This window comes from Trachinotus anak, unplaced genomic scaffold, assembly GCF_046630095.1.
Source record: "Trachinotus anak isolate AG129_WGS33_773 ecotype Australia unplaced genomic scaffold, CSIRO_AGI_Tana_v1 ptg000008l, whole genome shotgun sequence".
Taxonomy (NCBI): domain Eukaryota; kingdom Metazoa; phylum Chordata; class Actinopteri; order Carangiformes; family Carangidae; genus Trachinotus; species Trachinotus anak.
In genome coordinates this window covers 9,001,601-9,145,779 of record NW_027273859.1, presented here as the reverse complement: position 1 = coordinate 9,145,779, position 144,179 = coordinate 9,001,601, and the positions used below count along the sequence as shown (strand labels likewise).

The following is a 144,179-nucleotide window of genomic DNA, read 5'->3' as shown; positions in this document are numbered from 1 at the left end:
TCTCATAGGGGGAACCATAATCTAATAGCATTGCACTGCGCAGGTTTGTAATAAATTGGTGACTGTGTAGTTAGATTCAAGGTCTCAGATCACAGTAATGTTGATAATATCAGCATCTTGCTGCAAATCAAGCAGAAGGGACAACATTGCATGTTTGTAATGTACCTAAGTGTGGAAGTCTAACTCAGGTAGATTATCACTAGCAGCTGGTAGGTGAGATACTCTTTTACTTAGATAAACAGGGATGAGCTCAGGTTTTGCAGTAGTAAGACCGAGATGACTCAGAGCATCTCACCTCACACTGAAAGATTCAACAGTGTCACCTCAGACTCTTGTCCCGGGGGCAGCAGAATGGATGAGGGAGGTCCTCTGGGAAAATATCAGCTCATGACCAAACAAAAGTGAAGGACACCAAGTACAGCACGGAGAGGTTGTCGATGTGACCACTGGGGTAGAAGAGCGACAGACGGTCAGAGCAAAGAGAAGAGGTACAGTGAGCTGGCAGCTGCTGCAGCTCTTTGGTGAAATTGTCAAGCACTTGGCTGAGATGCCGTTTTGACAGAATCTACAAAGGACACTGGGACATTTTGTCTTTGCTGGTCAGTGAGGCTGAATGTTTTCCTGCAGTGGTTCACTGTAATTTAGCCTCTTATCATGCAAGACAATACTACTGTACTGGGTACTACTACTAATACTACTACTGCTCTGCAGCTCCTAAAGACAGTGTGGGAAATTGTCCCAAACATTTGCAACTATAAACTACACACAGAAAACCCATATTCATGTACTTGCTAGCTTTCTAGCTTTCACTGGACAGAGTACTTTGTTGTTACTGTCCAGGAGACAATTTGCATTTTATTCTAAGATTTCCATTTGCACTTCTAGCGGGCGAAGAAGAATCCAAAGCTACAACCACAGTTTCCACTTTGGAAAAACAGGTCAAATGAACTGAACTTTCTTTTTCAGACTCCTCAGCTCAGTGCCACCAAGAAACAGCCCAGTTTCTCTATTTGTGATGATCTGAATGAATCTTCTAAATATGTTCTCCTGAAGTTTAGGAAGCCCCTCTGCACTTTTCTCTCCCCACATAATTGCACTTTCTGCCTCAGGCACCATCACATTACAGGTCATGAGAGACCTATGTAACAGACATAAACTTGTAGAGGGCTGTTTGCGCCGCCATTATTCATTATTAAATGGCCAGGCTGAATTTGGATGCACTTAACGCTGAGGAAGGGTAAAGAGGATTTTTTAATCTGCACTTTCAAGGATCAGAATAAAGGCAGTATCTTACTGCAGAAAGTTTCATATGGATTGTCCAAGATATGTCTACTAAAACTTTTTTTTTACCCACAACAAATCAATGGTTAAGTTCATTTTAATTATTCAGAAATTTTAATTAAAATAACAGAAATTGCACCTAATCATTTCTGATGATCATTACATTCTTACAGTTTGACCATTAGTGGCGCTATAGAGCAATGTTATTACAAGTGGGACCCCCATTTTGTTTATATGACATGCGCGTGACACGTGCACATTCAAAGTTAACAAGCATAGCTGTAAATAATTCAAAATTCTAAATATATTTTTGTATATGTTTTATGAAGAGGGAAATGCATTCAGCGTTATGCATCAAGGATACACATGATGCATTTTGCTGGCAATCCCTGTTATTTTTCAGGCAATATTCTTTTTCAGTGTAATGGGTCACACCTATCGTCTAACCATGCAGAAACCTTTGGTTGTACTTGCTGAGATTTCTATCAAGTTTAATTCAAATTCTGTTCAATTTAATTCTTCTTATTTTATTCCTAATGTAATGTAAAAAAAATAAATAAACAAATAAAAAATACTGTTTGCAGCAAGGTCTGTGGAAAACAGGGACATTTCTGAAAGAGACTTTGTTGTTGGAGTTTTTCAAATGTCATTTTTTTCCGTTTCTACCCTGCAAATAATTGACTTCCATCGGATCAATGTGATGAGAGAAGTCAAGTCAAAACAATAGCAAATGCAACTGAAGATACCTGCATGGCTTGACAGGCAGCTAGTTGTAACTGAGAAAAAAACAAAACAACGTTATTTCTATGCTTTTGGGTGAACTGACCCTTTAAATTGTGTGTGTGCAGAGCTTGTTTTACAAACTGGTCCTCCTCTACACAGCTGTTCCTGCTAATGCCGTCTCCTACCAGCATTCCTGATGCTCAGGTGAGTGTTCTCCTGGTGTGAATTGCAGACCTTGTGCTGAACATTGATGCACTGCCTCCATTACCGCCCTGCCTCCTTCCGAGGAGTCGACGCTATTGTTTATGACACTGACACATGCAGTAATGGGTATTTCACTTCTGCACCTATACTGAGTGCGTGTTGAAACTGGAAACACAGATAAATATGGTGTGTATCCACAACATCAGTAAATTTCTATTTCATCAACTGAAGCATTAGACTGATCACCAGAAAACCACAGTGTAGTGGTAACATTGCTCATCGGACACACTGACATTAGAAACTGAAATTATAATGTTGCTTTAAGAGAGCAGAAATGATCCCATGGGTAAAACAGTAGCTGCTACAAATTCACTATCACTCTGTGTTTGGTCTCTGTTATTTCTGAGACTTAAACGTTCAGGGAATTCAAGGCACAAAACTTCTGAAAAGATTTAACTGGGACCTCTCTTCAGGAAAATCATCAAACATGCAAAGATGGGTCTCGGGGGATTTGAGGAACCTCAGACTTACTGTACAAGTCAGATGAATCCTACAGTACAGTGCGTCCCTGCAGGCTGGGGAACATGGCAGCTGTCACTAACAAGGAAAGTCACATGCCACTCTTCTCCTTTATGTTCAAATACAAACACAGACTCTGGTGTATTAGTGGCAGATATTTTCAATTATCTTGTGTCAACCTTTATCTCTTCACATTTACTGCTGTACAGCTGGATTGACGCCTTCCTCTTTTCATATTTCAAGCACTGTTGTACTTCAGAGGAGAAGGAGGAGGAGAAGATCACAACAGTTTGAGGCAACTTTTATGTAGGTGTTTCAGATTCTGCTAGCCTGGGGGTATACGGTGCACACTGTTAAATTCTTTAACAACGCTTTTAGCGGCGCAATGATTGTAAATAAAAACGAAGGCTCCCAGGAAATGTTTGTCTTGAAGAAATCTTGTTCACCAAACAGCTCATTCATTTCAAACACAGGGATTATCAGTTCAGATAAAAGGCCGATCAACTTTTCTGATACAGAAAAAACCCGGTGTAGTTACAGTGCTGATGGTATATATTTATATTACAGTGTAGCTGAAGAGCACAGCATGGTTTTACATCTCCTCAGTAGTTTTCTATTACAGTACAACAAAAAGCCTTCTTCTGTTTACATAGCAAGCTTGCATCAAGTGGAGGATTGTGCACATAAAATTACCATAATAGGCGGCCACCGAGTTTGCTAATGTGCTTCTCTGGATGATGGGGCATGCAGAGACTCGCTGAGGAGCAGACAATGTGGCAAAAGCAGAAAAATCCTCAGTATATCCTCATTTTTCCAGGCCCTGTTTAGTACATGGGTGTGCAGCCACCCCAGGAGCAGAGAGGTTACCCCACATCTGGAGAAATGAGTTTGACCCTCTCAAAGGGCACAGGAAGTTGCCCCTGAAAGCTGCAAACAAAAGCAGCAGTGGCGAGCAGGAGCCCAGAGCGCCATTCATCGCGGCTAATGACTTGTTCATTAAGAGTGATGATGGATAAAGACTTCTCACGCTGAGATGAAATCAAGATTTATATGCGTTGTTTCCTCACCCAACTTGTGGGAAGATCATCATCATTTAATTCTATCTCTGCGGCCGGTGATGGGCATCCAGAGAGCGGGCTATCAAACGGTGCAGTCAGCTGGCAAAATCCAAAACGTGCCGTTGGCACATCTGGAGCTTGCCGTCGCAGCTGAGGGTGAGCAATGGCTGCTGGCGGGTGGCCAAATTACAGGCAGAGACGCTTCAGGACTCCACAGTCTCCACCCTGGCTTCTCCTCGTTTAGATCATCATCATTATTTATTTGCTTATTTATTATTTTTTCCATTATGTGTGCTGTGTTGCATTTCAACAGCACTTTTTTTTTTCCTCAGCATCAGCGTATTATCACACTGCGCTAGACCCTCGACCCACCTCTCTCTGTAGGTTCTTATCTCTAGCTGGAAATAGGCCCCAAGACACTTCATCAGTGTCCTTCACCCTGCTATCTGCTGCTCCCAACTTTTATTAAAACTTCAGCCTTTATCAGCTCCTGGGTAATTCAGGCATGACAAATTGGGCACCAGATGCCACCTCCATTTGAGGCCGCTGTACATCTCTTGCTCCCCTATCAAGACAATGGGAGGTGGCGGGCTGCAGCATTGTGGGATATCCACCTTTAGCCCACCACATCAGGGTACTTCAACAAACTTCCCATATCCATTTGAATGCTGAATACTGTGTCTGCCATTGTAAAAGTTCCTTCTACACCAGTGCGCTGCCACTCTCTGCAACGTCTTCTGTCTGTAATCTAATAGAGGAGAATAACTGTGCACTACACTAAACTACTGGGTGCCTAATTTGATTCTGAATTGAAAAAATGACTGCAAAAATCTTCTAAAGTAATGTTTCACTTATACAGTTAGATGTTTTTCTCAAACAATTTTATTTTCTTGAAAATATGAAATGGAAAAATGTATGGATCATGCATTACATATGGTGGTCAGACACAGTTTATCCTATTAAAACATATACATATCAGTTATAAAATGATCATATTACAAAATACAGCAAATAGAAAATACAAGGAGTTATAAAGTATACGTTTGATAATACTGGTATTGGAGCAACTTCCAACATTCATGATGATAAATCAAAATGAGCATGCTATCGCAATGTATTATTTGTAGGATAACTAAATAAATAAAAACATTCATGGAGTATTGTGTTCCAGGGCCACCAAGGCACAATTAGCTTTCTATTGCTGCTTTTGAATGCACTCATCTTGATGACATGGACAAGAAGAGCAGTGGACAGCTCATATATACTGTCTCCTCCTCCTGCACATTTCATTTTGGGCATGTTTAAAGATAGGACATAATTTATGATGCATTTAAAGAGAGGGAACGTGGAGCAGAGCTGTATGCTCTGTTAAATAAAACCTCAGCAGCTCCAGGATATAGAAAAAGAATCAGTCAATGCCATTAGTTCATTTATATCACAGAGATGAATAATCTACAGGGTTTTAAGCACAAAGCAGACTGAAACAGACAATACACATCTACTCACATGGAAGATAACCTAATTCTGAAGTGTGTAAGGTTTTAAAGTTGACAGCAATGCACAGAAAGAAGCTAGTTGGATCAGTTACTGGAACTCTTGAATAGTATTCATAGGGATAGGGACAGTATTCATGGGATATGGTCCCTACCTAGACCTGCACATCATCTGCTCCTCAGGGAATTCAGCGAGGGTCCTGCCTGTAAATAAGAATCCATGATAGAGGGGCAGTGGGCGTGAAGCATGAGATTGGAAACCAAAGGCATCACACTGGGCTGTTGGATCTTAGTGATGTTTAGCAACACATAACTCTACACAGGGACCCTGTATTTGGCATGAGCAAGTACACCATGCATGTGAACACTCTCTTTCACTGCATTATAGAGCCCCCTCTTTCATATGTATATACATATTTAATGTCTTTATAATTAGCTCATAATAATCAAAGCTTGCTCTTGCAAAGACTTGCTGATTCAAACAGGGAATGTGTTGGGAATAAGAAGTGTGCAGACAACACAGCATAGATCCACTCTCATTATTCCAACTGGGTTCCATTTTAATTTCTCTCATAACATCCACGTTTGGTCCTAACGTGCCCAATGCAACAGTGCCGGCCAAGATGCCAGCTGTGTTTCAGGGCTAAAATGTGTTTTAAGAGCTACTGCAGGATGGTAATGTGTTGTGCAACCTGCCAGCCCATGAGCATCCTGAGGCAAATGGGAGAAGCAGTGGTTAAAAAGCAGGCTTTTTTGGGTTAGAGCCAGGGAGTAATCTACCACATAAAGGCATGGCATAACCGGGGGCTATCATATGGGATATGCTTCCCAAAAGACACCATTTTTTTTTTTAGGAGACCTCCCATTATTTGGTGCCAATGGAATTTGGCAATGAAAGCCTCTTTTAGTCAATTAACATTTAAAATTAAAAAGCACTTTACACAGCCATGTTAAGTAAATTAGCAAACAATAGATTCATTTGTCAGTGATGTTGAAAGCATCATACAACCCCAGCAGAGCAAACACTCACGGTGAACAGGAAATGGAGGCTGACCTCGGAAACAGGTCTGGGATGTGCTCTTTTCCACACATTTGCCTACTGGTTTGAAAAATATACCAATTCCCTTCTTGAAAAGCCTTTCATTTTGGCAATTTGTTATGTCAAATAAGTTTGCTGGGTAAACTGGACTTGGGTACAGAAGCCTGTGATGAATAGTATCCATTAAGCTGGAATCTTACAAACCTTAAAGTGAAAACATACCTAAAACAAGAGCATCATTAGGAAAATGAGCAAAGACCTGAACCTGGAGTGTTTCTGAGCAGAGATGAATGATGGCATCACACCTCAGTCCATTATAGACTCTATTTATACACAGGGACACAGAGGAGCAACACTAGTTAGAGGCTTCTCTCCAATTAGGTTATTACTGGTCTGGGAGCCTTTCTACTCAAGGAAATTTCAGAATAGAAATTGTGCCTTTAATCAAGCATAAGGAAATCTGTCAAGGAATAGCTCTCTTCCCTTGCTGTTTTATTCAATTTGGTATCCAATTATGTATTTCCTTATGCTTTGCTTAAACAACTTTCATTAGGTTTAGGAAGAAGTATGTTTCTAATGATACCAGAATATTCATGCATTAATTATTTGCTTTGAAATTAGTGCCTTTAACAATAAAAATATTATTTTACTGATGATTCTACACATAACAACTTCTGTCCAGTGCCAATGTTCTGTTGATGCAGGAGGTTGTGATCCCTTTCCGTAGAGGGGGGCCTTGCTGACTTGCCTATTGGCAGTAAGTAGGGATCATAACACGGCTATCCCTGAAAAACTAGTAAAACTCTGCAGCAAAGGGAATAATATGGCAAAGCTTGTTTATTAACCTGTAACATAAATCCTCAAACTAAATCAATCTGAGGGAAACAAAGTAAATAAAGACAAAACTCCTCTCAGCATAAACACCACTCCATGGTCCACCATAAATATTCATGCAAACATAACTTTAATGGAGTCAGATTTTGAACACTTTTTGCTCTGCACTTCAGATTTTTCCCTCATTTGTTTTTTTTTGGAAACAGCACAATGTTGTTGCAATAATACAAAATGTAATGCTGAATATGCTGAATACCACTGAAATATCTATATATACCAAAAAAAAAAAAAAAAAAAAAAAAAGAATAAAACAACAATGTCAAACCCACAGCCAGTGTGGTCTATGTAACATAACATTGTGATAATAGCTTGTGTAGCTGGGAGTCAACATGTTAGCAGCTTAGCTTATTAGCTGCAGCTCTAGCTCAGCTACTCACATCCGCCATGTGCCTTGCATGTCGTAGCCTTTCCTCAAAATTCTCCTTTATGTAGTGAGGCAGACAGTGAGAATATGGAGATAATTTCCATGTGTAGATATTGCGGAAAGAAAAATTGCTCCAAAACATTAGCACATGAAGATAAACCAGGGGTTTTCAGACTGCAAATGTAAATTGCTTCATAAAGTGGCAACAGACTGAATCAACACTGTGGCTAATTTGGTGATCAGTAAATTGGACATCAGTTTTATGAAAATATCACCTTAGTCTCTCCTCTGAAGGGTGAGAGTGAGTGTTAAGAGCACCAATGTGTTGCCAACTTCGGTATAAGGTGAGGTATAGCTTGGCCCCTCTCACACAGCCTGAGTGACAGGTCAGTTTACAGCCCTGGAATTCCCCGCCGCTCCTCCTCATCGCAGGACATCGTAGCCTCACTTGAAGTCGAGCGAGGAATAAAGGATTACCTTCTGTATTTTTTCATTAGACTTTTCTTTTGTTACTGAATACATAAATCCATTGTGGCAAGATGCAATATGTATCATGGCGCTCCACCTGCGGACGTCTCATAATGGCTGCCATGTCCCTCCAGTCAGGGATGATAAGTGAACCCCCTGTGAATGTTAATGATAGTGATCATTCTGAACCAGCCTGCCTCTCCGTCTTCGCTCACAGCCCGGGTGTCACACACAGGGTGGCAAGGTTCAAGGGACTAAAATGAAAACAAACACTCAAGGAGATATATAAATAAATAAAGGCGGAAATGAATGAATGAGGGACTGAATGAATGAATGCACATAGAGGAAAACACACTGTAGGCTGGATGCATTCACTTTTTTATTTTTGATTACTCTAACTTAGGAATTTGCAACTACTGGCAGTATTTCGTTACGTAGTGTTGATTAATTATTGTGTCATTTAATGCAAAAGTCCAAGCTGCTGTAATATTTTTCCTGCACCGAGACTTATTTCATTATTTACAGGGCCGGTAAACAGTGGGGAGCAGGTGGGTTCAAACAGATGTGGCTGTTTACATGACCACAATAGTCTGGGCTTCATATCTGGTCATTGCTCGTAAATAGCTCTGACAACATGCACACTTCCAGGGCCAGACAAAGGCTTGACTCAGCTAATCAAAACTGACAATACTGAAATCACAATGAGCCTTTTTCTATCAAGCGCTATGAGTCAAATGGGAGATGAGCTTAAGTATCCCACTAATCTTGACCAGCACCCGCGCCACGCAGATAACCTGCGCAAGTGGGAAGATTCTGCTGCCTGTTAACGCTACAAAAACGAAAAGCATGTGTGACTTTAAGCCATTTTAATCACATTTTCCTCCACAGCCCACTCTCTGCAACTTTCTCCGTTGTATCTGTCTCCTTCAGCGCTCGGTGGATTGTTTTGACCAACACAGCAGCCTCTCCAAGCAACACACCCAGCTCAAGTAACAGGCAGGGGAGAAAGCAAACACAGAGTCCATGCCAGCTCAGCCCCCTCTCTACATCTCACCGCTTCCTCCTTGTCTAACTTTGCCAAAGTCCTTGGAACTTGCCAAATCCGGTCATGCCTGCTTAGCTTGCTGGACTGATTGTGCCAGAAAAGAAAATAAGACACAGATGTATACAAACTCTTGGTGGTGCCAGTGGAGAGACAGCTAATGGCTTCATCTCGACCCTCCCATTGTAGCCGGGCACAGGTGGGGATAATTAGAGATCTCTCTCTCTCTCTGCTCAAAGTCGTTTTTTTTTCAAGTAGTGACAACCAAAAGGAGGCTAGGATGCTAGGCTGTACCCCTCCCAACATCAACCTCCTTACCCATGGAAGCCATGGTTAGAACAACAAAACATCACCCATATAGCTTTTCCTTTATGATAAGTGACACTACTGGACCCTGCCTAACAATGGTTTGTGTTGGCAACAATAGAGGAAACTAAGAGTTTTCTAAATAGACAAGAAACATCCCACTGGAAAAAAAAAAAAGATCTACAGCAGACCTTCTCCTGTCAGGCCAGGCTGTGTCATGGCAGTGGAAGAAGAACAGCAAAACCACAGGCAGAGGGACTCAGGGAGTGTTTCATAGCCAAGACTAATCTACTACTCAAAACAACTCTAGCTTAGTACACATAAAAAAATGTAAAAAAAAAAAAAAAAAAAAATCAAGAAATGTAATGCTTTTCAGCCTCTGGAAATCGAATACCTTAAGGTGCACCATGAAAAACAGTAAGGTGTCTCAATCCAGACTCCTGCCTCATTTAATAATTTATGTTCCTGAACTCCAGATGTTTGAATGAGCTCCAGAGGGTGACCTCTGTCCTCTCTCTGGTAGACTCGAAATGAAATAATCCCGCATGAGCAATTCCTAATGCAAAGCGCAGTACTATCATATATAGCCCCTCTTCAAAAGGCTTGAAAAGCCCTTTTTCTTCTGTTAGCCTGAGTGACAGCAGAGAGACATGTGTCTTCAGATGAGAGGAGGCGAGTCTCATTACGCCGTATTTGGTTGACACTGAGTGATTCAAGTGTTCCTGGACAATTCAGACACACTGATATAAAACACATTAAATGTCTTTCACAGCACTTTACCTGACACTGTTCATCTGCGCTCATCTGTTATCCCTGACGAGCCAGCTTTTGTCGCTGCTTCAAGTCTGGGGATCAGGACTACTGTGGTGAGCAGTGTGTCAAAGGAAGCTGTAATAAAACACACACACACACACACACACAAATTTAAAAATCAGAGCTTGAGATCTTAAGATGTGAAATATCAAAACCCCTTTTGAATTTTGGTTTTCAATGAGATTTTTTGACTTTTATGTTTTACAATGATAAAATGTCATTTGGCTCATAAACATGATGTTGGTGCTGTAATGCCAAATTTGAAATATACAGCGGGTACCAGTGGCTTTTGTCAAACCTGACAGAAAACATGCAGACAAAATCAAACATATTGTAAATTTCACTGACACATATGGATGTCTGACAAAATAAATTCTCCCAAAAATGATATTTCAGTAATCACACATGACACACCATAATATTACTTTGACATCGTGCATTGGAAAATAAAACTAGCACAGCACGACAGACAGTTGTGTATATGATGTAGAGTTTGTCCAGGAGTGACAGGTATAGAGACAAGATGACACAGTGAACTGAGCAACCTGAAAGACAAACACTACATCAATGAGGATTTGCAGCTCAGGCAGGATGAAGAGGAAGCTCCACCTTCTCTATACATATTCAGCACAACTCAGTGAATGAACATGTAGCTCACCAAACCAAAGACGTGCTGCCTTGTTAGTTTGCACTTTTTATACTATTTTACTATTTTAAAGAAAAAAAAAACATTCTTGAAGTAAAAATCTCTGTGAGTCAGAGTAAGTAAAACCCAATTAGTCACTTACATTTGAAGTGAAGGTGTGTCCCTTTGTCAGACAGGGAACATTTTCAAAACACCAACAAACCGAAGTCAGCACCCGGAACCGACACTTGTAAGTCCGCAGTCAGAAATTGTTAGGTTACATTCCTTCTCTTTGACACCAAGGCGTTGATCCTCATTCTTGCTGCAAAGACTTTGAGGTGAGAGTGAGGCAAGGATAGAGATACGGTGGAGGCGGTGATAGGGCAGGTGAGTGGAGAGGATGCCAAGCCCAGTGGTCAGCGGGTAACAGAGAGAGGGCGGCTGTCACATCCTGCTGACTTAGCCAAGACAGATGAGACAATCAGCAACCCAAGGCCTGGACAGCTCTTCAACCCTGCCTGCGTCCAGTGTTTGAGGGCAGCTTTCCACAACATCTCAGAGCTGAACTCAGCTTTCCCTTTGCTGCAGTATGAAGCGGCTGCTCGGAAACTGTTCTTCAGTTCTCGAAATGTTAAAAAAAGATGTGATGCCCTTTGTTGATAATGCTAATGCTAATTCTTAAAGCTGCTTAAATATATATTTTGACAACAATATGGAGAGTTTAAACTTGTCTTGGTGGGAGTTTACTGTTTGGTTGACTCTTACCACTCTCATCCACCTTGTTTCCAGCCACAGCAGGTAGCAAAATTACTTTGATAAACATTTTCAATGCTACCTGCTCAGCATCAGTAGCCCAATTTTTTTCTCAGGAGTTGGTTGGAAAAAAAGAGCAAAAAGAGAGTGAATATTGGGCTTCCATTTGCGTGGTGGCCAGAAGTATTGGGTTTACTGCTTTTACTGCAGCCCCTCAGTGCCCAAAGAAATCAAATAATGCAGCTTTAATGTAGTTTACATTCATCATTAAAGTTAGTTTATTGTTTTGCTTTGTTCTACCCATGTTTTTATGGGTCCTTTCATCACTTTAACCTTATACATCTTATGAACTATAAGCAACCAGATCCTTCAGTGCATTATTTGAAATATGTTCAGTGTCTGACAGAAAATCTGAAGGTCCTTGTGCAATGCTGATGGCAACATGTAAACCACATGGACCACAGTAAGAGTATCATAAGCTATGGGGTTTATGGGAAATGTAGTCTTCGATGAACACTAACATCAATAAAGATGGTGGGCGACAGGGGCAACCAATCATCTGGACCGCTGTCTCATTTGTTTGTGGTAATTATACCAAGGTGTCACACCCAATTTGACAATGACATGTTGATGTTTAAGCAGTGCTTCAGATATTTTGCTGAATACCTACTGGACATCCAGTATTACTGCAGCCGATGATGACCTTAGGATGTCCCAAATTTAAAAGAAAGAAAAAAGTTTCGGAGAGTGTGTGTGTTTGTGTGTGTGTGTGTGTATCTCTTTCTGCGTGTGTGTCAAAAATTTCCTAAAGACCATGCTGGACCCCAGGCCAGCTTCCAGCCTCTCTCCTAATTGCATTGATTTTTAGCACAGTAAATCTAGCTGTGTCACAATCTGCACTCCACAGGCATGATGTACTGCTCCAACGCCAGCCTGCACGTCTGCTCCCAAATTTGCTGGCTTAAAATTTGAACTGTAATGGCGTGATTAATGATTAAATTAATTAATTGCTAAATGTATGCTAATTGTTTAATTGGTTGCCTGATCTATATAAGATCATTTATAAATTAAATGAGTTGATTTACAAAGTTTATTGATTAAATGTGACAATGAGTTATACGGCTGACTACCTGATTTGCAATTTTCCCAATTAAATTCACAAAGCTCTTTAAAGTGTGGTTTTGCAAAGTGTGCCCTATCCAAGTGCTCTATACCAGAGCTGACACTGCTGTACTTATTTATGAAATCAGACAGCCGATAATGATACATTAATATTAATGCCAACTGTAAATTTTCATATTGCTCTGCAGAAACCAATCCAAGAACATTTGTCATTGTAAATCCATCTATTTTTCACATTTTTAATGCAAATTAAAGTGGAAGCCCTCTGTAAGGTCAAGTATCTGGGAGGAATCGTATTCTATGAGCTTCTATGAGCCACAGGTGAATTATCTTGGAAAGACACGTGAAGGACAGTTCTTAGGAAACATGCATGAATGAACTGAAAACTCTCATTTGCTGTAAAAAGTGTAAAACTAAGCAAATACATTTACACTGCTTATGTTTTTGAAGCTCACTCTCTTAAAGACACTCAAGGAAAAGTTTGGCATTTTTAGCACATCAAGACCATTATGAGTGGTGTATTTCCCAAAATGTGTAACTGTTAAAGACAAATAAATCAAACCATTTATGGTATGAATTTTCCCCTGACTTTCTCACTGATTCATAATATAGGGGCGGTTTTAGGATATGATACAGATAAGCTTTCCAAGTGTTTAGTTGCTCTCATGAAAAAAACCCCAAAAAACAAACAGAAACAATCATCCGTGCTCCAGCACGACGACACTACGCTACACTCCACTTCCTGTCTGTGAATTACCATTTTTGTTGTCTCTCCCCTGGGGGCTGGAGGACAGGCAGGGATGTGGTGAAATATAGCAGTATGGCAACCAATACAACTGCCCCTTTGGGTGTGATAGTGGGAGGTTGTGTATGTGTAACAGTATCTGTTCCAAGATCATTAAGGAACCACTAACCTCGAGCTTCAAGTATTACATTATTACAGTATCCCATATTCTTATTACAGTAAAATTGCCTGTACTTCACAGCAGGGGTTAGGGTTAGTTTATTAATGTTTTTGTGAACTGTAGTATAACTATGTTGTAACCGTCTAAAAATATGATACATTTACTCATTATGTGTATTAATTTTCTGATATAATGATATACATTATTATTACTTGAACTATTGATTAAGTACTTATGAGAATTCAGTTTGTGATATCTACTAAACACGTATTTGTATATTCATGAATACTCTTTCTCAGCTGTCATGACAATTCAGCAAATAGATGCAAATCTGAAAGTTCCAGAGGAAATCTAGCAAGTGGTCCATGAGTTAGGATTTTTAAAGTTTTTTTTTTTTCTCTCATCAGGCATCAGTCGAATTACTCTTTCCAGAGCAGAGTACACCAAACGATAGCCTACAGGTTTATCACACATAAAAAAGCACGAACAAAATCTGACAAACACAAGATGTTTGGGAATGATATGAGCTGTGGAGTTAATCACCTGTTAAAGTTTTTAGTTCAGTATTTAACCTTGAAGGGCAATACATCTTCTTGCTTTCTGCACATTTCTAAATATATATGTATATATTTTTTCTGAAACCACATATCATTCAATGAGATTATGGCAACGTAATTTATTAAATGGGTTCCTAGCTAGCTGGCAGTTTATAGAGGTGATTGCTGCTTGCCAAGAGCTTCAGTCATTGTTGTCTTTATAATATATTATAATACCTTGTCTGAGTAGCACTTTGTCTTCAGGGAAGAGTGGACGCTACAGTGAGTTGCTATCAGAAAGTGGAACGGGCTGGGGCTAGCTGCTTAGCATGCTAACTTCAGTGGAAGAAAAGCAGTGATAGAAACAAGCGTTAACATTAGGGTTACTTTCCACTGCTGGAGACAGCTCTCGGCGAGTAAAGGAATGAAGTTTGATGCTGAACTTGCAGCGTTTCTTATGGACTAGTAAGTAAACAGTTGTTAATGCTAGCACTGGCTATGCAGCAATAGCACAACTTAAAAATAGCTAATTAAAAAAACACCGTTAATGTGGATGCTTCAAAGGAGTTGTAATTGTTAATGAATACATCAGTAAACACTTCATAATGTCTTTATATCTGCTTACAATGCTTATGATTACATTGTAGTGTAATAACCATTAATCAACATCAATAAATAAGAAAAAAACAAAAAACAACAAAAGAATCCGCTGCTCGCCCCCTCTGAGATCATATTTGTGCGCTCAGAAGCAACAGTGTGCATCATTTTTTAAAATCTTGCTCTTAAGTAATATAGAAACATATCTAAGGTGTGAAAAGATGAAGAGCAGCTGTCACTCTCTTGGTAATGGGCGTCCCTGCCTGAAGCCAGTAAATGACTGACAGATCATACTTTTTGCTAATGTGCACTGATGTAAATGTTTTAAATAAATATTCCAGGTAATAAATAAACCGGTGGTTCAATCTAGCTGGCTAAACTCAACACTAGATCAATAGCAAGGGTAATTTACAGCTTTGAGCCAAAGCAAAACACTTTCAAATAAATAAATGTGTCTGCCACAGTGTACAGGGCAGTCACTGTCTGCTGCTGTGGATGGGCTCTGGATGGGCAACAGAGGCAAAGTTTGGCGATGGGATACAGAGATGGAGACCAAAGCTGACAGCAGTGAGAAGGCCTCCCAGATCTTAATTGATTTAAGTACTGCACTAATTTGGAATAATCCACTATTCATCCATTACAAGCACAATTACACCATCCAAAGCAGTAATTTCTACTTTACACACTTCATCCTCCATATCCATAGTGACCAAAGTTGTGGCGCTCTTGTACTGATGCTGGCAGGAGAGAGAGAGAGGGATCTACACAGAATGAAATGACCAGTTTGACTAAATTGTTGTGGGCTAAAAAAAAAAAAAAAAACACTTTCTGTGCTAGTGTATGTTAATCTCAACAAAGTCTTTTTCATGCAAACAGATGAATTCCAGAAATGAAATCCAGGTTTTCTCTGAATTCAGAACTGCCAAAGAGTCCTACCTTTCAGACACATTCATCTTCTTCTTTGTCTTGTCTCTCGCTGTCTGTTTATTCTGGCATTCATCAGCGCCATTACTGCCATGCCCGTCAGATCTCTTCGAGGGAAATGAAAAACAGCAGTCATTTTAAGGTGCAGGCTAAAGGTTAGTTCATGTAGAGGGAGTCTGCCACATCATTCCTCGTGTGCGTCTCTCCTGTGCTGGTATATTCTGTATTGCATTGCTCATAAGTACACCTAAAAAGTTCAGAAAAAGTCTCTGCGTATCTGTGTTTTTAAAAAAAGGTCATGAGAGAAGAAGTTGAGAAAATGCACAGAAAAGTGCAACAGCAACAGTTCTGGCAATGGGATTTGGTTTTATGGGACAAGCAAAAGCTTAAAGGCCGTCAAGTTCATGAAGCTAAAATTACTAAAGAAAAATGGAAGAAAACATTTCTACCACAGCTAAAGTGTCCTCGACTTTGTACTTGGCACTTTTGAAGAGAATTGCCTTTGGAAAAATCTTTCCATGTGAGAAATTCATTTTTTCTGTCTCAAATGCCTCATTAGGTTATATCTCTCCCTACAAGTAAATGAAGAGCAATTAGCTCTGTTAACGTCTCCAAAAGGCCACAAAGACAATAAAAAGAAATGATTGTACAGGTGGCGTCGGCTTGACTTCATGAGAGGAATGCACGTTTGCTAATGTTGGTGGTGTTGGTCCAGAGGTTACATGGGTAGCTTGTGGTGAATTTTTTATATGTTTTTGCTTTTTGTAGTTCCTCGGAGGTGATGAATGGCAATGGGTATAGTGCCAGTAGCGATGTCTCTAGAAGTAGCTTATTCTGTGCTGCCAAGCATGATTTATGACAAGAAAGGGGAGGGGGGAATCTCTGACTTCACCATTTGCCCTTCTGCACTTTTCCATATCGTCCAAGAGGAGTTTCGGGGGTATTGGATTGACACAGCAACTGCACACATCTGGTTTGGAGATATAGCCAGGGCTTTTTCAAGCCAACAACCATTTGAAGAATATAAGTGGAAATTAGAAAATGGAAATATGATGTGGCAAAAGAGGGAATAGTATCCATGAAAAAGACTATTATTGTTTTTTTAAAGAGCTCACATTGTTGGCTTTCAAGAGTTTGTTGTCAAGTTTCCTGTAACTTGGAATAAGAATAATGTGCCTGTGGGCTTTTTCAAGTAAATGTAAATTAAGGAGAGGATATTTCTTCCAAGCATATGTTCTCATACACAGAAATACTAGATGCTGACTGGTGGATATTACCAGCAACCAACCCTAATTCAAATAACACAGCAGTGCTGAGTGCAGGTTTTCTGCAGGGTGTGCCAGTTGAAATATAACTGCAACCTGACTGACAGAAAGATTTAAGTCACTTTTTAATTTTTCTTTTTTTTTTTTTTTTTAAAGATGGAAATCATGTCAAAATGTGATGCATTTATGGAAGCAGGAGCTAACTGTAATCTAAATCATCATTGTTAGCATTTTTTATTTTTACAGGAAAACAGTGACATCAACTCTGGCCATTTTTGCCATGTATTTTTATTGAAGAAGAGGAAAATACATAAAGTACATTCCCACAATGAATATATTTCCCCTTTTCTCCCATTTTTCTTCATCTGCCATAATCTAATTCACACCCTTAACACTGTAAACCAAAAAAAGCAGCGGGCGCTACCCAAGGTTTGTATTTTTATTTTTTATTTATTTATTTATTTTTATATCAAATGACCAATCCATTATCTAAGAAAGTAATCAGCAACTTAATCAAAAGTAAAAACAATGTGTTTTTATTGTTTAATGCAGAAGTTTTTAGTCTTCAGAGGTCACAGTAACATTTACTAAATGCAACATTTACTTCAGTTTTGAGATATCTTTGTTTTACTTATTTTCTGTTACTCCATACTTGTACTTTAATATTGGCTGTAACTACTGGTTACTTTGCAGATCAGGATTTAACAAGTAAAATGTATGATCAGTAAATATGCATGGTTATAAAGAAGCTCAAGTCAGCTCCCTGTCGACCAACTAAAGCACTGAATACTAATGGTGGATTTTAGCGTTCTGCTCATATACTATTACTAAGCATCAGTAACAATAATAAAACAATATATAATAATGTAAGTTTGACAGGCGTTGCGTTGTAAATTTACTTTGGAAATTTTAAGTAATTTTCGCTGAAAAAAGTTTGAATACTTTTCAAAAACTTTTACTTAATTTACTTTTTACACCATGCTATCGCTTTTTTTATTACACTTTCCATATTTTCTACAATTTAATGACAATTTTCTGATAAATTAGACTCACAAAGACTGCAAAGACAAAAAAAAAGATATGAGAGAGATAAAGATACCTCATGTGAAGTGCTTAATTCAAACTCATAAACATATGCTAAATACTATAACCTGTAATGCCAGAGAGCTCCTTATCTGCCCCATAAACTTTGCACTTTTAACAGATTTGTAGCATCGGAGGGGAACACGATGTCCCTGTAACCTGAGGCCAGTAGTCCATTCAAACAGGAGTTCAAAATTTACTTTGGTTTGTTTTTCCCGTAACCATAAAGCCCAGACATCAGCTAACAAACAATCCACTGTAATGTACAACAGCTATGATAAATTGAATGCTAATGATGCAACTTCGGTCTCAAGTAATTCTGGTTAAGCATTTTATTGTTCAGACATGCTTTTAAGGACCTTTGCCTTCCTAAATAATATTCATATAAAATCAATGCGGTTAAAATGTTCAAGGAGGATTTTAGCACCATAAGGATGAATTAGACATTCAGAAACTCTATTAATTTCAGCAGTACGCGGCGTCATATTTAGATTTAATAGAAAGTTTTTAATGAAGCAGATTGGAAAAGGGATCCTTGCCTCCATTACCGGATGATGGATAACTGAGAAAGGTTAGCAGCCACTCATTAACACTCTCTTAAATTACGAAAGTACTTGCTGCTTTTTTTTCCCTCCACCTTTCATTTTTCCCCTTAAATGAGATAAAATAATATTGAGAGGATGAGCGTTGAATCAAGTCCAACCATAATTAAATACACTGATGGGGTGAAAGTGTTCTCCAGTGCTGGTGGTGTTTGAAAATGTTGCTGTGAGTTAAGATCATACGAGGCACTTATGTTCCAATCCACACGGCTGTCTGTGGGAGTGTGATGGATAAGTGCAGAGCACAGATCTATGGGAGTCAAAAGAAATGTGCTAAAAACAGTGTTTTATTTTCTTTGCAACAGAATTAGGTTGTGCACACTTCAGGCACCATTTTGTTATTAACAGTGTCGCATTTTGAGTCAGTAAATATAGTCATCTGCTCCAAATGAAGTCAATATGTTGAAAAATGTTTGAAAATGGAAATGCAAAAGAATGTTCTCTATATGTAAACTGTCTAAATATAAATTTTGCATAAATTTGAACCTGTCACATTTATTCTCATAGCAGGTTAAGAACTGGAAACGACAGGGGTAACAGAGCATCTGATAAAAATAGAGGTCATAAGGTATTCTTCATTTCGCTGAGTGCTACAGAATTGGAACCACTTGGGATGTTGGTATATAGGACAACCGCTGTTAAAACACCGCCATGCAGCACCATGATTACGACTTGATCTGTCCTCCACTGAAAGCTCACGCTGGCGGAAATCAAGTACCCCGAGGCTTACAGCTCGCAGCCCAAGGCCTAAAAGGTAATAGCATGAAATATAGATACAGAGGTGACAGATGTTTACAGTGCGTTGCGAGATGGCATTGAGACACAACACAGTGGCTCCCTCCATTGGAGAGGAACCTGATGAGTAGTATAGTAAAGAGATGGAGTGATATAGGAGGTGCTCTGGCAGTGTTTGCAGGCAGATCATTAGGGCCCCTCTTTAACTCAACCCCCAGTGACAATCTATTGCTCTCCTCCCCTGTCAGCGAATCATTATGGTCTGATCATTAGTGACATCGCCACATGCCCATCACTCAGGCTGGTGCCATATTGGCAGATGAACAGCCTCTGCCCCAGGCCCACTAATCTAGAGTCTTCAGACAGGGAGGATGAAGGAATGTTCTCTGAGCATCAAAAACCCTGGACTCGCTCTTTTCACTCAGATCAAATATAGATCCGGCTCAGCTTCAGCATCCATGGAGGGGAGCACCAACTGCTGTAATAAATGAAATGCCCACAATTATTGTCTTGATTGCTATTATTGGGTTTTTTCTTCACTAAAGGAATAAACCACTTTTCCATTTCTCAGAAATACACACTCCACCCCAGCATCTATAATCTTTACCTTCATAAAGTTTAAGTTCTTCGTAGGTCAGATCAACTCTTTCTGTTTCGCACCACAGCAGATAAAGGGTGCAACTCGCAAGAGTTAAACTGCTGAATCTTGCTGACCCAGAGTCATTACAAACTCAACTCATTCGAGTGGAGGTCCAAAAGTTTCCAAAGAAACGTCAAATTTTATGTTGAATGTCAGAGAACGGTTTATAAAATGATGCAAACGTTATCTAAGAATATATCCATCTGACAGAAGGGTGCAGCCATAAGACACATGATGTCCTGGGTGTAATGATACTTCACTCAGTGTCAGCATCATATGTATGTAATACTAATGATTTGGCCAAGCTTAAAACTACTTCAAGGAGAAAGCAGAAAAATGTATGTGAAAAGATTCATTTTTTTCAGCATCTGTTTATCACTAAAGTCTGCACCAATTTGATGGTCATCACTTAACATTGCATGGGCCAAAATCATAAGGCAAACACAACAAATTCCTTAAAGTTAATGCTTTAGGATTTTTTTGCTTTATTATGTTGGACAGTGAAGATAGAAATGTGGGGACAGAGAGCAGGGGAGTGACATGCAGCAAAACGTATGGCCACAAACTCACTGCTCAGGGTATATGACCATACTACGCCCATGTAGTATGCACCTTAACCCTCTGCTATCATGTCGCCCCGTAAACTGCTTATTTTATTCTGTTCCATGGCTCTAAAATGACTCTAGTGTTCTCACTTTGTGGACAGCCATTCAATTTCAGCAGCCACATGGAGTGTAGGCAACTTTAACTTACAAAACTTTCCTTAGTTCTTTGACTAGGCTTGATTTTTTTTCAATAAATGGTCTTCATACATTTAACTGATGGAATTCATATACATCCAAGAAACAAAGTTTCATCAGGTCTGAGAAGTGACAACTTGAAGTTGGGTTTTAAGCCTGGTTGTAAGCATGGTTTATGACACATTACATACTGACCAATGCACTGACCTGATAAACCCTCACTGATTAATATGTTTATCACATTACTCTTGTTGCTATTAATTCAAGTTTTTTGTATTAAATGTTAAAATGGATGTCATCATAGAAGCAAAAACGAATTGAGTCTCTGATTACAATTCATTTGTACTCTTAACAGCTTTATTTTAAAGTATTACACGTATGAATATATAATTTAATAGAGTGAATAATTAATTTATGCCTGATAACTAGTATTATGTATTATAAGCAAAGGAGTTGCACAGCTGTATTTATTTATGTTTTTTTTTTGGTTGCTTCTTTCTCTCATCATTTCACATTTAACATTTGCTACAATCAAACACTTAAATGAGTAAAGAACCAAATCGTGCATTCCAGTTCAACATGTATACCAACACCAGCACAAAAAAAGTAATTAGTTTGGAACATAATATGCGTGTTATGATTGATTTCATGTGGGGGAACGCCAGAGTTGCTCTCAGCTCTTTACTGTATGTTTTAAGATGGTGATGCAATGAAAACAGAAATGCATGGCCTCTGCTCTGTGACCTGTAAATAATTGATAAATCAATTTTCTTGACTAGAACACCAAATAATGAAGCAGCGCAATTCTTATCAATTACATTTTTGTCTTAATTGTTGACTTCACTTAGCACAAAGCAGCACAGCGAAACACCATGCCATTTTTCAATTAAAAGGTCCAGATGTTTTTGGAGGCTTCAGTAGACACAGGCAGTTGTGAGAAATGCTTTATCTGCATTGTAATAATCACTAGAACATCAGCTCCAGGCTGCATTTACATACTCATGTTTTATTCCAGCCCTCTTTCTAATGCACCGCTTAATTATACTGAGCGCAGACAATGTCAGACCCCCATAGCCCCAAATTTATTATTGTACTGCATGTGAAGCAGCAACCATCAAACCTAGCTCCCCTCATCACAAAATACAAAACTCATCACTGCTCTCACACTATGAAATACATATCATGCCCTCAGCACTGAACAAATATCAATTTTTTTCTGATCACAGTTTTTGTTTTTTTAAAAACTATTTTCCCTCTCTTAGATGAAAGATTTGCGTTGTTAACTGCACACTTTGTTTTACCATGAGAAAGATTGCATTGTTCTGAGAATCATAATTGAAATTGGATCCAAGATGTATAATGATGAGATGCGATTACTTTGAATGGCCAGACAGCAGTCTGTCATCAGGAATGTCTGCCTCAAAACTGTTGTCTTATCTGTTTTAATCGTTTCCTTTGATGGAGACATTTCTGTCATGAGTGAACATCAAGCAGAAAACTTTTTTGTTGTACATTTCATTCACGTAGGCTTCTTGTCATGTGTTATGTGTCCATTGCAAATTTATCCTGCATTGAAATGTGAAGTTAAAGTACTAATAATGTATAAAGTAATGCTTAAAATGATTATTATTAAATCATTAATATGTAATATTACGGTTGTGCAAAGTTTTTATACTCCTGGGTAGTTCAATCTATAATAATGAATCATATTTCATAATATTTTTGTGTAGAAAATCTTTTCAATTATATATCAATTCAATGTTTTTCTCGTGCCACAATAATATTTTTGAGATGGAAATCTTGCAAATACTAATATATGTGATATGTTTATGATTAAACCTGCATATATCTTCTATATACCTTTTAAAGTCTCCACAACATCCTCTTGCCACCCCATGATTATTTCTCTAGATCCACCCCTGTTAATCTATAAAGTAACTCGTTACTAAATCTCCCAAATAAATGTAGTGGAGTAAAAAGTACAATATTTCTTAAGAGTCTTGCATAATGAAGTAGTAGTAGTGTAAAGTAGCATGATAATGAAATACTCAAATAAAGTACATCAAAATTAAGTAAATATTCTCTCTTACATTTCAGCAATGTTTATGTGTATGACTTATATATTTGACATCTGACAAGACTGTGTACATTTTATTAAATTCTATTTTATGTCTTCTGTAAAAACCAGTCTGTCCTTTAAGTTTGTTAAAAATTTACTGACGGACATCAGAGATTATAATTTTACCTGGATTCACTGTAAGTGTGTGACACAAATCAAATTCACAGACCAAATAAATAGGACACAAAATAAACTGCTCCTGCATTTACAGTACATGTGTAAATACTGTAAATTATGTAAAAGGTGGATTCTTGGTTTGAGTTAATATGTGGGACAGCTGCTTATATTTGAGGATTAAACAGACACTTAGCGTACAGTACATAAAGAAGCACGTCTTACAGCAATGAACGCCGACATCTCCAGTTTGGTAAGGTCACATGTTCCGTTACAGTGAACCGAGAGTGGATACCCCACCCACCCTGCACACCCACCCTGCACACCGAATCCCTCTGAGAACAGCCGAGCATGGAAGAAATATTCTTATTTAGATGAGGGCTCTGCGAGGGGCATAGAATGGCATAACAGAGGAAGAATACAATGTACTGTGGCATGCATTGAGAGTGACTCCAACACAGCCCCCTTTACAGAAGGCAATCAAATCTGGCAGTCATGTGTAAAGATACTTATCTGCCTGGAGAGGATTTCAACACCATATTTCAGGGAGAAATGGAAATCAATGCTGACAGCAGCTTGTCAGTGTTATATATTCAGAACATCTGATCTCTATAGAGAAACTTCCTTGAGAAAAGGGGGAATAATGAAGAGATATTTGGCAGTGAAAGGTCAATCCTACATTGTGAATAAAGTTAAAACACAGAGCAGGATGTATTCGGTTTCCTGATGAGGGGAGATATTTTAATAAAACACACATCTTACCTGCATGCTTTTACACACTTCACACTCCACATTGCCTCAGGCTTTTGCTTGCTATTGCCTTTGTTTGAATTTTGGTGCATTTCATTGCTGCACAAATGAGATCTAACATGAATTCGTAAACAAATACCTCTCTTCTGGTGTGGTTTTTGAAATATGTTGTCGTACAGTATTCCCTTGATATATCTATAAATTTAGTGTCAAAAGTAACCAGTGTTGCCTCCTGGGGACCGATGAAATATGACAATACTCCAGTAAAGAGAGACTTTGGCATGGACAAAGGCACTTTATCAGCTGGTTTTCCTGCAAATGTGGAATTATCACCCAACCTGCGAAACGACTTCACAATTCCAGCAAGCAGCGTTAATCAGATTTTCCCACCAGAGCTGTAGTTCATTGTCATTGCTAATGGAGCCTCCTCTGCAGGTTGTTGCTCTTCACTAAATTAGTGTGAAGTCTTATCCCAAAAACATTGACTAATACTGCACTTAATCTTAGAAACTCTCAACTCCCATGAAAAATCTCATCTGGACTGACACTGATGCATCGGAGCGTCGCCCTGCGTTGCATTCATCATGTTCCTGACAAAATTAATCTTGATAGACTGAAACCAAATTACACCTGAGCTCACACCCATTGCTCACCACAAACACTGAATAAATATTTATCGATGATATGTGTAATTTCTTCTGGAAGAGGTGAAGTTAATTTAGAAAATAAAGATGGAATAAGAAACTTTCAAGAGAAAATGCAGAATATTTTTTGCTGTTTGAACTCAGATTAAAAAAACAAAAAACAAAAAATGGTGCTCTAAGGTAAAATGTAGAAAAGAGCCAAAGGCAGAAAAGTTGTAAGATTTTATTGAAGGCTGAAACTGAAACAATTAAAAACTCAAACAGGCTTCAAACAAGGACCTTGACCATCCTGGATGTCGGAGTTATGAATTATTTCAATATGAACTGGCCTCTTGAGACTTTTATCTCTAACTTTTGCCCTATTGCTTCTCCTGTGATAAGACCAAACTCTAATGTGCTGCACAGGTACGTCATAGATTAACTCACTGACAGTAACATGTTTGGAGAAGGATTGCTGTTTTCTGTTTGTCTGTGTATGGAGCCATTAATTAACATCTTAATCAAGGTGCACTGGACAAGATTACAGTTCACATATGGCAATTTTTTCAAAATCTTTTCAATGACTACCTTTTACAGACATTACAGTTTTGTTTGCAGGCTACTCTGCAAATTAATATTATTGTGAAAGATTATGAGACCATCAGCGTTGCGTTTAAATAGCTTCGTAAACTATGCAAATTGTGTCTCTCCTCTCTGTGCGAAAGGGGGTGAAAAACACCCATCTTTAGCCTTGCCAACCAAAAACAGACATGCACAGCTCACGTTATTTATCTTCCAAATGAACTCATTTTTCACCACTAATTAAAACATGTTGAGATGAGGAAGAACATGGAAGAAGGGAAGCATTTGTTTGAGAACTGCACAGTCATTCATTTGGACATGTATGTTTGGCTCCTGTTTAAAGAAAGCGAAGTGATGTACGAACACAGAGCAAGTTGTTGTCACTAATAGCGAGAGGGGGTCGTTTGTATTGTTGCGATGATGCTGACACACCAAACGGATTGACAGGCCTTAAAAATATTGGGAGGTTTGCCAACCTTTCCTGGCGCCATGCTTTAAAATAGATCATCCCGTCGCCTCTTTAATGTACCTTAATCTATTAGGTACACAGCAAACCAACAAGAATATTTTTAGATGATGGGTTTTATGGCTTTGTGTTTGTGATTAATTGAATAAAATGATGGCATTTCACAAATCATCCCTTTAATTAGTCTGTGAGCATCAGAGTGACGACGCTGCCTCTGTCTGAAAACACAGAGACAGGGGTGGGGGTACCAGCTAGAGCTCCAGCAGGGGCTGGGGGCCTTTTGGAAAGGAGGGGGGTGGGGTGGGGAGTGGGGGGGAGGCAGCGCAGCCCCAGGCAGCCAGTGCTGCACACCCAGGTGCTGTTGTCAGCTGGAGTCCTGCCCCAGCTGCTCGCCAAAGATTGATTTAATTATTTCCATTCCCTCTGTCCCTGCATTTCTTTAATTCTTTGTCTTCTCTACCTTGTTGCCTTTTGGCTTCTCTCTTACTCTTGACTCCATGATGATATGAAAACCTAAAGGTCTATTGTTGTCAAAACAATACATCATATATATTCAATCCTATAAATTTGGTTTCATGCAAATATAAAGCTTCCCTCATTATGAGCCCCACATTTCAAGGCAGCACACAGAATGTAAAATTGAAAAACTCAGTAGATGACTCACATTTTCTAAGCCGAATTTTGATCATATCACTTCATCTACTTCTTTTCATTCGGCTCATTTTCATACATAATGACACAGATTCATTTTATAATTACAGATGTACTGTATTGTTACAGTCCATAAGTGCTGAAGGAGATTTCGGCTCTGCTCGCTGAGTTTGAGGTCGTAGGACTTATGTTATCAATTCTCAATGATTTAAATTACTAAAGTTCTTTTTCTCTTATCTGATATTTTAAAGGGCAATGAAAAGGCCCATCTTTTCACTGAAACCCATCCTCAATCACTGTTAATGTTAACTCCATGTACACATAAGAGGGCTGATAAAGAATCATTAGTCTCGTTAATGGAATCACAGGTCCAATCCCTCCATCCTTTTCTATTGAAAAGCGCTCTTCATTTCAAAGTTGTTCTGCTTTATTAAAGCTCATTACCATTTCTCTTTTAATAAGCACTCTTTAAAGTCATTACCTGCAGTGGAGTTAAAGGCTCAGCTATTAAAAGGTTACTTTAATGTGAATAATGGCCTCCTGATATACTCAAGTTAATTACTATTGGACACTGGTTCTAGTTTAATCTAATGCTTAAACCTTAATGAAAGATATGTCACACTACAATGAAATGGCAAAAAATTGTTCCCGATCAACAGAAGTATTTGTGCTATCTCTCCTCACACAGGCAGCATTCCTCCGTCTTCTGCTCTAAAGCAGCCTTCCGATACATTGAATTGCAATGTGCTATTTTCTCAGAATATCAATAGACACATGGTTAGCATGCTTAATTGCAACTGAAGTCAATCGTATTAACATTGTCTTCATCAATCACTTTTTCTAACATTATGGTGCCACTAGTTCTCTATAGCTCAGTTTTTATACATACACATACACATATAGGGTTAGGGTGTTAGGGTTAGATAGATAGATAGATAGATAGATAGATAGATAGATAGATAGATAGATAGATTGAAGACCTACATATTAAAATATTGTTTATTAGATTTCCTACATTTGCCTATATCTGCCAAGTGACAAATAGCTGACGTCAAACAAAATGTTCATTAACATGTTTCAAATGTTTTCCTGTTATCCACTCATATCTGCTCTAAATAACTGAACAGCTTTCTTAGGTTATATATAATCTTAAAAGCACTTTGTTAAACCCACTACAATTAATATTTTCATATTCACAATGAATCACATGACTAAAAGAAGTGACCTTTCAGCTCATTGTTTTGATTTTCGGACACAACTTTACTGTTTTGAGTCACTTACCTCTGTCACTGTGTTGTTTTGGTCACAGCAGGCTGTTTTCAGTGAAAATGGCTCAGAAAGCCCACTGTACACTACTTTCCCAGCATCAAACCACACGCAGTCAATGTGAGTGACTCGCTGGAGAGCAAAACTAAAATGTCTGGTTTTTCCCTCAAAAGTTAGTGGAGAGTGAAACAAAGCTAAAAGAAAAGGGAATATTTAACTTACATTCATGATTCCAAATAGTCTCGCTCTGTATTTACCAGATGGGTTAATAAGCAGCTGATTGCAAAGTTTGCTATTTCAACTGTATAAGTTGGTGTGTCACTGTTTTGTTAACTGCAGGAAAATCTTTAAACTGTCAGCAGAGACTTGAAGCAGTAGTGACTTAACACAATGCATTACTTTTTAACAATCTTCTCCTGCACTTTGTATGCCCACCATCCTCCACCTCCTCATGGCCTCTGTGCAGTAAAGGAACATATTTTGTTCACTGAAAAAAAAAAAAGGTCCTCGCTGAACCTAATCTTTACAGTAATTATGTTTCCCTCAAAAACCCTAACCCTAACATACATATGTAATTTCTAGGGGACAGGGCTGCATGGTTCAAGGCAACGAATTAGTGCAGAAATAATGGCTTGTTGAGCACACCCAATATGTGCACGTATTTGCAAGAAAAACGGTCAAAACCCAGAGCAATTCACCACCAAATTATTCACCACTCAGAATTCACTATAAACCTCACCCTGTAATATGAGACCTTTGAACTGTTTGTTATTTCCCTCTTTAAGGGCACAGGGTCAGATGATGAAAGCTGACCTCTTTGTTGCAGACAGTTTTAATTCACAAGTGAAAAGCCTAATTGCGGTGATCTGCACAGAAGGCCAGAGGTAAAGGCTCCTGAGAAGCATTAACCTTGACTGTGGTGCGGTACACTTTCCAGAGAGAAAATCGAGCTAAAATGTGGAACAAATTTTTTACCAAACACAACAAGTCATTTGCCGCTGATGCAAAATCCCACATACCTCGTAAGGCTATCAAAACAAAATCTGAATACCTATCGCCTCTCGTGCTCACCAACCGCTCCACCACTCCTCTGAGGGACTGACGTACACATACACAGTAATTAATGGGATGCAAGATGACACAGTGGAAACTTCTTAAATCAGCAATTTTCTATAATTCGCATATCGTCACAAGAAAAATAATTATAGCCATGATGATATCACCAGTTAACAAATTACTTCTAGTCCTAATTGCTAAAGAGCAGATTCCCTTAATGTTTAAGTTAGAGAAAAGAACATCACTCTAAAGCTCCATTTTTATTTTTCCAGCAGTGAAATATGTGTCGTAATCATGCACAGAATTAATGTGCACCAAATGCACCACATTAGCATTTTCCTGTGATACGTTTCCCTCTCTCTTAAGGTCATGTGGCTTTAACGGGAGGCTTAAGTAAGACTCATGTGCACGCGTATGACCCATTTCATAAATCCCAACGCCTCCTCAGTGAGATAGTGGATACTAAATGTCACAAACCAGTGGGTCATCTAATCCCTTTTCCTCGACAAACCACATTAAAACAATTATAAGGGATGAGCAGCGGTTGTGTTGGAGGGCTTCAATGTGCTAAAATACTCTGATGACAACAAACATTTTCCATCATGTCAACAACAAACGGTGCATTCATGAATAGGTTTGTTGAGATGTGGTGGACAGATGTTGTTGCAGTCGTTGGTCTCCATGCTTGACAGATTATTTGCAGAACTTCAATGTATCTTTGAAGCCCAGGGGTCGCCTACTGCCAGCCAAACAGAAATGGCACAGGCAGAGAGAGAGGATGGACAGGAGACTTTCAGCAAAGAACAGCATGATGAAAAGACGCAACATTATTTCTTGATCAAGAGCATGAGGCTTCCGTTGAGCATTGGCTTTTAAGATCAAATGTTTCAATTGAAAATTGGCTGTAGCACCGGCTGTATGGTGCTGTGCTTCATAAATATTGTACTGTGTGTTTCACATGAATGCCTTGCTAACAAGACGAACTGAGCACAGACAAGGCATGTTCACCTGGACGTGTTTGAAGAGAGCTGACAATAAAAAGTGTAATCTTGTGACTTCATAGAAGCTATAAATAAAGAATTTTGCTTTTAGCATTTATTAAAATGCTCCTGATTACACAAACCAGACTGACTGCTGAGATCCATGTGAGCTTTCTCTGGCTTTCTTTTTGTTTTCATTTTTCTTCTCTTTGAGCTCTCCATACACCTAAGAGAAGAAAAAAGACAGCTATTGTTGAGTACGGTCACATTCGCACCACTGCTTGTCACCACTCCAACATTAATGCACTCACTGAGTTGTTAGGTGCCATAGGATCATTTTCTATGTGGCATGTTTTCATAGGAAAATAAAGGATGACACATGTTTGGAAAAGGGAAAAACAACTGTCTTAACTACTGACATGTGTGTCAGCATGTCAAAACAAAACATTAAAAAGTAAACCTACTTATTACAGTAAATGGAAATTTCATCTCGTAGATTTTTCCACTTTATAGTCTGGAACAAGATATTTTAAAAAAGCTGTTCATTTAAAGTTAACTCACAATCATTGTATTGTATTTATACATCGGTAACATATGGAAAATCTGTTGAATCTTAAAAGTTGTTTGACATTTTGGGAAATACAGTTATTTATAGCACAAAGACTGTAAACATGGAGAAACAGCTAGCCTGGCTCTGTACATGGGTAACAAAAGTTCACCTTTCAGGACCTCTTGAAGCAGCTATTCGTAAGTTTTCTCTGTTGCTAAATAGGGTTTCTTGCTGGGAGCGGGTGGTGGTGATTGTTGCTTGGCAAGTGCTTCGTCCATTGTTGCGTTTTCAGGGCAGCCTGGACACTACGATGAGTTGCTATCGGAAAGTGAAGAGACAGGCCAGGGATAGGTAGTTAGCATGATAGAGACAAGAGTTAACATTGGTGTTGCTTTCCACCACTGGAAACAACTGTTGGCGATTAAAGGAATGCAGTTTGATGCTGAATTTGCTATGTTTCTACTGGACTGGTAAGTAAAAAGCTGTTAATGCTCGCTATGTAGCAACAGAAAAACTTACAAATAGCTCCTTTAAGTTCGCTAATTAACACGTTATGTCTTATTTCTTTAATCCTTACAGGCCCTGTGATCTTTGCGCTAAGCTATTGTAAGCTAACTTCATGTTAACCATACAGACATAAGCGTGGTGTCAGTCTTCGCATCTAACTCGGCAAAAAAGTGAATAATTTGCCACACTTTATACTCTCTGTCACTTTTGTTGTTTTTTTCACTGGGAAAAACATTGTCAGGGTTTACATGCAAAATATATATTGTGCCTCCTTTTGCTGTAGCTTTTTTTTCCAAATGTGACTTTTGTTTATACCCACCGCTATTCTTCCATGCTCCAAAGACCATTTCAGATAAGACGAGCTATTTCTGAACAATATACTGATACTGCTTTGCTATACCCTTTCCCTCGATCGAGAAAAAAGACAGTGGCACTGTACCTCCATAAGAGCCTCATAAAAATAATGAAACTCTGGCTCTAGCGGCTCTCCTTGCTTTCCAGCAAACACTACATTTGAACTGTATGTCGACAAAGCAACAAAGTCATCACTATCTACCCCGCGAGCTTGCATTATGCTGATGAATGGAGAGCCCTGCCAGATTACTTGATTTGATAAGCAGTACAACCCATCGGTAACATAATACATCACAAATTGTTTTGTCAACAATTTATGATACCATTTATCAAATGACCATCGCAGTGGGCTGAGTTATGGTGTCATAGCTGGCATAATGTCAATACTCAAGCTGAGTTGAGGGCAGTCTGGCCACATTGATTTAGACACGCTACACTCTGACCTCTTCGGAGATTTTCTCTTCATTACCAGACAAATTGATGTTGAAGCGAGAAAAAAAGTTGTAAAATTTAATGTTTAAATCTTTACAATTAAATATATGAAGGAGATAAAGTAAATGAGATAATGCCCCGAGTCAATGTTGTGTATGCCTACTGCAGTTCGATGAAGAGTTCGGATTCACAAAATTAGCTTATTTTCAGATTTAGATTAAAAAAAATTAAGCAGTATATTCTCAGAAAAAATTAACATTGAAATATCTAATTGGACACTAGTTGATATTTATGACTTGTATGAAAATCTTCAGTTTTGTGTGAAGTCTGTCCATCAATTTTCCAGCAGATGATCCACATTAGTGTCACAATGGCAATTGTTTTTTGTTGCATAAAAAGTCTTAGAAATGTATCAAATTCATGTGAATTTTGCAGTGAAAGCACCACAATCAAGGTCTGATGTTATTGCGCTCCTGAGAATCAATTTGGGCTGCAGCCTGGATAACAATTAAAATGTAAGGCCTTAAAATGCCTCCCCAAGTCAATCCCTGTCTCTGGTATTGACCAGAATATATGGCCCGTGTCCAAGCCACCACCACTCGCTGGCCAATCTTAAAGGTTACGGCAACCACTACATGTACCCACATTAACAGGACACTCACCTCTCTGGGTTTATGGCCTGTGTAATAATTTTAAGCAAAGAGAGAAGTGCATTCAGTGGAGACAGTAACAGCGAGAGAGTCGAGGGAGGACAAGTATAGTATGATTGATCGTGGTGAGCAGTATAGCTGTGTACCTCTCACCTTCCCCCCCGATTACTGCCTGCTCCTGATCTCTCACATCTGTCTTGACTTCCTAAAGAAACAGATTCCTTAGATATAATACTCTTGGGGTTAAAACTCTTTCAAAAGATTTGCTTCTAAAGGAACATCCTGCTTTGTATTTGTGCAGTTTTACACATGAATGAAGTGTGGCCAGAGTGGGTCACCCGGCAGCTCCATTGGAGTAGCTGAAGTCACAGTAGGTGTCGTGTATTGATGAAGAGTGTAGTAGTTTTTGGACTTCAAACTGGCTCTTTTGTATGTTCATCACAAACTACAAACAAACCACAACTACAAAGTCCCTGGGTTAAATTTACTCCTGTCATACAAACATGTCAGAGATGTATCAACTCTCTAATCGTGCATTTAACACTCTTACCAGTTTATTAGTTTACCTCCCACAATAACACTCGAAGTGATTTAATAACCACAGGGGGAGTTAACAGCACTCGTTAGAAGATGAAATATTTTCTGCATAGTTATCTGCCTTTCAGACGCACTTTGTGCAGTCAGCGGTGGAACATAACTGCATGAAGTCAAGTAGTGTTACCAGTTTCTTTGCAGGTTAAGATTTTACATAGAAAACATATAATCAGCTCATAGAATATGATACATTGCTGTATTAAACAACTCAACAGTATGCAAAGGGTTCAAATTTGGCTCCTCCGCAACCAGCTATAACTGTAAAATGCTTATTATAAGTTTATGCATCAGCACAAATTATTCGGGAATATAATATATAATAATTTTGCTGGATAGTGTTTTTACACTGTGGCATTTCTTCTTGTTCTTAAGGATCTGAACGCTCCTTGCACCACTGTGGATAGCTGAAACTATGAATATCAGCCCTGACTCATTCGTTGGAATTTTTAAAGGCACCATTGCTGGGATATTAGTTTACTACACGAAACCAAGGAGCAGATTCAACAAATATTCATGCTACCTCTCTGTGCTTTCACGTGTGCAAACGTAATGAAGACAAAGTGCACGCGTTCCCGCAACAAATACCAGGAAATAAATAAGAATAAAGTATCCAAACCAAATGAAAGACTGTTCATAATTGGGTTAGTAATGTCTCTGGCACCGTCTGCTCGGTCATTTCCTCCAATCTCCCCGAGCAACAGGGGGATCATACAGGCGACATTCAGACCAGGAGGTATCTCGCCACCGTGTGACAGGCTACCTTCACCAGGCTACAGCATACTTTCACTGTCGTCAAAACCAATTCTGATTCGAGAAAGCTCAGAGGAAAGACGAACGCCATCTTCAGATGTAATACAAGCAGCGATTTCACAAATCTTTTAATGATTTGTGACCCCTTTGTGGACAGCAAAATTGTGAAATCATGCACCCATAACTTCTCACTTAATCTGTATTACGCTCATCACAACAGAGCAAGCCACTCTATCAGTAAATGCTAATCTCCTAATTAACAAGCTAATTAGGCAATTACAGCTTTGCAGAAGGATGCCTAAATGAAATATGACAACACAGTCACTTTCTACAGCACCTGTGGGTCTTTTCAGATGTCACAATGAGAAGCATGATGACAAAGTGTTGTCTCTACACTCATAGGTGCTTATTTCTGTGCCTCGCTTAGCTCATTTGTAAAAATATTGTCATTTTATTTAACCTAATGCACAGTACATGTGGAAACAACTTGTCAAATTACATGTAAATGATTTCTCTTCAAAGAATCTAACCTGCAGTATTTTCAGGAGTTTAGAAATGAAGGGTACAGAAAACAGTGGGTTGCACAACCCCTTGGTTGTGTAAACATGGTTTTGTGAACTAGTAGCACCACAGTGTCTTACTGTAAGGAGCTGTCACACACGGAAATGAATTATGTTGACATATGGCTGAAAACAACGGTGAATAGCGCTGCTATGCAATGCAATGAAGAATCATGCACTGCAACAGAGGAGAGGAGCCGGAGCTGTACCTTTGAGCCCTTCTTGACAGGTATGTAGTGTGACTTGACAGCTCAGTATTTCAATGATAAATGCAGTAGTCCTGGGACTCCCATTCACTAAACTCAAGAGTGTGTTGCTCCGATGCTTCAAGGTCAAATGAATGAGCAGAACCACAAAGACCACTAAAGGCAATCTGTTTTTTTTTCACGTTATAATCTTATGATTTTAGATTTCTAACTCATCATGTAAACTTAAAGATGTTTCAACAATTTCCTCAAATTTCCTCAAATTTCTTTTTTTTTTTTAGGACAAACTGAACACTTAAACTCTCGATTTATTTAATGATTCAAAATATATTCATTCATTTGCCTGTAGTCCTATATCAAATTAAATGTACTAAAAGTAATGTTATGCATCAGTTGTTTTGCGACAACTTTTGACTCATCCTCAGTTCCTGGGCTGCAAAATTGAAAAGCAGACGACAGCAGGGTGATGTTCCCTTCATTGTCTAGTAAGATAATGAAAAGTTGTGAACAGTTATCTGAAGTAATGACTCACAGTGTCGTGACTTCAGTCGAACTTCTTTCAGTAGAAGTTGCTTCCTTCTCTGAAGTTAAATCCGGTCTCTCAGCTCTGATGCATGAAGATGATTCGCATCCTAACACCAGGTAGTCCATGATCTAGCCACCATTTGTACTGACCGAGGAGAACATTTAATTCTTAGGACAATACTGTTAACTCAGCATTCTAAAGAGTTTCTAATATTGTCAAACGAATGATGAAATTTGATAGAAACTGATGAAAATTGTATTTCATTATAAACTGTGTGTCTCACAAATAGGGTTTATGTCCATTTGATCTTTACTGAGTCAGAGAGTCTGATGTTACACAAATCTAAAGCTTTGTGTAACACCACTGTCACTGAATACACTGTAAAATCAAGAGCTTCTATGTCAGAGATGTTCTTGGTGTTTATTCAATTTAAACCCAAACCAGGAACTCTCAGACATGAAGGTGAAGGTATACCTGCTGTCCTGCAAGAGTTTCTTTTTCTTTTTACTGTTTCATTTTGTTGAAGAATATAAACACAAAAGTCTTTTTTCAGGTGTTTTTGACTAACTTAACGATCTTATGAAATTATTTAGCTCCCTTTGTGTCACAACCTTGTGTGTTAAATACATACAACCTCTGAAATATGGAGAAATATATATATATATATATATATATATACTCAGCTTCCTCAGACTAAACTGTGCTCTTTTGTCAACTTTGTCTAGACTCTGGTCCCTGTTTATCATCAGTGCGCAATTTCAAAAAGAGACTAATGGGGACAAAAAGCAAAAAATGCTGCAGACTGTTACCGGCTCGATTTTTCCAGTCATAACTCTCACAATTGTACATCTCTTCAAATACATTTTAGCCTGTTTTCTCTGTTCTTTTTAATGTATAAAAGTTCAGTGAATCATTGGAAATATAAAAGATCTATAAATAATGTGTCACTCCAAACTACTTAGAAGCCAGACTTAAACACAATTATAGATGCTCTGTTTTGGAGAAATTACATCCATAATGGTAATTTTGGCTGCCAGAGAACTTAATATCTTATGTGAGCAAACAGAGCTGTTCATGACGTGATGCAGCAGAATTGTCCTTATTCATGTCCACTTTGCGACTGTATTCCTGTTCTCATCATCAGATTCAAATCAAACAAACCCCCTCTGTCAGAAGTTCAGCATCATCACATACCACCTCTCCATGACACACAGGAGAATCCAACCTGCCTCTACCTCCACACTCTTTAACCCTGCATGGTTATCAGGAAATGCCTATTAAGTGCTAACCCCTCTCCTTTTCCACCTCTTTTCTTTACAAACCCACGATCTGTGAGCTTATTGTAGAGGTGCACAGTGTATTTGCTGCCTTGCATCAGGCTCAACAACTTGTCTGCTGCCATAGCAACTGCGGAGGAGCACGGAGCAGCGCCGCCTGCTTGTGCAATGGATGTCACTCGTAGCAACGACCAATCAGAAGTTCCCATCCTTTTGTACCAGCGGTGTGAAGATGGAGGGATGGAGTGGGTGGGCTTTCGCCATCATGCATCTGCCAGTAATAGGACACGCCGATCGTCAGTCTTCGTCACTCTAGCCCGGGATTGGTCGAGGAGCTTGACTTTCCAATAATATAAACATGTCTACTGCTTGCCTGGCTTGAACCAAGGCTTACAGGGGACTGTGCAGTTCCACATCAAACTGTATAAAAACTCTCATTATGTATTTGGCTGTGTGGTTGCAGGGCTGAATCTTTATCACTGCTAGAGAATATGCACATAGCTGCACGTACACGCGTGAGGAAACGAGGATACCCTGCTGCCGCCGCTGCGAGAGAGAGAGAGGGAGAGAGAGGGGGACTGTGCCGTGCTTTCATCATTATAATCACCATCCTAAGTACTAGCTCTTAACATTTTGTTTTTCGGTGTTCAGGCGAGAGAAGTGACAAGAATATAGACCCCTCCTCTGCAGGGCGGAGCGTGCATTTTCATCTCGTATTTTGTAATTTTTTTTTTTTTTTTTTTTTTCTACCCCCGTTCCCTGCTCTGACACGTCTGCACTGAGTGAGTGGCATTGGCACACTGTCAATCGCTCACTACCGCTGCCATCAAACAACATAAAACACACACAGGCAGAGGCTGGAGCTCATAAATTTCAGCAGGGCGAGATATTTTTTTGCGCATCGCCTTTACACAGCGTTGTATCCTAATTAATTTCTTCTCGCTGTTGCTTTTTTTTATTTTTTTTTCTAAAGAAATCCCCAACTTTTTTTGTACATTTCATATTTTTTACAGTCACATTTGGACACCTTGTGCAGCAGATTGTGTATATACATTTTTAAATGCTGTCAGTTAACGCGGGAGTCATTTCTGCACATTTATAGTTGGCAACACCTGCAAGCCTAAGATTTTTTTTTTTTTTTTTTTTTTTGATTTGTTTACACGTTTCCACATTGGATATTTTTGTTGACGGTGCTTCACGGGGAGGATTTGGACATTTTTTGGAGAGGAAATGCGATGGGAATCCCATGAAGAGCGCTAATAAATGAGAGATCACCAAGGAGCGTTTCTGTCTCTACCACCCGTCAAATCCCAGAGAAAAGACAGATTGGCGTGAGGATTCGTGCGGGATACGATGGACCGTCAATTTTGACAAAGAAGTTTTGAGAAGATAAAAAGATTTATGCATTTTTCTACAAACGCAGCCACGCGTTTTGGCACTTTGGACCGCGCGTAAAAAAGCGAGAGGACAGCGAGAACTTGGACACAAGATTCACGCTAAAACATCACTGCTAGTCTTCATTTAAAAAAAAAAAAAAAAAAAAAAATCACCGTGTCTGCTCTGTGTCGCTGAAGAAGCCCACGGCCGTGCATCCCTCCAGTCTGCGGCACATGTTGTAGCCGATTTCGTATATGAGTTTTTCAATTTGTGTGGCTCAGTGCACAGACTCTTTAGCGGCTACTATGGACGATCAAGCCCGGATCATGCAGTCGATCGGCGGCGTTAGTCTGGCTGGCCACTCGGTACAAGGAGGCATGGCACTGCCGCCTCCACATGGACACGATGGGACAGACGGAGACGGAAGAAAACAAGACATTGGTGACATTCTCCATCAAATAATGACCATAACTGATCAGAGTCTGGACGAGGCGCAAGCAAAGTTGGTTGATTTATATGTTTTATTAACTTCGCCCCCCCAAAACGCTGAACGCATCATTGCTGAGTTGTGGCCCGCTTAACTTAACTCCCCCATGCATAACAATAGACTGGAGTGGCTTTAATGATAATCTTACACTGAGGTGTATTTACTGCCTCAAAAGCTTTAACACCTGAGAAAGTTGCCACTGAGGGAACAACAGCTTTTTATTTAAACTGGCCGTGTGATACTGAGAGAGGTCGTGTTGTCCAAAAAGTTCATGTGCACACATGTCCTGTAGTAAATGTTCATACATCTGCACAGCTATAGGCTAACTGCTGCTGAGAGGAAAATATATGCCAGCAGGCTCATTATAGAAATTAACTGTCATTGTATTATATTTATAATGGAGCATTATTTTTAGTTTGGCAGATACTTTTATTTTGGTTTTTTTTAACGTTGTGCAAATTCTGTCCTGTGTGGGGGCAAATGATATGTTTTAAAAGACCTGTGTGTTGGAACATTGCAAGTCATGACATAGTGACAGCCAAACTTCATATCTGAAATAATACATTTGTTAATGTCTGAGATGTGATTGATCAGTGAACTTATTTCACTATTTTATCTTGTCTCATACTGAAACAGGAAACATGGACTGAACTGTCACAGAATGAAACCAGCACTCTTCAGCGTTCTCTGTGAAATCAAAGAAAAGACAGGTAAGATCTTTATGTAAAAATATGAACTCAAAGAAAAAGTAGTATTGGAACCTGAATACAATAGCACATAGACATTTTAACCTCCCAGTGATCCGGTGGCAGCCAGCATCCAGTTTACAAGAGACCTCTGCCCAAATTAATCAATCACTTTTTTAAAATATGTCATTGTGCCTCACAGAAACAGCCCTGTTGTCACAGGAGAGGTAGATCTTTTTTGTTCAACTGAAGATGCTCTTGTTTCATCTTCTCCAGCACTGGTTGCTCGGACTAGGCAGAAAGTTAACTCCAGCTTCCACCCTCAGTACACTGGCACTGAACAGGATGGGGGAAATCCCGTAGCATATGCTCTCCATAGCTGAGATCACACAGAATTCATGCTTTATAACCTCACAACGATTTCCAAGCTTTCAACACAGGAAGGCAACTACACTCTCAGTCAGTAACTGTCCTGCAGTTGCATGCAGACGCCTTTCCCACAAATGTGGGCAGTTGATCCTGGTAAAATGCAAATAACAGAATCAGCTCATAGAAAATTATTGAAAATAATAATGATTAAAAAAAAAAAAAAGAAAAAATATTTTTGTTGCATATTGGGCAGTTGCTCTCTAAAAGGATCAACTTTGCAGATTTCTATGTCCCGATGGAAAACTTTCAGTGAGTGTGTGCACACATATACACACATATATGAGACAGCTGAAATTAAAGCTCTCGTTTTCATGTTTTTAAATTTAAACTTTGCTGCAGTATGTATATATTTTTAAAAAGTCACCTTTGCACAGAGTGATTGTTGTTTCAACACGTTCCCCACATTGTTTACGGGGGAATATAATAAACTGCATCCCTGTAAATTCTTAAGTGGAGACATAACAGATTTTCACTGACCTCGATGCCTCACATATTCAAACTGCTGTACATCTCTCAGACAAAGAAAAAATCATACTGTGGGTTGAGTGTCATTTCGTAAACCTTATGCCTTGTCAGATTTGTGACCTTTGTGCAGTTTATGAGGAAATTGGTTTCGGGGAGATCATAAAAGTTTATGAACTTCCCCAACACAGGTGGCGTCCAAAGGGTCAGGCAGAGGGTCCACAGTGGAAGCCGAGGTGCTCTGCTGTGTTTGTTAAACACAGAGGCTGCCAGCTTTTATTTTGTATGCGGTCTCCGATTTAACGTGGAAGTGTTTTCCAGTATAGAAGCGTTGCTGCTTGTGTCGAACCTCAGTGAAAAAAAATGAGATAAGTGATTTTATTTTTAAACTGAAGTGATGTTAACATCCTGTTACTCTGCTGGTGACTGTAATCAGATGTTTCAGCAGTTCGCTTTTGGACACTTGTCTCTGGTTTCAGTTTTTCTGCTGTGCACTAAGCTTAAATAAGCTGCTCAAAGTAGCACGAAAAAGTAAATGAGAAAAAAAAAAGATTAATATATGTTCATGTGTGAGGGAGAGGAAGAAGTGTGTGTGAGAAGGAGATGAGACAGAGAGGAGAGGGAGAACAAGCTTGTGTGTGTGTGTGTGTGTGTGTGTGTGTGTGTGCATGGTTAACCTGTGGTTTAGAGTCACAGCCTCCCCCTCTTAGCCATTGACAGAGCTCAGCTGGTCTGGTGGCCTTGTTGACCGGCCTGTTTTTCCAGCACACAGTGAGCCTTTCACTGGCTCCTGTAGCACCGTTCACAGGGCTCCCTTGGTCCTTTCATGTGCGTTCAGATGGCACAGGGGCCGCTGTCTTTTAGCCATGGGATCCACCGTTGGCTGAAAATGACTTTTAATAATAAATCTGAAAGCCGTCCAAGAATCATTGGTGTAATTACTGCGCACATGTATCATGTTATCTTGACTTATTGTCTAGTGCGCAGATGAATAGTGAGTGTAAGGTTTAGCTTCAAAGCTTCGGGCGTGTTTCTGCTAAAAGTATTGTCTCGTGATAAGCGGTGAGACAAAATCAAAGCGGTGAGAACGATGTTAATCATGATTTTCTCTGGTTTTAGGAAAGGTGAAGATGTGCTGTTTCTAACGGTGGGAAACAAATTTGAAGACTTTTCAGGGTGTTTAGAAGTTTTTGGCAGTCTTCTTACTGTTATTATAGAGCTACAGCATATTTCTGCATTGCTAATGCCCTAGAAGTATTAATTCACTTTGATATGCTAATTAGAGAGCATTATGCAAGAAATGAGATTAAGTGGCAGCATGAAGTCATTTGCCTGTCACTAAATTGAGTGTTTTTAGCAGGAGGGTTTTTTCTCCCAGATTTCCTTGGTTTTGCATTTAGATAAGCTGCATGTGAGATTCGGTTGGTGAGTGGTGTTCTTTGTCCTTCAGTGTGTCATGTTTTTCTTTTGGTATATGCATAAAGAAAAATGGCAATTAAAATGTTTTATTCTCTCACATTTCCGACTATTCCAGGACAAAGGCTGCGTTCATGCTGTACCTTTTTACCTGTAGGCTGCATGGGAAGACAATGAATGCATTGAGTGGAAGTGGCCTGTGATTCAGATGAGTTTTGCAGTTATTCCTCTGTGCTGGGTTTGTTTTATCCTGCTGGCTACTCCCTTGTCTTGCTCTCATGCTTGGAAGAGAGGCTCACAGCAGCAGCAGCAGCGGGAGCGGCAAGAATAACAAAGGTGAAAGATTACCTCCATATGGTATTTCTGACCAGGAAAAGAGAGGTTCTGTAGCAGGACTCCTCTTTGATGTGAGGTTTAATCAATAGAAAGAGATTACAGAAAACTATTACAGGCTAAATCACGGAGTGCCACAGAGAGGCTTAGCCCTCTCCACAGCTCTCTCAGCTGCATGGCGCTTCTTTTGGCTGTGTATTGACTTGTTGTTTTCCTGACCTTTGACTCATCAGGTTCAGAAACGGGGGGTCTGGAGAGGCAGGGGAGGGAGCAAGAGAGAGAGAGAGAGAGAGAGAGAGAGAGAGTGGCAGATTCAGGCTGATAAATGCTCCGATCCAGTGTTTAAAGCAGTGGATTAGGGAGGGACTACACTCACAGTCCGAGCCAATGTCGGCGTTGTGTTGCACATGTTTGATTTGGCTTCTGAAAACCGCTAAACATGCTTTCACATCTGTGTATTGCTTTGCCTATGTTATATGTAATGCTCGGCAAGGGAAGGCTGTGTTAACTAAATACAGTTCAGGATGAGCCTGTAATTAACCACATGCAAGGCTGACTAAAAGCATTACCTGGAGTAAATAGAGTTAGGACTGAGGAGGTAAGCATTTCTGAAATCTACAGGGAACATTAATTTCAATGTTCCCTGACAAAGTTAATGAGCCTTCTCATTCCAATAGGGTTATTATTATTAATACCAAATTTATTATTATTATTATTATTATTATTATTATAAGCAGAGAATAAAACTATATTTAATTCGACTTCATTTTTCTACCTTTTGGGTTTTCTTTGTGCCGAAAAAGCTCCAGTAAATGCATGACAGAGAACAGAAAGCTATTCAGCAGGAGAGACAATTGACTTTGGCTGCTTTTTGTCTCACAGAGCCCCAGTGATGCGGCTGCAGTGACTAGATAGTGTTGTGCCGAATGGCTCGCGCACAGCTGGGTTCCTGACTGGCTCAATGGCAGGGCCACTAGTGTTTCCTCCTCTAAAGCATGAGGGGGACCGGGGAAGATGTGGTTATTATGTAAGTAGCTCCCAAATACCCTCTGTTTCCCCATCAGCAAAGATGAAAAGAAAGAGAGCCAGACAAAGAGGAAAGGGGAGAAAAAACAAAGAGTGTACATGTCAGTTTCATTTGGGAGGGTAAATGCTTTTGTGCCGTGGAGATGGATGCCTGTGCACCGGTGCTGCTTGGTATCTGCACACACGGCTCCTCAAACCTGTTTTTTTTTTTTTTTTTGTACGATGATTCAGTGCTGTCCCTCCATCTGCACACACGAGCACCCATCTTGCACATGTCTCCCCTGCTCCCCCTCCAATCGCTCCAAGCGTTTTCTGTGGGCTCCTGCGCGATCAACAGCTCATAATTGTTTTTTGCACATACGTTATGCAAATGAGTCTTTATGGCAACTGGCATAACAATTAGCATTCTCCAACAATATTTTAGTAGGTTAATTGCGAAATTTCTGAATTGTACATCTGAGTTGTTAATTAGGCATGACAGAGGTGGTGAAATAGTTATCTTCAGGCGGTGGCAGCCAGCAGAGGCTGCTTTGGATGCAAAAAGGAAGGATTGATTGAAATTAGTTTACAGCAGTAGGAACGTGACTGTTGCCTCTTCTGCTTCTTTTTGCAGCATCTGTTTGCCACTGAATGTTAAAATAAAAACCCGAAGCAGACAGGGAGACGCTCGTTCAAATGATGACCTGAAACACCGAACAGAGATGTGAATGATACAACTTGTTGTCTTGTCAACATGATGTAGCAAGTACTTTTTTTTAAATGCATCACTGCGGCTGTGCTCTTGTCAAAACTGCAAAAGACCTTTGACCTGTCAGACACAGTTAAACCACTTTACTTTTTTAGGAGCTGCAATATGGAGTTTTTACTGCTTGGAACACTTTGAATATTTCACACTTTCTATTTTATGATTTAAAATTATAAAAGAAAGTAAAAAAAATTGCACTTCCTGAGTAATTTTTGCCACCAGAATTTTTTTTTTTAAAAAGCTGACAACCTGTGTTAATGAAACACAAAGTTGCAAAAAATAAAATGAACTTCTAATGTGCTTATGATTATGAGAAACCCATGTGTTATTATGCACCTTTGCCTCATGGTGCTTTTTGAACTGTGCATCCTGCTGATTCTTTCAGTTTTCAGCTCTGTTTATTTACAGATAAAAAAAACAAAACAGTGACCACTCAGAGATTTTTCAACATGAACTTTTCCCTGAGTCTCCTGTGTCATGACGTTCATTACCGTGTCACTCGATGGCCGAGGATATGTATCTCCATAGAGCCAGTTATTAGTGTAAAAAGGGTTACAGTGAAAGACTGGTGCAAAGCAAGTCCTCTCTCAGTAATGACTCTGCTATTTATAGGTCCCTATTTCATTAGCTCTAGTGTTTCAGGGAAGAGTTTTCCTCATGGGACAATAGACACCATGATGTTCATTTACTCTGTACACATTACATGTGGACAACTAAATGACCTATCATTTGTGAGTGCAAGAACACTGGAGACAATCCTGCTTGTGATTATTGTATTGTTGCTTTTGCTCAAGGAACCTTTTTTATTCTTTATTTTACATTTTTGAAAGACAAACTGACACTTAGATTTTTTTTTAAAAATCAGTTAAAGGTCTACATTTTAGACCATCTTGGAGTGTGTGTGTGTGTGTGTGTGTGTGTGTGTGTGGAGGTGTTACTCCTACAGGTAACACACAAGTTAGTAAATGTACACATTTTAAATCTCACTTGTAATATTTTGACACTTCAGCTTGTTGCTTGACAAGAACAGAATGATACACTGTTGTCACCTTTCTTTTCTTTACACACGATTGTTTTCCAAAAAGAGGGGGAAAAAAAAGAAGTCAGAGCTCTTTTCCTCATTTGCGAGCTTGAAAATGAAGCCCCCTCTTGCCATTGTTCCATCTGCCATTGTTCCACATGTTTCATACATTAGAATGATATATTGAAGGCAGAAATGGGAAAAAGACTGCAATGCAATGAAATTTTAATCAGCGTCTTCTGCTGCTTTAATAAGGCAAATAATTCTTATTGGCTGCTGTGTTAAGATTTCTGATATTTAATTCATAACAAACCTTGCATTATTCTGCTTTAGCCCTGAGACAAGCTCCACTCTGCTGCCTGCCAAGAGGCAAATATGGGGGGGGGGAGAAGTAAAAGGAAGTGCAGACTGAGCATTTTTCTTATCAGTTGTGGCATAATACTATCACATTGTTGTGATACTGCCTGTGAATTTAAATATATATTTTAAATATTTTGGAACAAGTGTGTTACTAGAGTTAACGACAGAGAAACTACTCACCTGAAACTGAACCTGATATTTTTTTCCTTTTTTTTGTAATAATGAGTCAGTCTGACCGTTCACCAAGCATACTATCTCTTTATTTTCTTAAGTCCTTGAAGTTCATTTTTGTGTCTGAAGTAATGGAAAGATGGCGAGGGGCCAGCAGCTAGGTGCTGGCTCATGTTACAGCGAAACGGCGGGCCCTGTTTTCGTCTCTCAGTGAAATGGCTTAATTGGTGTCAGAGCCCCAGGGATAAAGGCCTCTTGCTCTGAAACACAGCCACACAGGCCCTGTCTTCCCTCAAACCAGGAGGAACGGCCGGCGTCTGCTGGTGAATGAGGACTAAGCCGTGGCATAACAATACCAAATGATGTTTGGGATGACAGAAATTAATATGCGCTTGCTCCCAGAAAGCTATGATTAATGACGGCGAGCAGGGGAATGCTGTCCCTCCTTTTGCTCCTCTTTGATGGGGATTGAAAAGCAAAAAAAAAAAAAAAAAAGCTGGTTTCTCCTCTCTTTAGAAAGTGGAGGTCATCCAGAGTACATTACTGCTATTCTTCTCTTGCTTTTTCCTCAAGCAGGAGGCAGGAAAGGACCAAGTGCTTGTAATGAATTTTGGAATGATTCACTAACGCTGTGAGCCAGTGTATTGTCCCGTGGCTCAAAGAGACACATACCTGTGCACCTTTAGATATTCACCCACTGCTCGTAATTTTACCTCTAATAATTAATAGTCTGAATATCACTCTGATAATTACAGATATATTTTTAATAACCTGTGCGGGATCATTTGTGATCAAGTGATAATTTGTAGTAAAAAGCAAGCACTTCTAATTTTAATAATGGAGCTAATAACTGATGTTCTTGCAGTGTCTTTTTTTTTTTTTTTTTTTCATATGGACTTTTATACACACCCATTGATTCAGAGGCAAACGTGTGAACAAAATGGTGGTGTGCTGTTGCCATGATAATGATCTGTATCTGTTGTGTCCTAGGAGGAGACGCATGAATATTTAATTGTGTCTGCTGGAGAGATCCCCAGACCCTTCTGTTCATATCTTACTTTCTCTAATGTGTTTCCACCCTCCCAGGTACTTCCTCTCTAAGTAATGGAGAATTAAAGTGCACATTAAAATGATATAAATTGCAATGTAAGGGATTTCGAAGGACATTTGTCTCCGCACAACGCGGTTGAAAATTCAAATGGCAAGTTTTGACAACGCACATTCTGCTGACACGGTGTATTTGCCTCACGTTGGCTCCTCAAATAAGCATTTCCTCTGTCAAGAGTGATTGATATGTATTAAGCATGCGCTTTTTACATCGCAGTGCTCTGGAAGATGATGTGGGTGCAAGGATATGAGTTTTAAACAGTGAATGAGTTCCCCTCATATTGATCTATTTGTGTTGCCGGAGTGGCAGGTGCTATACGAAGACTGTGTCAGCTTTGATTGTTTGTGTCAGTGATCCGAGCCGACACTGAGCTCTCGTACTGTTCGTCACTGCACTTGCCTCCTCTTGATGAATGGCAGCACACTGCACAGATCCTCAGAAAACATTCGTGTCTATACGCTGTCTCACAGAGCCTGTGAATCAGCATTGGTCTTCACACATTATTTATCACTCACGTGCGCGAGACTGTGGGACATCCCTGAAGTGTCCCCAGGGTTCGTTTTTGGTCCTTTTAATAAAATTATGTAAAAGCTTTCCACATCAATGTGAACATCAGTTGTTGAGGGACAGGAGGTGTGGTTCATCTCCTTCTCTAAATATTCAAGATCAGTTCTTAACCTGTGTGTGTGTGTGTGTGTGTGTGTGTGCGCGCGCGTGTGTGTGTTGGCAGGCCTGCTAGGTTGCGGTGTGAAGGTGAGGTGTGTGATGCTCTGTAAGTATGCAGAGCACGGTGGGCCTCTCGCGGGTGCTGAAGGAGAGCATGGAGTGGCAGAGTTAATTTATTTAATGACTGAGCGTCTTATATCTCCCCAGCCCTGATTAGAATCCATGCTTGATGAGGGAAGCGATAGAGGGGTGTGCACTGCCCCTAGGCCCTCACACGTACATTCATGGTTTTCTTTCACCAGTGCCTATTTTCCCTACCCCCAGTCCACTGGGTTTTGTAAAGAAAGAAAGAAAGAAAGAAAGAAAGAAAGAAAAAGAAAGAAAGGGGATAATTTTCATTTTTGTCTGTAGCGATATTTTGTGATTTTGTGTCTGTGTGTGATCATTCTGTTGCACATTAACGGGAAATTCAGCTCTGAGCCTGATTAGATATGTGTGTCTGCATGTGTGTGTCTGCATGTGTGTGTGTGTGTGCGTGCGTGTGTGCGTGCTCCGTGATAAAGACGAAGTGCTGTGGAGCTCTATGAACGTGGGAAAGCCAAACAGAGTGTGTCACTTTGGCAGCACGGGCTGTCAGCATTGGGGAGCTGCAGTTGTAAAAACCATGACCTTCCTCTTTGCCAGCATGTCTCTTGCAGAGCCAAAGCGCTGCCCTGTAGATCTGGGCTGGCTGTGGGAGGGAATACAAACACAGAGAAAGGACAGACAGTGGAAAAAAATGGTAAGAGCCATAATTGTGAAGAAGGAGGGGTGGTGGTGGTGGTGGTGGGGGGGAGGGGGGGGGGGGGGGGTTGAAGTAATGAAATACTTCTTGGAGCTATCATGACTGAGAAAGTGAGGGAGGGAAAGCAGGAGGACTAGCGAAGAGGGAAAAAATACTCCTAGGCTTCTAACATTTCCATGAGCCATCATCAGTAATGCCGCAGCAGCCTCACAAACCAGAAATTATTTCTTCAGGCGTCGCTGTCAAGTGTTATTCAAATAACACCAGTCTCACATTTGAATAACAGCCGACATTTTGAATTAATTAATCAGACAAGATAGTCTGGGCCTTTTCTCATTAGTCTACAGGTCAGGCTGGGGAAGATATATGCGCTGGTGATGATATACTTGTCTTTAATAGTGATTTATGGAGATTTTGGATTGTACTCGATTCGTCAAAGGGGCCGAGAAGCAGAAAAATAGGACAGTACATATTTCATTACCTAATCTTTGATACGTTGCATGATGCTAAAAGATACAGTCCTGTTGTTTAGATGCACAGGAAGCTCGTTTATATTCACTCTTCTCGAGCGAAGAGGTGCATACACACACACACACACACACACACACACACACACACGGACTCGCATGCACGTACACACACACACACACACACATTTAATCTCCTCTCATAGACCTCTCCCATTTTACTTTTCCTATGCAATTAAGCGAGGGCTGTAAATTATAACTGTGTCGTACTTTAATTATCATGGTGTAAAAATAGAGTTCCTGTCTTTGAGAGGATTTCATTAACTTACTCAATATTCCATGTCAGTTCAGAGAATCACAAGATTGCAGTGAGGTTTAACATGCACTGGATCAAGTGTGTTATTTACTACTACTTATTTACATTGTTGAAAAGTTGAAAAGTAAAAAAAAAAAAAAAAAAAAAAACAACAGAAAAAAACAACCAGAAAACCGTAGGTTTACATATAAACATAGCTTATAATTTTTCAGAGATGCATTTGTGGATTCACCTTAGCGTAGCCTGTTTGCTGTTTGCTGGTGTGACATTTTATTTTGGTCCCATATGAAGTGGTGTGTGTGGTCATGGAGGTGTAAATGAAAATATATATTTTTAAAAGAATAGCTAGTGCTAACAAGGTAGTGTCACCTGCTTTATTGGGTGTGAAATATTAATGAACACATTCTGTTTAGCAACACGCTACCTACATTTTATTTATTTATTTTTAACATACATTGGTTTTAATTATCCAAAGTAGACATGCAGCACGTGCAGTATGCATCTGTGATTTTGTGCTAGACTGTGAGTGTGTGTGTGTGTGTGTGTGTGTGTGTGTGTGTGTTAGACACTGTATACACGTATGCGTGTGTGTGTCTGTGTGTGCAGGGTCTGGAAGCTACGAGCTGTTGCCATTCCGGTGAGCAGCCCACACAAAATGCACCAACACCAGTGTGACAAAACATTCAAATAAATTGCTGTCAGGCTGCTGAAACACCAAGTGCAGCGATTTTTATCTGACATGTGGAAGACCCAGACATGCAGTCCTGACAAGTAACGCCGAAGCACCTGTGAGAGACGGGCGATAAAAATCAGGATATGCCTGATCCTCGGCATAACAATACCTATCATTACGTGATATTATTACTCTTCTTTAAGAGAGAGGTCGAGATGGGAAGATAGTACGCATGTTGGCTTTTTTAAAGTCTGGATAGTAAATGATCTCAGGCCATTGTTTGTGCAGATGAATTTTAAATTCACAGTGAAATTGAATTATGCAGTCAGATGGCATATCAACAAGTACTAAACTGGCTTTCATATTCATGCAGAATTGTTTATTATTTAGAGATTAGTGCCATGTTTTTTTTTTCTGCAGGCTCATTGTAAACAAAGTCCAAGGTTAGGACATTTATTTATTCCAGTCCAGCTTCATTATTCACAGATGTGCTGTTTAGAGAACACAGTCAAAATTACGCATTACTGAATCATTCCATTTAGGATTTATATTTTTTCTTTAATTTTATATTTTACATTGCACTGTTAGAAAAGCTAAACATCTTTTTTTTTTTTTTAGTTCTTTGTGGTTTAAATTGAATTTAGTGCAAAAATCAAGCTGCCTGACGACACTGATTGACTTTGCTTTACTGTTCCAAGTAGCATGGAAGCACAAATAAATACTGAGAGAGCCTGTGTTGCTTCACTTATTTTCATTGAGTCTACAAAATTGACTCAGTAATTCTTAAATCCAATTGAGCAGCGTTTAAAAAAAATGCTTTTTAGAAACTCTGAGACAAAGGACTCACTGTGCAACGTGCCATCCATTCTCTACTGTATTGTTATTTTCTCCCTTATAGGTTACTAATGAGGAATCGGCCCTCATTATGATTTTAAGGATGAGAGAGGAAAGCTTTTAATTAATGATATGTAAATGGTTCTGAATTGATTATGTTAGAATATCAAGAGAGATGGGTAGAAGCTGTGGTGTAATATATTTTAATTAAGAATTAATTAAAAATGATGGCAATTTTATAGAGGCTCACAGAAAATAGAAGAATTTATTCTCTGTCACAAGTAAATCAGCCCTTGATTAAATAAACAGACACATGCTGTATTCATTGAAGAGTTATATTTATACTTTGCCAGGAAGAATTATCCTGATTATTATTAAAAAAAAAAAAAAAAAAAAAAAAAAAAGATCTGTGTGGTATGTCAGTGGTCGACCACAAGCTGGGTTCTCCGGGGTTAATGGTGATTTATCTCATTCCTAATTCATGAGATCCTCCTGGTCTGTGTTAGGTGGATCAATAAAGCTGTGTTTCCTTTTTGAATTCAGTGTCCACTATTAGATTTGCAGCGTGCAACACAATTATAAGTAAGACATGAATGCATGTTTTTATCACTTGTGGCAAGTGAATGTGTGCCCTCACCACAAAAAGATATCAATCTGTTTATGAGGTAAAAAGATTTGTGTGAAAAAGATGAGTTGTGACTAGATGTGGACCCTAGTTAACCTTTTTAATTGCGATCTGCTTTCTTTCATTCATTCTTCAGGGCAGGGGGAAACAGAAGACGTTAGCTGCATTAACGGCGTGCGCCACTATTAAAGGGAGAGAGGTCTTTGTTTTCTGCTAACGGTGGCATGCATGCTCTGTGCTAAACTCCGCGATCAATGGCAGAGAGGCTGCTATCACAGCGCTCAGAGCAGGCGTAGCTCAGGGGGGAGGGAAGGGAAGGGGAGGGGGGATGGGGGGTGGGGGGTGGGGGGTGGGGGGGTCCCTGGTGGTTCATTTTGATTGGAGCGCAGAGTTTTGTGTTGAAAGGCGAGGGAGAGACAGGCTGTTGGAAGCAAATCCCCCTGGATCAGTTAGAGCTTTGCAACAAAAACACCTTGATATTCCTGGGAACATTTGCTTAGGAAAAAGAATGAATTTGAATAAACGGGCAACGAGAGAACGAAATGATCTAAAGCGTTTCTGAAGGTTTGTGTGTTCAGAGAAAGCTCGTGTATCTCCGGCTTAGAATTAATTTAGGAACTGGTGTAAAAATCGGAAATCAGTGTAACAGTATTTTGTCTCCAAAAGAGCTTTTTTTTTTCTTCTAAATGAATAAGAATAGATGTCGGGAGATGGTGTGAATCTGATGACACTATAGGCTGACCAGCAGACAGTGGCAGTGTGTGAGTCTGTGGGTATATATGAGCAAACCAATCTGTTATGGGAGGACAGGGAGGATGTGCTGCTTGAGATGGAGGGAGTGTTGAATGGATTATTAGTCTGATTCCCCCCAACACCACCTCCCATACCAGGTCGCATATACAGGCTTAGAGGCATCATGCACATTCCCACATCAAACGTCTGCGAGCGCACACACAAACATACGCGTACATGATGTGCAGTGGGACGCACGTTCAGAAAATCACGCAGGGGCACCGACGCGTGCATGCATGCATATATACAGTGCATGCACACCAATGGCTGGTGGAGCATCTTCTTTTTGACACCTGCAACTAGTTGCAATACATCACTGTCAGGATCGCTTTCTCCACCTATCCACATTTGCACGTTAGTTATCCGCGGAGGCCTTCGTCAAAAAGTTGAGCAGTCTTGACGTGAGCTCCCTCGTGGGAACAGAAAAGGTGAAGTTGTGCTGGGAGGTGCTATGGCGGGTGTCACCGCCATGTGCTCTCTGCACCCAACAGCATCCTAATGACAACTGAAGAGAGAAATGATGGTTTAACATACAAATGTTCTGCCACAATTAATTTTGTAATTGACACGCAAAGTGAAATTCTGAGTGGCAAAAGCAAACATCTTGTTTTGTTGCTGCTCTTTATCTTGAGTTACTCAGAGCGCTGCACTGTACACATGCTTTATTTATGAAATGACTACCAGGGAATGACATAATAAAAAGCCGGGCTGAGGTTTATTTTGTTTAGGGCCTCTTGTAGTGAATGTATGTGCTTGTGTAATTGACAGCGAGTGTGGCTGTTGAGGAGGAAGTGAGGGCACGGCGCCTCCTGTGTGAGCTCACTGTGGAAATGAGGAGAGTCTGCCAGTGGCACTGCTAGTGGTGAGCACCAACAGCTCTGGCCATGACAGAGAGGAGGTGGGGAGTAGTTGGAGGGTTGGGTGGTGGGGTGGTAGTGGTTCGGGGAGGGGGGGGGGGTCAGCGTCTGAACTGGCTGATGGGAGCCAGAACATGAAACAATGCCGGGGGAACGTCTGGTGGGTTCGCTGCACAGAATTACAAGCGAGGGAGCAGGCCTGCTGAGGCAATTACAGCTTAATGGGGTCATTTGGAAGGCAATTGCCAGGGGTTAATGTAGTATGGAGAGATGAGGTGAGATTGAAGTGAAATTTTTGGCTAGAAAATGTGTTCAAATGAAAAGGGAGCAGGCAGACAAGTCGGGCGCTGATGGGGTGGGAGGTTGATTGGGGGAACTGGAATGCAGGCTTTCACTGCCACACAGATCGACGCGAGGCCTGGTCGCTCGCTTGTATGTGCACCAGTGCAGGCTAATGCACATGTCCATACAGGTGCTTCTGCGCTCTTTCCCCTCTCCACGTCTTCCACCGAGCCTGTGCACACTCCTCGGGCCTCTGCTTACCGCCTAAACCATGAACAGGAGCTCCGCTGTTCCACTTTGGTGCTGAAAACTGTCTGCTTTGCTCACAGACGTGTGTAGCAGTAGCCTTGGTTTTCCTTTTGTCTCGGATTACCTGTGATATCATTTCCTTTATTAGAGAATACCAACCACCAGGACACAAAACAAAGTGTCACAAGTTGTTTTTAAGTGATACAGAGAAAGATGTGACAGAGAAACTACAACAGACCGACACCCTAGAGAACGAGGATAAAAAGGATCATTATGCGCTGTTACGTTAGCCAGTTCATTACCTTAATTGCCCAACATAATCCGGTGTTGGAAGGGTGCACTGGAGCTTTGGGAAGGAGTCTTTGCCAGGACCTCCGAGCCCAGGTCTCATCTCCCTGATCCCCTGATCTGTAGCAAGCAGACCAGTCGTGCTAACGTTAAACTTTGATCAAAGCCAAACTTATTTAAGGTCAGCCATGTGAAATCCCCTGGGAGCCGCCATGTGCGCTGAAGCAGACTGCGATATAGGAAGTAGTACAGCACTGTGCCTTGCTGCTGCTGCCTGTGACCGTGCTGGATCACTGGACAGCAATAGCATTATCATCAGCCCTTTCAAGTCTTCAGCATTTTTACGCGATTATGCTCAACAGTGGAACTCAACATCATCCATGGGTGGAGATTCCTTGAGAGTGCTCTCTCTCTCTCTCTCTCTTCCTCGCTCTCTCCTACCCCTCTCTCTCTCCCTTTCTGTCATCTCTGTGAAGTCTATGCCTCCCCTCTCCTCCCCTTCCCCTCCACCCAGGGTTTTGGCCAAGAGCCGGCCACTTCACTGAGGCAGATTTTCCCAGGCTCCCCAAAGGCTATTTTACCAGGATTCCCATTAGGTCTTTACCCATTACCAATGTTCCAAATCATTTACAGAAGAATCTATTTACTTTATGTGGTAACGGATTCATTGTACATGGCTTGCACTAAAGAAACTCAACATTTAACATGCACTTTCCGCCAGTTGAGTCTTTTACTGTATTTTCTACCTTTTTAAAAATTTTTATCTGTTATCTGTCTCGCCTTCTAATCATCCTCACACTGTGCTTTCCATTACAGTACAATATTGTACAATGTAGAGGTGGTGGAGCATTGTGTCAGTGCTGCGGGAAAAACAAGCATGATGCAACTCTGTTGTCATTTTAGAGTGACAAATAGACAGTGGCAGACAATCAGAAAGGGGGGAGAGAGTGCAGTGGTGTCGCTGACAAACTGCTATGACCTTTGGGTCCTTTGGCCTCCAGAGTGGCACATACAGTGTTTACCTCAGGTCAGCAGCAGCGTGAACATGCTGGTTCCACCCCCCACCCCCCCTCCCGAGGAGAGTCCAGGCTATTGCACTCATCACATTTGAATCATCAAAATCAATAATCAGTCCGATAACCTTTGGTCAGGTGGGATGCGTGTGTCTGGTATAAGGTGTAGAAAGGGGGGATGCAGAGCCTGTGTGTCAGTTTGCATGTTAAAATACTGTTAGTTAGCCATGCTAAATCATACTGAGTGCAGAAATGGTCCATAAAGCAAAACCTTTACAACAGCAAAAGAGAAGCATGGCTTCTGAAGCTACCGAGCACTTCTCCTTCCCCTATTCCATGTCACCAAAGCATCCCATCAAAGCCTGCCTCCTTCCTGTTGTAAGGTAGAAAAAAAAAATCAATGCTGCAATCTTTTCTTTTTGCCTCCTCCAATCCGTAATTGAAATGGAAAATCAAATGAACGGCAAGCAGATAATTGTTTTATCAATATTCCCTGCCTGCCCTACAAGGGTCAGTGCAGAATGATCATGAGTCGGGGATATGACGAGGACAAAATGTGAAATTGAACAGCTAGGAGGCAATAAATCAGCCTTGACAACTAAGAGTGACCAGCATGTAGCTGCAGCAGGCAGCTCTCCCTTCAGAATTTGTCCTAAAGCTGTCTACACTAAATGGGGAATATTCATCTCATTATTGTTGCACTTAATATTGCTATCAAATATTATTCTTAGAGTCCAGACGGGAAGTCAAGGTCACTCGTTCTATTATTGTTGTCATTGTTAGTGTGTGATATTGAGAGTATAATAGAGGGCAAAGCCATATGGTGGGCCAGGTTTATGAAGAGGCAAAGAATAAATTTAGTCATTTGTTAGAGTTGAGGAAAGAAGTGGTTTCCTTTTGTCATGTTCATTACTATTACTACTGCTTATAAATTGCTATTTAAGGTTGAAAACCAACAAATGCACAAAAACACAAACAGCAACGCTGCCATCATCATCATCAATAAAACCATTTTCTGACAGATAACAGATCGTTTAGGTAGTTGTCAGGTTACACTGTCAAAATGTTGATGTCTGAGGTGTTGTGTGTTTTGTCAGAAAATACAAATGAATGGATTCACATACAGTAAATAAATTGATAATTGATAGTATGCATTTAACTGTTTCAGCTTTGATGACTGTAGACTTAAAGTCTATGGATATTTGTTTGGATGTAGATACTGTTGCCGTGCTACAACAAATGTTTTTTCCCATTGTCCATTATTGTCAATTAGTTTCATGAATAACTCTAAAGTATCAACAATTATTTTGTTCAACCACCAAATGGTCCAAATGGTAACACTTTTTGTCCCTGTTGGGCACCCATAATTGGAGACTGGTATATAAACAGATAATGACAATACAGTAAAAGATAGTTGCAGTAATATGAAAAATGTCTTCATAGGAGGCAGTTGTTGACAAATAATACACATTAATAAGTAGTTATAATGGCCTTATGCTTACAACCAGATTGTAGTATGTTATAAATCATTTACTCAAAAATATTTGATTTACTAAACCATAAGAGAAGCAAATGTTATAAATCTTAACAAGCTGGAGTGAGGTATTTGATATTTATGCTTAAAAAAACTGAAATGATTAATCAACTAATAAAAAAAATGCCATTTAATTTTCTGTCAACTTATCAATTAATAATTAATAGTTTCAGCTCTACCATAATTCATGCTTATTTTTTACTTCTGCCCCATTACATGTCTTTAAATAAACTTATTGTGTCAGATTTCTAAGTCTTGTAAAAACTGCAGATAAAACAGTTGCCAGAAAATCGACATCCTAAATCATGTGACGTCCCTTCCCATCTGGCTCATCCAGTTGCAAGGCATTGACAAAAATATGAAATTGATTTGGTTGAAGGGTGTTAAAGAGCCGACAGGAGAATGTCACAAACAATGAATGGTCACAGCTTGGAGGAAAATCAATGACAGAGGTTGAAGCCAGTCTAGAGTGCTACTTGGCAGTGTTACACTGTTCCTGGAAAAGAGCTGTCTTGTGGCCTTGGTTGTCTGATCAAAAGGAAAACTTGATAGGTTTAATGAAGGAGGATGCAATAAAACTGACAAGGGAAATATAGACACTGTTTTACTTGAATGTAGGTGGCAGTGATATGTTGCGCTGTTTGAAAGTCATTTGTAATTTGCTGCTGTGGGATGACTTTCTGTATCCATACCTCATATGTATATATGCAGGATTGTAATGTAAATCAGTGACTCCCTGGTAGCTTGTAGGGCAATTGTTGTCACCTTGTAAAGCTCATGTGAACTCTAATGTGTACATATGATCATAGCGTTTGCGGTACAATTTTACATTTTGTAGATATGTGACAACATTGCTCCATAAATCAGACAGGAGTCAACAGACGGGAAAAATGTCTGTATTTTAAACGTTATGTGAATTGTATTGTATACAGTAGATTATGATCCTTGGGAAGAGAAAAAAAAATGAATTGGCAGAGTGTCTTTCAAGTGGACAAAGTGATGAAAATCCCCCCTACTTTGTTGGGATTGCAGTTGTAAGCTTTGCACCATATGCTACTTTCCTCTTTAGCTGGGATTATGCCATCATTATTGCTGATAAAAGCTGTTTACTGCCTTGGCTCCAAATCGATGCTCGGGGCGCTCTGAAACTGGCATTCCCTCTCCAGAAGAATTCATTCCATGCCAGCTGCTCAGGATTCAGCCCCCTTTGTTTAAGATTTCACAGTTTTTGTGATGTTTATTTTCTATTTAGTTTTTGCCCCCACCCCACCACGCCTCCCACCCCCCCCATCCTCACACATGAGGTTTTTCCTGCATTAGCATATGTTTGCAACAATTTGACATTTACATTTGATTTACTTACAGCAGATTGAAGGTGTCTCAGACATGCTTATACAATACTCTTGGTGCTACAGTGCTAGTTAACACAGCAGACTGTGAAAAACAAATAATAAGGCCCATTTTGAGGTGATGTTTTCTGTACCGAAAGGCAATCATTCTGCTGAAAAGGCTCTGAATCTGGAGCGATATCCTAAAGGCTGCCTTCTCGCAGTGTTACCAATCAATGGCATAATCAGTCAATGCAGATTCAGCCCGACAGCTGTGTTAAGATAACAACTGGTTCTCATGACTATAGCGGCCTCAATGACCTTGTGTGCCTCAAATTAATAATGTAAAATCAACACAAGACAACCACCCTCCCGGTTCCCATGCAGACAATGATGAACTACCTTTTCGCCTTACCATCAAAGGCCACTCAGACTAAGTCATGTTTCAAGGCACAGAGCATAACGTCACTTTTTTTTTTTTTTCAACTTAGGCCCCATGTCCCTTAAATAATGTCTCTCACTCTTCCTCTACGGCTCCCTAGTACCCAGGGAAATCATACTGATCAATATTTCCCATTTTAGAGGAACTGCAGCAAACATTCACACAGGATTTACTGTAGCCCCCTGTTAGACTTTAATCAAGCTATAATTTAGATCCAACAAACAAAAGGTTCTGTTGAAATAAATGGAAAGTCTATTAGCTGATCTATCTATCTATCTATCTATCTATCTATCTATCTATCTATCTATCTATCTATCTATCTATCTATCTATCTATCTATCTTTTCCATTTTCTTATTTTTCAGTAACCATGTGTGTAGGTGTTCATGCATGTGCTTGCATGCATTCATAATGTCTTCACAGGGCATAAATCAGAACATGCTATCTCAGTACTTCTTTATATTGGTCAAGGGCCATTGAGTAAAACAGCTTAATGCGCCCTTAACCGTCTCAGTCATAGCAGGAAGTGGAAAGACTGCTGACTGGCTGACACTGGGGTCGACACCCTCTGCAGTCTGTTTATTGTTTAATCATATTGTGCCTGAAAAGCACACCAGAATAACAGTAGTTGAAGACTTAACAGAGTGGATTAAAATGAGATTTTCTAATTTTAGTCAGTTTAGTTTTATTAAGATAGCTATTGAAGCGAGCTAACAGACATTGTTGTAAGCACAGAATTAGGGTACATTACAGGTTTAATGCAACTAGCTAACCTGATAGAAAGGTTTATGTTTTCTTACAGCATCTGACAGGAAAAATTTTAACTTCTTACCTTTTATCATATCATAGGCTACAGCTAACATCAAAACAGCGCAATGCTAGTAAGCATAGAGTTTTGGTCTATTTTTCTAATTTCAGGATTAATACACCTAGCTAACTTTATGGTTAAAATTTCACTTGTACCCTTTCGTATCAAGGGCCACAGCTAACCTAGTAAAAGGTTAGTCCTTTACTCTCTGACCATCTGTTTTTAAATCACAGTGTAAAATGTCAACACATCATGTCTTGACCTGCAAAAAATAGAAGCGGCCTAAAAAGGAGATAACACAATGAGGGATTAAGTGTTGATCTGGTTTTTAATGCCGGTGTTTTGGCAGTTGATATTCCTTTCATACCTCCTGGGTATTGTGTAGCAGCTCCACATTCACACATGACTGTCGGCGCACAAACTCAAGCTTAACCCAATCGAAGGGGCGCTCCCAGAGCTCCCAATGGTTTGGCAAGCTCAGGCAGGATGTGGATCACTGAGCGGAGCTGAGGTAAATCCATAATGAGCATACAGGCACAATTTAATGGGACATAAAAGGAGAAGGTGAAGATGGGTGCATTAAGGTGGTGTATGGCATGCTGCAACTTTTTCTTCAGTTGACAGTTTTTGCTAAATGCATTATTGCATTATTAACTCATGAAGTCTCTACAAACAAGTATGGCCGCTGTGCATGTTATGTAATGGATTTTCTGATGGGAATGGAGCACAAGGCATTTGGGTTTGCTCTTTGATCTCTGTTTGAACTTGCTGGTAACTGGGTGACCAGAGACTGTTGTTGACTGTTCTCCATGGCAGGTGGTGACAGAGCATGTGTGGTCCCCATCACAGGCATGTACAATTAGCTTGACAGCTAGTCCTGGATTGCCATGAAATAAGACCCTCCACTGTTTATGTGACCGTGTACGTGCATGTTAAGGTGTCTGCTTTTGTGGGGGTATGTGTACATACTAGTTACCAGCAAATATAAACTGCTGTACCGCCACAAGATCCTTTAACAAAGCACCATGGTGCAGCAGTGTTTGATGATTTCATAGAGTACACAGTGTAGCTCTAAACTGTCTGGGTCTTGTTGCGAGGTTGGAGAATCTGTGTGTCATTTATTCAGCCTCCTGTAATGGGGAATGGACTTGGAAGAGAAGAGAGGGTAATGTATTGGAAAATATCCCTTTCAGCACCTCAGCATTACTTGTCATAGGTCAGGCTTAAAACGTAGCTTGATACAGTTATTAACTCTAATCCGGGCATAAACGCAAATCCTCAAGCACCAGCCCAATTAATAATTTGCATAATTAACATGCATTTTAAATAGAGGCTGGTCTTGTCGTTGCCAAAGCAGGGATGGGGGTAATTAGGGCTAACGGAGCAGTGCCTAGGGCCCTTACCCGTGGACGTGCTGCAGTCGTTTCCAGGGAAAGGATTGACAACAGCGAGACAAGCTCTCTCGGCTTAGAGTGAAACCCCCTTTGACAGAATTAATAGTTGACAAACTGCTCCTAAAGCCCTGGCATTGTTTCTGTCAGTTGTTTGGTTTGATGTCACTGTTAGACATTATAAATCAATAGTGTCAGGATTTAGTAATGTTTATAGCCAGCCATGGTTTATTATTTCATGTGACTGTCATGGACAAATAGTATTTATCATAGCTGTCTATAAATTACTGCAGACAGACTGTTGGTTTACCCAAACCCACTCTGCTCTTACAGGGCCCATTCCAACGTCCACTTACATATTTAGAGTAATTTATTTTCTCAGCCGTAGGCCCACATTAACCCCTCTCTTTCCCACACTCCTCTGAGACTTATTGTGGCTTGATTGCTGTGCCTCCGCTGACACATTAACACATCAAAAAAGCTGATCAAAGCTCGTTCGAAACTGCTTGTCGCGTCTATTTCAAGACTCAACTTATTTTATCTGTGCATGTTTTCAAAAAAGCCATAAAAAATAAAACTGAATTGACACGTACTTCCTTTCATGTTTTTACATTATATACTGTCATTGGCCCCTCTTTCATAAAAAACTGGGATATTATGTGACATTAACTTTATCTGAAAGAAGTAGTAGTTAAGTGTTGTACTAAGAAAGTCTAGTCCTGCTTCATCAGTGTCACACTTCTACGTGAGCAATTTATTATGCATTCATTCAACCAGCCGGCTTTCAATATAACAAAACGGTCTTAACCTTTGCATCAGTGCCACACTCATCAAAAACAATTAGAATCATCAGTTTTAATGAGATGATTGATTGGTCTGCTCTTGCAACATCTTGTCAACACAGAACAAGAACACAATGGCTGTATTCACTGTCAGGTAACATTACTTACATTAACACATGGATTTGTCTTGTTTACATTCTCCATCATAATGAATATGTAACAATGACACGTTATTGACCAATGCACTTTGTGTTCAGCAGTGGCCATTCAGGTGTATTGATGAGTTTTATTCCTGTTTTTTTTTTAAACACACATGTGACTCCTATGATAATCTGGTTTAATGTTGTATTAAACTGCCTTTAACGTCTTTTCTAAGGCTGTGAGAGGATTTCAGTGAAAACTAAAAAGAGAGGAGAGAGCGTAACCTGAGCTGGACCAATGATATTGATCAGCTGTGCCATCGACTATAAGGTCCACTTTCAGCAGGGAGGTCATTAGTTACTCCTGTGTGCTAATTCATCCCCGGGTTGAGGCGTATCCGTTAGAATGCTAATTCACTACTATGATCTGACAGCTGGGGTAAAGAAAGGGGCAAGCAGGCTGCCGCGAAGAGAGGAGAGGAGGGGGCTGCAGCAGCTTAGTGGTCTGGTCTTGTGTTTGGGTAAAGAGGAGGACTTCAGTACATGGAATGTGCACAAAAAAAAGGGGTGCAGAACTGACCCCTGCTGTCTTTGCCCCCTAGCAGAAATGATGTAAAAGAAAGATGACATTTGGTGTCCGCATTTAACTTGCATTTGCAGTCCACTTGAGAGGTCCAGTATGCGTGACCTACCTTGATTAAGCCTGAGGCTGCCTAGGACTGTACCCTGTAGACTGAAACAAAAAGTGGAAGCTCACAGGAGAAAGCTGAGCCTGTATAATTGGGCCAAGTAGAGCTGCGGGAGGCAGCCAGTCTCCGCTCCGCCTTTTGTATATTCATGACCCCCCCGACTTGATTGATGGAAGGATAGCATTTGGTGACACTGTCATTTGCAAGTTGAAAAGGTAGTGCAGTGGCTGGAGCGGCACTGTGGCTGTGCCTTAGAAGGGGCATCGAGAGGAGGCTCATTTCTATGCTGATGATATCCAGCCCCCTCTCATTTTCTTTGTCTCCGTTAGAAGGACATCTGCTGACAACACAGAGTTTAAAAAGAACCAAGTTGAAAATGAAAAGGGGGGAGAGAAACATACATCTGCGTGTTTGCATGTGAAAAGAACATGGTTGAACTGCGATTTTAATCAGTGCAAAAGTTTGCTGTGTGATATCTGCATAAACCTGACTTACATTTCACTGAAATGCAGCATTTTGAAGCAGATGGCTTCATAAACATACTATATAGTCGTGGAAAGACTCACTCAGACTGTCTTTTGATGATTTGACTTTGAACTCATGCTGTCAAAGAACCTAATCACTAAACATTAAGAACTTTGCTTTGATTTTGACAGATTAAAATCATATCTTTCTGGCTTACATTAAGATTTAAAATAATTAATGAATGTTGATTAAATCATCTTTTTACAATTACAGGTTGCCTACAAGAACGTAACACAAGAATAAAATGAAGGGAATGTATGGTATTGTAGTCACAATTTATTATTCATCTTAGATTCACAGTGCAACTACCGTACTTGGACAAAGCTTGCATTCTTTCCTACCATATAAGGATAATAATTATTCATATTATTATTGTTATTTTTATTATTATTGAAGTCAGAAGTTACAGCCATTTTAGTGCACTGATATTAGTCATGATCGCGTCACAATCTTAATATATCTACAACACAAAAGCACCCATCAGTTGTTGAGTCATTTCACTGTATTCAGCTGGGAATCCTGGAGGCTGGAGTTTGCTGTGATATAAAAGAGGCAAACTGTTCCTTTGCCTATTCCTTTTCTGAAGACAGTAAAGAATAGTTGTCATTTTGCTGCTACACACATGCACACACACACACACACACACACACACACACACACACACACACACACACACACACACACACACACACACACACACACAATCAGTATACTCTGTTTGAATGAAGCAGATCTAGTAGAAATGTAGAACCATATAGCCTCATTTAATCCAGAATGGAAACACTCTCATGTCTTGTAAATGAAGCTGACAACGTGGTCTTGAAATAGTGACATTTGACATCCAAAGGTAAATGAGACATTCAAAGCCAAACCATGCAAAGATGTCTTAAGCTGTCCAAATATGTTTCAAAGTACTGTGCTTTGAATGTGTAAACAAGAAAGAGGGCTGGTGACAGAAATATCAGTTTCCTAGAGACACTTCTGCTATTCCCTCAGTACTACAACCCACACTTATCAGAGCCACAATTTATAGCTGCAGTGTGAAGTGTTCGCCTGCAACTCCCATCTTTGTATTTACACCAATTAGCACATAAACTCTAATTACCGAGATCAAGGCAGCCGGGAGTCCATAAATGCAAAGCGACATGGAGAACACAAGTCAGCTGACAGAGAGGGAAGGTGACAATAAATAGGGAAGTATCAATTAGGCATCAATGACGCGATGATGCATGTGCGTGCTGGGAGGTGTCACACAGGGGGAGGTGGGAGTGTGAAATGTGTGGGGGCAGCAGGGTCCACAGAAAGTTGCACAGGCTGTGGGGTCTTGTAACTCACACGCTGACACACAGCGCGGTGACACGTCGACTGTACAACATGTTTCCATATTAACACCACAGCACAAGCAGGCACTTCTCTTGTCTCTAAGTGAAAAGTAGCATTTATCACAGCACTACACTGCTTATAAGGTAACAATTAACACATACTAATTTAAGGGGAAGGTTGCAAAGTCAAAAGGTATAAAAGTTCAAAATAAGAAGAAATTAATATGTTACACCAAAGGGTCATTAAAGAACCGTCACAATTGGAGGACAAGTTTGACAGTTTAAACTTGTGTTTAATTATAAGGACTAGAAACTCAATCACAGCAGGAGAAAAATAGAGGCTTCTTATAATGATTTGAAATGGATCGTAGACCACGCTTGAACCTCAGGTTAATCCCAATAAATTGAACTTGATCAAAGACCATAGCAGTAAAAAAGTATGGCTCTGCACATTAATCTAACAAACGCATAAAACAGGACTGGCTCAGCTCTATAAATTAAACTCTGGCTGCAATAATGCTGATCAGGGGAAATTTTGCCAGCATTGGCTCAAGCCTCCTCTGTATGTCTGAGGTCTTGTTATCCCCTTGTCTTAATCTGGAAGGGTGTTATCTGTTCCCTTCTCCTTGTGCAGCTTGGATTTTTTGCAGGATGGCCCAGTGATGGATTTGCAAAGAGGCTGTTTACAAGACAGTGTGGAGCATTAAAGAGCTGCCAGAAGGTCCATTAACATAAATGTTTAAATCAGCCACACAAACTTATGCCCCCAAAATGAAGATGTTTCCTGCATTAATCTGCCACATCTGCCTTTGGTCCAACAATTAGTCCCCTCTAATCCAGTCCCATGTCTCACTGAGTGACCAACGAAAGTAGAAAAAAAAAAAAGGAGTTGCAGATATGATGCTCAATATCACTGCTGAGGCAGCATCAGGGTTCAGAAAATAATTTTCGGTCTTGTATATTACAGCCAAGTTTGTGGTATTACTGTGAGGTCCCGGTGTGAAGCACCAGACAGTTTACTTCTTCTTTTTCCTCTCTCTATCAACACATGGCTCCACTGCTGATTTAAAGCCTTGTAAAGATGTCTCATTTTAAATACTGTTCGCATGCGGGCCCCTGGACGACATTTCATGCTCACCAGATTTACATTATAGCCATTATGATGATTTTATGATGCTGAAGCCTTAAAAACTATTTCCTCAAAAAAGCTTGGGAGACCTTTGAGTATTGGAAAGTGTAAATATTTCCCAGAGTTCCCCCCTCGCCAAAAGCCGGAAGGTCCCAGATATCACTGGCCACTTTTTTTTTTTCTCAAAGAGATAAAAGCTTCTCCCGCAGGAGGTTAATGACATGTTTTTCCTTGACCCAAAATCAATCTCAGGGTTAAGTGAACTTCCCAGAATTTAGAGAAACAATGAAAAATTAAGTGACACACAATAGATTTCCGACCAGTTTTCATGGAGTGACCTTAATCATGACAAATTCATGTTCCTCACCTCTTTCCTGTGATAGGAGATTGAATGGTCTGATTCTTCTGCTGCTGAAATCAAGGATAAGATGACACAGGTAGATTAGAGTAGAATTAGCCTCTGCTTATGCTTATCCCTCACCCAGCTTCATTTCCTTCCATTATCTTGTGTTTGGAGACATCACACCCGTTTATCAAAAAGTTACTGTTTACGGCATATTTCACTGACACTGTTCTGTCTGCTTCATGTCCTGGAAGCACTGGAGGAAGCAATCAAATGTAGCTGAGACCGAGAATAAAGCATGTGAATTGATTCCTCCATCACCTGGATAGGCTGTTGATTTTGGGGAGAGTTATCGCTGTTTTCCTAAGTGTGGCGTGGAGATTTGCTGGAGGGCTGAGTGATCGATTCAGCAGCCTGGAGCATCCTAGTGTGTTTATACATGGCTTGTATGGCAGCTTTCATAAGACATTTACCCCATGATTTGCGATGAGCTTATGTGTGAATAATTAATGGCAATTAATCCTTAATTACAGTAATTAGGCAAGTCACAGGAAATTAGGCTGCAGCTGGAGAAGCCCGTGCCTAGGAAAGGGAGGACTGGGGCTGAGAGAACGTGCCATTTAGTGACAGTGGAGCCATGGTACAATGATTGTGTGGCAGGCCTGCACCAGTGTGTTTGCTTGCCAGCAGAGATAAGACTATAGGAAGACGCAGATGCTGCCGGCCAGCGAGCCAGGCCCTGCAAAGCAATCACAAGCACAGAGCTCCAACACAGCCAATAAAACCTGCCGAGAAAAGTTCCAGCGAGGCGACCTTTGACCTCAGCAGCACTTAAGTTTGCTCAGGATTACTTGTTAAGAGGCGACGAACCACTTCAACAGGTTGTGACTGATGAGCTATCAGCAAGTGGTTAATGCTACACATCCAGCTCTTTTTTTCTCAGTCTTATAAAGCTAGATTCACCACTTTATTGAGGCCCCTGAGGCTGCGGACTTGAGCACCCAATGTGCCGTTAACACCAAGTTTATGAATCTTGCCATGGCTGGAAGGAAAGACAGTCCAAGAAATATTTATTTGTACTTTCTAATAAAACAATTAGCCTACTTGGACTTATTAAAGGAAACTACAGCAGTCAGAGTTGTTTGGTTGCTGATTTCATTGTTTGGTAATGGTGGGAGAGATTAGGTGGATCTTTTCTGAGCAAAGACAGAGCAGAAGAATAGGGATGGAGCTCTCTGTGTCTCGCTCGGAACTCATTTGTGCTTTTCCATGCTTGCCTTGATGAATTTCCGTTTCTTTCTGCTCCTGTTGCTTTCAATTACACTCTTATTCACAATCCTAATTGATATGCCAGTCTCAGTAGATGAACCATGGACTTTTTACAGTCCATTTTTCTATTCTTAGACCAACGTTTTTCCATGAGAAAATGGAACTATGGATACCACAGTTGCAATTTTTTTTTCTCGTCAGATGTTATTTTACAACACTATAATGAATTCATTGATTGAAAACATTAAAATATGATGTTCTTTAAATCTGTCAGACTGATTCTCGTATGGTGCCTGTGAAAGATTAGTTTTCAGAAGTAATGCATGTGGACGTTTTGTGGGCCCTCTGCCGTTATGGACCCCACAGTCATCACGTCCTTTCATGCATTGCATACTTTTTCTTTCTTTTTTTCCACATAAGGACTTTTAAGCTAACAGGGAATTTAAGTGAGTTGAGGAGGCATCCAACTGTGATATTACATTAACCCATAGTGCTTTGCCATGTCTGTCAGTGACTGCAGAATAAAGAGAACATGCTCTGCTCTACTCTTTAGCCTTCAGAAGTGCTATTAGAAATAATGAGGATTTATAGTAAGATAAAAGACGTTCTCCTTGCTCCTGAATTCTGAATAGCCGGTCATATTCCAGCACCAAAAACCAAATAAGGCTCATTGGTGATGCATACACAGCCATAATAATATGATTAGTGTATGCATTGTATTATACTGTATATTACAGAGTCTTGCATTTCTGAAGCTGGATGTTCAAAACCTTTGCTGTGATATGAGATCCTGTTGGATATGTAATAAAATCTTTTAATCAGAGTTCAGTGGGAACGTTATGTTGCTTAGCCATTCAATAAGCAACTGTTCTGCTGTCACACTCACAGGCCCTTAGTTCCTCCTTTATGTATAACACAACCAGGAAGCCGCTGAGTGGTTGGGTAACAGTACCTGAACACCAGCAAGGCTCCTCACTAGCACGGTGAGATGCTGCTAACAGTGACAAGGTCAGCATGTTCTACAGGCCCCGCACATACATTCTTCACTATAAGTAATATAAATGAGGCTGCGTTAGCCGTAAACTCACAGCATGTTGCCTGTAAGCTAAAGGGTAACTGCGCAAGAGCAGCGCCTCCAAATCTCCTCTTGAGCAGGTCGGACTGTGCAGTGGGGTCTGCGGGATGAGAGATGGAGCCACCTGCTCGAATCGCATCTCTCGTGTGAAGGTTTTGCAGAATTGAGCAAATCACAGTCATTCCGAGTCAGTTTTTGCCAAACACAGTTAAATTGCAGAGCTGAGTATATACACAGAAACTCCTGCTGGATTTTTTTCTTCCATGATGTGTGTGACAGACTACAGTGCAGCATTAGCATGTATCCACAAACTCAACTAAATTTGTTGAGTGTACAGCTTTAAGTGGGAGCAGCAGAGTTTGTTGTTAGGGGCATTCTTGTATCTACAGTGGTGTTTACTCACATTGGTAATTAATTATTAATGCAGAAGCACTGAGAGGTTACAGCGATATGGCGCTCAGGCTTTCCAAGTACTGTCTATATATGAACAGTCAACATAGTGAGAGCTTCAAAGGAGCCCTCTGAAATGTTTCAGACTCTCATGGAGAAAGCTTATTACAGTTGAAATGTTTTTCTTGGAGCCCCAGATATTCTTTGTGAATGCTATTGCCTGGAAAATATGGGGTATTTTTGTTTGTCTATATCAAGAAACATGTAAACAAAGAGACAGTCAGCACTTGCAGCTTACTTGGCGTGAGTATTGCAGTTCACAAGTGAGAACTTGTTTGTGCAAAAAAAAATTGTTTTGCCAAAAACTGTGAAGATTTGACAAAGAGCAAAGATGTAGGATTCCATTTACCACTCCAAAAATATATGTACTTTCTAATACAAATCATCACACATGGCATGAGCACAGTGCAATGCTAATCAATTTCTCCCATTAATTTCAGAGATCATATGTCCAAGTAGGCACAGGCTGTAAGGGTTTTAATAATGAGTCAAGTGATAAACATCAATTGGCAATCTGCTCTTTTTGAGGCATCCTTGCCGCCCGCAGAGCCCTCCTGATGACACCTCTGTGGATCTGCTAATGGAGGGAGGACCTGTAAGGCTATCCCCTGGCCTTTGTCTGACCCCTTTGTGGAGCTGAATTCTTCAGATGTTTGCAGGATCAAGTCACTTAATCTGTAGCACAGACTAGGGCCCAAAAAAAAAAAAAAAAAGAGGACAGGGAGAGAGTAGTAGAGGGAGGAGGGGGGGGGGGGGGAGGAGGAGGGGAAGGGTAGCAGACAAGCACCTCACTCTGTCTGAAGGCAGAGCATTCAGCGCGCAGAGTAGAGAACTGCAAATGTCTGCCTGTTCTGTTATGCACCATTGTTTCATACAGAGCTGGAAATAGACAGAAACAGTGTAGCAGCAGAGCTCTGGCAGGCAGTGCGTTTTATTACTGCTAGACCATAGACTCAGACATTAGTGAATATGGCTCATTAAATGGCATGGAATGTTACCATTTTACATAATTCCTCCTGTATCGTTGTTGTAAATGAAATCCTGCTTCTGTCTCTGACTGCACTCCAGTCACTCAACAGCCATTACAGCTTTCCCATCAGGCCCTAGCCCTCCTTGAAAGCAGCTATCTATAATTTCAGGTCTGTGTCACACACAAAGAGCGTGCGCTCTACGAGCCTAATGGTATGGCGTGGTTGATGTAGAAAGGATAAAGCGCAAATAGGAGGAAATCTGAAGAAATACTTGAGAATTAGGCAATGATGTATTCAGATGGCTAGAGAGACCAGGGTGGGCAACAAATATAAATAATGTATGTGGCACGGCTCCTAAACATAAGCTGGAATTTGCTGCTGTACTTTTTGTTCTCAATCACCTTGATGAAACAATCCCGAAGCAATGGCTGTGTGAATGAGACCACTGACAAGCTGATTTTCCACCCCTGGCATGAGGCTGCTTTCTCCACTTAATGTTCTCCGATAAAGTGTAGCGCAGAAGTAAACTAGAAGAGCCTCCACTCCTGACACATGTGACAGTATTTGCATCAATTATGCAGTCTACGGCTGCGGCAGGAGGGAGCGGGAGAGAGGGGAGGAGATAGGAGAGAAAAGGGTTTGTGACAAGATGCAGAGGCAGAAATGCGAATTTCTCTTTAAAATGCATTCTTTAGAAAATAACATTCAAGATCATTTACATGAAAGCGGCTGCAGTGGTGAACTCGCCAAAGCAGCAACAAAGTCTGTGGAGCGTTTTGACACTAAAGACTTTGGCAAACAGAGTACAGTATAATGGAGAGTTCTTTGTCTCCTCTGTATTCACTGTACCCTGAAGAGTAGTGGAGGAGACAGTGAAATGAGGAGAGAGACTGGGTTGGAGCTGAGAGGGAGGCTTGATTCCCTTATTGCTAAATTCAACCAAAGGAGTAGGGTGAACAAGGCTAAATAAGCCAAATAAAGTGCCACCGCAAGGGCTGGACTCTCAAGTGCTGATCTTCTGTAATTCAGAAATCCAAAGACGTGGTCCAGATGCATCAAGAAATGTGCTGCTATCATGTTTGAAGATTTTGTGTCGTGCAGGCTAACAACAATTTGCAGTCGTGTGTGTGTGTGTGTGACAAATGATATTTGCAAACCTACGAGGTTGTGATTCCCTTTAAAACCACAGCAGCAGAGAGAGATGCCTGCTTATCGACAGAGGAAATAACTTTTAAACCGTGTCCCAGTTTTAGCAGACTCCAGCACAGCATTTCTGTTTCACTGTGTCCAACCCTATTTCACATCCTAGTTAAGAACACTTACAAATCTGCTGTGCCATGGTTTCTAACCTCTCATACACATGTGAATCCACACTAGCGCGCCCACACACACACACACACACGCACAGACATGCACAGAGTCACATCACTAGGCCTGTCACTGCCTTTTATCCATCGTCAACCTTCAGCTGTATGGTTTATCCGTAGTGACACTATAGCAAAGTGCATGACTGCTTTTTGCCAACAGACTGCAACACTTTAACTGTACTTAGTCATGCATCATTATGGCAGACTCAAAGCGGTGTGTCTGGGAACGCCTGCAGATGGTGGAGGCTGAACCATTTGGAAAGGAAAGCTCTGTGACAATGATGCTCATTGCATGAGTAAGCGTGTATGGACACAGGAGTGTATCTGTGTACTAGTGCTGAATAGAGAACAAGAAGGTGACCTGCTGCTAATTCAACAGGCTTCTCTGTGCAGTGTGCGCTCGTGAGATATGATATATGAAATAAACATGCAAGTCTTTGTTAGAGGGAGTCTTTTATGTGTGTATTGATCAGTCATTGTTTACTCCAATCGATGCTGACTTTGTGAAATGCAGCCTCCTCTCTGTGCTTTGTAGAGATTTAACCCTCTCTGTGTTGCATTTTCCCGCTTTGTTCTCCCCTTCAAACCTTCCTTCTGCTGAAAATGTTACTGTCACTTGTCACTTTCTCTTTATTTCAACAGATGACAAAGCTTTTACGTTGGGTATTCTGCGCCACACATGGGTATTTTCAACAGATCTCTTCTGCTATTGAAAGATAAATGTTAACTTCATTCAACAGACACCTCATTCATGGTTCATACAAAGCTGGCTTCTTTATTCTTTAAGGAAATGAAGAAACCATTAGCGAAATATTCACTCACGGAGAAAGAGAATCTTATCTTTATTCCACATGACCATGCAGAGCCATATTCCTTTTGACATCATTATGTAAAACCAATTTCTCTTTCATATCATTTCCGCTGTGCTGCATTACCACATCTATACACTCGCTATTCTTTATTACAAAGTAGGTGGCCTAGAGGAAAATATATGCATTTGTTCCCTATGGCATAAAATATGCATATAGGTGCCTCATTTCATCTCCAATCTGTGTTATTCCTTTAAAAATTCACCACTGCCTGCAGTCCCTCTTCAATATTTAATTTGACAACTTTTTAATCTGTCTTTATGCAATGATGAAGTAATCGTCAGCTGTCACAAAAATGATTGAATTATACAATGGGATTGTAGTGACTCATAGGTTATAGGCTTCATTATTTGTCTGAAGTGTGTTAGTAGTGTGTTATCACACACTAATTTATCTTCTATCTTTATTCATCTTTTCTCCTGCCCCCACACCCCCCACCGCACACACACACGCACACACACACACACACACACACACTCAAAGCAGAACTATATATAATGTTCATACATCATTCATGCTTTGTTTACTAGCTTTTAGTTTGAAGCAAATCAAAATACAAGAGCCTGTTGTTATGTGAAAGACAGAGTATTTAATTGTGTATCCAAGCTACTTGCTGCTTTTTCAAAGTCCTTCACTTATTAGTGGGAACCACAGAGCAATGATAATTACTCCCAGTCTTTTCTTAGCTCTTCTGATCTTTAATGATCACAGATTATCCATCACACTAGATAAATAATTAGTGGGAATGTCTCATGAACAAGCTGCCGACAGATGCTCCAACACCCACAAGGTGAACATGGATGCACTTTCTCCTCAGCGAGGTGACCGAAACAGATTCGTTTGGAAAACAAAACAAATAGATACTGAAGCAACTCGAATAAATGAATGTTGCAGCAGATGAGTGATCAGCTCCTGCTAACTCTGTAGCCACCACCTCTGCCGGCCTCTCTGGCAATCTGGCCATGTTGGGCCCCCACTGTGGAACAGCATGGCACTGGGAGCTGTGGTAGCCAGTCCCCCCGTAGCCCCAGGCTGCCTCTACCTTTGCTATGCTACTCAAGGTTAAAGGGATCCCAGTTGGGTGTTTAACGGTGTTGTACTCAGATCTGAATGCCCCCCCCCCCTCCTCTTTTTTTTTTTTTTGACACTATCTGCACTGTGGAGAATGAACCTGGAGAACTATGCAAAACTGTTCATCTTTGGAGCATTTTTACATCTACAATGTAGATCTCAGGTCACTCTTCCAGCTGTAATATTTCTATAGCAGACCTTTAAATCCCTGCACCACTGTAATACTCTTATAAAGTAGCAGGGGTAAGTGATTTGCACCGTTTTACTGTGAGGATCTGCTGTTTGCCGTACACGTGCAGCTTTTGCTGACATTCATTTTGAAACCACTCGGAGCACTTGCGACTCAGACTAACAATGCTGGGGGAAAAGTGTCTGCTGAGCTCTACAGTGAATATACCTCTGACCCAGACCGAGGAAAGGGAGATTTATGAAATCCACATGTTTAATACATTTCATTTTGTCCAAGGGATTTGTATTGCTTACCACAGTATTTTAGGGTTGAAACATTCTGTATAGTCACAGCTTGTATTGTCTGAGGAGAATAAACCCCTGTCCAGTTCTGCCTGCTGAAGATTTGTTTTATAGCACCCCGCTTTCCCTTACACACGTCAGCCATGTACCGTCTGAGGTATTGCATTTTGTTGTGCTGAGGTGTTAGGTATACACGCCCTTAATCTTTAATGCATAATCCCCTGAAAATCCGCCACATAAATGAAAAAGATAACCCTCATATCAGTGCAGTGACAGAAAATAAGATAGCTAGGTAATTTAATAAAGGATTGACGCTGGCCCCGCTGTGATATGGTGTGTGACCTCTGTGTATTCATTGTGTAGCGTGGAGCAAGTGAGCCACTGCTTGTAGAGGAGTAGTTCCTCCTATTCAGGGAAAACTCATCCTGGGAGTGTAACATCTGCGGTGACAAACAGAATACACCATATGGATTAAAGTGCAGGGAGGGTAGTCACTGAAATATTTGCCTTCCCAAAGTGTTGACACAGTATGAAAAAAAGGAGAACCATGGCTGTGCTTTCCCGCTGTAATCAGGTAGCAGTTATCACAGTGAAGTGTTTGCCTACTTAATGGTGTTTCCATTTTGTGTGAGTCTGTGTCATCGGCTTCCCATTTGGATCTGTCTTCTCCTATAGTAAGTGCTACCCTGCCGAGGCTTAGCGTGTAATACTTCTGTGTTTGTTCTGTCTGTGGGAATCAACAACAAAAAAAAAAAAAAAAAAAAAAAAAGAGAAAGACAAACAGATGAATTGGGTGAGAAAGAGAAGTCTTTTAAAAACATCACTGCTGTGGTCAGACGCTGCTGCAGGAAGCGTTTACTTCGTTTAGCCGCTGACCACATCCAATCATAAATACTCTTCCTGGGGAACGCTTGTTTTACATCTGAAATGCACTTAAGTGTAATGTTGACAGATATAGCTTGTGACGAGTGATAGTCAGAATGTATGAGCTCCCATAATGCCGCTGTCAACCACTGGTGCCAGACTGAAAAGAAGCAGTTCACCTCTGTTTTCATTCAGGAGAGTGCAGCAGACAGCACGGGCTTCTCCTCTGTATTTATTGACTTGTTTTACTAGCCTGAAACAGGGTGCTTTTATACGGGCCTGCTCAGTCTTAAGACTCTCCAGACATTTACATTATTCCTGACTGAGTTACACACACGTATAAAGGAGCACGTCCGCAGGCTAGGTTAGATATATGCTCTGTTTCCACCTCTCTTTCTCTCCTACATTCATACACACTCATGCACCATTTTATTACCCCACCATTTTAGATATTGTTAGTCTGTACTTTTCTCCCAGTGCTGTTGCCTTTTGTTTGTGTGTGTTTCTGAATTGTCTTTCTCTGTTTAAGGTGGGTATAAAAATTAGCATACTGTTCTTCAGACTTGATAAACTTGAACACTTAAAAAAATATATAAAAAAGCTTTTTTTTTTTTTTCAGTTTATGCTGAAGCTGATTCACCAGTGTGAAAGCATAGATTTCACGAGGCTCTAAAAATCATCTTTCGCTGACTAATCTGCACAACTGCAGAGGAAGATAATGAAAGCCAACACCAGAGTCACAGCCGACACTGTGATCCCCCCACCCAGCCTAAACCTCCAGCAGTATTTACATGATATTTCATTTTAGAATAAACCTCTTTTCTCTCCCACTGTGAAGATATTGAACTCTTTCGCACAGATGTCATCTTAACCAAAGCTTATTAAAAAGATGGACATCAAAGTTGTGGGTGCCCATTTATCTTATAGCGCTCTAATTGGCCACCACAGGCAAGAGAACAACTAACTCCAAAATAGGAGGCGTCGAGTGGTTGGGCTAAGGAAGAGGATGTCTAAAAACCTCTCAGTGGATTCATTGCCAATAAATCCTCTGGAATGAAAGCAGGGCTTTTCTAGAGGGGGGTATGGAATTTCGCAAATACATTATGAAATGTGATATGCTGAATTAACTGAACACTTATGGCCACAGGGTTTGGTTTCTTTGTTCTGGTGTTTTTTTTTTTGGTTTTTTTTGAGGCTACATTGTCCTGTCAAACATCATGGTTGGCGACATGAGGCGGTACACTCTGAAAAGGTCATACGCTGCAGTAGCCACGAGCGAACTGAGATTACATTTTGCTAACTCCATATAGTATACTGCATTGTTTTGAACTAACCATTCACCGCAGTGAATGAAAGCGATTCTTTAGCCAGAGTCACTGCTACTCCATCAAACGCCGCACACAGGCCTGAGGTGAATAATGTATTATGTTTTCCACTCAAGTGGGCAATAAAAACACAAAAACAAAGTCATTAATTGCCCACATACAGTAACCAAATGCCATCAAGAGCCTGTGCTCTCATTAACCTGGCACCTAATTATCTGCCTCCAGTCTGAGTCCTGACAAGCCCCGCTGTCTGAACCCTCAGCTTGGTTCTGGTGTGTTGTGTTGTGTCAGCGCTCGCCAACCCCGGCCAAGGCGCCATTAGGTACAGAGGAGACAAAAGCTTCTTGCAGCAAAGGTTCCCTCTGCACGCGCCGCCACAATGTTCGTCCTGTTAATACCTTCCCTTCCAATTAAATCTGCAACTGTTAATTATTGTAATTATGAGAGTGAGCTCCCAGCTAAACCCCCCCACCCCCCAACTCCTCCCTCGCCGGTGAGCGGAGACGCTACGGGAGCTGTTGTGTTGCTTCAGTGGCGTCTCGTCTATGCTCTAGTGGAGCCCTAGCAGGGAATTGGATGCGGAGGGGGACTTGGTGCACATGACAGGGGTGGCGTGAGGGAGATTGCACGGTTCATCTTGGATAACTGGGCAAGCAAGTCACAGCCAATGGCCACGCCTCCACTCTAACTCATTAAATGGTGTGTAAAGTACATGCTGGGAATAATTAGCACCAAATAACCTTTTTTCGCTACCTTGTTCGCAGGGTATCGCACAACAAAACGAAAGGTGGAATATCATCTGTAGGTGTACAATAAAACTATTCAGCTGGTCAAATGAAATGAGGGAGATGATATTCTCCCAGCAATCATTCACTCATTTGCTTTGAAAACACCACACTTATTTCGCTTTTTTCTTATGGTAATGTGAAACTCTATTCTCGCCGTGCTCTTTGAGAGACACTTGCGATGGATCCAAAGTGATGTGTTGAGTATAAGGAGAGCTGAAAAAGAGTGGATGGCAGGCCGGCTGCCTGTTAAGTCACTGCGTGTCTCAACATCCTCTTTGGCCTGCTTCTGTCACAAGCTGTTGTTTGGCCTGGACCTGATCTGCCCAGCTACTCCTTGCACTGCACTCTGCAGACCCAGCAGTAACCTGCAACATCAGGCTCAGGATGCTTCCAGAAACAGCCCTCTTGTTTTGACACTAGAGGTGGATGTGTTTTTTGTGAGCTTTATCAATCCTCACCACGAGACGCGCCGAGAATCAGCACGTCAGGCGTCGTCTCATTCCGGCGTCGTAACCTCAGTTGCCTCGTAGCAGAGTCCCTGCACGTTAGCACAGCTAGCAAAGGATTCTGGCTTCACAATTTGGAGCTGAATTCTCTTCTATAAAAGACACTGAAGGAAAGAGCAGCTCCTTCTGCTTCAGGCAATGCAGCCTTTTCGTGGATACACTGCAAAATCTAAATGATGGACTGTCAACTCTCTTGCAGAAATGCCACTGCAAAGAATAATCTCTCTGGCAGTGGATCATGGTTGGCTGTATGCTACCAATGCCGTTTCTTTGTTTATGCGAGCATGTAGCATTCACGCGCACGCATGCAGACATGGGCGTATGCACGTGCACAGATTTACACACATACATGTATGCATTCACACATAGAGGAACACACACACACACACACACAAAATGCTCCGAGCCTAAATCCTTTCTTTGGAAGCATACAGTGAAATATATGGGATTAATAACCTGAATAGCATTATTTTTTCACCTCTAGCCTTTAAAATAATGCACGCTTGGCTTGGTGTCTGGATGAAGTTTTGCCTGTGTATATGCCTGGTTATCGGTGTGTACAAGACCTGCTGTGTGACCTGGTTTCATACAATCTCCATCTTCTAATTAGGAGGCTGCAGAAAGGCTGGAACGAGAGGAGGAGTGATTAGTTGCCTTTGGGTATTTCATAAGTGGCTTTCAGTGCCACATTTGCATTATTTGCTTGAGGTCTGAATAACAAATCAGCCTACCTTTGCAGCAAATTGAGGCTAGCAGCTAAAGACCATTAATACGTGAAATATAAAATGAAACTGAGGAAAAGAAAGAAGCAAAACATGCTAACATAACATAAGGGGGGATAAAATGAAATATTGAAACACAAGATGCAATAACTGTCTCGACTGTGAGTCTACCTGCAGCACAAAGTCTTCTGTGACTTTTCAGAGAAATGTGTCTCCCTTTATGCTCATCGTAGATATGGGAAGTCTGCCTGAATAACACACGAGTGTCTCGGTGACTGCAGCTCATTCTGTGACTAGCAGACCATGTGAGCCCTATGTTGGAGCCCCATGCTGTATGTGTCCTGTAGGGTCAGTCAGTGTGCTGATCTGTACCGGAGGTCCTGTCCACTCATTTGGCCAGTCTCCCCCAACCCTCTGCGTGCGGCCGCCACCGCCAGGCCTGGTCAGCCATCACTACACCACTTGGCCGTTTGCCCACCCTGAGTCTTAGAGGGCAGGAAACAAAGCGGGCACTCACACGTCCACGTATAAGCACACACACGCGCACACACACACACACACACATATGCACACATGATCACAGCAAGTGACAGTGGCTCTTGTTTACCCAGCCCTCCCACCCTCCCTCGCTCTCCTTTCATCCTCTCCCTCTAGTCTGTCATGTTGTGTGTCACTTCCCACAAATGTCAGTGCCACCGTGGGACAGTGATTAATTTTGGTGTGCTTGGCAAAATGTCTTCAAGATGTTTGTTTGGGTTGTCTTTTCCCACCCCCTTACCCACCCCCGCTCCCTGCATGTCTCTGAGTCGTGGGTCGAGAGTGGCAAGCCCCAACCACCCCCCACCCCCCCCCCACCCCACCCCCACCCCCACCCTCCTCCTCTTCCTCCTCCTCCTCCTCCTCCCGTCACACCCCTCGCCCCCGCTGTCACAGCCTCCTCTTATTTTGGTGGGGGGTTGGGGTGGTGGTGCATCATCATCATCATCGAGGGACAAAGGCTACCTGAACTGACAGAGATCTTCTTTTCTGACCAGAGCCACTTTTTGTCACTACCCACCACCACCACCACCGTGTGCTGTCTGTTTAGTGTGTGCTGGTGGTGTATGATGGGAGAAGTCTTGACCCAGCACTGGGGGGCTGTAACACTTCACTGTCAGCGCGGCTGATTAGCTTATCACTCACCGCACTGGGAGGAAATACATCATCATTCTAGACAGGGATTCCCCAGTTTAGGGCCCCTTCCCTGTCTCCCTTTACTCTGCATTTAATCACCAGTCTCTCTGTCCCCTCCAGTATTTCAGCCTCACTTCTAAAGCCTAAACATAGTGGTTTACACTCCGAACTTACCTCCAGGTGTGTAGCAGCTACATTATATGTGTGAAACTGCTTTTTGGGTGGGAAGGGTTACTCTCTGTTGCAGACGGATGCATGCACAGTGATATTTCCTGTGTGGGGGGGGGGGGGGGGGGGAGGGAGAATGAGTCGTTTTCCCAAATTATTCTTTTCAGCTCACTCTACAAAGAAAGTGAGACACAAAGTGGCAAATGTTCTTTGGCTTCCCCACAGTGTGGTATCAGGTATGGTAATTACTCTGCCATTAACATTGGGAATAGTTAATGTGTATTAATGTGTTAATGGCATGTTAATTACTGTACATGCTAGAGAGAGCCCGCAGGCATTCTCTCAGATTCTTTGTGCCATGTGGATGTAGGCCAAGCTTAAAAAAGCCTTTAAGAACATCGATGAAAGAGGATCCTTATGTTTCATTTGTCAGAACAAAAGATTTTCAATGGTAATTTGATCCCGCTCCCCGCTTCTGGAGCTGAAAGTCACTGATCCAGGCGCCACGACAAAGGAGATGATATGAAGTCAAAGGAGACGTGGAACACGGCTGCAGTGACACTGGCCTCTTTGTGAAATGGATACTTTAAGCCCTCTGTAGTCTCTAGTGTGTTGCTTTGGCAGCGGGTTTTAATAACACGGTGGATTAGAAGCCTTGGATCATGAGTGCCAAGCCCGAGTTAAAGCTCACCTTGGACGAGCCTCAGTAACAGGCTAGATGCCACGGTCCTCCTCCTCCTCCTCCTCCTCCTCTCTTCTCACACTGTCTACTCCACGGCTTTAAGAGAGATGACCTTTGCAAATATTGACAGAAAATAAATTCTGTTTCGATTAGTTAGCTTTGGGAGACCTTTGCGGATCAATGCAATTAGATGAACAGAGTGTCGATACGTGGCCGGAGCCGTTCACCGGAGGCACTGGGTAGGAGAGGACCTGCAGGAGGTCAGGGTTACTTGTAATGAACAGGATGTTTTGGAGTCACAGTGTGTAGTGTCAAAACCAGGCAAAACATCATTTTGCTGCATCACACTGTGGTTGCAGCACGGACCTCAAATGTATTGCATTTAAAAAAAAAAAAAAAATGGAAAAACCTCTGGTTTATCAGTAAAAAAATGCTGCTGTTGGAGTGTATCGTCTGGCGTTAGATCGTGCAGTCAGTGCAGCAGAATGAGGTGGAGAAGCCCAGAGCCACCCCTTCCCTCTTCAGCAGTCCACATTAACCCAGCAGGACTCTGCCTTTATGGCTCTCCTGCTCACACTTCAGTGATGAGAGTAAACAAGCAGCGGGCCAAAGGTCAGCTAAGCCCACAGAATAAAAGAGGGCACAGGGGGGAAAGAGGTGGGAGGAAAAGGAGAGCGGCCCGAAGCAGCGCTCAGATCACTGTCAGGGCTTCAAGCAGGGAATGATGTACGAGACAACAGCCCCGAACCGGAAATGATTATAAACAGAGAACAGGGAAGAGTATATGAGAGAAAAGGGCTGCATTGTCTTTATCTGTCAAATTTGTTACTTCCTCGGATCTGATACTGACGGTGAAACCTGTAAAAAATGAAAAGGAGAACCACCCCTGACTGATAGGGGTGGATTAATCACAGTGTCTCCTTTTGTCTCAGCCACAGAGGAGAAATGAGGAACAATCATATAGGCAAGTGCTTTTTCCCCAGCTACTCCACCTGTATTGTTGAATGACAAATGAGGCCGATTAAGGACATGTTACATTATTATTACTATTTTACTTTTTTTTTTTCTTTTTCTTTTTTCTTTTACATCATTAAATGCGTTCTGGTAATTAAGTGAGCCAGCATCATCAGAGTTATGTGAAATAACTAGACCATATATAGATTTTTCATTCTCAAGTCCCGGTTGCTCGCAGGCTTCACCAAGGTGACACGACTCCCGCACTTTCCCTTTGCACTGAGATTAATCCCACTTTGACTGTGGAGGTGGATTAGAGCTAAACTCGGGTGCCCAAACTTGTTTTAATACCCATATCATCAGACAAAAACAGGATAAAGATTTGAGCAGGCAAAGCAGCATTGCAGGGCTAGAATGTGACTGTGGCTTTGCAAGTTACTATACAGATTTGTCAGCCACACAGCAAATTAAAGATATTATCTCGCTCAAGCCTATTTTGTGGAAGTTCTGTGATGATGCTGAGTTTAGACAGTGAATTCACAATCTTTAGCTCCTCCAACAAAAGGCGCACGTACAGAGACAGAGATACATTGCACCTGTTTTTAAAATAGTATTTTTTTCTGTGGACTACGTTTTTTTTTCTTCTAATTTTTAATATTTATCTGTTTGAGACGGAGGCATCATCCCTCCCAACATGTGTGTTATGAATGACCAGCCAGAGCTGCTGTGGCACAAATACACCCTGGTGGACTCCTGCAGGGCCGTGTGCTTCTCAGGGCAGTGCAGTAATCATTTTTATCCTGCTGATTTCCCAAATAGAAATGGACACGTATGATAAAAATGTCACGGCCACTCCACATGTCAGTGGACTAACAGGATTAGATGTCACTTTCTAATGTCTCGCTCTGTTTTCCTTTGCCATGAATGGCCACATTATTGCACGGAGGAACTTTGTGGTAATATATGGTAAGAGACAAGTAGCTCTTTATGGTCTGTGATTATTTAGTTTGAATGAAACCAGTGATTTATGCCCATTTAGCTGAAAAGCCCTGTAAATTCCCTCAGCTGCATTTCCCCTGGATATAGAGTGAGTGGAGTGAAAGTGACAACTGGGTTTGGTGTGGAAATGTACGCTGCGTCCCAGAGTTATATTTAATATACCTGACATGAAAAACGTGCCTACCTACTTACCACCACCCACAGCACAAAGAAAAGTGCAGCCTGCTGAGCTTGTGTTGAATCAGAGAGTGGGAGTAAATACTGAATTAGGAAAATATGAACCACGGTGGCAGACAAACCACCAGCTATTAGAGCATGTTGAGATATGTAGCCAGGCATCTGGTCAGTCAACATTTGAATTATGTGCCATTTTGTTTCATGCTGCACAAACTGGAATCGAAACAGTCGAGCCTGTCCAGAACGAGTGCTGTGGGTGGAGTTGTGCAGATGCAGTGTGATGTGGATGAGGGTTAGTGGAGCAGTGGCATATTGTCCACATGGATGGGCTTGGCTCTGCAAGCCTGATGGAGCCTTGTCCAGCATCTCAATGTCTCCAACACAAATAGCCACATTCATCCACTCCTCTCACACCATTACACCTAAAAGACTCAAAGCCAGCCGATCCATAAATAGAGCCAAATTTGTTTTTCAGTGGCACTGCAGTCGAACAAAACACCAACAACAGAGATGAAAACATCAGAGGAGTGGCTACAATATGATGTGTTTCCTCATTTTTTTTTTTTTTTTTTTTTTAAATTCAGGATTGTGTTTATAAGAAAGATAGCAAGAGAAGAAGGCGTGTGTTCCCTCCAGTATTTACTCCTGTGGATGGTGTGCGGGGTCAGCCGGTCAAAGCGTGGTAAAAGGGCTCCTCTGATTGCATGCCTACTGGCTGACACAATAGAGCCACTAATCTTCTTATTTAGAATCCAGAGGCTGGCCATATCTTAATGAAGCTGTAATGAGCTGTTGAAAATCCCTGAATTGCAGGAGGGATTATTGAATTGAAACAACTCTGGTAATCATAACGTTCGAGTAGCCACTCAGTATTTACTGCCCATTGAGCCACATTTTTATCCACTTACTAGACTGGATTGCTCGAGCTTGTTTTTGTTGTAATTCTGACCTGCAGTGTTTTTTCTTTTTTTTTTGGTGTGTGTGCGCGTGTGTTTGTTTATTCTCTGTAAATCCCGACATTGTGGTTGCATTGCCAATGCATCCAGGTGTGCGTGTATGCTATCTGCTGGGTGATTACGACTTGCTGACAGACTGGCGAGACAGAAAACCAGAGGAAATAAACAGCAGGATCTGAGAACAAAAACAGGATTCATGAATGAGCACTTTACATAAAATTGACTCCGCTCTCATTTCGCTGCATGTAGATTTTTACTCCACTGGCACGTTTTTATTACTTCTTAGAATGCTGCAAAATCAGGACTGTAAAATCATACTAAGATTTAAAGCTTATACGAGAGAAGGAATGAGGAGAACAGTAGTTACTCTCTGGAGTTCACAGCATTCACTGTGTCAAAGACGGAGACACTTACTAGAGGTATAGTTTTCTGTTTAGCATCCTTTCACAGAGTAGAAGTGCCACTTCACCATTGAGCATTTGTCAGTTTATGGATGTTGCTGTCATGTCAGCCTTCCCGTACACACAGTGTGCAGCGCAGTGTGTAAATAAAAGAGAACAGGCAAAGACATGGGCGACAGGAACACAACACATACACAGAAGGCACCCAGTTCATACCTGCAGGGGAAACATCACACTATAGCAGACTACGCAGAAAAGCATCATGCTTTTAATTGCACTTAACAGTTCAGTCTGGGCCTATTTGATCTGTTTTATTTGTCATTATTAGTATAAGTCTTAACAGGCCTCTGGAGGGCATTAGCTGACCCTGTGTCCCTTTTTTTGTGTGCCCCTACAGGTCTCAGCATCCGTGGTGCCCAGGAGGAGGACCCCCCGGATCCCCAGCTCATGCGCTTAGACAACATGCTGCTGGCAGAGGGTGTGGCGGGACCAGAGAAAGGTGGCGGATCTGCCGCTGCCGCAGCTGCAGCCGCAGCCTCGGGCGGGGCGGCCGACAACTCCATTGAACATTCCGACTACAGAGCCAAACTCACCCAGATCAGACAGATCTACCACACAGAGCTGGAGAAGTACGAGCAGGTGAGAAGGAGTCTTTTCCCACACCTCTTTGTGCACTTTTCTACACCCCAGAACAGGACATCGACAAAAGCTTTTGTCCTGATTTTCCCATCAAAATGTTCAAATAACCACTTGATGGCCAGCTCTTTGACATTTTTAGTTGCACATGATACTTCATATTCCTTCAGTACACTCAGAGCAGCTTAATTCCCTGCATTAACTACAAAATTGCAGAGAATATGTGCAATGGAGGAAAATGTGTTATCAGCCCTGGGAAAAAAATTGCAGTATTATTCAGTGTTATAGCTGATTATAGAGATCCAAAGGAGTGCCTTAGTCATCTGTGTTAAATGAAAGTATGATCAGCTCCTTCACCTAGCACGTTGAGCCTGCCATTAAACACAGAGGCATTATGGGTGAAAATAGAAGGTGTAACAGTGGTGCCTCAGCAAGCCAGTGAGGTAAATTAGTCTAATTTACTCCGTGCTCTCTGAGAGAGGAGCTGGGTGTGTGGGGGCATACAACACTTTGCCTGGAGTAAATGCATCTTTCTTAAGGGTGTTTCCAGGTTTTAATTATCTAAATGTAAATACTTAACGAATTTTACTCAGAGTAATGAGCTAAGTGTGCACTACGTAAATTAGTTATTCTAATTAATCATGTATGAACTACTGGTTTAACGAAAAGCTCTTTAAATTCACTCTGCATAAGGGCCAAGCTAAATTGCAAATATGCATTTACAGTATTTTCAAAGATGACTTCCCCTATTATGTCATATGTTTAATATAAACACAGGGCACTCAGTTGAAGCTTTTAAGAAAAAGGGCTTGTATGCAATGACCACTTTTCCTATATGAAAAATGTGCACAACTTTAGAATATCAGTCAAAGAGGTTTTCTAAGTTGTCAAAATCATTTACAGAACTCACTTTGGCCGTTGTTGTCTCTTGGCAGGCATGTAACGAGTTCACCACCCATGTGATGAACCTGCTGAGGGAACAGTCTCGCACGCGGCCCATCTCTCCCAAAGAGATTGAGCGCATGGTGGGAATCATCCACCGTAAGTTCAGCTCCATCCAGATGCAACTGAAACAGAGCACCTGTGAGGCTGTCATGATCCTGCGCTCCAGATTCCTCGATGCCAGGTCAGTGGCTCTTGTGTGTGTAGTTCATATACTGCATATGTGTGTGTGTTGTGTCTAGAAACTTTTATCGCTTATGTCCCATATAAGCTAATCCAGTGGGCAGGGTCATTTTTAGTCTGAAGTTTGTTTTTTCTCTCAGTTTTCTGGCGCAGCACACAGTGTGAGCTCTGCACAGATGCATGATTTTAATTATGTCCATGTTCCATGCATTATCCATTTTCAAGACAATCATGCCCTCACACCTGAGAGCAGTTACGACCAAATGAAATGGGGAACCGAGTCATGTGTAATGGATGGAGGGGAGGTCATCGGCAGGTGTTGTGGATTACTCTAATCACTAACAGCGTGGAGCAGTGTTGAGCTCAAGTTCGGGCCAAACAAGCCGAGTGGAAGCACATTTGCTGCCCACTGCCTGTGTGAAGTGCAGTAAACAAGGCAAAATAAGCAAATGCTCAACCACATGATAAGTAGTGCCCTTGGGAGGGAAGGGGACCCAGATCTAGTTAGAGTTTGCTTGTTTCTACTGGAGATCCCTGGGGCTGTGGCACTTCAGGAACAATGCTCAACTGTGCATGCCGTGATTTCTATAATGTACCGAGATGCACTCCGACTGGGCTTTGCGCTCCATCACGAAGCCCACCCATCCGCTGCACTAAACTCTACACATTACACGCTTGGACTGGAGATTGGAGACCAACAGACCAAATTAAACATTGTATGTGTTTTGTGACTGTGTTTGTTTTTTGTGTGTGTGTGTGTGTGTGTGTGTGTGTGTGTGTGTGTGTGTGTGTGTGTGTGTGTGTGTGTGTGTGTGTGTGTGTGTGTGTGTGTGTGTGTGTGTGTGTGTGTGTGTGTGTGTGTGTGCTTGTCAGTTTATTGGTTGGAGTCTGTTCTTCTGTGTGTTGACGGGACTCTTGGAGCAGGACACGATATCCTGCTCCTAAGGGCCCTTAGAGCCCATTCCTCATTATTTTCACCATTTATGTGTGAGATTGATTGTGCAATTTGTGCGATCCAAATGGATGAGTTAATGCTGGTCCCACTAATAGGCTTGCTCGGCCTTTCTCTCGTTTTGCTCCCCACTCAGGCGGAAAAGGAGAAACTTCAGCAAGCAGGCGACGGAAATTTTGAACGAATATTTCTACTCGCACCTCAGCAACCCATATCCGAGCGAGGAGGCTAAAGAGGAGCTGGCCAAGAAGTGCAGCATCACAGTTTCCCAGGTGGGTAGTGCTCATCTAACAGTAGCTGGTGGGTAATCAGGGTGGGGAAGGCTAAAGCCTAGAGGGATAGTTACTGTGGGTCACACCACCAAGACACAATGTCCTTAGCTAACCTTGACATTGTGACTGCCTAATGATGCTTCAGTCAAGGCTGGTCCCAGTCAGTCAGAGCAGGGCCACAGGGAGGGGAGGCCTATATCATCTTGGCCTCAATCAAAGCACTATGCTGTCCTTCCTTAGCCACCCCAACGCTGGGTCCCCTGCCATTTTTCCCTCTCATTCCCATCCACCATGTGTGCTCTCTCTGTTGCCCGGTCAGACGCTCAGGTCATAAGCTGGGAAGGAAAAAAAAAAAAAATGGCATCATCCATTACTTTAAGAAAAGCAGTTAAAGTCTGGTGCCTCAAAAGCACTGGGTGATACTGGGTATTTATTAGTATGTTTGCTGTTCAAGTGACCTTGCAGGACTCTGCTAATTCACAGCTATATTTTAGACTTAAAGATGTGACTTTCCCACTTTATATATAGCATAGCCTCCTTGTTGGGTAAACCTGAAGGCAATATCTCTCACACCTAACCCCCACATCCAAAGCATTATCATCCTGTGCTCTTTTTCTGCTATGATTGTGACTACTATCTAGATTTCTCATACTCTATTGTTCTATGGTTGTCCTCATGAGACACAATATCAGAGAACCATGAATCTATACAATAATCTGCAGTGTTTTTTTTCTGTGTGGGGAGGGGGTGTTGAGGGGTATATTGAGTGTAGTCATGAAGAGTCAGATACTGTAAAAGCCCATTCTTTTTTGCCTTCAGGGGGTGGGAAGCACCATCACAGTATCACAGGTATGTCATAACTTCTCCTGATCCACTGTTTTCATTTTTTTGTATCTCCTTTGTTTATGTATGTAATAGCCTCACAGTTTGCCACTGCACAGAACCTCCCTCCCTCACACTACTGGTCCAATGCTAATGTTATCATGAACTACAGTGTTTAAAGTTTGAATTTACATTTATAAAAGAGCGGATAAGAATTTCCAGCATTCACATCACACCTTTAAGTTTTTTTCCACTACACCCATGTTATCACCATATTCTGTCTGTACAAATGTGTCACATGAAGTTTTACTTTTTTTGGCTATTGTTTACCACATTATTTTTATTTACTTATTTATTGTTTGTTGTAGAGCATCGACTAATTGTGTGGTCTTTGGAATCTTCAAACTGCACTCTGAGTTGATTTACCCCACACCCACCCTGTGATCGCTGTGTGCTTTATAGCGGCTAAAGAATGGCCCCCGACCCTCACAAATGGAGCTCCACTCCACTGTTTTCTGAGTGCCTCGCAAAACAGACCAATGTACCAGTTCCCATGAGAACAAATCAGTCCATGCAGAAATTAGAGGGCTTTTAAAAATTCACTTGAACTCATCTCAGGCCCCATTTGCGGTCTACTCCTCGACAAGCGAAGGCCACGGTAGACATTCTTATTGACTTATTCTTAGTGCTTTGGCTCATTTTAAGTGAATAACAAAGTCGGACGCTCGACATGAGGGCAAGTGCACCGTAAGTGTGTTATCCCTCACCGTGCCCCGGCCTTTCAGAGTCACAAACACTCACTGTGGCCACACTGAGTGCTCAGCTAAGTCATTTTTTCAAACACCCCCCAAACTCTTTTTTTTTTTTTTTCTGGTGCTTTGTTGATTGCACAAGCAGTTCATTAAGTAAAAACCATCTATTGTGAATGGTATGCCAATATCAGTCCGCAGCTCGGCTCAATACATCATCGCTGACGAAACACCCTGCGCCGCTTCAGCGGGGATCGTTTCAGATGCAAGTGATGCAGTCGTAAAGACCAAAGCCTCTTTACCTCAGGAGATTCCGGCACTTCAAATCCAGTCTTTTATTTATGTTGAAAGGCTGCAAAAAGAATGTGTACATTGATTTGAGTAATACTGAATCCTGCTTGTTCATAGCAAACAGCTGAAGTGCAATGAGCTGTTGGCATTGTTAAACGCAGGACGCCGTCTTATTCTCTCTGTCACCTTGCATGCGCCATGCTGGGCTCCTGAATGAAGGCATGGGATTGGATGGCTGCTGTTTGTGTCAGGGTTTACAGAGGCTATGTTTGCTATAATCTGTGTGAATGGTTGTACATTTAACTGCAAAGCTTCATTCATGACACTTCTCAATAATTCAGATCAGTGAATTTGGAGAAACTAAGAATTGAGTTTTATTCTTCATTGATGCAGGCTGTATAACTGTTGGTATTACAGCTAGAGACCACCTTTGTATTTGTTATTTAAGGCTTAGGGGCATTACGAACTCAGATATACTGAGATCGTAGACAGATCATGCATTGCTGTACATCAACCAGCGAGGAGTATTGACCTGAAATAGGGTGAAATAGTTTGAATTATTAACTACAGCTCCGCAGCCTCTCGTGTGGGCAGCAGTGAAAGCAACAGTATCGTGTTCTTGCAAGGAGTCTGCATGGTCATTATACAATCGCTGCCTTTGAGGCTGCTGATGTCAGGTAATTCAGTCTCACAACCTGGTTCTCACCACACATAGGAGTCAATTGAATGCATGGCCTGCCACGAGATAAAAGGGAATTAGTTCTGTAGATTGGGTTGTGCTCCACACCTTACAGTGCCGTGCATTTGCTCAATATTTAGCTGAACCTGAGAATCACTAAAGCCAGAGTTCAGTGGGCAGGAGAGGAATGTGTGTGTAGAACAGAGGAGGGTGGTGTAACGTCTGGAGGATTTGATGCCAACACTGCTGAGACTGTCCAGGCCTGTAACACCATATAGTGGTAGAATACAGTCATAACACACTTCATCATAAAGGACAAGAGCGAAATAAAGTAATAACATGTTTATGTTTCACTGTTACTATTTCTTGAAATAATCTGTCCCTTTTATTTTGACTCTTTAGAATGAATCACAACAACATCTTTCACAATGAATGATAAAATAGGCAAACACTGCAGCTGACATTCTTATAAATGTAGTTCTGTTTAATCCACTGTTTGCATGAACATGTTGCTAAATTAAAGACTGATGAGCTTTAGAAAGCATTTGCTATGATTTTCAGGGGGTATGTGGGCACTTTGTGAGCTGTCTTAAAGAGAGAGAATATTGTATCGTCTTTGGCCCTACAATCCACTATAAGCAGGTTAAGTAAAAAGGATGATGGCCAGGGCTTTCATTGCTTCCAATTAAACCTTGCTTGTTAGTTTAACCTCTAGGTAAACCCATCAAACAATTGATGTCAAGGAAACCCTGCCAACAGTGGGCCTCGCCTGAATGGTCATTAATTTTAATTGCCTAGATATTAAAGATTTAGAGCACAGAGACGTGCAGGATAGAAATGATCTGATGTCCTGCAAATCCAGTCAGTTTTCACGCCACAGCATTGGCGGGCTGCTGGGGATATTAAAATTTAAGCACATGGGTGGAAATTAAATAAAGCGTCATTAGGGGCAGCTGCTCTTTGGCTCGTCCAGCCGTGGGCTGCAGGGCCTGAGAGGGGGGCAGCAGCACCGCGACAACACACTCTAATTTATAGGACCATTAAAAACAAGCATCATCTCATTATTATTCCACTGTTATTGCAGAGCCAGCAATCACACATAAGGCTCACCCCTCATGCAACTTTTCAGTGTCTGACTGATGTTGGATGTCATCATTGCAGTTCAACAAAATTAGCATTTCCTCCTGCTCTAAATCTGAATATACCCAGTTTTAGACATTAATTTGAACTCAGTACTTCCTGATGCCTTCAGAGTTCAATTTCACTTCAGTAAAAATTCCCTTTTTCAACCACATCATCAACTAACACTGCCAACCAATAACCAATAATCTGTGTTTACTGCTCCACACGTCTGCAGGTCTTTACCCTCCAATGCTTGTTTTTGATAAAAGTTGTTACCCAAATCACTGAGTGTGCATCTACACATACACACATACACACAAATGTTTATTTGCTTTAAGTACAGTACTGAATGTTTATTTTGATTGGTATATAGGCTTTAATTAGTGATAGTATTAGTATTTTTATTTGAATATATACATTTAACACAAATATAAATTTTCCAGGTTTCTCTTTGTGGTAACTGTGACATGCAGCCTCACATATCACGAACATCTATTTTCTATATTGGCTCTAAGTTAAACAATTGTACACATTTCTTTTAATTTAAATAATTGCACATTGCATATTTACATAAGGTGTCAATCACCTAGACTCACTGATCTGGAATCAGTGGGCATTCTGTAGAGGGTAAAATATGAACATTCATGTATTTCACTGAGGGAAATGTCAGAATTTGTATCCTTAACAACCAGCCCAAATGTGAGGAATATATACAATGCACTGACATTAGTGTCTGAGCAATAGGAGCCCCTTGTGTTTTAGTTTTGTCAGGAGACAGATCTGAGAGCATGTCATGCTCCCATCCATGAGAAGACACAAGTGGCTCCTGATTATGGCTTAATTAGCTTGTGTACCCGGCGGACATTACTGCAGGGGCTGGGAATTGGGTACTTGATGGACCCAAACATGACATCTTGAAACAATCACATTGCTCAGTGCACGGTGCTGTGGCTGCTTGACGTCTGACTCCTCTGCTCCTCCTCCCTCTGCTCTCCCACACAGGTATCCAACTGGTTTGGCAACAAAAGGATCCGGTACAAGAAAAATATCGGCAAGTTTCAGGAAGAAGCCAACCTGTATGCCGCCAAGACTGCTGTAAATGCAGCACACGCTGCAGCCGCTGCAGTGCAGAACAGCCAGGCCAACTCCCCTACCACACCTAACTCCGGTAGGCACTCCTGCATATAGACAAAAAAAAAAAAGATCTGCCCTCTACCTCAGCCTTTAACCTGCTGCCTACCTGCCTCACTCTCTCATGCACCATTCACACAGGCAAGAGTGACAGGCTCTGCTCCCAGCTTGGGGATCACAGTGTCTCCTGTCTATAAGACAGTTGATGCCAAGCAAACTCATGCATAAAGAGAGCGTTCCTGACTTGTGAACCGAGAACACATGTATTTTTGGCAAAATAGAAAAAAAAGGCAAGAATTCAGAATGTTGCCATGGGATTTGTTTTCCCCTGACTTTCTGTCAACTTCCTGTCATTTGTAATGCAACGGTATGTAGTTGTAGTTTTTTTTGTTTTTTTTTTTTTCTTTTCCTAAATAAAGAGAAACATAATTGCTGGGAGCATTTTACCTACAATAATAGTATTATATAAAAATGACATATGCATATTGAATTAGAATCGTATAAAAACATGAAGCCCAAAAGGTTTAATGAGTGATTTAATGCTGAGTTTGGACTAGGTTGACCTGCGTCGGGATGTGGTAAGCTTATGAAGTGGTCCCTTTTTCTTGCACCCAGGATTCCAGATGAAAGATGAAGAGTTTCAGCTGGATTCTGCAGAGAGCAAAAACACTCTTTTAAGCAACATGTTTACTGGTACTGGTCTTTTCATAAGCTTCTTATTGTCCTTGTCATTTACCATGTGATATACCTTCCCTGCCAAAGTTAGACTGGAAGTAGGTGATGTGGAACAATTGGGAGCCTAAGCGACCAACCACATATAGAAGTGGTCCCTTTGTGTCATGTGATTTTCATTTCATTTGTGTCCACCGCATCCGTGAAAAGAGCCTCTCCAGTCCTCCTGCATATCGTCCTCTTCTGTTTGTTCCTTTGCTTCCCTTCCTTCACTCTTGTAGTTGCTTGCTTTATGGGAGTCTTCCTTTAGTGCATTTGTCTGCTCGAGTTGGGTCTGTGTATGCAGACACATGCGTGGTGTGTGTGTCTGCATTATTTTTTGCGTGTGTGTGTGTGTGTGTCTGTGCTCTCCCTTTATAGCCCTCTCATGTATTCAGCTACTTACATCTTCCCTTTCCAGGTTCTTCAGGTTCTTTTAACCTCCCAAACTCTGGGGACATGTTCTTGAGCATGCAGAGTCTGAATGGGGATTCTTACCAAGGGGCACAAGTCGGAGCCAATGTACAGTCACAGGTAGGATCAACAATCAGGGACAGTTCCTGACTACCAGTGCAGAGAGCTGTCCTTGTCTTGCCTGTGTACTGAGCCATCCACAGTGCAGTCTGAAGCACACTGAAACAAAAACAGAAAATAGGAAAAATACGCTGCTCATGGGAGGGCAGTTCAAATTGCCACAGCGAGGCCTCCGCTAACCTCCGATTGACTCAAGTGTTTATGACTATTTCGCTTTGGATGGAATATTTTGGCAGCCAAAATATAATCCCACCCCACTGCTATCATGCCACAAAGCAACTTCCTGGTTACTATTCCAAACATTTTGTGAATGCATTTGGCTTTGACTTGAGCTCTTGGGTTGGTATTGGGTTTTTGGTACTGTGTCCCCCCCCTCCCCCCTCCTTTTTTTCTGTACTCTATATCGCTATCTTCCTGTCTCATCTTGTTATTGTTTGTTGTTGATGTCTTCCATTTTGTAAGTTTAACGCAGCTACACAACCGACACACAATCACAACCATGTGCTTATGAAAAAAGAAATCAATGCTTATTCATGGTTACGGTAAAAAAAAAAAAAAAAAGCTCATTTAAAACAGCCATAGTGTATGTTACGTTTTTGTCACTTGTGCTTTTGTTTTTGTTTCTTATTCCATAGCCACTATAGAGAGTGTAATAGAGTTGAGCATGCAAGTAATACCTTGACATTACATGTTTTTATTTCATTAGAAAATCTATTAGCTGCGTTACAAATCTGGTTAGTACTTTAGTTGTCTAAGAAGTCCCTTTGTGATTTCACACTAGTCACTATCTGTTGCTTCACTGAGCATGTTTACAGTTGGTGTTGGACGGCTGCGAGACACCCAGTTGACCAGCTTGCACACCTTGTCTGTCCCCGCAGGTGGATACCCTGCGCCATGTTATCAGTCAGACGGCAGGATACAATGATGCTCTCGGGGGGAACACGATGTATAGTCCACATGGCTTGAATGTAAGTAGAGGTTTAATCGGTTGCACGTGTAGATGGGTGAGACAAAAGCAGTGTGAAATTAGTTACTACTGTTTTTCATCATCAGAATATGCTCCATGTTTATATTTTCAATTACATCCAATGAAGGTACAGTCCATTATATTCCATTACACACATGGTAGATACAGTCACAAGCTTGCCATGTGTGTTAGCTTCCCAAAGCATGTGCTGTAAAATACTACACATTGTATCTTGTCACTGTCTCACCTGATATGTCTAAAAGTTGAATTTGATAAAACACATTAAACAGCAGGGGAATGAAAACCTCCAGTTTTACTTTAATAAACATCCTTTAATACTAGAAATGAGTTAAAAAAAAAAAAAAAAAAAAAAAGCACAGTATCTGTTGCATTTTAGCTGTTTTGAAATGCCTCACAGAATTTTCCATAGCCTTATCTTCATGATAAAATATGAACATGTGATCGCCCGCAGCCCTTTCCAGACATGAATTCCATCTTTCTTGATGAGATTTGATATGGCGCCTTTTTGTAAAGCAGCGCATAATCTGAAGCTATCAGAGTAAAGATTAATTTCGCTGATGAGAGAGGATGAAGAGAGAGGGAGAGAGAGAGAAATAGTATCAGACAGCTCTCTCTCTCTCTCTCTATTCTCTCTTCTAAAAAAGACAGAACCTCAGTATTTGCTCTCTTTATATTGTTATGCTTGTTGGGTAAAATGCACACATATTCAGTCTAATACTATTGAAAGCTCAAGCATCAAAAATAAGGTATTAAATTTACATCAGTGATACTGGAAATGAAAAAAATTAGAAAAAAAATGATGTTGATGCCTATGAGAAAAAATAACCACATCTAATGTAAACAAATGGTGGGGGCTGTTGCCAGCGTTCACTGCGTTTGGTGTCATTTTGGCTTTGCTGAAGCCTTATTGCTATAAGCTCTTTAGACATGTCAACTCCTCACAGGATCAAGCGTTTTTCACTTTCTCACATGGTTTCTCACTTCCATGTGCAGTGCAGACCTGCGCCTACTGGCTCACCAGAGCTCAGTGTGATCCCTGTTAAAACAGCAACTGACGGCACTGAGCAACCTTAACACACGAAAACAGAGAGTCAGAACAAAACAGTAGTCGACTACAGTGATAAAATATTTTTTGAAGAAGTCAAATTATGGCAAAGCTTCTATTTTGCAGCAAGAACCCTGAAAGTGCCTTACAGATATATTAGCATAGACTAACCTTTAGCTTTGTTGGTGGTGACGTAGAGGGATCCAGTAAAGGCTAGGTCATGCCTGGAGCGAAGCAAAGTCAGGCTGGCTAAGACTGGCTCTCTTGGAGAGGCCCTGCCCTGTCACTTTCACTCAGCTCTCCCCACCTCACCCGGCCCCAGCCCTCCCTCTTCTTGACTGACAGGAGAATATGTAGCGACAAGCTGTCGGCTGCTGCTGAAATCTGCTTAGACACTGATTTCGGGGCCTGCTCCCATTGGCCGGGACACGAGACAAATTTGTTTCCAAGAGTCTCTTTGCTGATGCTACTGTAATGCAAAGAGTGCTCAGAGTCTGGACTAATCACACAGCATCAGTGTACTTGCAACATTTTAATATCGGCTGACACAGTAGTGCAACCTATCAGCTTTGTTCTGTTTCCTTTCCATTTCTGGAGTGTTGTGTTACGTTTTGGGGATAAAATTGTACCAAGCTCATGTTGCAGAGATTGTGATGGTAATCTCAACCTTTCCCATTTGTGTCCCAGGCTAATGGGGGATGGCAAGATGCAACGACTCCGTCTTCTGTAATATCTCCGACAGAAGGACCTGGAAGTGTGCACTCCGATACCTCGAATTGATCCGCTATTAATGCATCTTCGCCTCAAGCTGGGCATGGACTCTCTAACTGTCTGAACAACTGCAGAGGATATTAAAAAAAAAAAAAAAAAAAAAAACCCACAACAAATTTGTTTTCCTGTACCTTAAAATTTCCCACGACCATGCTACGCAAACAACATCCTCCATCACGAACACCAAGTGTTTCCTGATTGTTCAGTGTTTCCTTTCTGTCTTCATAAATCAACCGTAATCACCATGCCCTTATTTGTTTGTCGTAGGAGTAAGCACACACGTGTACAAACAGAAAACGGCCCTCAGATGTTACTCGGTAAACTTTCAGGATAATTATCCCCTCTGAACTCAAAATACTGGATGACACTGTATTTAACGTGACATTTTATGACATTTTAAATGCCCATTTATTTGATTCTTGATTTAATTACTACTTTCCATTTTGATAATTGCGTTCTCTTTCAGTTCTTACAATACATAGATTAAAGCAGCTGTATCTTTGACTGTAATGTGCTCGCAATCTTGTCCAGCAACTCAACAATGCTACTGTTGACAGCTCAATGGCAGCTTTGTAGTTCCTTTCAAGATTTATTTTCGCCTTACAGCCGTATACATTAGTACAAGGGAATGACTATTCAAACTCTGGAGCATAAAGAAGTGTAATTGATTGCTTGACTATATCATGACACCATTCCATATTTTATAATTTGATGTTTAGTATGTACATATGTAAACATTTTTCTTTTTGTACTGCTTATGGAAATCAACAAATCCCCCACAGTAGATCATTCCTTCATGGCACAGGAGCAGGCCCCCATTACACAGGAAAAGTTGTACATAATATAGCTAAAGAGTAATTATACATCCCACCAGTCAATCCACAGCTTTATTACCTCATTCAAATTCATAGAAACCAATAATTTCCAACTTTTCTGTAGCTTAGAGTGCTCACTTACTACCTCTAAACAATATCACCACCATCGTTTCTTTTGCCCTTATTTAATGTTTTTATGTAGTTATTTTGATTACATCTTGTAACACTGTAAACTCTTCACTCTCTATGTAATCTAATGTATATTTTAATCTTTTAATAAAATGCTGTTGCTGTAACTGCAACCTAAAATGACAAAAATAAAAAAATGAAAATGATAACAATATTAATACCATGGAAAATAATGGGGGAGGGCATGGGCAGGGTGAAGAAGTTGTTGGTCTGTGGCTTTTACGAGGGGGGGAGGGGGGGGCGGGCACGGGGTGCAATGAACATTGTTGATAAATTAACACCAAACAGTAAAACTGTTGTAAATACTGAAGAAGAAAAAAAAACATTTTGAATGTTGCTCATCTTGTTACTAAATCATGCAAAAAAAAAAAGAAAAAAATCACTATAAAAACTGTAATGCATAGAGGTTTCAGTATTCAGAACTGTAAATTTCCAGCTCTGTTCAACAGGGTTCAAGACTTCTTTTCTCTTTTTTCTATTGTATGTGATTCTGAAACTGAAAAGTCATGACAAATGATTTGTGGCAGTGATTCTAATGTATTAAAGATGTTTAGTGTTACTTTCTAACCAGACTACACCCTGGACTGAAAAGTCTTCCTTGTGGTAGTTGTGTAATTTCAAACATGAATAAACCTTTTGCTTTCATGACATCACGGTGTGTTTTCTTTCATGTTTCTTGAGTAAGTACCAAAAGCTTTGACTCTTTTGTCCATCATAAACGTACAATAAAGGATACGGTTTAATGTCCACTAATATTGACTTCAGACTCAGGTTTAAGCTGCATCTTTCCTCTTCATTAATGATAAGACAGTTCATTTTGTGTATTTTTAGGAGTTTATACACATTTTTCAAGTAATTTATCCATCATTTGCACACACTGATTTCCTGCACATACAAGCTCTGTATGAGGCCTTTGCTCTGATTTCATATGGTGGGTAGAAGGTAAAGGCTTAACCTGGTTTGCAGCTACTGTGGAGCTGACATGGTTAGTGCAATTAACTGAAATGTCAGGCACTTCTAATTCAGGCTATTCTGTCTGTCTGTTGTGGAAAGGCTGCCTTAATGGATCATTGGTTACCAATTCCACATGGAAATTGACATCCATTTATTCTCATTTTCTCAGCAGAGTTCTTCATTCCTGTCTTCCTCCTGTGCTTGTGTCCAGTGTTTGTGTCTCTCAGTCATGGACCCTCCTGCTGTTCATCTGTGCTCCAACACCGAGTGTTTGTTACACTGCTGCAAGTAGAGGAGCTAATTTAATGCTTTTGTGTGTGTGTGCGCGCGCACATGGGAGTGCACACGTGTTTGTTTTTATTTCAACATATGAGTGTAGGTAGACAGGAAAAAGAGATGTAACAGCATCGCATGAGTTTAATTCAAGCGCAATGCACAGACGGTTTCCCGGGAGAGCATATTTGTCCACTCAACCAGTGCAGAACTTCATTGAACACCTTTCTCTGGAAATCATATCTTCATCCTGTTATCACACACATGTGCCCCAGATTTCCAAATGTATGGATAATCCTTTTTGTATCGCAATTTGATTAAAAAAAAATAAATAACATTGCTTAAGGTAAATCAAAAAGAGAAGAGTAATGGATTTTCAAACCTACTTTGCATACCACTATTTCTGTTTATTTATGATTATTTATAATGATTCGATTCTGCTTGGGGGATATTTTGCATCCACACAAGCTAGTTTGCGCCATGGCAATGCTGTTTAAGACTTTTTTCTAAGTGTGCATATGCATAATAACAGTTTTTCCTCTTATGAAACATTTGGAGTTTGAAGTCCAGCTCTGCTGTACCCTGCCATTTGGATTAGAATCTATTTGCTCACTCTACCTTTACAAATAGATACATTTGCTTCCTCAAGACTTCAACTATTGGATTTTAAGTACTGCACTCAGCAAAATTGGCCTCAGAACCTTTTAAATAAAGAAGTTACATTTTCTGAAATTATGCCTATTAGAGATTTTTCTAAGGTTCATTAAAGACGACATTTTCTAAGTAAAATTCACCGTGAAAAGCATGCATCATTAAATATGGAAATCCAGAATAATATTAGCAATATGCACCAAGCTAGTGCCAATTAAATTAGAGAAAGATATCATTTATATTATTAAGGTAGAGTTCATATTAGATTAAATACAAAATGTAATTCTTTCACGGTTTGATTTATTGCTTATAGTGCATTGTTCACAGACCCATGTTATACTGTATTTCAGTAGAAAGATTGTTTATATTAAAATGCAAAAAGCTGTAATTGCATCACACTATTGCTAAATTAAATTGGTAGGAGGTTCAAACAGAATTTCACAAACTGCCATATATGTTTTTCATCCTTAAATGCAACTCTATGTAAGCACAGTGCACGCAAACCCCTTAAAACATGATGTGTGTTTGCAACTACTTTGTTGTTCACTTTAGAGCTGATGGAAAAATGTGTACTTTCTGTTGGCCTGAGGAATTTGATTTCAAAGAGTAAAATAAATGAGTCTGAGTTGCGTCCAAGACAATACGCAATAATGTTGTGGCTTTGATCAGACTGGGAGAGTATGAGGAAACATAGAAACCTAAGTGACCATAATTCATTGGAAATTAGGAGGCTGTTCCGGTTGCTGATTTTACTTAATATATAACAGCTGATACATTCAACATGCCTGTGATAATTTTTGGTCATTGTTACTTGTTGATGATCAACAATTAAACTGACCTAATGCATCTGAGTTAAATACAGAGCACTGATCACACCAATACCCCAGGCGGAGACGGAGAGGTTGATCCAGTGCTCAGGCCTCTGTTTTGTTGAATGTTTTGGATGAGCAGTGCAACATAACTGAACAAAATTCAGACGTTACACGCTAATGCCTTGGAGCAAGATTTAGCTTGAATAGTAGTATTAAAATGCATTGGCGACATTTTACATTGGTAGCATTTATAAACACTATGTTATATTATTATAACTGCTTTACAATATATTTATATTTATATACACATATATGTATATACATTATATATATGTTGTCATTATTTGTATTGACTTATATCTGCTTACAACTACAATATAGTGTGTTATAAACCATTCATTGAATGTGCATGTACTGCTTATAAATACTTAATAGGAGGTCAAAGTAAAGTTTTACATAAACATTTATCAACTCTGAAGCAACAACTTTTTGTCTATAGCAAAACAGTTCAGAAGAACATGTGTCTATAGGAGAATAACATTGATTTATAATTTATATCAACAACCAATAAGATAACAGTGGAAATGACTTAAATGAATCCTTCAGACTGGTGGTCTGCTTTTCAAATATCTATTTTCAGTTCAATGTTAAATGTTTTAATCAGTATAACATCAAAAATGAAAATGTTATTATCTCAATGTGATGCTATAATCTAAACTTCAGCGTTTAATGCCCTTGTTTTAATTGTTAATCTAACAAGCCAATAATGACTCAGAATATGTAAACAAATAGTTTATGGTTCAACAGGAATTTCTGTCACCAACATTTTAGAACAGAAAATCCCAGATTTCCCATCATTTTGATTTACAGATCTGGTTGACTTGCAAATCCTCCTTTCTGGAATAACCCCTTTGGATAACTCTTTTGCTTTGTTAGCACTTGCTTCATGATGTACTCATAAAGCCAGAGACATGAGCCTGGGAGTAGTGTACAGTAGTTTAATTTACTGAGTATAATGGACCAGAGACTGCCTCTACTGATCTCTGCAGCAGCACTGACTTCTATTAAGAGATGAGTCCTGAGTGTCCTTTGAGCTTAAAACAGTGGAGTTAATTAACATTTGATCCCACCTCTACTTACATCTTTAGAAATTCAATTTCAATTTAATTTTAACCCATTCAGCCATTTTGATGCTGCAAGATTTAAGACTGCATGCAGCCTCATCTCTGAACCGATGGTGGCTTATCATAGCTTGTTGGGCAAAAGCAGGCATGTGAAGGCTTGTGACAGGAGACAGATGTTCGCCTTACCTCTTAGCAGACGCGTGTCAGCAAGCAAGGGCCTTTGTGCTGCTCAAATATACTGACACCGAGTCACAAAAAAAAGAAAACAGCAAAAAAAAAAAAGAAAAAAGAAAAACAGGAGCAGTATGTGTCGTTCTTCCTTTAGTTCTCCGTGTCTGTCTCTCATATACACACATTGCACAATAAAAATGTAATAATTATATCATGTAACTTTATTAAATCGATGGCCGCTTTAATTTAAGGTTTGCACCTTTCTAATTTAGCTTCATAAAGACTTCATTACTGAGCCAAATGTGTCACCATTCACTTAACTGCACAACTTACAAAGCAGGTGCAAGTCAGAGAGCAGGATGATAAATGTAGGATATAGCATGGAGCACAGACTCATATAAAGCCACAAAAGGCTCAAACACTGTAATATTAAAAGGATTGTGGTGACAGCTCTTAAATTCATTTGATCTATAGAGGTGCAGCGTCTGCTTTTGATTAAATTTGGTCCTTTGTGGCCTCATTCATATTTGTTCATATTGTTTTAAGGAAAAAATATGTTAATACATGTGTCATTTCTAGAAATAAATAAATAAGTCAGAAAAGATGTGTTTTTTTTAGGCACAGGTATTATACATTAACACAATTCAAACATGGCGCCTGGCACCCTGCAAACACACCACAGCACATGTGGCTCATTCACCACTTGCATGTAACGCTCACACAAATGTTTCCATCTGAGAGCTGTGGCTGGAAGAGCAGGGAAGTTTTCTATATAAACATCTATACCAGCTCAATGCGCTGTGTTACACTAACTTATATTAAAGCTAAATGCAACTAAATGTAAATTAACCACAATCATATCCAACAAATCTTTGCATGACAACAGATGGTTATCATTCTAATGGAAGAATGCTGGGAAAAAAGCCTTGTTATTTGAAGACCTTATTTTTGAGTACACACAAACAAGCAATCACTGCTAATACAGTATAATAGAGAACAACAACAACAACAACTTCAAAACAACAATCCAGAAATCATGGTTGTTTGCACTACCAGTTTATGAGCTGCATATCACTTCAAGTGGTGACAAGTTGTATTCTTTCTTTCTTTACTTAAATGGTTGTTCTCAGTGAAGTTACACTGTTGCTTGGAGTTTCCCTGTGGAGTTTTTGACCGCTAGTTGTACTATGGAGCAACGTTTGTATGAATGGATCACTGTATTGTTTGTATTGTGCCCTTGCACAAGGACATGTGTGCACACTATTCACAGCTGATAGACAGTAATGGACCAAGAATGTAGCAATGTGCTTACAAAGGCAGTGAAGAAGAAGACTGTAAGCTAGTAAACATGGATTTTTGCCTTTTGATAGCACAGCTCATGTGGTACACGCCCTAACCACTTGGCTATCGGGTCGCCCCAACATGGATGTAAATAATGTGCAATTTAAAATACTTTAAATACACCTTCACAAATATTCAGGGCAATGAATTGAACACCTTCATTAGACCTCAGACACACACACAATGCATTTTGATGAGAAACACTGTAATGTAAATAATTGTAAGGCACCTGTGATGTGCACATCATGGCATGCCAGCATCTAATCTTCATCTTCATATCCACATTCAATGATTCTAAATGAAAAACTGTATATTGTGACACAAATTTTTACTGGTATCATCTTGTCCTCCTATCTTTCAATACTGCTGTTGAAAATACGAACCATGTCTGAAACTGCATGTATCAGTTTATGCACTCATTGTTCACTATATGTCTCATACAGTGAAAACTCAAGGACAATGTTTCAGGAAGGCCGTGGGTATTAACTGTGAATTGTTGGTGTTGGTGCACAGTACATCAGCCAAAAGTTGGTTGAGCAGGCCCATGGATGACTGTATAACTCTTAAGAGGGATGGAAAATGCCTGATTAGATTGGCAGGGCAAGGTAAAGTGAGTGCTGAATCAAGGCTACACCCTAAATTTGTGCTTGGGCAACAGCTGTGGCAAGAAGGATGATCCCGAGAATGGGACACACAGATATCTGTGTATTGTGGGCACCTACTGGAAAAAAATTAATGTACCACTGAAATAAGTTAGGTGCTCTGGAAATTTTGATTTTACCATCTTGATTCCTGGAGACAGTTTTGCCCCCTTCATGTCTTACAGCGGATATATCAGGAAATATATCTTAATTACTATTTTAAGAAAAATACTTTAACTGGTGGCATATAGCGATAAAAAAAGTCTAAATTCCTCTTCCTCTCTCTCCCCATGTTTCTTGTCTCTGTCTGTTTTTGCTCGGATGTACATCCTGACATCCAAAAACAAATGATCCTGCTGTCAACATCTGGAAAAAAGATAAAGTGGCTGAACCAATTTGTTATTCAAGATTAGGCAAGTGGGTCATTGACTGAGTATACCACACAACAGACTAAATTCATTTTCAAGCTTTAAAAAAATGTATAAAGTGACAAGTCTACCTCAAGTGACAACATGTTTGTGACTAGCTGCCTCTGATGTTTTTTTTTTTTTTTTTTTTTTCAAAACTTAAAATGATCTGTTAAATATCCTCTGCTACATTTCCCCATGCTGGAGATGGGATGATTCAAAAGAGGATGGCGGCATGCTGGGAAAGATTATCAAAAGCTTCTACAAGTATTCAGAGTAGTTTTGAGCTGCTGAAGGAGCTCTACAGTCAGAGTTATATTTGAGGTTTATAACCTGGATGTAACTTATTGTTCTCCCGCACGACTATTTAGTGCTGCAACAGAGCAATTGTTGTTTCAGCTGTAGGTTTACATCTCCAAGAGTCTGCAGAGAGGCTGGAATAGTCATTTGTTCCTAGTGCAACTAGACCCAGAAATGAGGAGCTGTACCTAACCCATTGTCTATGTGCTTCTCTCCAGCAGCACAGATACAGATCATCACTTGCAGTGTGTTAGGATGTTTCTGAAGGTCCTCATGTGTGTTCTCCTGTGTCTCTTTGTCTTCGTGAGCCATGTACCAGTTGTGTTTTGTTCTGCGCGCTGCAGTATGTCAGCTATGGAGGCATCATGAATTAATAACTGCTATCAGTTCAGCTTAGCGTCTTTTCTAAATCTGATCTGCATGACCATTCTGTGTCAGTTCCTAATAGACCAAACAGTTTGCAAAAGGTGTCTTACTGTGTGTTCAGACAGAGCCCAAGGCAAATTCTGGAGAGAGAGTGTGAGTCAATGCAAAATCACAAAAATAATTTGGCTGGGGTGACGTAAATGACACCAGGAAGCGTGAGCATGAGTTGAAATTTCAAGTTGAGCAAAAAATGTGTGCGCATCACAAGGCTTCATGAATGTGCTTCATATGCATGGAAAGACAGGAGGAAAGAGGAAAGGGAGTGGAGGGAAATATGAGGGGAAAGGGTAAACACAGAAACACACAGTCAGTGCCTACATTGCGAGCTAACTTACAGCTAATGTCTCTGCAGTTGGCAGATAGATGTTTGGGGCAAAATAAAACACCGATTGGAATTTTTTGTGAAAAAAGCAAGGCAGAAATTAGTTACACTGAAAAGGACAAGATCCACGTAAATATGTCTGTTAAATAGAAAGTAGTAGCCAGTTAGCTTAGCATACAGGCTGGGAACAGGAGAAAACAGTTCGCCTGGCTCTGTCTGAAATTACAAGTTGTGATTTTCTTTTGCCTTTGGAAAGAACCAGACCAGTTGGTCTTTATGCTAAGCTAACTGGCTGCTGGCTGTAGCTCCATACTTAGAGGACAGACAGGAGAGTGGTATCCGGCTTCTCATTTATGTCTCCGAAAGCAAGTGAGAAAGTGCTTTTCACAAAATGTTGACTTATTGCTTTAACTGTGATGGCTTCACTGAGACACATTTGTTGTGTTCATCTTGATTATTTAGGGCACACAACATTGTTATAAGATGTGTGAAGAAAATAAAATACACACTTCTCCATTTCATAACAAGTCAAATGCTAATTTGACTGAAATCGATCCAGACCTGAGATCCACCACCGAGCTGCTTTGATTCAGTAATTACTTGAAAGAACAACTAATTTTTACAACGTATTTTCCCTCCTTCATGCACTATCTAGTGCAGTGTGGCTATAGGCTACGCTGTGTAATGGGAAGTCATTAGCTTTTGGTCTGATGCAGTTTGTTCTCAGTCCCTCGCTGCTACATTTATATTTCATATCTTATGTTTCACACTGTATTAACAGCTGTGGCTTGTTTTTGCCATCTGCAGACAATTACTTTAGTTTACTTGGCTTTGTAATAATAACATGTTTTCTTCTTGCAACTCTCTCAATAGACAACATACTGCAAATTCTTGACAGGTGCTGAGGCATTTGCTCGGGAGACATGGTGAGGAGGATTATTACTGCATTATTTAGTTCTCCTGAAATAAACAAACACATTCCCTTCCTGGCATCATGTGCAACTATCAAGTCAGCATTGTGTTTTGCATCGCTCCAGCTTGGAGCAGCCAATTATGATTTACGTGGCCTACCAAGAAGCTCAGTGCCCCTTTTCACCTCCAACAAGACCCACTTAGTGACGAATATTTTCCCTTCCATACCCTCTCATTTGCTCCGTATCTCCTCCTTTTATGACCTTTTTACATTCACCTTGCCTTGTTTCACCTACTTGCTATCACCACAGTGGCTCAGGTTCCGCTCCACAGTCTAGTTTCAGTATAATAACTTGACACTTCACATTGCATTAGTCTTAGTCCCGACAACAAGGTTATGTGACCTATAGTGTCAGAGAGCATACACCATACTTGCCTGGAGTAGCTATTTATCAAGACAGCTTTGGGCCACCTATGATTCAGAGCAGAACAAATACAGATGTGAGGCTGCTATACTGAGGACATATTTGTCCAGCAACCAGAGCTTTAGCTAGCAAACACCATCACACAGGTTCCTCGCACAGGGACCTGAATGGAACTTTTAATCCTATTCAAGTCAAAAGAGTGTAGGCTTTTAATACAATAGATTATACAATTTATTAAACAATCTTTGATTATCACATTAAAATTCACTTGATATGGTGTAATTCTTACAATCTAAAGACACAGTGTTATCATTTACTGCTGAATTAATATCTTATCCAATTAATGACGTATCCAACTTTCATATAAATCAATTGATGGTAATGGTATGGTAATTTCTTAAATAACATATCTTATACACACTTGTATCTCAGAGTGTAATATTTGTACATTTACAAAGACTGGTGTTGAAATATTAAAAATATTATATATCCTGCATGTGTCTCCAACTATTGATGAAGAAGGATTAGAGGAGCGGCTGTAGCCAAATGTTTAGGCCCATGCACTGGGTGGAGACCCTGGGCTGCAGAGAAGGAGGCCAACTATGAACCCCGAGGAAGTCATTAGGAGACCAGTGACCTCACTGGTGCAGAGCTCAAAAAAGCTGCCCAGTGGCATAATGTCATATTTTACATGCCATCAGTCATTCTACCACCCGTGGCTATCAAACCTGATGAGCATACAGATATTGAACATTTGAGAATATTATCATGAAGAAGATTTGTGGACATTTTGTATTGCACAAAATTTCTGATCATGACTTTTGGATGTGCAAAAAAAGTGCCCTTGGGTAATGTCCTCCACCACATTCTTTAGTGCATATCTGGCATTTAAACCCATTTCAGACATGGAGCTGCAGTTGCCTGTATTGCCTGTATACATTCAAGACTGTTAAGCTTCCACTCTGCACTCCACACGCCAGTTTTAGCTCTTAACAAGTTGGCCTATTCTCCTCAATATAGAACATATGATAAGGAGACATGTAATTAGCACTACCCTTTAATGGATAGTGTGAAAAAAAATATGGCTAATATATATATATATATATATATATATATATATATATATTAGTCACTGTGGCCACAAGTGGATCAAGAGCGATTTAATTTCCCTTCATTTCCCCAAAATCATGCTTCTTGCTATCTTGCTTCATAAATGTTTGAATCTCTGCCTTTTAACAATCATCTTGGGATCCTGAAGTAAGTGTGTGAGGCAGGTTTTTAAGGAGTCTGTAAGACCACAAAAAGAGACTGTTCACCCATTTAAGGGACACTCCAATAACTTTACACATGAAGTTCTGTTTATTCAGGAGGAGTTGCAACTGCTCAGAAGTTAAATTCTTTTCTGTGGCTCTGGAAGGAGCTGTCTGAAGTTTGAGGATGATGTCATCAGGGAGACTAAATGTTTAACTAAATCCCTGCGTTACAAACCACATTGCATTTACCAGGCAGGGCAAGTCTAACAAAAGTTGCTGTTAAATTGCATCATGTAGGTTCCAGCATTTATGTTGAGACAACACTTGTTCATACTTAAATTGCATTATGGGTGATATTTATTTATTTAAAGTGAACAGGTTTGACAAAAATGCCTACATTCAACCATCTATTACATATTTGGAACAAAACATATATTAACATATACAGAAGAATCAAAAATGTTATCTATTTGCACATGTTTCTTTTTATTGATTTGTTCAGTCATTTGAATTTTTTTATTCACCGTGCATTGGTCCTTACAATACAACATCAGGTCATCAAGCAAGCTTAAATTAAACTTCACTTATAGCCACAGATAGCGACTACATGTTGTGACCAGAAGCACATAGCAACACAGCAGCCCTGTGCCTAACTGGCATTGACTTATCATGATTAAATCAGAGAAAGAATAATTGTAAGCTTTGTGGCAAACCAGGCAGCAGCATTCAAACAACACTGTGTACTTTTGCATTCATCAAAACCCCTTGAGCCTTTTCACATTTCTCTGCATTAAGCTTCAATGTGCTTTAAGAATTGCCTTAGAAAGCAGTGTAACCACTGTGGCTACTATGTTGATCTGTGCTACAATCTGCACCACTGTGCTGCATAATTTATTTTATTGCACAAGAAATAAACCCCTATCACTCTTCCACACAATCGCAGCCTTAGTAAATGTGTTTATCTTGTTTATTTCTCTCTCTGTCCCTCCCTCTCTCTCTCTCTCTCCCTCACCCTCTCTCTCTCTCTGGGTCTCTGGGGTCCAAGCAGCCCCTGTCTGCTTCCTGGTGGTGTCTGGGAGCCCAGGTCTATGAGGCACCAGGATCATTTTCCCTCTGTAGTTGTTGTCACTAGCATGGACCCAGCTAATTCATCTTGCTAATGGCAGGTGGGTCAGTTGAGCACTATAATTGTGATTTCCGTGTTTTTTTTTTCCTCTCTTCTTTTTTGTGGCTGTTGTTCCTTGATCTAATAAAAATAGCAGAACTAGGTTTAAAACCTGCCATCAACATGTTCACTCACTTTTTTTTTTTTACCATATCATAGGAAAGAAAATTCAATTGTGTTTTCAGTTAAAAGCAAAAAAATGACAAATTGCCAAGATTCAGAGTTGAGTGTTTTAAAATGCCATACACATGTCGTTTTAATACGTTTATTCCAAACTGAAATACAAATTTTTTAAGTAAAGTTGCACCAATTACAGTAGAATTTGGGGTCATTTAAGCAGCACTTAGATTATATCTGTGTTATTCAGATGTAATAGATTATAAAAGACTTTTTTTTCTGAATGGATATAATGAACTCTCCGCTTTTTAAAGAGTTAACTGATTCTTTTCAGAGTAACCAGAATGAAGTCAGCAGTCAGTTGGAGTCACTGGGGCATGAATCTCCAGAGAGCGGTGGACATGGAATGAGCCCGGGCTGATTTCAGTCAGGAGGAAGGTCGTCAACACACAAATGAAAAACATGAGAAGTGGTTCAAGGTCTAATCAAGTCCTCAGACTGCACTCACTGGGAGCAATTAAGTTCCTCCCTCTCTCTCGACATAGGTAACCAGATCCTCCTATTGACATTCTCAATAAAAGGTCGTTTATTGTATGGATAAAATGATCAGTCTCCATTGCCTGAGAACCTCATAGCATAAAATGAACTTGAAAATTGTGGTCAGAGCTATGACCCAAAAAAAAAAAAAAGTTGGTTATTTACAAAATTGGAAAGGACATAAAATCGAAGAAATAATTCACATAAAAGAGGAATACATTTAAGAAGTGCTTCAACAATAAATAAATGACTGCGCTGTGTATTTTGAATCTACATGCAGGATCTTCACTGCATGAATTCCAAGACCTTGGCAATGAGTCCAACCACAGGAATTCATTACCATCATTGCCAGTCTGACACAAATTAAGTCCTGGTACTTTCTGTCTTGCCTCTCAGACCACAATACTTCATCATAAGTCATCCTTAATTTGTATGGTTGTCGCAGGCACTTGTTGTCAAGTCTGTTAGCGTGCGGCTCCCTTTGTCAAAGCCTGTCAGGGCTGCATAAACTGGCAGGGAGAGAGTGACGCGATTTTCACACTCTGATCCCACCTAGAATGCCTACAAAACACTTGTTTGCCTCTGAGCCAAAACCTAAAATATAGTCCTTGCATGTGCTTGTTGTATCGTCTCCCTTCACATTTTTTTCAAAGCGTAACATCATAGAGCAGAGACTATATATGATGCCACCACAGACATGATTCTACACAATCCAAACTGTAACATGATGCCATTTTGGCTTTAAAACTCTCTTTCAAAGCAGGATTTTACTGACATGGGAACATGTTTCCTTTTTCCATCTTTCACCCCCCAGGAGGAATCAACCTGTCTCTGTTTCTTCTCTGAGCATATGGCTTTTACAACACATCCCTGTTCAAATTAAACGCAACTTTGATGCCCGCCAAGTACAACTGAATAAGGGGTGTATAGGCTAAATGATACTATAAGAGCTGTTATTGACAAGGTTTTGTCAACAGAGAATGTACAGATTTAGGTTTGAATTATGAGTCAGTCTATTCATTTTGCCAGGGTAATAATGAGTAAATATAAATTCTCCTAAGCACGTCTAAATCATCTTAAGGTCTTATACAATGAAACAGAGCAACACATATTATAGCCTTTCTTGTGGGCAGCTCTTGAGGGTTAACAGCCTTATGTTCCTAGTCAAGCACACATAATAGAGATGGGAAGAGAGGTTTGGGAAACCACGTTGCATTCTGACCAAAGGACACAGTCAATGCTAAACACATGAGAATATTTACAGAAGAGTCCTGTGGAATCTAAAAATAGCTTTTCACATTATACAGTATAAATACTCTGCACTCCAGGACAACATTAGGAGGAAACAGCAGGAAAAAAGGAAAGAATTAAAATGTCTGATGCTGGGGAGTCAGCCGACATTTCACTTGAAATTCTTTAGCTGCCACCCCTCCATCTCTGTTAATTACTTCCACAGCAATACAGAAATTCCCCTGGGCTCTTTACCAAAAAGCAATAAACATTGTATCACACTGACTCACCAATTGGCAAACAACTGTAAAAGACACAAGAATAAAAGTAACCAATTAAACAAAAAACCTATTTGGTAACGCCTTAACTTTTTTTGACTGTATTAACCTTGTTACAAAAATAGTGCACGCCTGTGAAACTATCGGCTGTTTATACTGTTAGTATCCCCACAGTGTTTAAAAATCTGATCTAGCTTTGACTCATAGTGTCTGTTCAATTATTGTATGACGATTACATTTTTAAACATGTTATTACAGTTTTGTTTTTGCTATATTGGAATATATTTCACACATAATTTTCTTGCTGAGAGTTGAGTTGAGATGAAAAGCTATATACCACTCTTGTATCTGTCCATTATGTATAAGGCTAAGGCCAGCAGCTGGTTAGCTTAGCTTGGCTTGGCACTAAGACTTAAAAAAAGGAGAAAACAGCTATCCTGGTGATGTCCAAAACCTAAAGCTCATGAATAAACACATTACATCTTGTTCTAGTTTATCTTTTTTAGGTTGTACCAATATAAGTTGTTAATTACTGAGCTTGAGAGGTGCTAGTATATGGGTTTTGTTAGCTCTGGACAGAGCAAGGCCAGCTGTTTCACACTTTTTACAGTCTTTATGCTAAGATAACCTAACCTATTTTCAGAACTATTTCTTTATAATGTGCATAACATTTGTCTTTTGAATTTATTATAACACAGTAGTGTACCTTTAACATATAGGAGACCCCTGTCGAATCAGTTTATTCTAAAGGCTGTTGTGATGTCTGTTATCTTTTGGCAGCATATTAGAGATGCTATTAAACGTACTGAGCATGTAACCAAATTTAAATTCCACAGAGGACAATAATCCCGTTCTCTGTAAAGACTTTCCTCAACTTCTAGTTTTAGATTACTCAGTTTCTCCACATTTCATTGTTACTTTTTTGTCTGAGATTTAATAATATAATAGAGAAGAAGCAGAGATAACATGAGATTCATTTTTTACAGAGCACTGCTCATTCTGGCACTCTGACTCTTGTGCAATGTGCAAAATCTCACAAAGCATTTTATTACATTAGGGAAAATGGTTTCTGGAGCAATAAAACAAATGCAGTGTTGCATGTAGTATCCGCCTTCAGTTGTCAAATTAATGTTTTACATTATTTGGAAACTGTTTATCATTTCCTAATTTTTACAGCAAGATCAGGCATGCTTTATTTTACCGACTACATCGAGTAGAAAAGCAGCCATAGGAAACAAAGACACAAAGACTTGGAATGTGGCAGCATGTCAATGGCAGATATTCTTCATTGTTTTCTATCATTTCAAAACACAACCAGCAGCCCAGCAGGCAGTGTTGGGACTAATTCAGAGAATATTGTGTACTTTTGGTCTGTAAGTGAATTTGGTCCAACTTCAATGTGCAACACGCCGTGCTCTGGCTGCGTTTCCTGTAGCAGAGAAATAAATGCCAAGTTGCCTGTTTACTAGTAAGTACTGGTGCTCCTCACATTTTCAGTCGTTCCAGTTTAATGACTGTTTAAAAGCCTGATGATTGTGTGTGTGGGCTGCAAAGGAAGACAGGTCATAATGGAGTCATAAGGGCCATAATTATCAGTTACATTTGTGTCATGTTAATAGTGTATGAACAGTTTGAGAAAAAGTGTTCACTTAGAGGGACAGACAGAAATATGCTTATTCACTGTCTTCCTGAAAGTTAGATGAGAAGATCGGTTAGCTAAGCTTGGACTGGAAACGTGAGCTAGCTAGCCTGGCTCTGCCTGAAACTAACAAAATTAATCTACGAGCACCAATAATGCTTTATAAAGGTGAAGAATCTTTTAAATATTAAAAGATGCTAAAAGTAAACATTAAAATATTTTCGACACAGGCAGACCAGCTGTTTCCCTCTGTTTCCAGTTTTTATGCTAAGCTAAGCTAACTGGCTGCTTGGTGTAGCCTCACATTTATTTCCTGTGCAGAGTTTTCCCATCCAACTCTCCAACTGTTTTCCAAAATATTCATTCATTGTTAACTTCTGCCAGGAATTTTCTTATGTGCATCTCACAAATATTTCTCACGGAGCTACAACCTCATTTAACATTAATATTATCATATCAACATCACCACAGCGTCTGTACTATTCAGCAGAGGAGACAATGCAGCTGAGTCTTTTGAATAAGTAAAGAGACACTATTACTTACACATTCATTTTGGCGCTATCAGCAATGAATCATGGATGCAGTGAAGGGCTGTATTTATCTGAGAACAGGACAGGGACTAAAGAGGTTTATCAACACTTTCATACATCCACTGATTCCCTCTGAAGTGAGATGAACCATGAAGACATAAGAACGGGAACAGCAACTAGCAAGAAATGCTGGCAAAAATCGTCATCCTGTAATTATTTATGGAGCGGAGCATTTAAAGTAATTATGAGGTGTTCCTATAAAACAAGCCAGCCTGTGAGGTCTTTATATATTTATTGTCCACGTCAACTGGTTTGTTCTGAATGGCTTCAGTGGAAAAGCACATTTCAGCAGAAGGTGTCACACCCATACATCTTGTTATGTGTTCATAGTGCTTACTTGCAAAGTGCCATTCTTATTCATATCTGAATGGGCATATGCCACACAAAGGACACCACACACAGAAGTGATTTCACTGTGAGAGTGCACAGTAAGTGGAAGTAAAGTAGTTGCCCTGATGCATTGACATGACATCGAAGCAAACCTCCACATCAACACATAGCTAGCTATCTTTGGAAAGTGATGATGATCTTAGCTGTGCTTCTCTTCAACAGTGAGAAAGATTGCAATGTACAGCCGTCTGCATGCCACATCTCATCTGACATGTTGACACAGTAGGTCCTTAAAAGTGCATGTGTCAGGAACTCGGAACTAATAGTGCAATGTCTAACTTCAGAAGATTAGCCAAGCAATGACATAAGCTGCCGCTGCTCCGGTGTTTAGAGGCCCGTTTTTGAAAAATGTGTGTGGCATTCGTACGTGAGGAGAGAGAAATGAAGGTGATGGGAAAAGCTCTGCAAGAGTGGAAAATAAGTGAAATGTAAGTCATAGGTAGCAATATTTTGATAAAGTAATCATGCTTCAGGAGCAAACCTTGGACTCTGAAATCAGCCTTTGGTGATTCCGCGGAGCTCCTCCGAACATGGCAGCATCAGATTTACAAATTGAAAATCATTAATAATTCTAACCAGGATGTGATAAATCTGGAATCACTCCCGATGAACCTGGACACACTTTCATAAATCAAAAAGATTACTTGGAAATTTTTTAAAATCTGACGTCAAAGTGTCAGGCTTACTAATGGTTTTTGTAGATCCCTTACCGTGATATATCATTAATCTGAGATACATTTGAAGTGTGTCACAGGGGCAATATGTGATCCCTCTAATATTAGGAATATGCTTGTCTGTGTCAATACAGGAGCTAGAAAGGGATAAAAATGGGCGGGGGGAGCTGGGAAGTAAGTCGCCGTGGTTTACATTTTGATAAGGCAGTTCAATGAATATTTCAAATGACCATACACAGCAGGAACTGATTGTCCTTATATCTGAATGTAACAACTGCTCTGGTAATGGTGCACCCTGGTAATAGTGATAATGATGATGATCATGGATGGCAATCAAAACAGATAACCCACTATAGAAGCAATAATGTATTTTAATGCAGTGCAAGTGTTTCCCTCCTAAATCCAGAGAATAACCACACAGAAAACTCTGTATCTGCAAAATCACTGCTGAAATACCTTCTTTTTTCTGAGAGCAGCGTTTCTGAGACTTAGGAGTGCTATTGTGAAGAAGGTGGTATTGACTGTGATGGTGAACAGGGCACCTCTGTAATCTAAATGTCATTCACTGAAAAGCATCTCCCACACAGCCAATGGCTTTCATCTGAATGTGCCTCCAAAAGATTCAATTACTTTTTCTCTCCTTCTATTTCTTTCACCCTCTGATCTCCACCCTCCTTCCCATGCACTAGTTGCTTATCTGCTGTGATTATAGTCATTATGAAGCAGCCGTGTCTGTAGTGAGATTTCGGCAGGAGCAGACATGCTCAGCCAGCTGCCTCTGCAACCAGGTCCTGTTTAGTAAAGGAGCTATACAAAGAGTTAGCTGGAGGTGTTATGCTGGGTATTTCAGCTACTTCTTGGCTTACGATGGATTCTTATAGTCAGGGCATAACAGGAGAGTCACTTACAATTATGTATTTTGTGCCATATATTCTGTAAACATCATTCACATTAACATGATTGGCTCCATCTACAAAAGCGTATAAAGGTTGTGCACTGCAGTACTGGCTCTATTTCCTATTCTGGTGAGGCAAGGGGAGCAGTACGGCAGCCTTGGGATAGAGGGCTGTATCAGCCAACACAGCTGCTCTTTTCATGTTCAAAATCTGTTTCTCGCACGTCTCCGTCTAGGTTTCAAGAGAGGGGGTGGAGTTTAAATGCGATGGAACAAAACTCATTTTTTGACAATGACATCAAAGGAGATGGCTGCTTTTGTGTTTGAAGTGGAGCATGTTTGAAGTGATCTGAAGACAGTGGAGTGGTAGGGCAAGTTCATTGTTGCTTCGCTCTGGGGATGATTATCAGCTGCTATCGGTGCGAATCTCTGAAACAACTGTCAGCATGACATGTGAATAATGATCTCCCTTTTTCACCTGCTGACGTCTAACCAAATCTGACACCTAAATACCTACAGTACTACTAGAGTTCAGACATTCATTTCTTCTTTCTATCTTTCTTTGGCCGCAGATTTATGCAATTCATGGAAATTATTGAAATTATGGCAAAACTTTATTTTAACCCATCCTCTTACTTAGCACTTATGAACTACATTTTAAATACACCCATGTACCTCTTTAGAAGATGTACACAGGTACAAACAGGCAATAAAAGTTACACACACTTAACACACTATAACACATTGTAAAATTGTCACAAGTAAGATATAGGAATATCAACTGAGAAAATCTTGGAACCTCCACATGTAAAACAGCTTGTTCAACTACTACTATACAACTACTGCGGTGTTAACATAATTGTTAACTCTCTGTTACCATTAAAGCAGAACCTAATCTAAAGTGTTCATTTCTAGATGCCTAATAAATGCTGAAAATCCTTCTAAAACACATTAGCTATAAGTCAGAAGAGTTAATTTGTACATTACAGAATTTTATTTTGCTGAGCATGAAGGTGCCTCTTGGACAGAACTCTATACAGTACGAAGGGAGGCTGGAAAAAGAAGAAAAGGCTGAGGACATCATATAATTACAAGGCTGTTACGGGCTATATACGTTAACTGTTTATATCGCAGTTATTAACGCTTCATAAGAGGAGTTATCGACATTAATAAACCCTTTAATGCCCTTATATCTGTTTACAGTGCAGTTTACAGTGCAGCTGGGTAATCACAGTATACAGTATGATAGGTATACATAGTATAGTAATCATATACTGTGTTTACAGCTTATATTTTGCTAATAAACACTTAAAATGTCACATCTACACATAGCGAAGCATAAACCATTCATCAAGTGTAAATCTGCTAAATAGCACAGAAGTAAAATTTTATTTATAATTATGGATGAACATCCTCCACCTTCAACATATTTGCTAATCATGCTATATGCACACACAGTATTTACTCACTGCAGGAAATGCCATGTTTTCCATTTCTCTCTGATAATAGTGTGAGTCAGAGAGCAATGGCTGACACTGCCCTTAAATATAAACCAGTCCTTGATATTAGCTCCTATCATATAACTGTGTGCCCTTAATGGTTACATTAACCTAGTAAAACAGACAAGTTAACAGTCCTCCCAATATGTGTAGGGAGCTCTAGATTTAGTTGGGCCTCTAAAATCCTCCTCCGCTAACTATTATTGTACATGGGTTGGCAGTCTATAGTCCAGCCTGTAAAATCTTTCAGGAAGGGTCATTAAGGATATTTCATTATCTCCATATTGCCAAGGTCAGGTTGTCCATATATCCACTTTACGGCTGCTAGGGGAATATGCTGCGACTGTAGTATAATAGACCAGAAAATGTCCACACCAGGAATGATGGGAAATCAATATTGGGCCCAGCTCATCAATACAAACCCCATTTTCACAAGCAGGAAGAAGGTACTCGGGAAAAAAATGTTGAGGAAAATAGATTGAATCAGAGCGAGAAAATAAAATAAAGCAATGTTTTATTGTTAATAAAATGTTTGTTCTTTGGTGTACAATATGCTGTGAGACTCGTCACAGAAGAGGTTTAAACCGGTTTGGCTTGATTTTGTTTTAATCTGCCAGCACTGGATCAGGCAGTCCATAAATGTCCCAGCACAGTCATGTAACCACGTTAAAGGAGAAAGAAACATGGGTTGTGACAATGATTTGCCCCATTTGTTACAACAGTGGCAGCCAGGGGCCTCAATCTGCCTTTGGTTTGTTAGAAGAATGTTGATGCCTTCAGTTTATTGCAGGGTAATGGTGAGAAGAAATGTAGGATGCCAGCAAACAAAGGAATGTTTATATCATTATGACTTAGGGAGGATATGTAGTGGAAACCATTCAGTCCTTACTAAAACAATTCCACTGTCGTGATATTTAACACATATCTACATCAACTATTTGTGATGAATCAATCAAAGCCTCAACATAAAAGACAATACTCTTGTAAGATGCAGGTGTAAATATTATAAGGTGAAACTGTCAGTGCATGTAGGCTATTTGTTAAATAAACATAGCAGAGCATGTTGTGGTCCAACAAGGAATTTACAATGTGCTATGGTGGAGAAAAGAGAAAACAGCCTGTGGTTGTTTAACCAGCCAGTTGTAGCCTTGGGCGTTGTTTGTTTATGCAGCACAGCTTCCAACAAATGAATATCACACTGGCAAACTGATGTTGGAAAAAGCTAGGACTCTGCATACAAAAGCTTCTCCATGCCTTTCACAACAACCAACCAGCATCAAAACAATCCCACATACTTCAAGTGAGTTCTATTGCTCCACAATGTAAAATGTATATTTTTTACCCTGATAATAACACAAACACTGACTCACTACTGTTACTGTACAGTAGATACATTGTCTTTGTGTGTGAACATTACACATTGTCTGCTGCATGTTAATGGCTTATTGACCATGTATGGTGTAATGAGACCTTGGGTGCAGGGGCAGCCATGATATATGAGGGTGAAAATTGGCCTCTGCCGCACTGATGACCTAATTTCAATATTCAGGGACTTGGGGATGGAAATGACACTTTTCACATTTAAGTGCTTTGTATTAGCCCCTGGCTTACTGTACCTCTGCCTAATCCCGGTCCACAGACAGACCTGCACACTGCACACAGAGAGACTGCACTGGCTGATATGGACCCTTCAAATTGCAAACCATTCATTGTGAACACAGCAAGGTGTACACCCTACAACCACCGGGCAGCGTGCACAGAGAGGGAGCATTTGACTTGTTCCAGGAGTCACCTTCATCTTTTCTGTTCAGCTGGCTTGATGCATGCATTCAAGAAAATAAAGCAGATTCCAAAAGGGCTCTGTCTTCAGAGATAACCTTGAGGATGTATGGCATTTAGCATTTCGCTCAACCCCGGTCATGGCTTCCTGAGAGCAGCCATGGCTTCCCTAAAGCACATATTTTGATCTCTAGCCTCACGTAAGGAAACATTAATACCTTTTCATGCAAAATTGGAGAGTTTCCTATATTTTTTTTTTTCTTAGGGGAGCGGCTTCAAACTGGAATTTAAAGACTGTCATTGCATGTTAGGGCAAAAGGAGGATGAAGCTCAATGACCTATTTGTATTTCTGTCTAGGAGAGCAGAAGAACGTGAGGGTGGGGTATATATAGCGGAAGGTTGTGAAAATGCAGACTTATTTACCATTCACCCTTTATTTCTCTTGTATTAGTGAGTGGAGGTGTCATGTTTGACACATCGAAACTCTGTGTTCTGCCAAAGAGATGTGACGCCAAGAGAGGTGTTGTTTTAACCTTGAGCCTGATTTAAGCAAACATGAATATATTATGTGCAGTATCCCTCATCCCCGAGCTGACGTGCTCACACTGTATTCTTGCAATGCTACTTTATATTAAATGCAGTTTTTACTGCAGACAGGAATATGAGCTGTCAGGTTCTGCACAAAGGACAGGTGAACCACAGCATGGCAGCTTTGCTTTTATTCCTTGACAAGGAGAAAAAAATCCTGAAAGATGCTGTGTAAACTAAAACAAAAAGGTAAATAGATAGATAGATAGATAGATAGATAGATAGATAGATAGATAGATAGATAGATAGATAGATAGATAGATAGATAGATAGATAGATAGATTTTTTTCACTCACCTGAGTTGTCATATCAGAGCAGATGGGACACTGTGTTGGCAGCTCCTGCTACATAAGGAGAGAATGTTCGCAGTGTGTGTGTATTTGTGTGTGTGTGTGTTTGCTTGTGCCATGGGGACAGCGCAGTAGCTCATGGTGCTCCGACAGGTCCACTGTGTGTGGTGTTCTGCAGCATCAGCAGCCGGACAGGGGCCAGACGGTGGATTTATGATGCCAGGGAGCGGAAATGACCTGCTTCTGTCATTGGGTGTGTGCCCCATCACGAGAGGCCCTAAACTATATTGGCACAGCGCTGACAGACATGTTTGTCATCCAGTCAGTTTTGAAGATACCAAGCATGGGGTATTACTCCTTTGACAAGCCCTCCACTCAATATGTGTGTCTTGCATGCGTGTGTGCAGTGTCTGTCTTTTCTGCTTTGTCTATGTTTTTTTTTTTTTTTTTTAGTTTAAGAGCTGTTGCTTCACATCAGCTGTTTGCTCATTGGTCAAATTAGTCCTAATTTCTTAAGAGTAGCTTAGCAATGAATCATTAAAGCATACAGTGTTACAGTGTTAGTATATTATATTACAATAGCTATGAAATTGTAAGTAACAACTTCTAACAAACTAAGTATTGCATATATTCTATTATGTCTCTTAATATTTGGACAATTACAGCCTTTAAGCTGGAATTTGTATTTACTTTAAGTTACTATAAAACAGGCAATTGATTCTGCTGATCTACTGATTGATTATACTCTTAATTACCCTGTTTCAAAATGTAATTCATGCACAGCCTTTACAAAGTACATCAGGAGGGTGCTTTCAACTTTCCAGGATTATGTGTGGAAGTGTTGCATGAACAGTGACACCTTCTGGCTTTCCGAAAAGGCCAAATATGACTGGATTCAAAATTTCAGTCACTTCAGTCACTACCCATTTCACTTTGATTGCATTCAGCAGTCACACAGACAAAATAATTATCATTTACTAATGAACTAGTGATATTTATTGGGAGACAATCCAATCACACATTATTGGATTTCAGTTACTGCTCGAGGTAGTTTGTGATTGTTATATGCAAATGCAATTCTTTCATTTCAAGTAAGGGAGCCCTCATAGAAAACTATGAACACATTTATCAGTCATACTTTTTACTGAAAATCATTACAAGTGAGTTAGGGCACATAAATAGAGACAGAAACTAATTTATGTTCATTCTGTCTCCATGATAAAAGTGAAGTTTGGAGTTCTGCATTGTGGTCATAGTGATTACACATATCACTGATGTTGGATTTAAGACTGTGGTGGGTGTTATAAAAGTCACATGCACTATCTTTGTTAGTTAAATAAATATTTGTCTTAAAGAAGCTATTATAAATTTTATGTTTTGGGTGTAATGTCACAATGCTGTGTCTTTATGTTTACCTTTCATCTCTCCATGTTATCAGTGATACCATAAACCTTCATATCCATGCCAATAAAAGAGTTCAAAGAAAAAACTCAACAGCATGCACTCCTGAGAGGACACTAGCTAATTACCTTAGCATTCGTTTTTTAAAAGTTCATTACTTAGCATTTGTGGGCCAATTATCAGATCAGTCTGTACTGAGTCCAATTTAATTTAGTGATGTATATATTTGTTCATTTTTACACGCGATGCGAGTTAAGCAGACAATTACAGGACACAGGTGAAAGAAGATCAGAGTGGCACACAGCTGTCAGACATGAGGGATAGTCGATGTAACTGGGAATTTGTGAATTTGCAGGAATGTCACCACACGGATATAAAATTAGAAAATATAAAGAGGGATACAAATAACAGGGGTACTGCAGAACAGAGACTGCCAAGTGCATAATAAAGGATCCAGCCGTTATTTAATCATGATCATATCTTAAATCAATCTTTTGTCAGTGCAAAATGGATGAATGATGCCATAACAAAAGCCATCTCACAACAGTAAATCACTTGATCAGCTCATTTAGTAGATGCACACCATTTATTAAAAAGGAGCACTTCATTAAATATTTTTAATAGAGGTACCAAATTCCAGCTGATTTGTAGCATTTGTGGCCTTAAAATCCCTGACCTACTTCTGTGATTTACACAGCAGACACCAAATTCTGTTTCTATCCACTTGAACTTCCAAAGATTTCCTCCATCACCAAGCAACCATCTACAGAGCCTTGCCTCACCCATCCACTCCAATGAATATTTTATAAAGATGCAAAGATTTCCCTCCTTCTTAGTGTGTAATCAAATGCACACAGAGCTGCAGGGATTTAAAGAAGAGATATAAAGTCACATCTTAAGGAAGAAATCCATTTTTCTCGAGCCTTGCATTCATTTTGGAATCAATGTGCTTCTCAAGAGACTCGCTATTCGAATTACACAAACACAGACACACACACAACTGGAAACCTTTTAGTTATTATTCTGATCTTCTGATCTTTAAATGCAGTTAGAGAGTAGCATTAATGGACTGAAGGTACTTAGTAATCAGTGGGCTATCACGTAATGGTGCTTAACTGAACACTTATGAAACATGTTAATTAGGGGAGAAAATAAAGGTCAAAGCAGTAATCAGAACACGATACTTAAATATATACAGTTTGAAAAAGTTCTGGTCTATTACTGTCAAGCATTTAAAACAAAAGACACACTCATTGCACTTGGTAAATTTTACCATGACTTCTGAGTTTCAAGTGACTAATGTAATAACTTTTCTCATTCTTGCTCAGAGCTGATCTTTGTGATTGAATCTTGCGATTTGTTTTAATTTCACAGATGTCATTTGTAAAGGAAAACATCGATAAAAGGAAAATGCTGAGAAGTGATTCATGTAATACACATATATTTTTCTATAATTATATTTTTCTGCACAGCTGTATTTCCATTACAATGAATCCAACACTATTTGAATATCTGATACAGTGTTTTTTGTTTTTTTCTTTTGAACTGTTGGCACAGTGTGCAATCCATTTGGGTCCTCTTGTTATTTTTATTGTCATGTTTGAAATGCTGTAATGCTGAACTGTTTTAATTAGTACTCTGCACTTTATGGAGATCATTGTTCACGCTTGCCTAATTATGTTTAGATGGCCCAAATCTCCATCAAAGGAAACCATTATCCTACATCGATGGTGAAGCGACGGGATTCCATCTTCACCCCCTAGACAAGGCTATTACTGCTCTGCCTTGGCTTGGACACGCTAAATAAACACATCAATTTCATAGGTCTGGAAAGTTAGAGATTGAGGGGAGATTGTAGTTATCAGCTGCATATGGCTGATACAGATACTGTAGTGTACATCACAAGTGTTTTTGCAGCGGCTGGATTGACCAGTGCAGGATTGTGCTCTGTGATTCCTCTAACCTCTGTTTAACCACAAACCTTCTTCTGATGGGAAGAAATGAAACATTATCCCTCCATTACTTACATATTCCTTTGTAATGCCTTCCTAATGGTGGTATTTAAGAGCAGTGGGGGAGGAGTATGATTGGTGATGTAGTTTTTTTTTTTTTTTTTTTTTTTTTTGTATGCATCCTTGCCTGAGAGCCTAGTGAATGTGATGGTTTCAGATTTGATTAGGCAGCCCAGGGGCCTCAGCAGTCCAGCCCTGCAATGGGCCGGCAGGGGCCTTGTACAGGCGTCTCATTGCTCACCATGCCTCAGTGGTGATGTACACATCGAGTGTGACCGCCCGCTTGATTTAAACAGCAGTCCAGCCTCGATGTGGGAGTGCACTCACTCAGTGCAATATTGTGGCCCATTCATCCACTAACCACTGGACATTGGTCTCTGCCAAATACATCGTGCTTGCCACCACATTTGTGTTTGGAGTGAGTGAATGGATGGAGTACGAGCGCCATGAGACTTCATGCTTGTGCGCCTTGTTCCCTTAACACTGCACAAATCAAATTTCAGCACCAACATTGACAAGAGTAGATTAGGTAGAGTGTTACAGTGTTAATCCAATCCAATAAGTTAACACTTTATTTGAATATGATCTTAATCACTGTCTTCCTTATTGATGACCTGCTTTCATCTCTTTTATGCAGAAATGTACATTAGCTAGTACACAGAGCTGTTAGGAAGCCCTGGTTTGTGAGCTGCAATTTTGAAAGACAAAATAACACAAACTCTCTCTTACAAATGTAAAGTTGAACAGGCAATAAACAATGAAACACTCCTGTGCTCACTTCAATACAGTTTTGTTGCTAGCTGCCGTATTTTTTGCCTGGTGTGACCAGAGGAGTGTGGTCGTTGATAGTAGCTAATGTTAGCGAGGTGTAGATAGGTATTGCTCTAAATTACATGAATGATTCAGTTTCCTGACGCCTCTCCACATGTGCAACATTTAGACTTGAGTTTTGGCATTCGCCATTACTCTGTCTTCTCCACTGGTGCCTATAGTTCCCCCCCTGTTCAGCAAAGGTTGCATACTGTTAGTTTGCTTTAAAGGTGCTATTTGTAAAGTTGAACATGGTTTCTTGACGGCAGCGAGTGGTGATGATTGTCACTTGATAAGAGCTTCTGCCATTGTTGTCTTTATAATACAAGAGGTTATAATATACCCTCTGAGTAGTGCTTCATCTTCAGGGCAAATTGGAGGCTACGGTGAGTTACTATAAATGAGAGACAGCTCTTGACGAGTAAAGGAATGAAGTGAACTCACAATTCTTCTCGACTGGTAAGTAAACAGCTGTTAATGCTAACACTGGCTATGTAGCAATGGCAAAACTTACAAATGGCTCCTTTAATGTTAGCAACTGAACAGTCAGCATAGCTCTGCAAATAGTTTTACTATATTACACTTATAATTTACAGTATATTGCTGGTGATGTTGGTGTTATGAGTTTGACTAATATATTTTCAGAGTTATAGCTGAGTGCCTGAGAGTGTGCCTTGCATTTCCATGTTCAGTGTTTGTTCATTCATTGAACATTCAACCTAGTAAAGGTGTGATATTTAAGACTTTAGAACAAAAAAGCTCTGCCTGACCGATTTCAGTGGATCCTCAGTGAATACTTACTATACTTAGACAAGAAGGTGATATCTTCTAAAAACACATGGTGAATTGTTCTGTTTATAATGATTACCCTTGTACGGAACTATGCAATACACTACATTTCACAGGACATGAATGTATCCCTACAGTCCAGCCAAAGTGAGTTTCATTACAGCGATGTCATACAGATCATTTTACATCAAGGATTAAGGGATGTGTTAATTCTTACAGTAATACAACTTAATGCTGCACAGTAAATCCAGACCTTTTTTGTGGAAAATGACTGTGGGAACTGTGTTGATGTTTGACCGACTGACTGATGAAGTTACAGTGAGCTTGTCTCATGACAACCACATCCTCCTGGTGAAAAGGAAGATTGTGTGGCTCTAGTCACCCACTGTGACTGCTCATAAGTTGGGCTAAAAACAACTCAGACTATTTTGGGGTGAGATCACCCATGTCTTCAGCTCTGCATATCTCACTTGCAAAGTCATGCACAGCTTGTGTTCTGCCCATGAAAGGGTAATGATGAAATGCACAATGAGGATTTTTTTCATGTTTTTAAATCTCTTATTCATCGCTCTGTACCAAGCAGTGATTCTATTTGCAATTTAGTGGCCTGGTAAACTATCCCACCCATCACATCATTTCTTTATGTGAGAGCTTAGCAGCCTGTGAGCTTTTAAGTTATATTTAGAAATTCAATTCTTTACTCAGACTCTGAGCCTACAGGCCTTTGCTTCGCACAAAATGAGCAAAGTTATTTTCATTTCCTAATGGTCACCACAGCCAAGCAGTAATGAGCAGGGCCAAGGAGGATTGTTATTTTCTTAAGGATCAAATTAAAAAAAAGAGAGAGAAAATCCTGAGTGGTTCCATCATTACAAAGGGAAGCCTAGAGGAGAGTTTGCAGTTCATTAGTCTACTAGCTTGGTCCTCCTGGTCCTACAGGGTGAGGGAATATGGGTGATAAATTGTGCATCCATTCACTTCCGCAGTGCTAGTTGTCATTAAAGGCCCAATCTGGGATTGGAATATAGTGCCACCTTTGAGATCCACCTGCTGTTGTAGCTGTGTTTGTATTTATTTTGTAGGGCTGGGGACTTTATAACTCCCAGAGAGGATGGCTGACTTCTTGAAATAAAGACTACCAGGTATGTAATAGCCTTTAAATGTATTTTAAAGCTGCAAATGATACAGCTATGTAAAGTTGGATGTGGATTTTTTTTTTGTAATACTGTTTATAGAAGAGTAATATACATATTTCTTTATATCACTCTGATTTATGCTTCTAGTAATCCTGTGTATTTCTATGTACAAAACATGTGTAATGTATGTATACATCCATAGGAATTTAATATACTTTACATTCCATTACTGAATCTGGCTCAGAGCAGCATGGTTCATTGAGATTGCTTGTAGATACAATCTGTGATGCTTGATTCACTTGAGGCCACTGCTGTACATCAAATAGAGGTAAAGCTGCCAGGTACATGATGTAGCTTTCACAGTTTTGGAGTCTTCACTGTGTCGCTGTGATAAAGGGTGACATGTGAAGTATGACATCATGCTGGTGGGCAGCGTTTTTGAGCTGTGCACCAGTGAGGTCACTGGTCTCCTAATGACTTCCTCAGGGTTCATAGCAGGCCTCCTTCTGTGCAGCCCATAGGGTCTCCCCCTCCTCTGCCCAGCGCACGGCTCACCCAACATGGTCAGCTCAACGCTTGGCTAGCCTCTCTGCTCATTGTTGTTAATCAAGAAATGGGAGGCTTAAGGATGCAGCAAGTCAGTTCATGCATGCCCAGTGGGGTCCTTTTTGTCAGACAGTCAGATGAAGCCAAGTGGAAAAAGCCTCTTATACTGTATACACACACATACAGAGCAATTGTGTAGTGAAATGATGGCTACCACTGGCTGGTTTGTGTGTGAGACAATCGCATATTCAGCTTACATGCACATAAGCTCTTGTACTTGATGTATTATTGGATACACTTGTGGTACTACAACAGCAGGTTCTCAGATCATCAAAGCAATACATTTTCTGCGCACTATATATTTATTCAGCGTCCAAGTAATGGACCACAGACCTAGAGTGATTTTTTTTTCTTACTACTTGTGCATCTAAAGGCAGGATGAGAGGCATGTAAATCAGGCAGCCCATGTACTTCTTTAATATTTAACATAGGTTATTAGACAGGGCAAAGATTTGACCCCCCGAGCGCTTCTGCACATCACATGAATAACTAATGTTGGCTGATTATGTTAATCAGTAGTACTAGGCAGTGATGACCAGGAACGCAGCATCAGTGCTGCAGGAGAGAGCTATAATCTCAGACGCATCACAAAAACACAGCCCGAGCCCATCATTAGCTCTGAAACACAGTTTCTGCACAGTGTGTGCAGCACAGGGTGATTTACACTTCACACGCTCAGCTTGAATTTTCCTTTAATATGTATACTAGAGATAATAAACATGCTGCATTTGTGAAGCTACTTGCTGTGATCTCCCTTAACAGATAATCAAATATTTGCATAATGATTGGTACACTGAAGCTAAACCAGGCAGCTCTGCATGTCAGCAGCTACAAATGGCAGCAAGAGGAAACTGAAAATGTTAAACTTCAATATCTAGAAGTCATATAATGTGGCTGCAGTTAAGTCAAACACTGCAGCTTATGATACCAGCCATCACCTGGGAAAAGTACATATTTCACTCATAGGTGTACATACAGTGAACACTGTAACATCCCAGTTATAGTTTGGATGAGATGACTGTGTTACAGCCTCAGTTGGTGCCACTGATAGCAGCTTTCTGTGGGAGAATTCTTCTGTGTGTGTCTGTGTGCATTCAACAGCCATGCCAGCTGTGACATTTCTATCGTATGACTGAGTGAACTTTAGGTGCACTCTACAAAAACGCCTACATTTTTTTTTTTTTTTTTCAAAAACAACAGTGCTGATTTTAAAAGCTTATTGCTGCGTCATAAAGCAAGTGCCTGTCTTCTTCCTTGTTTGTTTTGAGCCAAAGATAAAAACATACTTTTGGAAAGCCATTTAGAGGTAGAAGTGGGTTGATCGTGGCTATATTCCATCCCCATCACCAGAGTTCTTTGGCCTCCACCATAAAGAATTCCAACGAGACAATTTTGCGCAGTGTGGGGTGAGCTGACAGGGAGTGTTATTAAAGCGCAGGGTGCTGACCGCTCTCAAAGTTATTAAAGTGCTGTGAGATTGTGTCTGTGATAGCCCTGCCGGTCGGGATGTCCTTCACACACACACAGGTACATTACAGTGGGGATGCGGTCATCGCAGAAAGAGGGGGGTTGACGGAGGAGAGGAGGGGTACAGATAGACACGCCAGGACCAACTATGGAGCACTGTCATTGTCTTCATTCCTCCATTAACGATAACCATAGTTAACCTCCGGCTGAAGATTCCCTCCACTCTAAGTGTAAATAATTCAGAATTATAGTCTCCAAACATTTTCAAAGTCAGGAGCTCAGTGGTAGAAACAGGACATACAGTTAACAGCATCGGACATCTTTACAGTATAGCATACTCAGTTTAAATGTAATGATTTGTAACTTTATGAGGGAAGGTGAATTAGAATAATGTGGGACACTTGTTGCAATTGACAATTCACTAATATGTTTTGATAAGAAGCCAATAAATTATATCCACGCCAAATAACATTGTGAAATGTGCTTCCTAATCATATCTGAAAGGAGAATCACACTCCTGAGAAATGTCAAATATAAAAGCTTTCCTTGTGTCAAATTATCCCAGATTATGTTGTTTTCCAAATGTGGGACAGTTCTGGCTGAAATCTGGGACACTCATTAGGAGACTGAAAAGTCTTTACCAGGAAGCCTAAATCACCTTAGTTCATACAGTAAAAACTTCTCTGGTCAATAACTGTCAAGGCCAAAGTCCATACCCAAGTTTGGTAAAACCTGGAAGGCCTATGTGTTATGAGGCAAACCAAATGTTATGTGCCAAATCAAGCAATATGTCAAAGAAAAAATAGACTGTAATTGTTGAATATAATAATGTAATTTGAAATAATTTATCAAAAAATAATTAATAATTAAGTATTACAAGAGTTAGATCCCTAAATAACTATTGATATTATTACAATATTATTATTGGTATGCATATTCCCACAATTTAATAGGATGTGTGGCTGTCTCACATTAGTGAAATGACGCCATCCCATATTTCAAACCACATTTTCGAAAGTGGGTCAATTAAAAATTGACTGAAATAAAAAAATATGAAAGGTGTTTACCACAGTTTAAGTTATTTTGATGCTATATGCTAACAATTGGCAACACTGCTTCATTTATGAAAGATTTATATCCTTAACATTAAATTCCTTTAACTCTTTTGACTTTGACCTTTGACATTTGACTGGACTTCCATAGCAAGTACTTCCTGTTGGAAAATTCCCCAGCCCCAGTCTATGTGATGTCATGTGATTTCAATCACATGGTACCACTATGGGGCCTTTGCAGCCAGTCACAGCTAATCTCAGCATAAAAACTGGAACAGAGGAAACAGCTTGTCTGTCTCTGTCCAATGGGAACTAAATCTCCATACCTGCGTTCCCTGAATGACATATTATATGTTTGTTTGACTACGCGTTGTGCTTTAACTGGGGGTTATGTGCTGTACTATCTCTTTGGCAGGCACAGTGACTCCTTAGGCAAAGGTAACCAGCTGCTGCTGGTAGCATCATATTTCGATATGACAATGGTATGTGTCTTCTTACCTAACTCAGCAGGAAAGCATACAAACACATTTCCCCAAATGTCAAACTATTTCTTCACAATTTAAGTTACTTTAGTTTTCTTTTCTTGTTTAGTGAGCCATTCTGGTGATTGCAGTGGTAGCAGCTACTAGTTCTTCTTTAAATTTTAATTAAAAATAAATAAATAAAAAAATTAAAGTATCTCTCCCAGTACAGCAGATTTATTTAAGGGAAAGACCTAGCTAATATGTGCTTAGGAAAGCAAATATAATATTTTTTAAAGAAGCTAAGTGTCTACAGTACAGGCGGCAGAAAAGCAGCGGAAAAAAATGATTTTACACAAAAATGCAATATTCCTTGAAAAAATATATATTTGTAAGATGTAAACAAAAGAAGAAAGGCTATTTACCAAACTACAAAAGCTAAAGACTTGGTGTGCTATAGACCTTTGTCTTTGGTTGAGCCCCTAGGTGAGTCTCAGATTTGAATGTGGGGGCAGCTGCCTGTGTAAAATGATAGGCAAATGGGAGGAGGGCTAATGGACTGATTCTGTGGGTTTTAGAGGAGAGAGAAGAAGCCTGGAACATCAATCTGCTGTCTGCTCCTTCTCAATCTGTTTCAGCTCCACTCTGACATGACAGCATGGGGGACTACAGCCCTCGATTCATCACTGGGTCTGGAAATAACAGGACACCTCCAGTTTGTCATACTAGATTAGTCTGTGGCCCGTAACCACTGTCCTTAATAGAGTCTCCAGCGTTTCATCTGAGGTGTCCACTAGACCACCACTGTAGACCTCAGGGGGAACACAGAGGGTGTATCGACATCCCTTGTACTGGCTCATGTGTAGAGTGTATTTCACTTCCACTGTAGAATCAATAAAGAACCAAAGCCATTCACAGCTTCTGCCATTTAAAGAAAACTATTTTGTACTGTGAAATTTAGGAACCTGCTATCAGAGAAAATTTTAGTCTTTAATGTGAGGATTTTCATGGATCATCAAATGTCCAGACTGATATTTCAAGCCCTCAGAGATGCTCAGTCAAAATTCTCCAGGGACAATAAGTCTATATCCCGCACATAAAATCTATTGATTGTAATCCATAGTATTTCTTAATTGGTGATTAGCTGTTACTTTGTGGATCACAGGTCCTAGCAGTGGAATTAGCCTTGGTCTTTAATAACTGCTTGACCAGCCAGTGGGGAAGTGTAATGGACAGTGCAGGGTTAGGCCAGGACTGTGATGCAGTAGCTCCTCACTGCTTCCCCTCCTGACCTTGACTGGCAGTATGGCTCTTTGAAAATCTAAGTGCCCATCTTACAGCATGCCTGAAGCAATTTAGGAGTCCATACACATTCATATAAGTCGTACCTATTGATTCTTTTGCTGCTGTTCACACACAGTCTGGGAATGTAGAGTTTCAATTATCACTATGTGACCTGCCATTGTCTGGGGAAAATGTGATACATAGCCAAGGAATCTTAAAGTTTACAGAAAAAAAAACTGCACTTGAACATTTTCAATAAAGAGACCCTGTGGACATAATTTAAGAACAGCTTGCAACTTTTTCCAAACACACTTGATGTCCAGACTTCCATGCTGTGGAAGCCTTAACTCTCCAAGTGCAAAGCTGAAGATCAGTTAATGCGTCAACTGAAACTCAATGATTTCTCCACCTAACTATTGTCAGTCTTGCCCGCAGACATACTGTGTACAGACAACAGAGTCAGGGCCCCTGATGGATACACGACTGCTGGGGGGTTGCTTATTTAGAATGGGATGATGTGCGCTGTCTCTGGCTCCAGAGGCTGCCCCTCTTCCTGTTTACCTGGGAGTCCTTTGGGGTGAAGTTGAGCTGAAAAGCCCAGTCGGAGCCAGTCAAAGGGAGCGTGGCGCAGTCTTGACCCTGGCGCTCCACTCATTGTGTAGTGCAGCGGTGTAATGAGGCCCTGTGTGGATATTGATATGACAGAACAAAAGGCCAAGGTGCAGTAAGGACAGCAATCCACACGTTTCACACCATTTGTTTTTCACACCGTATCCATCACATTAATGGGTCACCTTTCTGTGACAGCTCATGATTACCTGCTTACCCATGGAGAGAAAAGGGGGTGAGAGAGAGAGAGAGAGAGAGAGAGAGAGAGAGACAGAGAGAGAGAGCGAGAGAGAGAGCCTGGTAAGTGCAGAGAGAGAGAGAGAAAGAGAGAGAGAGAGAGATAGGCAGGAAGATAGGGGGTGAGGGTGTTCCAGTACTGAGGGTAAGGGGTGAGTTGGGGTTGGAAAGGGGCTCAGGGATTGGGGGGGATGGGAACCTACTGCCATTTTTTTATACTTTCATGAAGATTGGCTCCGGCCCTGTCATCATCCCCACAGAGTGAATTTATGACGGGTCAGCTCTCCATGTAGTCACCTGATGGATGGAGAACATCCAAGTTTATTTGGGGCATAGTAGAAATGGCTGAACAATTCCCTAAAGCACCGGTAGATTCTTTTTTCCACCTCTTTTTTTTTTTTTTTTTTTTTTGTGTGGAATGCATCAGATTTACAGACAAAGATCATTGTCACTTGTAAAAGAACAAACAAAAAAAACAAGAGCACATTCTCTTTTTTTATTATTCTCTTTTTTTTTTTTTTACTTGTTTATACCATTTTTTAATTTTCTTGTTTATGAGGAATTCTAAGACCATAATGCATCTATTATCCCTGCTAAGTGAATAATTATTGGCAATAAAATACAAGAGAGCAAAGGTTTTTTTTCCCATTGATCACATATCTTGATATTTGCTCTGTTTTTTTTCTTCTATCTCTCTGTTGATTATTGCCCATGCATGGCTCATTTGCAGTAATGTCCAGCAATTTCTGATGCTGAAAATCTTGACTTGGATATATTTTATTGCTGCAACAACGAGTCTGCTGCTGATACTTTGAAAGGAAGATTTATACAGGATATCAATTCCTTCTAATGAAGGCAGTTTTGACACTGGCTCTGGCCTCACTTGGACATTCCAAACTATTGCAGAGGTATACTTAAGTTTGATTTCCAAAAGTTCGAACAGAGTTTGGCTTTAGAAAGTCAGCAGTGCATACTGAATAGCCTTCAAAGGAGCTTTTTGTTCTCACCTACTCTAAGCATTTTATGGTGTTTTCAGTGGATGTTTTCCTTGAGTCTTGCAAATATGTTCTGCTTAGCTCAACAACTATTCATGCTTTCCATTCCCAAAGCGGGTGTCATCTGTGAAATCTTAAGTCACTTAAGACGAGCATTTCAACATCCAGTCATTGTGAGAAAATGGCAAGATCCCATTTTATGATAAAATAAGACTACAGCTATGTATCTTTGGAAAGCCCTTAGCTCAGCATATCAGGTGAGAGGCAGAGGAGGATGATAGAAGAGAGAGAGATCACTTTGTCTCAAATTAAAAGTCAGAGTGTCATCTTTCGGTCTAATTGCCTGGAACCATTATTGGACACTGCAAAAAATAGTGTCTGCATATGCATTTATTTTGTAATCCATTGATGTACTTCACTCCTCATAGTCTGTGGGGGCCAAATCCCAGGCATGCAAACATGCTCTTTTTGTATGAAGGGGGGAAGGATTGCAGCCTATACTACAGAGAGACAGTTTGCCATATGTCATAGCACCCAGCAGATATGAGGTGATGGTGTCAATACATCTTGCGTCTGCCCAGTGGAGGCTCACTCCGCATTACACTAAAACATGAATTATATAAGTGGAACAACGCTGTGTTGGGCTGGGACGTAAATCAGAAGGGAGAGAAATTGCTGACAAGTTTTGCTATTAAAAGATAATTGTAATCAAGGTGCAAGACGAGCAATGAAGTGGTGATAGCAGATAGATAGACAGCTGCAAAAGATGGATTGTTTTAATTTGCACCAATTAAATTGAAGTTCACTGGATCATCTTCCTCAATCTTCATGAATACTTGATTTTCTGGCCGCTACAAAGCTATTAAAAAGAATGATTGGACTCTAACACTTGGTATACTATATTTTATGCTATACTTTCATTAACTCTTTGTAATAATACTTTCTTTAAATAGGAGGAATTAAAAGCTATACTACTAAGCACAACACAATATATATGTATTGCCTGTAGATTATTGTGATTACATAGCTGTAAGGTGATAATGACTTTTGTAGAAAGATCTGAATAATATATATTTTTTAATTCAGGCTCTTAAAGGATATGGGTGATGTTGTTCTATGTTGTTCTACAACAAATTCCATGACAAGATCAAAACCAGCAAACGTCCATGTCTCCTTCTCCAGAAAAACTGCAGCACAAAGCTCACAGGTTCCTACTGAGGAGGTAAATCTTTAAAAAAGGCTCACAAATAAATCATTTCATTTTCATACAAGGTGTAACTTCCCAAAACAGCTGGGCACTGTAATTTTTTAAAAACATTAATCAGTCATGTATAAATAGTGTCATATTTTGGGGACTATTTTCTCCTGTGGAATAATACACATTTTGCATGCTAGCTCTACGGCACACAGGAATAAAATATATCATTTTGGTCTTCTCGTGGCCTTTACTGACAATAAGAAAACTATAGAATATAACCAGCCTTGTTCACTAATGAGCAGGTTAGGTGTGTAAAGATTTGTCTGTCTTTGTTATTTAACAACATATTGAAGAAATTACAAACCTCATCAGCTGTTAGCAACATTGCTAGAGGCTGAACTTAAGTGGTCATTATAATACCTTCCTCATGTTATACCACGGCTGAGAAACACTTAATGTCGCACACACATTCACATCCACCCACACACACACACACACACACACACACACACACACACACACACAGACACCTACCTTTTCAGCAATGCATATATGATTATGAAAAAACATTGTATTTAAGGCAGGAATAATTAGTTTCTTACTGGGACTGAACTTGCTTGAACCTTTCAATGAAAAAAATACATCAGTGCAACAATTGTTTTTTGTTCTTTCCCAAATGTCAATCCTTTTAATGTGGATGAGCACATTTTCACTGTTTTTTTTCATGCTCAATTTAAAAAGAATCTAAACAAAGTAACAGATATGCACATCTTTCCTAGTCTGAAATCTTTCAGTGTTAATTGATGCTTATCCTTTCTTGATGGTAATGTTTTATTTTCTAAAGGTCAGCGATCTTCATGTTTGTTTAAGTCTGATATAAAAACTCGCAGTATGCTTTAAATAACCTCTGAAGGAAAACACAGGCCCTCTGATGCAGAAACTTCATGTATTTAAGGAAAAGTTATTTGGTATTGGCAGATGTAAATTGATGTTGTAAATCACAGTTTCATACACAGGAAAGGCCACAGAGTGTGGTTGTGAGGGTGGTGAGGCATTTCAGCGGGGGCTGGGAGCAATGTTCCACAGTGTTTGCTTCTGAGCCAGACTTGCTCCAAGGCAGGGGTGATTAGTGCTTGTCGGTAATTTGGCAACCTTGACCATGTAACCTTGCTAAAGCTGGATTAACATTTTGCCCTGGAAAAGCCAGAGATGCCTTAAAACATGTTCCATTTTTCTGCCGCTTATTATGAGACAGCAGCCTACAGAGGCTATTCAAATAAGTGCCCATAGTATGCTGCATGAGCACTCAAGGAGAAACTCTTATTAGACTTAAGCATGCTAAGTGTCAAAAAAATGTTGACATATCCATCTGATTGCTTTCTGAAAACATCACAGGCATATCACTTTACATACTGAGAGCATGTGATTCCCAGGGGTTAACAGACAAGGTTAATACACAACTTCAACATTTATTCAATCGACAGGAGAAACAATATGTGCAGAAATAAACTTATTTGAATCATAAATGAAAATGAAGTTGTGCCAGTTTTTAGAAAATGTAAGACAGCAGCTAGTTTTTGGTCTTAGTATTGTTTGTTTTTAGGGACTGTATGAAAATTATTTGGGTTGAGAGGGGAGATAATATTTCAGTTTTTTAAAAAGCAACACCCTGCCGAGAATTTTTTTATATTTCCCCTTGACTAAGAGAAAAGTTGCACTCCAATTAAATATATAATATGTTACACATAACAGCAAAATTGTGGGGCCTCCTGTTTACCAAAGTTTTAATGTCACAAACTTTTATTTTGACACATTTTACGTTACTGTAGCTCTGCTCTCTGTTAATAATTAAAGTGAACGTGGATGCTGCTATAAGATAGATAGATATGACAGTTAGCTGACTCACTAAAAAAATGTAAACTACCCTCCCTTAGTCATTTTCTTACAGTCTCCTAAATGACCAGTTTCCCATCAGCCTTTTGTATTCATTGTTAATTCAAACAACCTTGTATTTTCACTACAATACAAGGTTGTTTGCTAATTTCTAAGTGCCCCTGTGTTTTCCTGACAATGTTGTATCTGAGGTAGGTGGTACATTGCCCTCCTACAAAAAGCTCAGGCTTATTATTGAGCCTCTTTATCTTTACTGTAGCTAAGTTGTTAATTAGCTAGACCTTGAATTAGATTATTTGCATGTCTGAACAAGGGCTAAGGTATTAATGCTCCCTTAGGACAAACTGTAATAACCTCTTCGGTGGCTCTAAGATCCCTGTGGAGGGGGCTGCATGGACGCTAGCCCCTGGAAGGAGGGAGAGAGCATAGCCATTTCATCCAATTAGCTGTGGATTATACTGCTCCTCTCCCTTTGAATCCTATTTGCTGTGATAAGGTGTTCTCCTACAGGGACAGAGCTGAGCTTTGCTATCAGGAAAAATGATTAATTCACAACCCACTATTAAAATGCAGTGCCTTCCATTTCACACTGTCTGACATAGGAGGAAGAAACAGCTCAGAAATCAATACAGGCACTAAACAACCACACAGGAAAAGGAGAGGTTGGCCAAGTAAGAAAATACCCCTAAGAATCTAAGAAAGCAAGCTGCATTTCATTCTACACATCACACTTATATGGCTCTCCATGGTATGATATGTCCTTGAATTATTCAAAACCGTCTAAACTCCACGAATGGTTTTAAGACTAATGTGGCACAATATCATGGTCGCTGTTGTTATTGCATTGTACTGTGCAATTTTCACAAATATTTATCTCTTTCTTCTGATCTTCCCAAGGGCATGTAGTTTAATTTTACAATTCCACACTCCTTGCACCTCTTTGAATAACCAGCCCAGTCACATAAGGTATTGGATGGCGTCAGAAGGACATTTTTAAAGACGTTTTTCATGTCTTTTCTGGTCTTTATCTGGGATAGGTGTAGAGAATCCAGTGTCCGGATTTATATTTTCCAAGCCCTCCGACGCCGCACAAATGATGTTTAAACACCCAGCACCTAGGGTTTAATTAAGTCCCTCTAATCGTGTTCCAATCAGAAGCTTGGACTGATGGGCTGGAATTCCTGATGTGCATTTCTGTCAGTCTTAATTGGATAATTGATTGCCAATTTGAACCTGGCCACACACTGCATACACAATAAAGCGTCTGGCCATGTTCCTTGAGGATTCATTTTCCATCCGAATAAAGATGCTGCTTCGATAGGCAGAACTCCAACTATTGGTCTTGCTGAAAAATAAGCCCTGGCTGTTGATGTAGATTGGAAGTCCACTTATGAATGCCTTTTGAATTTTTAGTGCATGAATACATTTTTTGTTTGTGTAAATGCATTTGTGTTGCCTTCTGGGACTTACACTGTGTATGCTGTAAAGACATTGTGCAACTGAATAAAGCTGCAGTTTTGTTTTTCATGTTTGATAACAAAGGCCTCTCATAACATATTTTTAACTAATAGTTTGATTCCATGCTAATTTCAGACATGATGTATAGTTTTAATTAAAAGCACTTTGACTCAGTTCTAAGCCACACTTTTTGCACTCACTACAGCATGGTGTATATTTACCAAAACCTTGATGCCCTACTAAAATCTCTTGCTTTCCCAAGGAAAGCACATCAACATTTCAGAGACGTGTTATAACAAATTCAATTTGTTGAATTGAGTTTTAACAACCTATAGATCTGAAAGTAAGCTGGTGCATAAATTGGTGTCTAATGAGCAACCTGGGTGAAGTTTAACATGCAAATTTCCACAGTTGACCTTTGTTGATCTTCAACGGCCCAGCTGTACAAGATTCTATTAGTTTTCCGTATATATAAACAAATGATTAGAGAGGCCTTTCAACGTGGATTATACGACAACAGCACAAATGTAGCAACAGAGTGAACCACAGAGTGGAGTCAATATCCAAACAAGTTAAGAGGGAAGTACTTATTCAAGGACTATTGCATTGCATTGCATTGCATCATACAGGTGTGTCTTTCATTTTTATAGCAGAGTGTGTTTTGTTATTGTGTTTGTGCATTTTGTTAACGCAGCAAAAACTTGAAAACGATCAAAAGGTGATGCTGAAAGGGTGAAAAGGTGATAAAGAAAGACAAGAAGGATATTAATATTTATTACGTACGTGAAAGATGACTGTGAAGGGACACAGACACAATATTGCAAACAATTATTTTCTCCAGGGAGGTTGTACGTGAGCCTTTACTGTACACATTTATTTGGGTCTACTGTTTACCTGGAGGACACATTGATATGAACTCGAAGATACCCAGAGCTGAACATTCACATAACAAAATAAAAGTCACATAATCAGAAATTGTTATTTTGTGATTTAAGGGAAGCAAGCTTTTAATGTTTATGGTCAATGTTTGTCAATATGTCAGTATGGTTTCATAAGATATAACGCTATAAAAAAAATCAAACTGGCTTGTGCAGCAAAACGTTAAACAAAGATTTGTCAAAAAACGTCCCCATCCAAACAAAAGGTGTTAGTTTTATATTCATCTTCTTTTCTGGGCAGTAGACAGTAAGGCAATAGTTTATTCTACAATTTGCAGGATCTTGATAATTGTGTTAAACTTCTGGTGCTGCAAAATGACAAAATAATGATGGCATAGATCTGTGAGCATAAACAATGTGAAATAACAACATTTACGAGTCATGTCGCAGAGTGATAACATGCTATGATAATGGTGAACAGATTTCTAAATATCTTTATGCAGTTAAACACAATTTCCTTGTCAGAGTAAATGTCTCTGGAGAATCTGAACAACAATGGGCTGATGGGAAACAGATCTGAGGAGTCACAACAGGACCAAGCTGATCTCCTCTGATCTTACTCATCAGTGAGCGCATTGCTCTCTTCTGGGACAACTGTGCATTTGGTTCCATTTAACCTTCCCTGCTGAAATGTGTTTTTGATGGTGTCCTTAGCTATCAAAATGTCACCAAACACAACACAATTTAATAATTTGTAAAAAAAAATAACATTTTCTCGGCTTTTTACTGCAGAGTGAAATTCTTTAAGTTGAAGGTGCCAAAATGTTTTGACATGCCAAGGTGAAAGACTCGGGAGGCCTTATTTTGTGTGGACAGCCACAACTGCCCGATGAGTCCCAATGTGGGTGGGCTTGCACTGAGTTATTCTAGTCTCTCTCATCTACTCTACATTTCCTGCAGTGTTTTCTCACAAGAAATTTCTCACAATAGCTTTTTCCCCCTCTAAATAAGAATTCTTCCAAAGAGCCAAATGGTGAGGAGAGAATTCTCCTATTATAAATGGCCTTTCTCAGCCCAGTAACCTCGCTACAAGTTTTAGCACTAAAGTGCAACCCTTGGTGGGATTAGATATTTTGGCCACCATTTGTACAGAGTGAAGTTTCTTTGGAGTCTCCTTGAGACAAGTGACCAGTGCAGGGCAAAGTGAAGGCCTTATCAGTCACCCCCACAATGGTGCCACCCCATGAATTATATTAGGGACGGATGTGGCTCACCAAGCCACTGCATTGTGGACCATCTGGGTGACAATAAACATGTCGCCACATGGTTCCCTCCATCATTCAAGTGTAGATAGCAGATCTGGACCTTAACTATAGCTCACTATCTCCTGGATCTTGGCGTGACCTGTTAGAGAGATGGAGGTGAGGCTCAAGGATATCTCTCAGAGAGTCTGCTCCAACACCAGGAGGTTATTATAGCCATGCTGGGGGGAGGCAGTCCGTCTGTCTGGTGTGCTGCTCTCTCTCCCTCTGTGTGTGTCTATATGTTACACACAGAAGGGGAATTAGTGGGAGAAACAAGTTAAAGACACACATGTAAAGAGGAATAAATACATATAGAGAAGGAGCATTTGTGGTTGAAAGGTCAGGAACTGACTGATGGAGTAGTATATTAATTTTTACTGTTGAACACAATTAATTAGATGCGTCACCATCACTTACATCAGAATGACTTTCAAAAATTATGAAAATTACTAAATTAACTTAAAAATGTATTATGATTAGCAATAAGTGGTCATTTTTGGTTCAGTATTCAGTCTCTTTTAACTCTGTTTTGATCCCTACAAACAAACAAATAAACAAATAGGGAAATATTTGCTCCTTCAGCACAAATGCCCCACTGTTGTTGTGTTCCACATGTTTATGGGCTTATTGCTAGCTTTAGCCTAGCCTAGTAATTCATTGCTATTGTGCAGTGAAAGAAATTTTAAAAAATAATGTTATGAGAGCGGTGAGGGCAAAACAAAACAGTAAAGTTCTCTGGCTACAAAACCAAAATAACTAACTGAAAGAAGCTAAAATGCTCTGTCGAGTTGGGGAGAGCTGTGGAGTCCATTGAAAATTCTCTAAAGGCATCACATATATGACATATAAGCAGAAAATGAAAATATTTATAAAAGCGCGTTCAAGGTGCTGATCACCTGATCAGAATGTTTATCATGGTTCAGACCATTTCTACCATAGATTGTTTTTTCATAGATTTTTGCAGTAAGTGATTTAAGTTCATTGTCTGAGGTAAAATTAAAAAGTAATGGATCAGATCTGGGTTGGAGTGAAGCTATAAATGTTTGTTTGATTTGGGACCTAGATGCATTGACTTTAACTTTAACAGATCGCCACTTGAACTGCCTTGAGCCACACATTAAAAAATACTGGTCCTTGTTTTCCCACTGCTGTAAAGCTTGACACCAGCGAGCCAACAATTGGACCTTTCTACAGGCTTAATTGAACAGAAACTTTAGTGGTGCAAGTTTTTGCAGCTGTAAATCCACCTGCTTGAGCAAATGGCTTACTGAGGCTAGTTATTCTCTGCTGTTCTCGCTAATAGAGAACCACACAAATTAATCATTCACAAGTAAGAGGATCCAGTGGGCTAAAATAATGTGAGGTTGCACAAATCTGGCACGAGGAAAAATTGGTTAATTTGACTTAACATGCTAACGCCTTGATGATGAAACCTGAAGTGAGACTCAAATGAAGCATGTTAAGGGCAGGCAACAAAAAAACAGTGCAAGACCAATGAGGAAGTGAAAAGTGAGGCATAAACAATGGCATTTAATACAATTTCATAAAACCACTTATAGCACATGACAAGGGCTCACATGTAATCACTGTAAGTGGAGACGAGGATGGGGGCTGCGGTGTCGTCGTCACGATGCCAGAACACTTCTCCATGACACGTCCCCTGCTTCTTCTCATTAATCCCCTAAGCTACATTCATTAACGGTCACTCCCTCCGTTCAGCAAGCCTGCACACTCCAGTGAAGTCACACTAGCCATCACAAAAATAACCTGCTGCTGAAATGCAATGGGATAATTTGTTATAGCTTTCCATTCATAGTACTTCCATTTTAATTAATTAGTAAACACAGTTACTTTATTTATTATTGTGAGACTCAAATGGAAAAGAGTATTATGCATGGCTGGGATCCAGGTCAAATCAGAACAAGCCCATTTAGACAAGTTGGAAAAATGCTTGGAAGGAAACTCGTGTCCCTTTATTTCAGCAGACGCACGGTGAAATCCAGCTCACGGCTGACACTGAAGGACAGTTGTGTAAGGATGGCAGTCAGAGGGGAGAGGTACAAGAGGAGATGATAAATACAAGAGATTTACAGGTCCTGGGAGTGTCAGATGCACTGTGAAAATAGTGCTGGGTGTGCTGTTATCTAGATGGGCCAGTTAGTGGCTTTTGGAGGATCCCCTGTTCTGAATAGGGCTGTAGTTTCCGAGGGCAGCCTTTATGGCTCACCAGTGCACTGACCACAGCCCATTAACTCAAAGAGCCTCCACAGGAGCACTGGAGCAGGGAAAGGGGCCGTGACCTGCCCGAGACCATCTTATTACTTTAACACATTATGTCTCCCACTGCGATCTTTTTATTTAAGTGACTTCAGCAGAACGCATCATCTCAGGCCAAGTCGGGGACAGACAGGGGTTTCTAGACAAGAGGCAAGAGGAGGGGTCAAATGATTTATTGGAAACGTCTGCTATTGGGTGCTATGGAAAGGGAGTGCAAGGATGGACAGTGAGCAAAAGTGTGGGGGGAAACAGTTAGTGATGAACCTGACTGCGATGGGAGCTGTTTATGGCGTGGAGAGGCCGTGCTGACCCCAGAACAGCTCCTGGGAGGATTCTCAAGTTCTCACTGATGATTTTTCGCAGCCCCCTGATGGCCACATGGCCCAGACAGTGAGGAGCAGGAGGGGTGGGCGCAAGGGGTGGAGGGGTGGGGTTAGGGGGTCCGGGGGTTGAGGGAGTGATTTATTTTACCACCATGTCACGCTTTATGGGCCACACCACTAGAGATGGCCTCAAATGTTACTGTCCTCAGGAGGAAGATCGGCGCGCTTTGCCTAAGTGTTGCGGCAGCTCAGACAGACTTACTCACCTCATGTGTGCACCCCCCCCCCCCCCCCCCCCCCCCCCCCCCACCACCACCACCACCACCCCCCCACCCCCGGGTTTGTATGTTTGCATCAGCCAGAGTTCACCATTTAAGGGCAGCTGACACAATGTGTATCTCAGAGATGAATGAAGGAAGTCAGAGGTTAAATTACAGCAGAGCATTTAAATCTTAAGATCTTTAGCCAGTACAAAGAGAAGGGCCGTGTCTATAGTCGGACAAATTTCTTTCACATTTCTAATGAAGTCACTGTCATTTAGGTTTGTTCGTTCTTTGTTAACGTTGATCCTGATAGGAGCTCATACATATAAATTTATCATCCCAGCAACCCCTTGGAATTGCATATGTGATCATAATGGACAATTCGGGACCTCATGATTTTTTTCATTGGTAATATTCAGAGCTAAATGCAGGACTTTCAGGAGACCAGAGTTCACATCCTGTCCAAACATGGCATTAATTTGAGCCTTTTTATTCGTTAGAGACTTAAAAACAGAATTTTAATATATTGAATGACTATTGCTTAAAAGAAAATGACTGTATCATAGATAACACTAATAAAGTTACACTGCTAATTTAGAAAAAATATTAATAAAATTATTATAAAAAAATATTATTATTATTCGATTAGTTGTTTTGGTTACAAAATGTCCATAAATAATGAAAATCATTTCATTTCCCAGAGCCCAAGGTGACATCTTCACATGTCTAATCAACAATCCCAAACCCAAAGATATTCAATTTACAAAATGTATGACTGCAGCCAACAAAACAAATGCAACCATTAATCTATACTTTTTTTGTTTTTTTTGGTTTGACCAATAGATTAATCAACTAATCCTTCTGGCTCTAGAATCAGCCCATATCATTGTTCTTGTCTGGTGAAATTTAAAACCAGATACATACTGAAATGAGTTGCTGACAGTATCAGAAGGAATATTTGCACCAGTTGCATTCTTGTTTCATGGCAGCCAGCAGTCCTAGAGTGCATACTCTCTCCTAGAAGAGCAGGAAATAGTTTCCTCTTTCTGCTCAGAATCTTACAAGGCCCCTCAGGTTCATGACATGGGTCATGGACATTCCACTATGGCTGATTTATTTCAACCCATTAGGATTACAGAGACAAATCTGCAATCCTCCCATTTTCAGAGACTGTCCCCTCTTTTTCACCCAGCCTTCCCCGACAACCCACACATCAAAACTACCATTACGTTCTTGTTAGTTCACACTGTCGATTAGAGAAGGGCAACATAGATTCATGCCAAGGGCTAAATGTGTTTATTCTAATTCCTCCCCCGTCTCTGCTTTGTCAGAGACAGACACCCACAAACACAGAACATCTGAACAGCTCCAGCAGCTCACATCAGAAGGACTCAATCCTTCAGGAAGTGGAAGTAACCGATTAGATTATGTCATTGCCACAATCTGTTACGAAAAATAAACACTGGGCCTTTTCATTAACCTAATGAAGACGAAGCACGTTGATGAGCTCTTAAGTCAATTAACGATATTTAAAAACAGGCGGTGCAGCCCCAAGGTAAATTAGCATGCAGAGAGTGAGGAGGACCCAGGTTCAAACAAATTGTGCGTGGAACCCTCTGGTTCAAGCCGCTTGACTCTCTCTCCCCTAATGTACACCCCTCCTCTTCTGCTCAAACAAGCTTTCATTAGCCATAATTAACTGCATGCGTTCTGTCTTTGCAATACCAAGAGAGTTCAAGTTGAGACTGAGGGTGAGAATGCAGAGGAGAAAGTGTGCTGAGATACTCCTTATATACTGACTGGCTACGCTCTTCAGTCAATGTGTGGTTTGATGGGAGAATGATGCAGTTCAAGAATAATCTATAAGATCACAGTACACACAGAGCATCAGAAGTCTGCTTGCTTTGTTTTCATGCCTTTCTTCTCTCTTGCTTTTTTTTTCAGTAAACTTATTTGAAATTCTCTTGGGTTTTAAACCTCTCTGTCTGTCTCTCTCTCTCTCTCTCTCTCTCTCTCTCTCTCTCTCTCTCTCTCTCTCTCTCTCTCTCTCTCTCTCTCTCTCACTCACTCTCTCTCTCATACTCACTTGGTCTCTTGGCTGCAACAAGGTCTGAAAAGATTGCAGTTCATTTCGACCCACAGTGGATGGAGGCCTCATTTAGTGGCTGCTGGCAACTCAATCAGCCTGCCTCACACTGATGAGTGAGTGACTACTTTCAGTGCACCAGTCAATATGTGTCCGCTGTGATAGAATGTCAGCACCCATGCCCTGTGTTCTGCTGACCCAATGTTATGGCTTTTTTATTTTGTCTAATCAATGATATATGAAACGACACAGACACATTTCAACAACAGATCTTTGTTTTGTTTTGTTTTTTTCTTCTCCTCATGTACCCATGCTCGGTGCCATTTCTGTTCATGCAACCACCGTGATATTCAGGATTTGATAAGCAGTTAAATTTTTTTGTAGCTCTTTCCTGGCTGTCTGGATGCAGGCAGAATTCAATATAGATGGAAAACAAGCAATAAACACTGTAGCTCGAGCGATCCAAATAAATGAAACACTTGCTTTCTTTCTTTCGGCAGACTTCCTTCAGAAGTGATGGCTCTGACCCTGGCACCTTCTTTTGCACAGTTTTGGCTATTTTTGAAAAAAAGAATACTATTGTAATGTAATAAAAATTATTACGTATACTTAATGTGTCAAAGCCCTAACAGAGAACCATGTTGGTGCCATGTTGTACCATGTGAAATACAATGTAGATATTTTCTTCTCGGGTTTGTTTATACTGTTTTCTGCACTGTGAGTAAAGAGCAGCCTATATTTTGAGGCTGGTCGGATGAGCTGAGCTCACTGTCCCCTGTGTCCTTTATTTCACACAGCCCACTGCACATGCTCTGCAGTCTGCCGACCTCTTGACCCGCCTGTCACTGTGATGGCCTCTGTTATCTGGAAGTAGTTATTTCATATAGACCGTCCCCCTCACTGCAGGTCTTTTATTGAAAATAATCTTTAGAAAGATTACCCCAGGAGGAGTTTGAGCAATGTTCTTTAAAACAATATTTTACTTACAACTGAGAGGTTTTATTGCTATTATTATTATCTGTATACCCTTATAAATCCATTAACAGTCAGCTATCAATGCAACAGGAATTTCCAGAACATATGGAATGACTTTACTTTTCCATCTATATTTTCTGATTCCCTTTTTTTAGCTTGTTCAAATTTCACAAATGTAATAATGTGTTTACTAAATAGGAGTTCTAGTCCTTTGTCCACTGACCGAGTGTTTTTCTTAATTCTTTCACCCCTGAATAGTTTGCTATATTTTGATGTTCTGTGATGATGAACATCGTCATATTTGCCCTTATCTGCAATGCTTTTTTTCCCTTTTCTTAACCGAGCATCTGTGTATATATGTGGTCCTTATACGTGATGAATGTCATGAAATGTTGCAAATGAACAATGCCAGTAGAAGAAGAAGAAGAAGTACTATTTTTATTCAATTGTAAAAGACTGGCATTAAAATATCACATTTGTGAATTCATTATGCTGCTTGTTACACTGGGAAAGTTAACAACTTTGTGATATTTTGTTTCATATACACTCTTGTTGTTGTGATATTACATCATGCATTTGACACTTTCAAACAATTTTCACACGATAACCTATTATAATATTTCTACTGTAATTATTTAGCAGATTCACCACCAATTTATCAGTTGTCATAACCTCCTCCTTATTTGTGGTTTCATTTCTTTGGCCGTTGACCCTCGACATCTGCAGCGTCAAAGCTTCTCAGCAGAACATGAAAGGTCTGCCCTGGTTTTAAAGTTTCCTACGATAAAGTCATGCCAACAATAATGAAACTGCTCATTTAAATAACTGTAAATCACTGGCAAACAAGAAAGAAGGCTTTAAAAATCAGTCAGCACTAATATGTGATTTAAAAACACCAGATTTACCGTTAGAAAGTCACTGTCTGTGAACTTAATTAATTATTAATTAATATTTTTCTTTTTAAGCTTCCAAAAATGAATATTCTCCACATTATCTAATAAAATGCCACAGTGAATGTTGGGGAAAAAAAGGTGTATAGATTGAAAAAAAGAACAGTTAACAAAACTAGGCGCCCAGACCTGATTATATACAGATTATGGTAACTTCTTGTTATTCCCAGTGGAGTTGGGAAGCCTTGAATTCATGTGAGGCAGGGGTGAAAATTATATAACTGGAGTTCAAATATTCTTCACCCAGTCTGATTCATCCTGCAGACCTTTAGGTTTAATTGGATATTACCAGTGATGACTACAGACATGCAGGATAAATCAAAGTGAGAAGTCAAAGGTCAGAAACCTGCATGAGAGAGACATATGTACAGGAAGAGAGCAGAGGAGCAGTGAAACTGCCATCAGTGTCCAGCTAGATCATCAGGTTACAGCAGCGTTAGACATTCAGACACTGTGGGCTAATAATAGTGAATGCACACAAAATGGGTTTAGATCTGAGTGCATGAACAAGTGTTGTAGATACATGACATTAGGGACAAAAAACACACAGAGTCAGTAAATCAATCAACTTCAAAAGATATCCAAGGCTTTTTTTATGGATGTCCTGCCTTTCTTGCCTGTCTCCTTTAGTGTGTCTATCAGTTGATGCATTCAGCAGTGACTTCCAATTTATTTCTAATCAAGCTTTATCTAATATTCTCCCGACAGGCAATTAAAAATTCAAACCACCCTGAAAAGCCATTGCTCACTTTTCACTCTCTCCCAGTGTTCATTTAAGGATGTTATTTCATTAAAAGCTCTTGTTGATGAGTTTGAGGTAATTTGCAAGCACATTTGATTATTATACTCTGCACTCGCCATTACCATGTTCCTCTGGTATTGTTCAGATTTGAAATTTTCTTTTTTTTTTTTTTGGAGAAACTTTTTATCATCTGACTAAATATAAGTAATGTTAAGGAGCTGAAAAACCTCTGTGTACCACTTCAAAACGTCTACACTTCAAGTTAGAAAGTGGTTTCCACAGCGAGACAAGGACAGCACTGATGTCCCATACAGACCATTTCATTTGTCTGCAATGTTGCCTTCAGAAAGTATATCGCTGTCGTGCCTGGTGCACTACTTCACCAGGTTTATGGCCAACCATGCACAAACTGAATCCTCTCCCCACCAGATAGAGCTTTGAAATGGCAGCAAATAATTGCAAAGGGTGAATTTGTCATTACGAGTCATAATGAGATTCTCCTGGCGAGAGGCTTTGTTTGGTGGTGTGAGAAGCTGCTCTGTTTTTAAAGCCTCATAAACAAAATGCCACAATGTGCTTTTCTCTTCCTAAAGGATTAGCCACACGTTCTTGTATTCTATACATCATTCCAACTTGTTTATTTAGAGAATAATTGTGTCCTTGTTTATCCTCTCAGGAGTGAAATAATGTGGCTGCAATTAAATTAACAATAAGTCTAGAGTTGGTTTGGATTCATACAGAGTAATTATTGGATGTTAGACCTTGTTAAACTCCTGGTTTTACTCAAGATGACAGTCTTAATCTATGTTTTGTTTTTTTTTCCATTCCCCAATTTAATCTGATATTGGAGAAGTGGTACTAACATCCTTGCAGGAAATGTTACTGAAAACTACACAGACAGACAGACAGACAGACAGACAGATAAATAGATAGATAGATGCTCTTGCCTAAGTTACTTAATCACTTTGCTTCTTTGATTTTCATGCCATTCAGCCGTGATGTTGATCGCAGGGGCATGCAGGGCCTACAGCTAACGTGAAATAAATGCCTGGAAGGGCCTTGATCAGTATGTGCTGGAGGTGCTTGAAAGAAGAAGAAGGGGGGGGGGGGGGTTAAAAAGAAAAGAAAATAACACATGGAAAACAAACCACCCTTGAGTGCTGCACGCTCTTCGCCTATTTAGGGCAGCCATGTCCAGCAGTGGATTTGAATATGCATGACAATCCCAGCTACCCTTGCAGCACAACTCTGTGTCCAGGCACCAGCCCCTTTTCAGAGAAAGAATACGCATGCATCTCATTTGAATATGTTACAGCCCCTGTCATTCATGATAAATACATGTCCATGTACAATATTTATCGGGTAAATGATGGTGAAATAACCAAAAACTACTCCAAGAGACACAGAGTTCTTAGAGCACAGAAGTGGACTATAATTTGATGGTTTATAAAACTGAAAAAAAAATTGTTTCCCACCTACTTCTCTGAAAATGTTGAACACTTTCTGCTAAAGGAATACATTTACATACATATTAGGAAATAGGTTTTTACACTTTC

General features: G+C 40.2%; 1 protein-coding gene and 1 long non-coding RNA gene across 10 annotated transcripts; one reads left to right on the top strand and one right to left on the bottom strand.

Annotated features, from left to right (window-relative positions):
• Positions 1-7,057: 7,057 nt before the first annotated feature.
• On the bottom strand, positions 7,058-11,346 carry LOC139624793 (uncharacterized). Its single transcript, XR_011691749.1, has 3 exons — positions 10,993-11,346; positions 10,172-10,279; positions 7,058-8,199 (listed from the first exon to the last, which is right to left on the bottom strand). It is a non-coding gene; the product is annotated as an uncharacterized lncRNA (long non-coding RNA).
• A 24,782-nt stretch (positions 11,347-36,128) lies between these two features.
• pbx3b (pre-B-cell leukemia homeobox 3b) lies at positions 36,129-94,383 on the top strand. 9 transcript variants are annotated; one of them, XM_071482363.1, is made up of 11 exons: positions 36,129-37,623; positions 38,239-38,318; positions 81,299-81,540; positions 82,473-82,663; positions 83,751-83,886; positions 84,706-84,735; positions 88,552-88,717; positions 89,296-89,373; positions 89,813-89,925; positions 90,804-90,893; positions 92,646-94,383. In XM_071482363.1, exons 1-11 carry the CDS (start codon positions 37,376-37,378, stop codon positions 92,736-92,738), a joined length of 1,467 nt encoding a protein of 488 aa, XP_071338464.1. In that variant the 5' UTR covers positions 36,129-37,375; the 3' UTR covers positions 92,739-94,383. The 9 variants fall into 9 exon arrangements, with proteins under 9 accessions (XP_071338464.1, XP_071338466.1, XP_071338468.1 ...); XM_071482365.1 differs by having other exon boundaries at positions 36,131-37,623; positions 38,245-38,318; XM_071482367.1 differs by lacking the exon at positions 84,706-84,735 and having other exon boundaries at positions 36,131-37,623; positions 38,245-38,318.
• Positions 94,384-144,179: the final 49,796 nt, after the last annotated feature.

Excerpts from the sequence above, each read along its gene's own strand:
- pbx3b (XM_071482363.1), top strand. The coding sequence starts at position 37,376 with ATGAGTTTTTCAATTTGTGTGGCTCAGTGCACAGACTCTTTAGCGGCT. Across the intron at positions 38,319-81,298 it reads TGAAATCAAAGAAAAGACAG|GTCTCAGCATCCGTGGTGCC; the intron begins GTAAGATCTTTA and ends GTGCCCCTACAG. Across the intron at positions 89,926-90,803 it reads GAGCCAATGTACAGTCACAG|GTGGATACCCTGCGCCATGT; the intron begins GTAGGATCAACA and ends CTGTCCCCGCAG.